The 142,287-nt window shown below is 46.0% G+C and overlaps 4 protein-coding genes across 9 annotated transcripts; 2 read left to right on the plus strand and 2 right to left on the minus strand.

Annotated features, from left to right (window-relative positions):
* The first annotated feature begins 821 nt into the window (after positions 1-821).
* Positions 822-5,749, plus strand: C1qbp (complement C1q binding protein). Its single transcript, XM_021661337.2, has 6 exons — positions 822-1,132; positions 1,633-1,783; positions 3,745-3,838; positions 4,794-4,889; positions 5,050-5,172; positions 5,354-5,749. The coding sequence occupies exons 1-6, from the start codon at positions 907-909 to the stop codon at positions 5,501-5,503; spliced, it is 840 nt and encodes a 279-aa protein (XP_021517012.1). The 5' UTR covers positions 822-906; the 3' UTR covers positions 5,504-5,749.
* Positions 5,639-13,288, minus strand: Rpain (RPA interacting protein). 2 transcript variants are annotated; one of them, XM_021661340.2, is made up of 7 exons: positions 12,863-13,273; positions 11,579-11,749; positions 10,516-10,576; positions 9,170-9,281; positions 8,970-9,033; positions 8,071-8,211; positions 5,639-5,935 (listed from the first exon to the last, which is right to left on the minus strand). In XM_021661340.2, exons 1-7 carry the CDS (start codon positions 12,941-12,943, stop codon positions 5,906-5,908), a joined length of 660 nt encoding a protein of 219 aa, XP_021517015.1. In that variant the 5' UTR covers positions 12,944-13,273; the 3' UTR covers positions 5,639-5,905. The 2 variants fall into 2 exon arrangements, with proteins under 2 accessions (XP_021517015.1, XP_021517016.1); XM_021661341.2 differs by lacking the exons at positions 5,639-5,935; positions 8,970-9,033 and having other exon boundaries at positions 12,863-13,288.
* Positions 13,289-13,335: 47 nt separating this feature from the next.
* On the plus strand, positions 13,336-37,930 carry Nup88 (nucleoporin 88). 2 transcript variants are annotated; one of them, XM_060363375.1, is made up of 17 exons: positions 13,336-13,765; positions 16,684-16,853; positions 18,407-18,532; positions 21,190-21,276; positions 24,857-25,033; positions 26,816-27,002; positions 28,066-28,213; positions 30,147-30,245; positions 31,403-31,493; positions 33,767-33,868; positions 35,642-35,800; positions 36,070-36,195; positions 36,284-36,349; positions 36,428-36,526; positions 36,770-36,896; positions 37,018-37,136; positions 37,707-37,930. In XM_060363375.1, the coding sequence occupies exons 1-17, from the start codon at positions 13,469-13,471 to the stop codon at positions 37,768-37,770; spliced, it is 2,244 nt and encodes a 747-aa protein (XP_060219358.1). In that variant the 5' UTR covers positions 13,336-13,468; the 3' UTR covers positions 37,771-37,930. The 2 variants fall into 2 exon arrangements, with proteins under 2 accessions (XP_060219358.1, XP_021517011.1); XM_021661336.2 differs by having other exon boundaries at positions 36,446-36,526.
* A 1,672-nt stretch (positions 37,931-39,602) lies between these two features.
* Rabep1 (rabaptin, RAB GTPase binding effector protein 1) lies at positions 39,603-119,876 on the minus strand. Of its 4 annotated transcripts, XM_021661328.2 has the most exons (18): positions 119,629-119,876; positions 93,927-94,055; positions 83,605-83,808; positions 81,397-81,557; positions 76,893-77,012; positions 72,985-73,120; positions 67,345-67,523; positions 64,963-65,094; positions 58,376-58,843; positions 57,187-57,291; positions 55,482-55,598; positions 52,489-52,587; positions 50,114-50,254; positions 46,162-46,351; positions 45,532-45,587; positions 43,292-43,390; positions 40,848-40,964; positions 39,603-40,536 (listed from the first exon to the last, which is right to left on the minus strand). In XM_021661328.2, the coding sequence occupies exons 1-18, from the start codon at positions 119,660-119,662 to the stop codon at positions 40,435-40,437; spliced, it is 2,589 nt and encodes an 862-aa protein (XP_021517003.1). In that variant the 5' UTR covers positions 119,663-119,876; the 3' UTR covers positions 39,603-40,434. The 4 variants fall into 4 exon arrangements, with proteins under 4 accessions (XP_021517003.1, XP_060219356.1, XP_021517004.1 ...); XM_060363373.1 differs by lacking the exon at positions 83,605-83,808 and having other exon boundaries at positions 119,629-119,849; XM_021661329.2 differs by lacking the exon at positions 57,187-57,291 and having other exon boundaries at positions 119,629-119,849.
* Between the last annotated feature and the right edge of the window lie 22,411 nt (positions 119,877-142,287).

Here is a 142,287-nt window from a genome sequence, read left to right on the forward strand (position 1 = left end):
ATATGATTTGTGTGGCCTCTTTTGTGGGGCCTCCTTCCCCTTATTTATAGAATGCTATTCAGAATATTAAACAGTCTTATTGCCATTCATTTGGTAAAACTTGGTGTCTTTTGGTTTTGGTTTTCTGAGACAAGGCCTTTTTAATGTAGCCCTGTTTGTTCTGGAGCTCGCCGTGTAGACCAAGCTGGCCTTACTTCAGAGCTGTTTGCCTCTTCTCTGCCAGCGCTGGGGCTATACTGCAGGAGCAGGTGGTTTGGGGTTTGGGTTTTGATTTTTTTTTTTTTTTTTTTTTATTCGAGTGTTTTGCCTACCTGTGTGTAGCACATTCGTGCCTGGTGTTCATGGAAGTCAGAAGAGAGTGTCTGATGGTTGTGAGTCGGTGCTGGAAACAGAACTCTAGTCCTGGAGCAGCAAATGCCCTTAACCACTGAGACATCTTCAGCCCACTGTCCTTGATTCGTAACCTAAATGAGAAGTAAGCCCTAAGTTCCTGCTCCCGGGAGAACGGTCCTTTAACACCTGCGAGAACTGTTAGGGGCGGATCATTCCTATGATCAAATGATCATCCTCCTGCCCTTGGGGTTCCGGATCTAGTGTGTTGAGGCCGGTCAGCCCGCGCCTTCTGGAGCTCGGCGGTGGCAGAAGACGTTTCAGTGAGGTGATCTTGGAGTGTGTGGTTCCGCTCGAGCCTGGTGTGGGCTGAGAAAAGGTGACTTGCGCTGCGCAGTCCAGGCGGAGCGCCGGGGCGGGCTGCAGGGCCTCGGGGCTGCACCGGCGGCTGCCGGCAGGGGGCGTGCGTGCGGCGCGGAAGCGCTTCCGGGGCGGGGGCGGGGCTTCCGGCGGCGCGCGAGGTCACGCGCTGGTCCGGGCCCGCTCGTCCTTCTGTCCGCACGTGTGAGCTCCGCGATGCTGCCCCTGCTGCGCTGCGTGCCCCGCGCCCTGGGCGCCGCCGCCACGGCCCTCCGCGCCGCCGCCCCGGGCCCGGCGCTCCGGCAGCTGCTGCAGCCCGCGCCCCGCCCGTGCCTCCGGCCCTTCGGTCTGCTCAGCGTGCGAGCCGGCTCCGCGCGGCGCTCCGGCCTCCTGCAGCCCCCGGTGCCTTGCGCGTGCGGCTGTGGCTCCCTGCACACCGAAGGTGAGGTTCGCGCGCCCGCCTGGGCCTCGTCACAGCCCCCTCCTCCCGCCTTGCAGACGGATCGTGGTTTGAAAGCGTGTTGTAATGGGTTTCGGCGAGTGAAAGCGGGTAGCTGGGAATGCTTCTTTACACAGAAAGTGAGAGTAGTGAATCCGTGATGAGAAGTAACCTGCAGAACTTAGTTCAGCTCGGTACATAGATTTGCTGTTTGCTAAGTTTACAGGGAAACGGGCGTCTCAGAGTGTGATTTGGGCCAGAGTTTGAGAGCAGCAATAAGAACACATTAGACAGTCCATGTCGACAGGCTTTTCTCTTTTTGAATCATTTTGGTTTTTCTTTTTTGTTTTTCAAGACGTGGTTTCTCTGTGTAGCTTTGGCTGTTGTGGACTCGATTTGTAGACCAGGCTGGCCTCAAACTTACAGCGATTCTCCTGCCTCTGCCTCGGAGTGCTGGGGTTAAAGGCATGAGCCACCACAACGTCTTTTGGTTTTTCTTTTAGGAGACAAAGCTTTTGTTGAGTTCTTGACGGATGAAATTAAAGAAGAAAAGAAAATCCAGAAACATAAGTCCCTTCCCAAGATGTCTGGAGATTGGGAGCTGGAAGTGAATGGGACGGAGGCTAAATTATTGCGCAAAGTTGCTGGAGAAAAGTGAGTACTGACCCAGGAGCTGCAGAAGGCCGGGTCCTGGCTCTGCGGCACCCTGCCCTGGCCATCCCCAGAGGGTCCTGAGCTTAGGCCCCGGGCTTCGATAAAATGGTTTTTGGGAAAGCATTTAACCGGAAACTTTCCTAGGCTCCAGGGAGTGCACTGACTGAGTGAATCAAATTTAACGTGACCTGGCTACACCGCCACGAGGGGCGGTGGGAGGGGCACGCCTTTAATCCCATCACCGGGAGGCAGAGGCAGCCAGATTTCTGTGACTTTAAGGCCAGCCTAGTCTACCCAGCAAATACCAGCATAGCCAAGGCTCCGCAGAGAAGCCATGTCTTGAAAACCTGAGGAGGGGGTGGGGCAGAGCATTTAGCTGGAAAGACAAACTGAGAAAGTTCAAGGCTGGGAGGCTTGCTGATTCTGAGGCCTGGGGTGCATCTGGTGCTGGGCTTCTGGCAGGGGCCTGCAGTGATACAGTTCTGGTTTCTGTCTGTGTATAAAGCCACCCGACTTAAGTCTTGGGAAATATCCCTCCCAGATCCTCCCTACCCACCCAGCTCCACACACACTTTCTTTCTGCCTCTTTAGAGAGAGAGAGAAGGAAGGAAAAGAAAGAAAGACACAAAGACACACTGTGCCAGGCACACCTTAAAACTCAAAATTCAAGGGGCAGAGGCCAGTGGGCCTCTAAAGTCAGGGCTAGCCTGGTTTATAGAGTTCCAGGATAGCCAGTGCTACAGAAAAATCACCAAAGTGACATAAGATGTCTACAGAAATATGATTGTATGTTGTGCTTTGGCTGTGCCTGCCTAGGGCCTAGCCTGGAGTGTGAGTGGCTCCTGTTGAGCCCCCACTGGAGAAGATGTCTTCTCCACAATGGGGTGGTGGCCCATGTGGCTTGAACACACCCAGCCAAGGCCCACTTCTAACACCACAGGTGACATTTTCACCTGGACTAGGGGGTGTCACATCTCTGATAGACGCTGATGAGACCCTGGACTTGATCCCTAGCACCAAGGGTTGGGGAGATGTCGCACCCTCTTGCTGACGTTGGAAATTAGGTCTCTGTGCATGTGGGGAAGAGTATGCTCCAGATTCAAACTGTAGAAATGCATGGTATGCACTGAGCATGAATGCTTGCCAGGTCCCGTGAGCTTCTGGGTCCAGTGTGCACACTCACACACTCATGCTTTAGTGTTAATTCTAAGAAGCCGTGCTGAGCCAGAGATTGCAGAAATCGTTGAGCCTGGGTTTTCTGGGGTTCTGTCATCTCGGTCTCTAAGGTGTGTGGTGGTCTTCCACATAAGTCACTTGTAACTCCACCTAAGTCACGCTAGGGTTTTTCAGCTTAGTCTGGGGTCTGCGTGTCATGTGGTTCATCTGCGGTTCTTGCTGTGGCACAGTGGCCTGACAGCGAGGCGTTGGCCAACTGGGCCCCGGGAGCAGCGTTCAGTGGGCTCTTCCATGGGCTGGCTCTGCTGCTTCCAGATGTCATGACAGACATGCGCTGTCACACGATTCTTACAGTCACAAGAGGGCCAGAGTGCAAATGTTCACATTTGCATACAGAGAGCTCCAGAACCCCCCAAAAAGAAAACTAGAAGTTACTAGGTATTTCCATTCCCAGTTTGTGGTATGCAAATTAATCTGCTCCGCAGTGTTTCATGAGGCTTTCTTCTGGGGCAGATGTTGTGTGCCGCTTTCGGCTTCCCTGAGTGCCAGCCTGGCAACTACAGCCACAGCTGTGGTACTTAGCATGTAGCCGCTGGCACATTGTAGGGTCACGTCAGAAGATGTTTAATGTGCTGGCTCAGGCCCCGGGCTGTTCTTGAGTTCTATGTCCCAGTGCAGCCAGTGGGAAATGGGGTGGGAATAGGGTGTTTGAGCATGCCTTCGCACTGGCCTGACTGGCAGGCGGCCTCTGTTAGTATTGACCTGTGTATCCGCTGGCCTTTTAGGATCACTGTCACCTTCAACATCAACAACAGCATCCCCCCAACGTTTGATGGTGAGGAGGACCCCCCCCACGGGCAGAAGGCAGAGGAGCAGGAGGTAAGCTGGTGACGCCACAGACAGCCACTTTTCTGTCCTAAACGGCAAGAAGGACTATCTTTAGAATTCTCTCATACTGGGGTGAAAGCAACAGTTCGGAGTGACTTAGCTGGCGTTTCAGACCCTGTTCCTAGAGTGTTGCCCTGCAGGGTTTATGCCTGTGTTGGGGGGGGGTAATACCAAGACAATACCGGCTGCAGTGTTTCAGATGAAAGATGTGCTTGGCAATTCGGTAGTCAGCACCAGTCATTTGTCCAAAATAGGAAGGCTGGGGAGCCTACGAATTTTTTTTAAATTGTGTTTGTTTATCCAAACTTATTTGTGAGTTGAGGGCTATGGTGCATTTGTAGGCAGCAAAAGCAACTTGCGCGAGTTGGTTTTGTCCTTCTGCCATGTAGGAATGGGATTGAACTGATGTTATCCAGTGTGGGCAGCATTGCCAGCGGAGCCTTAGCGAATTTCACATTTGGCCAGTTGAGATTTTTCCTTGGGTTGATGTGCCTGGCCTAGAAGCCAGGCGCTATGAGGGCCACGGGATCTCCTCGCCACTTGACTAAACAGATGTCAGGACTGTTTATAGACAAGTGTGAAAAGCTGAGTTAAAGGAAGTGCTGCATTTCCAGTTAAGATGGCCACTTAGAGCTCCAGGTCTGTGCTTCGGCCATCACTGCAGTGCGTGGGAGCAGAAGCAGCCCTGAAGGCTGGTCCCGAGCTGTCACTACCTGCCGAATTGCTGGACCTGGCCTTGAGGCATCATTCTAAGCCTGTGTAATTGATGGACCATTTAGTGCCATTGGAAGATTTGTGTGCCTTATCCCACCTAAGGCTAAAGGCTGGCTAATAAGATGCTAATGGCAGTGATTGTTAGACCTCTCCTGAACTCTGGAGGTCATTGGTCCAGATGTGTGAGCCCTACCACCACTGGCATATGCTGACTTGTTCTGTGTATCTCCAGCCGGAACTGACATCAACTCCCAATTTTGTGGTTGAAGTTACAAAGAGCGATGGCAAGAAGACCCTCGTACTGGACTGTCACTACCCTGAGGATGAGGTTGGTGGGGTGGGCTGTCTCCGACTCTTGTAGTATATACAGGAAAGACCTGGTATAGACCAGGACGGGAGGGGAAGGCGGGCGAGAGTGGGGCTGGAACGTGGCTAGGGCTGCAGGGCCTGTCTCTGGAGTTCAGCTGCTCCCCTCTACTGTCTCTCAGATCGGACAAGAAGAGGAGGCCGAGGGGGATATTTTCTCTATCAAGGAAGTTAGCTTTCAGTCCACTGGTGACTCCGAATGGAGGGACACTAACTACACACTCAACACGGATTCCCTGGACTGGGTGAGTGCTGGCTGCAGTAGAGGATGCTTGGCGTTGGCAGAGAAGGGTCCTAGTTCAAGGAACGGAAAGTAGCAATACGGGAGGGAGGGAGTGTGCAGTGGCCCGTGTGGGAAGGTCAGCGGCTCTTGCAGCCCGTTTTCAGTTCACTGTTCTTCCAGCAAGTAAATACTCTTCTTCCCAGGCCTTGTATGACCACCTCATGGATTTTCTTGCCGACCGAGGGGTGGACAACACTTTTGCCGATGAGTTGGTGGAGCTCAGTACAGCCCTAGAGCACCAAGAATACATCACCTTTCTGGAGGACCTCAAAAGCTTTGTCAAGAGCCAGTAGAAATGACAGAGACTGGGGCCTTAATTTAAATGGCGAGCTTGGCCAGTAAACAAAAGCTACCTAGGCATCAGAGTGTTGCTTTCAAATGGCTGTCATCCTGATATCATGGGAAAAAAAAGCAAGCTTAACACTTCATTGCTGTTATGCTTCCATTTACTATTCATTTGGTTTTTTCCTATACAAATCTGTGATCTGTAGATTTTTGTATAAGATGATGGACAATAAAATTGATTTTACCACCAAGAACGTTCGAGCTTCTGTTTTCTTTTGCCCTGAGTCAGAACACCAAGAACAGAGGTATTTGAATTTCAGTATAAATTAGTTCTATAGAAGGCTTGTGCATGCAGGGCCGCTAAGAGAGAATGAGTTCTCCACCCAGTAGCAAATCATGAGTCAGGATGGCTAGAGGATCACAGCCCAAGTGTCACAAACCTGGATTAAACAGAAAACAAGTTACTGTTACATTCTAGCCAAGAACAGCTAAGTCAGTACATGGCTGAAAGTTGTCACAAGTGGAGGCATTATGAGTTAATGAGGTCACAGCTTTCATGGACCTGTTCTGCCAAGCTGAAGCCATCGACAGCACGAGCTAAGACCAAGTACCCTTTGCAAGCCAGAGACTGGAAAGCAAAACCTGACAGCTTGGGCTTGGCAAGCCTGACAGTGTGAGACTGACCAGTTTTTCTTCCTCCAGTTTCCTGTCTGTGTGGTGATACCCTAACTCAACAGTGGTCTCCCTGCGTAGTCTGCAGCCAGTGCTGGCAGTCCTAATCTGAAAATACTGCTTCCAGGGCACTGGCCTCTGAACGTTACCATTTCTTTGGTTACACGTTATGCTACCTCAGCGTCCCAGGTAACGAACATCAGTATGCCTTGCCTTGCCCTGCCTGCCTGCTCTTTAACTGCCCTTCCCATCCTCTCCAGTGCTTGGTGTGAAACTGAAATGAACACCTATTCACATGTATGCCTGCATGACAGAGGATGCATCAGATACTACCAAAAATGGTGGTGAGCCACTATGTGTTGGAACTCAACTCGAGCCCTCTGGACAGCAGCCAGTGTTCACTGACCGCTGAGTCTCTCCAGCTTCTTGGAGCGGACTTTTAAAAGATGTGGTGCGCACACACACACCTGCAGAGGCAGGGACAGCCACATACATGTACATCTTGGAGTTTTGAGGCCAGCCAGGAGTATGTAGACCTTGTTTCCAAAACAACAGAAAAGAAAAGAATTTAACACTTGCTTTCCTACCATTTGAAGTTCTGTATGGCTTCTCTCCCACCCCCTTGTGTGTGTGTCTGGGGAAAGGGGGGTGTCTCCCTCAACTGTTCTCCACTTTATTGACAGGGTCTTTAGCTGAACCTAGAGTTCCTTGGTGGGCAAGTCTGCGACGGCTTGTCTAAAGCATCTCCCTGCCTCTGACCCCGTGGCCGGGGGGTTATAGGTAGCCGCCATGCCTACATGCTTTTCATGTGGGTTCTGGGATCTGAACTCAGGTCCTCATGCTTGGGAGGCCTCTGCCTTCTCACTGAGCCACCTCAGTGCTGCACTTGCTCTCTGAGAAGGCAGAGGCTGAGGTCACTGTGTCTCTTCAACTCTCCACTTTAATTCACTTGAAAAAACACATTAAGCATCTGCTTGTGCACCAACTCGCTGGAGAAAGAAGACATATACAGTGGGGGCAAAACAAAGCCGTGGGAGAAAAACAGTCCTCGCCCTCAGAAACAGGTAACTCCAGCAGTGCTAAGGGAAACATGGAGTGAGGTACAGCCCGAAAATACTAGTCAATTTAAAGTGCGGGGTCAGGTTATCACTGAGTATCTGGCACACTGTAGCAGGTTTGCGCCACAGTTCCCCCTGCTTGGGACCTGAAAGCTGTAACATGTCACTAATGCTGCTGCCCACAGCAAACTTGAGGCTCCTGGGTGGCCCTGCCCCTCACACCTGAGTTGCCATTTGGCCAGTCTTAGCTCTTTGTGAAAGTGTGCTCCAGACACACCTGGTGCTGCTCCGCTGCCTTCCTGTCCTGACATCGGCATTCACGAGCACACCTGGTGCGTGGGGTCACACACACCTGATCTAACCAAAGCAGTGCAGCCGCCGTCTCCAGCTTCCAGACCAGTGCTGGCACAATTCTAAGGCTGCTCCTCCCTTCTGACTGAAATTAGTCATTCCATGCGTTTTCATTCTAGTCTGTGTATGCGCAAGCCCACTGTATGTTGTGGAAGACAAAAGACAACTTGCAGGAATCAGTTCTCCACATCCACACGTGAGGTCCAACAAGGTTGAGCTCAGTATCAGGACTGGCAGCAAGTGCTCTTAGCAGTGGAGCCGCCTGGCCTGCTTTTGAGACGGGCCCTCATGGTGTCCTCTGGGCTAGCTTTAGGCTCTTCCTACCTCCCCTGGGGAGGTTACAGGTAAGGGCCAGCTGATACTTTCTCTGAAGTAAACACCTCAAAAAACAATATTTTAAACATTTACTTATTTCTAAGCCATTATTTCTACCAAGAGGGGAACAGCCAACTGCTGACATCCTCTGGCAAGTGGCTGGGCCCTGGGAGGCTCACCTGGCAGCTCATCAGGAGACTGGGCTTCTCTTCTGTCCCACCGGTGACAGAAAACTCGGGAGTGTGGGGACAGTGTGCACTGTGCTCATTCACATTATCCTCCAAGCAGACACGAAGCTTCTGCTCTGTCAACTCTGGAGACTAAGAAAGTCCAACCACAAATAATCTTAAATGCTGTATTCCAGCAGGCTGAAAGCCGGATCCTCGACAGTCAACTAAGACAGCTTGACTCTGAAGCTTTATCCGGCTGGGGGCTGGGGTGTGGCTCAGTGGCAGAGAGCCTGCCTAGCAAGCAAGTAGCCCTGTGTTCCACTCCCAGCCCAGACGGGAGTGACAGCCTGTACCCAGCTCCTAGAAGGTGAGGCCACAAGGATCAGAAGTTGAGCTGCAAGTGAGTCTGAGGGCAGCCTGGGCTACTACCAGACTCTGCCTCAAACAAGAAAGGGGATCTGCAGAGATGGCTCAGTGGTTTAGAGCACTTGCTCCTCTTCCAGAAGACCTTGGCTCGCAGTGGCCACATGGCAGCTCACAACCAGCTCTAACTCCAATTACACAGCATCTGGCACCTCTCCTCACCTCCAGGGCTCTACACACATGGTGCACAGACATACATGTGGGCAAAACACTTGAGGCCTATTTGGTGAACACAGGCTGGTAGGAACAGGTCTTATTTCCTGTTCACCAAGATGCTGAGCCCTGGATTTCACCCCCAGGAGCCACTCTGCTATGCCTCCCCTGCCCTGGTGGACTCTCCCTCTGAAACCATGAGCCAAAATAAACCTCTCCTTGAAAACTATTGCTGCTGGGTGTCTTGGCGGTGACCAGAATGCACGACTGGCTCCAACCTCCACTAGAGGGTCTTTAACACACATGTGTATGTGGGAAGTCTGGACACTTACATGAAGTGGGATATGCAGGCCACACGGACACGTGACCACACTACTCGTTACTCTCAGGTTGTACCTAGAGATAGAATTAGGATTCCCAGGTCATTGTGGTAACAAGCCCTGGCTCCCTAACCCTTTCAGCCAATAAACGAGGGGCGGAGGGATCGAGGGATGAGACCCAATAATGCTAAACAGATTTTGAAAGTTCTTACTTTATACACACAGGACAGATGAGGGCGTTTGCTTCCCACTCTGCCAACATGCTGTTGAGACAACGTTCATCAAATTGTAAGCTCTTCTCATACTCGCTTATGATGGCCTTTTCTGCAAGGCAAAAGGCGCAGGGTTATCCTGTACCCACAGAGCAGGTCCATTATTTCTACTTTACAGGTAAATGTGAAAGCTACTCAAGATAAGGCTATGTGGAATAAGGAAGATACAAGCCATAAGATGCAAGCCCATGTACTCTACACAATGCTAAGAGAACCCCAAGAAGCAGATGCTCACAGTTTTTCAGGGAATCAAAGAATGGAGGAGAGAGATAGCCCTTGGGTACACATGTACAGACCTGCCATGAAAGGAAAGTGACAAGTTCACCATAAAGATTTTTTTCAAGAGGCAGGTTTCGACGTGCTACCATGGCTACTCTGAAACTACAGAGCTCAAGCATCTTCCTGAAAGCCCACCCTGTGAAATCACAAGTAGCTTGTATGTACCACAGGCACAAACCACAGGGCTCAGCTTAACATAGCAAGAGGCAGGATCAAATAAACTGCTTCCCAACACTACCTCTGACTAGCTATATGACCTGTGTGATGATACACTTTCTATTCTGTCTAATCCCATCTTTCACAGTAGTCAGAATGGAGGAACATGGAATGAGAAGTTCCTGCACAGAATCTACAAACACAGAATCTCTTACTACGGGGAAGACAGCCAAGAATTCAAGTCCAACAGAGGCTTCAAGATACTTAAGGGTAGTAAAAGGACAGGAATTAAGAAATAATCCTGAACGAAAGAAAGTGAGAGAGAGAGAGAGAGAAAGAGAGAGAGAGAAAGAAAGAAAGAAAGAAAGAAAGAAAGAAAGAAAGAAAGAAAGAAAGAATCCTGGGAAGTGGTGTTGGTGGCACACGACTTTAATCCCAGCACTCAGAGGCAGAGGCAGGTGGATCTCTGAGTTTGACTCAGAGAAAGTTCAGGACAGCCAGGGCTACACAAAGAAATACTGTCTTAAAGCTCAGAGGTTAAGGGCACTGGCTGTTCTTCCAAAGGTCCTGAGTTCAATTCCCAGCACCACATGGTGGCTCACAGCCATCTATAGTGAGATCTGTGCCCTTTTCTGATCTACACGTGTACATGCAGGCAGAACCCTGTATACATAATAATTTTTTTTTTTTAAAGACAACTAGTAATCCTAGGTCTGGGGATACAGCCTTGGTCTTTGCCTCCATGCCCAAGGCCCTGGGTTTAATTCCTAGCATCCAAACACTTTATAGCATCAAGGAGAGGCCAGTCTTAGAGGAGTGCTATAGCAGAGAGGACTACACCCTGGAGTTACCTTCCTCACACAGCTCCTGTCCAATCTCCTGCAGCACAGCCAGGTCCAAAGGCAATCCCAACTACAAGACAGAGCGGAGGGTCGGTGTGGCTCAGCGGGCAGTGCTTGCCTTGCGTGCAATAAAATGCCTGAGCAAGACACAGAGCAGACAGTCCTTCATCGCCCACATGAAGTACTGTTAGCCACCATGTCCCAAGACCCCCACTTTTACCCACAAAATTGGCCTAGTCCACATGCAGAAATTTGCTAACAGTTCAGTAAAGTGCCAAGCTAAACCAGCAACAAACAACCAAAGTACAACAGCACCAAATGTAAGGGAGAGAAAATGGGGCAACAGTTAATGTCCTTCTACGCCTGACCATGGGAAAAAGTCTGGTCTTTGAAAAGCTGTTTTAGCTTCAGTAAAGCTGGAATGAGGCCCACCTGAGAGGGCTATTGTGAGCACCAACTGTGGTGACGTTAAGCTAGCCATTTGTCTTACTGTAGGACACATGGTGCTACTGAAAATGAATCATTATTGTATGGTGATTTGATGGTTTCAAACAGTTTCAGGTTTTGTTACAGTTCTCATAACGCTTGTGCTGTCTTCTTTATTTCATGCAAATGTAAAAACTAAGACTCAAAGAAACAGTAAAGCTGTGAGTCAGTAAAACTAAACTTAGAATTCCCAAATCCTGGTGCCAACCCATAACCTTTCCTGATACACTGTAAATGGTTTTCTATTGACACACAACTGCAAACTCTGATAGACTAGAATCAGAATGTAGAGACATCCTTTTTAAAGAGAGGTCCTTAGCCCATTCCTAGTGGATCAAAACTTCCAATGGGGATAGCAAGAATGAAATTTTCTTTCCTTTCAGTTTCTTAAGCGAATACATTACAAGGTTGTGCCGTGGCTTCAGTCTAGTATTGCAGAGACATCAATAAAATAATCTACTCAAAACTTGAAAAGCCTAAGCCGAATGGCAGCTGGAAAGTGGGTAGGCTGAAAGGACCTGGAGAAACAGGTACAAAGAGGTCGCCAGAAACTCTTTATGGAGCCCCTGCAGGCTCCTCGCCTGACCTGAAGCAAGTCCTCTGGACACTGCTCTCCAGACCGCAGAGAATCCCACTCTTCCTCCATCACTTCCCGCACTAGAAGACTGTCTGACGCTCTTCCTGGAGTGCCACAAGCAGCCTGGCGGTACCTGCTCAGGAGCCTGTGCCGGCTGTTTCTCATTCGCTGGAGACATCCCTGGGGGAAGGTGGGAGCAGTGGAGTAAAAGAAGGAAAAGGTAAATTCCACCAAAAGAAGAAAACATAAAAAGAATTCTAGATGCAAAATTTCCACATTGTCCAGTCCTTATCCACACACAAATAGGTGTTTTGTTCACATATCTCTAAATTCCTACATTTCATATCTTATTTTTATTTTGCATGCAGGCTGGTGGATGTACGGTAACCGTGTCCACAGGCTGACTTCAGACATTCCTATGGTTTCCAGACTCCTGCATCTATACATATGGCTACAGTAATGGTCTTCTTTACAAAAGCACTTCCCAACCCTCATGACTTTTTCACATGTCTTTGAGGTTATGTGCACCGTGTGAGTGCAAGCACTCACCAAGGCCAGAAGATGGCAATGGACCCCTTGGAACTGGAGTTATAGCCACCAGGTCCCCTGCGAGAGCATATGTGCTCTTAACACCGAGCCATCTCCCCACCCCCAACTCAACATGGTGTTTGTTCCCCAAGTGATTGTCAAAACTCTGCCTGCAGAGCTGCTACTGACTGAGGCCAGTTAGTCTGTAGAGAGGGTGCTGCATCCAAGTGCTCTGCACTGTACATAACAGCCTCCCATGGCAGCTCTCTGCTGCCAGACGCCAGCACTCAGCACTGACCCACACGGCTACCCGCACGCAGTAGTCCCATACACGCATACACCCACTCCTTAGAGGCTGCTGAGCAGCGAGAGAAGCTATTTCTTACAAGGAACTACTTGGGTTCAGAAGAAGCCAGAGCTTAAGCTCAACTTTCCTCACAGTAACTGATGTTCCTGTCACTCGTTAGAAGAGAAATAACTTCTGTCTCACAGGACATATGCATATCCAGTGCTTTCCTCTGTAACCAACGTTAGGTGGTGCTGTTGTAACAAGCAGCAGCTACTTCTGTCATGACGCTTAAAAGATGAAACAAACTCGAATCCTGGGCGAAGATGGCACCTACTCCGGCCCGGAGACTTGAGTTCAAGATCCACCTCGCTAGCCAGGCGCTCGGAGCTCGCGACCAGTGCTGAAGCGAGGGCGGAGAGGACAGCGGTCCTTGGGACAGAGTGGGGAAGTCATCACGACCCAGACTTCACACTCACCTGCCTGAAAGTTTCTTTCCAAGGCGGCGAGCCCACCTGCTTGTACAAGAAGCGATGAGGAGACTCGGAGGGCTCCGCCATCCCTTAGCCGGAGAGGGGCCCAAGTCCCCGCCCCTCCGCCGCGCGCGAAGGATTCTGGAAATTGTAGTTTCTGGGGCCTGACTGCCCATCAGGCCCCGAGGCTTTCTGGGAGCTGCCTCTAGCGGCTATACCCTCCCAGAGACAGATTTCGGGGATCCAAGCACGGACGAAGCAGTGACAGTTGAAAGTAAACACCACCTGGGCTGAGGGAGGTGAGGCTGGAGAGAGAGCCCTGGGTTTAGCCGGAGAGCATTGTCCATTGGACAGCAGATGTCACTCTTAACCCTACGCACTGGTCCTCCCTAGCCCCAAAGCCGTCCGGAAACCCTCGACGTTCTCGTCTGCGCCCCGCGGCTCCGTAGATCGGCTTTTCTCTAGCGATGCCTGCCCAGCGAGCCACCGCCTCCTCTCAGGATCCCTGCGCTCTGATAGGCTGAAGCCGTGGCGTGCTGGCCGTGGATTGGCTACACGCAGCGGCGGGCTACGTCTCTCCCCGCCCCCGAGCCGACCCGCTGTTGGTCCAAGATGGCGGCTGCGGAGGGGTCCGCGGGCGAAGGGGAGCTGTGGCAGAGCTGGTTGCCTAACCACGTCGTGTTCTTGCGGCTCCGCGAGGGCCTGAAGAGCCAGAGGCCAGCCGAAGCAGAGAAGCCAGCGGCCTCGCCCTCGCGCCCGCCGCTGCCGCCGCGTTTGCTGACGAGAAACCTGGTCTTCGGCCTCGGCGGCGAGCTGTTCCTGTGGGACGCGGAAGGCAGCGCCTTCGTGGTGGTTCGCCTTCGCGGCCCCGGCGGCGGCGGCGCGGAGCCCCCTCTCTCCCAGTACCAGGTGGGTCCCGGCGGCGTGCCGCGTCCCGCCCGGCCTCGCTTCCCCTCCGCCGCGGGCGTGCGAGCGAGCCGGCGCCGCTTGGGAGCGCCCGCTCCCAGAACGGGCCGCCGCCGGGCACGCAGGGACACGCGTGCTGTTGGGGTGCTGAGTGTCCGGGGGAGGCGGGTGGCCAGCGCCCTGAAGACGACGGCAGGACTGGGGCCAAAAGGACCGCGGCCAGAGCCGTGATGCCTCCTTTGGCCTCTTGGACCTTTAAGGCAGATTTAAACGGCCCAGATTGCTTGCCCGTCGGGAAGAAGAGAGTCCCTGTTTTTCCTTCTGCCTTTTGCCCCGTTGGGCGCTCACTAAACCTCAAAGGGCCTGCTCTGTTTGCTGCAGTGCTGGGCGCTAACACACAAACACACCGTTAACACCCCCGTGAGAGAGGGGAACAAGCGCAGGAGTTCTCCGAGCCGGGTCCTCACACCTTTTTGGTTTTTGATGAGCAAATAAATGGCATGAGGAGGTGGATATACTCCCAGTGTGTTCTAGACTTGCTCTGACCAGACGTGGCTTTACTGAAGCCTTCATTTGTAAACTGGTTCTCTCTTAAAGACTTTTCTGAAAAAAACTAGGACTGTTGGCACAGGTCCTTAATACCAGCTCTCCAGAGGCAGGAAGAAGTCTTTGAATTTGAGGCCAGTCTGGTCTACATAGTTCCAGGACTTCATTGAGAAACCCTGGCTCAAAAGAGAGAAAGAGGGAAAAAAAAAAGAAAAATGCAGCATTCGTTCTAATGTGTGAGATGTGCAGTGTGCCCTAGATCAGTTCTGTCAAGTGATTTGATGCAAGGTGCAGCCATAGGTGTTGAGAAACTAGGTCAACATTTACACATCTGCCTGCTCTAAGTGTTTCTTAAGAATAAATATCAGAAACTCATCATTATTTCAGCCAATTAATTATTAATTTTCTTCTGATTTTTTTAAAGACTTGGTCCCCTGGTGTGTAGCTCAAGACTGGTCTGGAGACATTGTGTAACACAGGCTAGCCTGGAATTCCTGCCCCAATCTCTTGAGTGTTGAGATTACAGGTCTGAGACAGGACAACCTCTGTGCATGCCTGTGACAACCCTGTGCTACAGACTGGCCACAAGCTCCTGATCTTAATCCAGCACGCTGTGTTCAGTTAATAGCATCCTCATTGCTATGTAGCATTCAGTGCAGTAGTAGTTACTGTAAAACTTGCTTATCTTCTCACTTGTAAATACCAAAACAGAGACTAGGCCCACTTTATTTCTATTTACAGGTTTTAATTATTTTATGTATGAGTACTCTGACTGCATGTGCACCTGCAATGCAGAAGAGGGCATCAGATTCCAGTATAGATGGCCGTGAGCCACCAAATAGTTGCTGGAAATTGAACTCGGGACCTCTGGAAGAGAAGATGCTGAGCCATCTCTCCAGCCCCTACTTTATTTATTTATTTTTATGTCCAGCACTTGACATAAACCTAGAGCATGCAAGAGCTCTGTAATATTTGGTGACTGTTTGGTTTGGTTTGGTTTTGGTTGTGTTTCTCAAGACAGGGTTAACAGCCCTGGCTGTTGTGGAACTCACTCTGTAGACCAGGCTGGCCTCACTCACAGAAATCAGGAGGATCCTGGTCAGAGCTGGGATTAAAGCTGTGTGCCTGCCACCACTGCCCAGCTCTACAACAGGCATTTAAAGACCATGGACCTACAGATATAAAAACAATTAAAAATCTCATTGTGTTTTTAAAAAGCTTTATTTAAAAGGATTTTGGCTTAGTGTGATTCTCATACTAAGATAAATAATATTTTGACAATCTCATCATTATTTGCAGAGTAAAGAGAAAATAGAAATCTAAAATGGTCATGAGAAAAGAAATAGGAAGTACCAGTGTAAAAGTGAATTTTTTGAGTATATGTGATGCTATGGCAAATTATTGGAACTCCCTTAAAATGTCACTCTTTTTATATTAAGTCCACATAGGTGAAGCAGTACTGTTTGCTGCAAATCTCATGAAGCTAATCTAAGGTATCACTTTATAGCCTTGGGTAGCCTAGAATTCCATCAGAGCCATCTGTGTCATCCTGCCCTCCCCAGCACTGGGAATAAAGGTGTGCCATCACACCTGCCTGAAGCTGTTCTTCTCCCTACAATACTGTTTATAAAATGGTTATCTTGTAATACATCTGAGTTTACATATTCACTAGGTATCAAGAGTCTGCTTGATGCCAAGAACACAGAAGAAAGACAAATCTCAATAGTGCCTGCTAGGTTATGTCAGGGGCAAGTTTTAAAAGAACATTTGGAATGTTTAAGATCTATGGGATTATCCAGAGTGTACTGTGGAACTACAGAAAACATGCCCTTGTTCCATGGCCACAAAATGAGGGGTAATTGCTCTCATTTTTTTAAGATTAAGTTGTTGGTTTGTTGATTTTTTTTTTAATTTTGTGTGTATGCATGTTTTCCTGCATATGTGTGCATGTACCATCTGTGTGCCTGATACGCAGAGGCCAGAGGTTACAGAACCATCATGTGGGTGCTGGGAGTTGAACTCAGGTCCTCTGGAAGAGCAGCCAGTGCTTGTTATTAAAGTGTGTGAATACAGGTGCTCCAGAAAGCCAGGTGTCTGCTTCCCTGGACTGTAGTTACAGACAGTGAGAGCCCAGGTGTGGGTGCTAGGGAGCAGACTCAGGCTCTCTGCAAGTGCTTTTAGGGAACTAAGTCCTCGGTCAAGTGCCCAGAGAGAACTTCTTGGAGAATAATCAGTTAGTGACATAAGTAATCGTACTAATCCAAAATGCTGTTATTTTATAACTATAGAAAGTTGAAGCATGGTTATGGTTTCAAGTAACTCCCAAATATATATCCATTAAAATTAAGTGTTTTTACTGTTGCTTTAATTTTCAGAGATTACTTTGCATAAATCCACCCATCTTTGAAATTCACCAAGTCCTGTTAAGCCCGACGCAACATCATGTAGCACTTATAGGAATGAAAGGACTTACGGCATTAGAATTACCTCAGAGGTGGGGGAAAGATTCCGAGTTTGAAGGTGGGAGAGCAACTGTGAATTGTAGGTAAGTGTGTTTCCGCTTAGTGTTTATCTGAGTAAGTTGCTAAGACCAGAGGTTGTGGAGGTGTGTCTAGTGCACTGCCATTGGAACATCCTCACAGGGGCCCGTAGACTGGCTTCCTGGGTGCTGTGGTTTTAAGAATTCTTTCCTAATGCGTGTGTAAGTGCACTGCTTTTGTGCCTGGATGGCAAGAAGAGTATCAAATCTCCTAGAACTGGAGTTACAGATGGTTGTGAGCTGCCTTGAGGGTGCTAGGAGCCAATCCCTGGGTCCCCTCAAAAACCGCTGGGCCACCTTCCCAGCCCCTGTTGTTACTTTTGAAGAATACTGCATTACTATCTATAGTTTTAAAAAACAACAACAGAATCAGTCCCTTATTTTTACAAAAGTAGCTGCAGTTTTGCAGTTAGGTTCATGAGCTTAAGAACTATGCACAAGCCAGGGTGCATGCCTATAATCCCAGCAGTCTGAGAGGCAGAGGCAGGTGGATCTCTGAGTTCAAGGCCAGCCTGGTCTGCGAAGAGTCCAGGTAGCCAAGGCTACAGCGAGAAACCTTGTCTAAAAAAATGTTATGTGCAAAATGAACCAAAATGTGTGGATTAAGGGTTTTGTCTTTGATTATTACTTGCGTTCCAAGACACCATTTCTATGTCAGGCTATTTTCTGGTCATTGCAGTGTGTACTATGACATCATAAATGTATCATGAGCTACTCATGCCATAAAAGGTACAACGGTTGGTCAAACTGCCAGGTATTCAATCACAGAAAAAAGACAAAGCATCTAAATTAAGGCCCATGCTGCTTGAAAGTGTCAAAACAAAACCGCTGTTTGAGTCTTCATACCTGGTGTAACAGAGCCTGCCTATAACAGCTTCCCTGCTTCCTCCAGCACCAGAGCGAGCCTGTGACTACAGGCTGAGGGTGCTGGGGCTACGAACGTGTGTACCAACCCAGCGTTCAGTTTTATTTTTTATACACTGCACATAGAACTATACATGAATAAATAAGTAAAAATCCAGGAAAGTGGGAATCTAAAAAGTCTCCTGAAAAGAATAAACGGTAGAAACCTAGACCTTACCTCTATAACTTAGGGGTGTCTGCTTAAATTTCTTAGGGTATTGGATCACCATTTCTTAATTTTCAGAATAGTCATAGTATGTGCCCTTATAGTTTCCTTACTCCCTTAATTAGTAAAAGGACCAAACAAGAGGCAATATCAACACATTTCTAACTGCACAAACTGAGTATGATAATACACAAATGTAATCCCAAGCCTGGGGGATTGCTCTGAGCTCAAGGCCAGCCTTGCCCACATTGTGAGGGCCAGACCTTGGCCAGGGCTATATAGCTGACCCTGTCAGAACCAACAAGCTAAAATGTATAAAATATATACTATTGTGTAGAAAATAGTTACAGTTTGAGTCCTTGGATAAGTTCTTTTGAATCCTCTCAAGATGTCTTAGGAACCGGAAAGGAATAGTGTTACAACAGATTAGGACACATTTCACCCAAGTTCTGCAAACAAATGCTTTTGAAAATTGTTGTCTTTATTTTAGTACCACTCCGATTGCTGAGAGATTTTTCACCAGTTCTACCTCACTGACCCTGAAGCATGCTGCATGGTATCCAAGTGAGATGCTGGATCCCCACGTGGTGCTGTTGACTTCAGACAATGTGATAAGGTGACCTTCGTCTTACCTACTTATTCCTTGTGCATGGAAGAGCTCTGTGCCTTACTACTGTCTCCTGAATAATCGCTCAGGACAACACAAATCAGTCACTGAATATTGGGATGTTTCTCTCCGATGATAAACCATTATTCTTTTTTTTCCTTTGAGGTAGTGTCTCCCTGTGCACCAGGCTGGCCTTGACCTCTCAAAGATCCACCTGCTCCTGCCTCCCTGGTGCTGGGATTAAGGCACGTGCCACCATGCCTGGCTCAGTCTTCTAGGGCGGTTTTGTTTTGTGTTATTTTGTTGTTGTTTCTCTGTGTTGCCTTGGCTGTCCTGGACTCTAAACTAGGCTGGTCTCCCCAAGTGCTGGGAGGCATGAGCCACTGCGCCCATCTAATCTGTTTTCTAATCAGAGCGTCAAATATTTCTTTCCCTGTTCAGTGATTGATGTTTGATTGTTGACCCCTTCATGGAGTCTTATACAGATTTCTTAGCGTTCTGCTTGCTTTTAGTTATTAGAACTAGTATTGCTGATGGGCAGCTGTGGTGGCCCACCTCTAATCCCAGCACTTGGGATGCAGGAGCAGGGGATCTGTGAGGCCACGGCCAGCCTGGTCTGCAGAGCCTGTCTTGAGGAAACAAACAACAACAAGAACAAAAACCCCACTAGTGTTGTCTACAGCCCATGGCAACAGAGGCAGGCAGATTTCTGGGAGTCCTAGGCCAACATGGGCTGTGTGCTAAGACCCTATCTCAAAGAACACAAAAAAACAAGTGTGTCCGGTTTAAAACTCTGATCGAAGGTACCTTAAAAACTATGTATCTGACCCTTTCATGGGTCAAAACTGGGTTTTAAGGGAAATGAAGAGTGGAGAGGCAGGCTGTTTTTTTTACTCTTCCATCAGGGCCTGCATTCTGAGGTACGGGGTAAAGTGTAAGGACTGGGCTGCACCTTCCCTCCCAACTCCTTCCCAGTGAGCAGGGGTGACAGACAAGTGAGGCAGAGCGGCCTTGCCTGTCAGCAGTGGGCCTGGTGTCTCACCGTTTTAATCCAGTTCCACCTATTGCTTATGACCTCTATTAATGTGGCGTCTCTGCGCAGATGGTGTGTGTTCAGGCCTTGTTTACCTTCCAACTCCCTCATCGTTGAGGAAGTCTGTGTCCCATTGTCTTCTCTCAGTTATCTGTGATTTAGACCTCAAAGCGGAAGATAACCAAACTTGTTGTATTGTGCTTGTGTGTGTGCGCCTGCCTGTGTGTGCTTAACTGCATTTAAAACTGTGTGTACGTGCGTAGTATGCCACCATGCTTGGCCACCTAGGTAAAATTTTATTGATAATGGAATAAAGTTTAAATGTTCTTAGAGAAAGAGATGAGTGGCTGATTTAGTGAAGACTTGGTGATGGACATTGGATTTTTTAGTAATGTCATTACTAGTATTTATTTTGAATATTCTTTCATCTTCAACAAGAGCCATGTATGCTATGAAATAAAATGTTTTAAGAGCTGGAGAGATGGTTTAGTGGTTGTGAGTGTGTGTGTGTGTGTCACAGTACCCACATTGGGCAGCTCATGATGCCTGAATCTCCAGTTCTAGGTAGTCAGATACCTCTGGCTTCCAAGGGCCCACACCTATAGACACTTTAAAATATGTTGTTTTAAATTAAAATTGTGATAAAAACAATTCACTCTTTTGGGGAAGGGCTGTTGAGACAGGGTTTCTCTGTGTGTCCCTGGCTGTCCTGGAATTTGCTCTGTAGACCAAGCTGGCCTAGAACTGAGAACCACCTGCCTCTGCCTCACTAACAATTCACTCTTATGCTCCTATTTGAGAAAATAGGGCACATTACAGATGTCAGGTTAAATGCCACTCAGTCTGCTGTGTATTTGGTTATGCCAGCCACTAAGATGGCTGCTGCTTTGTGCTGTTTGATGTCTATAAAACCTCATAACAGACACGTTAGAAGGAAGGGAAGCTGGCAAGCTTGGAGCAATAGTGAGCCAACTATTGAGAAGGGGGAGGGGTGATGATGTGCATAAGCTGCCTCAGAGTCTTGATAAAGGTTGGGGGAGGCGGACGTAGCCCAGTGGTCAAATACTTAAGGCCTGGCATTGTTACCCATTTCTCCCGAGCAAAAAATGTTGCCAAAGACAGCATTTCTTGGGTCATGTATCTTCCTCTTACTAGTTAAGCAGAGGCAGCACTGCCAGGAATAGGAAGGTCTTTGACAGAGAAGTGAGTTGAGAACTGGTAGGAAAAATCTTTTTTTAAAAATTCTTTTAAAATTATTTTACATGTATGGGTGTTTTGTCAGCCAGTGTCTGTGTGCCTAGTGCCCAAGGAGGTCAGAAGAGAAAGGATCTCCTACAAGTGGAGTTAGAAGTGGTGTAAGCCTCCATGCGGTTTTGTAAGAGCAACAAGTGCCCTTAATGTTGATTCATTTCCAGTCCCCTGTAGGAAGATCCTCAAGAACTAACTACATCGGGGGTTGGGGGGTGTCTTGGAAATGAAAGAACTTATACTGCTTTGGTGAGAGTGTCTTACTCTGTGACCCACACTGGTCTATAACACACGTGGTCCTTTCACCTCAGCCGGGATCCCAAGTGATGGAATCGGTGAGCTGCCTAGTTTCAAAGAGAACTTAAGTACTATTTTTTTCTCCTAGAATTTACTCTCTCCGTGAACCTCAGACACCCATTAAAGTGATTGTACTTTCAGAAGCAGAAGAGGAAAGTTTAATACTCAATAAAGGGTAAGTGTTGGTGTCATAAAATATTTGAGTTTACTAAGAGTATAAATGCAGTCTTACCAGTAACTGCCAGAATTTCCAGAGGTGAGTTTTAGCATGCTTGTGGTAAGATAGCAAGAAGTCACAAACCCAAATTTCATTGTAACTAACAGCTTTATCTCTGTTTAAGAAAATTCTAAAATATGACTGGTGGAAGCAATACATTATACAGTTTGAACAGTTGTAAACGGAAAGAGTATGGGCTGGGCACCTCTGTGCACTCTGGATGGGCCAGGCAGGTTGCTGAACTCCAGCACTGGGCTAGGACAGACGTGGTCCCGATTATCGTTTTTGTTGTTGTTTTGTTGAGACAGGGTCTTTCTCTATAGCCCTGGCTGTCCTGGAACTCACCATGTAGACCAGGCTGGCCTTGAACTCAGAGATACACCTGCCTCTGCCTCCTGAGTGCTGCAGTTAAAGGTGTGCACCTCTATGCCTGGCCCTTCTGATTATCTTGTGCTTTTGGCTTATTTTGTTTTCTTACCTACGACATGCCCTGGCCTACTCTTACCACAAATGGAATCATCCTTTGAACTTGCAAAACCCAATCTTCTGGCCTCCTGATCCATCTCTCTGATGAGCACAACATGTGGTCACGTGTAGTATGCATGCTTAGAATGAAAGCTAATATTTAGTTATCCTCATGTATAGTTTTTTGCCAGAGCCCTCCAGCAAAGTCGAACAGTACCTGAGTGGGGAGTGAGAATTGAAAGAAATAAAGCAAGACACAAGGACTGTCAGTAAAAGCTGCAGCAGCCCCGAGTTTATTCCACAGCTCCTGTTGATAGGCAAAGCTAAACAAGGCACATCAGTACAAGGAAGGGGTTCGTGGAGCAGTCAAGCTTGTGTCCTTAGACCACCTCGCTGTATAGCAGAAATGGTCCAGGGTCACACAAACAAGTCAAAGGAGGTTAGCAAAACATCCTGCTTATCTCTGTCTCAAGGTCAAGGCCAGGGTGAAAACATTTTTTCACTGAATACTCAATAACAAAGCAGCTTGCCAAACAAGCCGCTTTCCACAGTTTTTGTTGTTCTAAATGTAATGTCTTGAACATTTTATGCATCCTTATTCTGTATTTGATAGTTTCAATACTTGAAAGTCATAGTGGGAGTGACAGTGATATACTTAAATCTCTGTTCTTTCCTGGCCTACGGTCATGTTGCTTTTTTTTTTATCTTTGGTTTTTCAAGACAGGGTTTCTCTGTGTAGCCTTGGCTGTCCTGGACTCTTGTAGACCAGGCTACCTTGAGATCCACCTCCCTGAGTTTTGGTATTACAGGCGAGCACCTCTGTACCCAGCTGGTGAACTCTTATGTGAACTTGTATTTACTTGGTCTTCAAGTGTGGGAGTATTGAGAGCCTGGGTTGGGGATATATTTCCCAGAATGCATTTATGTCTTCTACTGCTAAAAGCCAGGGGTTGCTACAGCATGGAACTGTTTACTGCCTGGTTATCCCAGCATTAAAAATTTCACTTAAATGATTTGAAGAAATACAGCACCAGCTTAAATTCCAGTGCATTGTTTCTATAACGAGATAGGACTTAGGTCATAGGTTAATCCTGGTTTTGAGTCAGGGCATTTCCTGCTGTAGTGTGCTTCTGGAGCTAACTTAGGTAGATCGTAGTGGGTTTTTGTGGTTTTGACAGGAACAGTATGAGTGAGAGACAGTAGAACAAATGATGCTAAGAACTCTGCTCTGGCCTGGTGTGGTAGTGCACACCTTTAATCCCAGCGCTTGGAAGGCAGATGCAAGTCCAGGAGGCTGGGGCTCTGTTATACAGAGAAACGCTGTCTTGAAAAACCAAAAAAACGAAAGAACTCTGTGGGCATCCGTCAGTCAACCTACCTGGTTCCAATCTAGCCTCTACCACTTGCATGCTGTGGCATCTGGGAAAGTTCTCTAATGTACTAAGCTTCATTTCTGTGACGTAGTCCATGATTATAAAAAATTGGCAATAGGAGTTCTTGATCCTGTATTAAAAAGTGCCCAGCAACCTGGAATATAGAGATAGCTTAGAGGTGGAGGGCTAACCCAACATGGCCAAGGCCCTAGGCTCAACCTCCAGTACCAGGGAAAAAAAGATGGCTTAGCATTGTGTTGGCACAGAGTAAGCTTTCATACCTACTTCCTGGCAGTCAGTCTGTCTCTGGGTAGTGTGTGTATGTATGCTCACATGAATGTGTGTGTTCCTGCCTCAGTGTATGTGCAGGCCAGAGGACAACTTGAAGGAGTCAGTTCTCATCACACTGAGACTGTCAGCCATGGAGTCAAGCACCCTTACCCACTGAGTTCCTCCTTTGTTTTTTGAGATGGGCTCTGACACTGTAGCTCTGGCTGACCTAAAACTCCCTTTGTAGCCCAGCATAGCAACAGCATTACAGCAGTCCTCCTGCCTCAAGCCTTCCATCCTCCTGAGTGCTGGGGTTAGATAGTTGAAGCTTCAGTTGCATTTGATGGCTTAGGAGTTGTATCTCATTAAATTTTCTATTTGTTCCATTATCTTGCTATTTCTCATTTGATACCATATCCTTTTCCATGTATAAACTAAAATTCAGTATTTACACCTTGCAGTGTTATTATTTAAACTGTGTGATGATTTGATTGTAATTTACCCATGTTCATTAACCTTTTGTTTAGCAAGAATCATTTTGGGTAATAAATTATCCTAAAGTTTAATATATAGGTGCTATGGTCTAGTAGTCCTTTCCTGACCGTGTAGGTCATGTGTGTCTGTTTGGGGAAAACATAGAAAGCGTTCTGAGAAGGTGGAGATCTTTGTGATCGATAGCCTCTTTTCAGCACAGTACAAACGAGTACTCCCTCCCAGTCTGATCTTCCCACTGGTTTCCACACCTCCCTGGTGTCCGCAGGCTCGGCCCTGGCTTCCTCTCCAGGCTCCTGCTATTCTGGCCTCTGCACTCCTTAAACATTATCCACCTCAGACCCTTGGTGTGTGATCGTCTACCTCAGCTGCTTCTGCCCCACACAACTAGACCGGTTCCCTTATTTTCTTCAGACCTTTGCTCAGATGTCTACTTCTCAAAGTTCTGTGCCACACAGGCTGCGTTACACAGCACTCCTGCCAACACCCTTTGACCCCCCTTTCCCTTTATAATGCCACTTTCTTCTAGAAAAGTGACACACACCTGTAATCTCTGCACTCAGAAGGCCGCAGCAGAAGGAAAGTTACAGTTCAAGGTCAGCCTGATGAACCTGTTAATGAGACCCAGAGTAACAGCAACAAAATCATGTTCTGAATGGGTTTTGTTTTTCTTTCACAAGAAAGCAGAGCCTCTTTCTTTTGCTGGAATATTCTGTGAATCTAGAACAGTACATGGCACGCAGTGGTAAATGTTTTTGGAATAAATAAATTTGTGTTTATGTGTTTTTCATGTTTTCTTCTATTTCCTTTTGTATTTCTATATATGTATTGTGTGTTTATATTTAAACTATTTTAAAATTAATTTTTTCACTAATTTTATAAGAATGTGTTTATTCAATATAATTTTGTTTTAAACAAATTTTTTCCAATCTCTGCAGAAGGGCATATACAGCATCTCTAGGAGAGACGGCGGTGGCCTTTGACTTTGGACCACTGGCAACCATCTCAAAGAATATATTTGGGCAAAAAGGCCTAGAAGATGTAGTGGCATACCCACTGTACATCCTCTATGAGAACGGGGAGACCTTCCTCACCTATGTCAGCCTGTTACACAGGTGAGGCAGTGCCAGTGTTTTTGTCTGACCATTGCTGACCTTGAGTTCCACATCTCTGTGTTTGAAGTGTAAATGAGAAATGGTGCAGATTGTTTGTGTCTCCACTTCCTTGTTCACTTAAGGAAGTTGCATAGTTTAAGATAAGACTAACTTTGGCTCACAGAGTTTAGTGAACTGAAAGTGCATTGTTTGTGTCTCTGTGCAAACAAGGAAGCGTGGCTATGATTAAGGTAGCCTGATATTGAACTTGTGGAGGAAAAGGCATGAATACACACAGCCTATAAGGACTCATCCCTAAGTACCGGACGAAGTAAGGAAGGAAACATCATTTTGACTGCAGGAGTTAGGGAGTGTTTGTAAAGAACTGATGGAATGTAGGACTTAACATTTCAAGCAGGGTTGCCAAATGAAGCGCCAACGCACAGTAAAACCATTTTTGTTACAAGGGCATCCGAGACTAGGGTACTTACATCCACACAGGTCCATGCACAGTCCAGTGATTTGACATCTTGGTCACACACACACACACACACACACAAATACTGAGTTTAGCTTTATGTTTGAACACTGATGGAGTTACATAACTTCGGTGAGGAAGATGGTGAGGTCTCTTAACAGGGTGGTTTCCGAGCAGAATAGAATGAGGAGGGACTGGAGTGCATGTGCTTCTACCTGCTGCACCCAGGGGTTTTTAGCATGGATGGTAGAGAGCACTACCAGAAAAGAAATTGTTAGCGTAGCAGTGTTAAGCAGCTGTGCGTGGTGGCACACATCTTTCATCCCGCACTTGAGAGGCAGAAGCAGGCAGATCTCTGTGAGTTTGAGGCCAGCCTGCTCTATATAATGAGTTCCAGGACAGCCAAGGCTATGTAGAGAGACCCTGTCCTGTCTCAAAAAGATGAATGTCAGGTAACAACAGTCAACCAGTGATAACCTTTCAATTCAGCAACTAGAATCATAAGTGATCTTTGCTAGAGTCCTATCAGTGGAGTAATAAAAAATGGAAACCAGGATAGATGTGGTGATACATGCCAATAATTCCAGCCCACCAAAGGCTGACACAGCAGTGCTGAGTTTGAAGCTAGCCTGGGCTATGTAATGGAACCTTGCCTTTTTTTCCCCAAGATTTATTTTTATTTGATGTGTATGAGTGTTTGCCTTCATATATGTGTGTACCGCACACATGCAGTGCTGACAGAGGCCAGAAGTGGGCCTCAAATCCCCTGGAAATGGAACTGTGGGCATTTGTGAGCCACATATGGGTGCTGGGAGTCGAACCCAGGTCTTCTGCAAGAGTAGCCAGCGCTCTTAACCAGTGAACCATCTACGGAGTCCTTTGTCCCTCTATATTCTTCTGGTGGTGGTAGTGATTACTGGAAATGGACCCTCCAGTGTTATCACCTCCAATAACTGCCAGTCATGCGCCTGGAATCTCAGTGCAACGGTCTACAGTATCTTCAAAGGCAAAATGGCATTCACCTGGAACCCTAGCTCTGGAAGTTGTGACAGGAGCATCAGGAGGTAAAGGCAACCTAGATTACATGGACTTTGTCTGAAAGGAGGAAAGAAATTAAATAAAAATATGGAATCTCTTCAGGCATTGCTGTTTTCCTATCAAGGAAAATTACCTCAGATCAAGAATCACCATTGTTGGAATGTAAGTAGGAAAATAAAAAATGAAGACCTTTATTTGAAGTTACAGTAACTGAAGGAAGACAAAAGTCAAGGAAGAGGACAGCTGCCTTCCGTCAGCACTTCCTGATGATGTTTTTGTCCTTTTAGCCCTGGGAATATTGGGAAGCTGCTGGGCCCGTTGCCTATGCACCCTGCAGCTGAAGACAACTACGGTTACGACGCCTGCGCTGTGCTCTGTCTGCCCTGTGTTCCCAATATCCTAGTCATCGCCACCGAGTCAGGAATGCTCTATCACTGCGTTGTCTTAGAGGGGGAAGAGGAAGATGGTCCGCTGGTAAGTGGCAGGCCAGTGTTGCTCTATCTCACATATTACTGCAGCAGTTTTTCATGAGCTGCTCTGAGTGCTTCAGGTGAGGGCTACAGCTCACACGTGGCACTTCTGGTATTTGGCGAATTATGTATTTTATATAAGAATGAATGAAGCATAACGAAGAGTCCAAATGGGAAGAAGTTAGAAGATTGCCCGATTTAGGGCACACATAACTGTGTTTGTTTCTAACCTTTGTGTTAAGGGGGTCACACTCCGCACCAGTGAGTCGAAGCTTCTAAACAGTGGGCAAGAGCACTGGCTGCTGGCCCCGGGATGGTGGCCCACAACTCTCTGTAACTCCAGTCCCAGGGCAGCCAACACCCTCTTCTGGGCTCTGTAGGGACCAGGTATGCAAGTGGTGTGCAGACACTTGTGGGTAAAACATGTGGGTGTGTTAGTAAGTATGTGGAGCATGATAAAAAAAGAGAGAGCTTATGTCATGCTCACTCTAAGTTTTTAAGCTTATTTTTTTATTAACTTTAAAAAAATACATATTCAGAAAAAAGGCATCCATGTGCTGGAACTGGAGTTAAAGTTGGTTGTGACATATCATGTGGGTTCTAGGAACCGAATGTGGTTGGTCTGTGAGGGCACCGGTACCCTTAACCTCTGAGCTGTTTCTCTTCTCTAGCCGTGTTCTTTGGTTTTTGAGACAGCGCTTCACTGTGGCTGCAGCTGTGTAGGCCGAGGTGGTCTCTGACTGAAAACCTCCTGCTGTAACTTTCCAAGTCAGTGCTGGGGCACAGCACTGTGCCAGGGTCCTGAGTGTTTGTTAACGCTACTGCTAATGGTGGTTCTGGCCTCTGCATTCTTTTCTGGTTTGGTTTCTTGCTATGTAGCCCTGCCTGTCTTTTCCTCAGGCTTCTGCTGTTTTTATTATTGTTTGAAGGATGAGGTGGGGAAAAATCAAACATTTGAAAGGACTATCTGACCCAGCTTTTTTGTTTCTGTATTTGTGTACATTTTCAAATTCATAATAAGAGGCCAAAATTTCAGTCCTTTTTTTCCCCCTTTGTGTTTTTAACAGGCAGAAAAGTCCTGGGACCCCAGGGCTGACCTCATTCCTTCTCTGTATGTGTTCGAGTGTGTTGAACTGGAGCTTGCCCTGAAACTGGCGTCTGGAGAGGATGACCCCTTTGCTTCTGACTTTTCCTGTCCAGTTAAACTACACAGAGGTCAGGTGTTCGTTTACTTATTGTGTTTATACTGTTAGCTTTGGCTGCCAGATGGTTTACTTGTGTGTTCTCAGCTTTTGGAAAGGTAACTGGATTCTTTTGGAACTTTTAGTTACTATACAATACACTTTTCTGGGCAGACTGAAGTTTTAACAGCCTCACTTCATTGTGGCTCCACTCAGATACTTAGTCATATGTGTGTGACTCAAGTTTGGTTACCAGAAGACAGCTTTCTATTTGATTCTTTCCATTTTACACAGATTCTGAAGATCAGGCTTGCCTGGTGGGCACTTTACCTATTGAGCCACCTCACTGATGCCACCCAAATGTTTGACTTTTTCTGATCCTAACAAAAGTTGATTTCACAGCCTGCCATAGAGGTACATATGTGTAATCTCAACACTGAGAAGGCTGAATCGGGAGGTTCAATGCCATCTCAGATTACACAGCAAGTTCAAAGCAGTGCTCCTTACATGAGAAGCTGCAAAGAGAATTCACTACATATGTCTAGTTAGCATTTTGAGGAATATAAACATGAAATCTAAGAACTTCATAGATGAACACACAGTGAGGTAAAGTAACGTCAGGTATTTGTTTCCTTATAAAGATACACATGTGTCTTAGTTACTGCTGTAGAGAAGACTGAGTCAGCTTTTATCAAAAAGCATTTAATTGTGGGCTTTCTTACAGTTCTGGAGAGTTAGTCCGTTGTCATCATGGAGGAAAGCAGACAGGCATAGCACTTACTACATAAAGAGGATTTGTTAGAGGCTTACAGGTGGTCCAGCAATGGCTTTATCCCAGTGGAAAGTCCAGAACCCAGAAGTGGCTGTGCAGTCCATGAGGCTAGATGTCTCAGTTGCCCTACCGTGACCGTACCAAAGAAGTGGACGTTAATGTCAGGGAAGCAAGGGTGACAGCAAGCGGGCAAAAAAAACGTGCTTCTTTCCTCCTTGGCCTTTATATAGGCTGCCACAGGATGTCACCCAGACTTCAGGTGCTCTTCCCCCTTCAGACAGTTCATTCAAGGACAGTCTCTCACAAGTGTACCCAGGTGGTCTGTTTTTAAGTAACAGGTGTGGACAAGTTGATAGCCAAGAGCAGCCTTCACAGCATTTCTCTGTGTGGCCTTGGCTGTCCTGGAACTTACTCTGTAGACCAGGCTGGCCTCGAACTCACAGAGATCTGCCTGCCTCTGTCTCCCTGAATGCTGGGACTAAAGGTTTGCGCCACCACACCTGGCTTCTGACATGTTCTTATCTGTGCTTAAGACATAATATGGTCACTGAGCTAATACATTAATTTTTGTGACAAAATTAAAATGGCTTAAATGTGTTGGCCTCTTACAAATAACTTTTCTGTTTTATCTCTGTATTAAAGGTTTTGTTTGTTTGTTTGTTTGTTTTCCTGTAGTTCTTAGAGATCAAAACAAAACTCTTTATCCATACAGGACTTTATCCAAGAAAAGTCAGTCCCAGAGGTCAGAGGGCCCAATGGGATAATGTCTTTTCTGCTGCGTCCTGGCTGTAGGATCTTAAGACCAAGTGTGTAGTGTGCCATTCCTAACCCTTACACTGAACAACTGGAAATAAATGTGAAAAGTATGAAGGCTTTACCAGGTGCAAAATATTGTCTGACAACTACCTCTGGGGCCAGGCACAGGCAGAGGAGGCGTGTGGTGTGAGGTTGCAGATCACGCCGGCCAGGGCCTTGAGAGACTGTCTTGAGAGAAGTAAGAAGAGAGTAACATTTAGATTGCGTCTGTTGTTTTTAAGACTTACACATTTGAAAGTGGTATTTAGGTTAACAAATTTTCAAGACCCTGACAGCAGTGCACAACTGTGACAGTCCTAGCCAGCTGGTTCCATCACCATGTGTTTGCAGGCTACTGTGGTAGTGGCTACTTTTGTGTCTTTGGTGATCTCACTTGCAGATCCCAAGTGTCCTTCAAGATACCACTGTACCCATGAGGCTGGCGTGCACAGCGTGGGACTGACTTGGATTCACAAACTGCACAAGTTCCTTGGATCAGGTGAGTTACTGACTTCCTGTATTTCCCAGTAGGTTTCAGAGGTCTGACAAAATGTACTTTGGAAATGAAAAAAAAGTAGAATCAATGAAAGCAAACATTCCTTGGAAGGATCCTATCAGAACTGGTAAACCTCTAGAAGACCAAATCCTAGAATGGAGAGACTAACAGTCAGAAAACAAAGGGAGACCGCTGTTAAGCTTTCAGAAATTTAAAACTATAAGGAAAACCTGAACGTGGGAGTTAGAAGGCCTAGGTGAAATGGACAGACCTCAGAACTGACTGGAATAGGAGAGGTGGGAGTGGAGGCCACATGCTCAAGACCACCTGATTTTCCTTGTAAAACGTTGATTCTTCATAGCTTCTCCCAAAAGACAGCATTTCTTACCTCAACCTGTGACACCAAAACCAAAAAATAAATAAACCAGAGGCAAATATGTCTGAATGTAGACACAAAAAAATTGACGGGTGTATACTCCAGAAATGCAGGCTTTCTCTGGCTCCAGCACTAACATGTTAACAGGAAAACAGAATACAGGGGAAAGCCAGATGATCTTCTCATGTATAAAAACATTTAGGAATATTTAACATCGTTTTATGTTAAAGATAATCAAAAGGGCTACAATATGGCTCAGTGGTAGATCATTTGCCTAGCGTGTAGACGACCTTTGATTTTAGTCCCCCACACTACTTAAAACATCAAGAAACTACTTTTAGAAGGAAATTTCCTCGAAATAATGAAGAGCACCTGTGAGAACCTGACAGTTAACACCGTGCTTAGTGACAGACTGAAATGTTTTCTTTTAAACATATTTATTTTTGAGACTTTCATACATGCATAGCATATTTTGATCATACTCACACACACAGACATACAACTCTTCTCAGATCCACTTCTCAAGCCCCAACCCCTCTCCCAACCTCATGTCTTTTTGTTTTGTTTGTTTTTGAGTATAAATTGTGCTGCTAGGTTCTCAGGAATATGGGCCCATGCATTAGAACGTGCTCACCTCCCAGGAGCAGCGCCTGCGGAAACTGTTCGACCTCCCAGCAGCCGACAGCTCTCATGACTGCTCAGCTGGGCTCTGATTGAGGAAGACGACACGTAGCCTTGGAACATTGTCTGCGCTTGTTAACCTCTATAACACGTCCTTTTGTAGATGAAGAAGACAAGGATAGTTTACAGGAGCTCGCTGCTGAGCAGAAATGCTTTGTGGAACACATTCTTTGTACAAAGCCATTGCCGTGCAGGTAAGGGCCTTCGTCACTCGGAAGAGTATCATGGTTATCGGGTATTTATCCAAAGCTCTGCTGTGCTTCAGGGACACCCCAGTTTCCTGTGTCCCTAACTCCAGCTTGCTACCGTCCCTGAGCTGTTTTTTTTCTCATCTTTAATTACTTCTTCAGCAGTTCCTTTAATTCTCCAGTCTTATGCGGGGCTCTCTTTGTAGCACCTCTCTCTCTCTCTGTCTCGTGTACATGCATGTGTACATGAAGGCAGTCTGTTTCTCAGTTTTGTACCTGTTTACTCAGTGTATAAGAGTGCCCAGTTTATTCAACAGTTGAGCAAATTGTTGATGCTAAAGAGGTGCATAGAATGGGTTCCAAGTTTCTTGTCTGGCCACATGAATAGCTGTGGTACCCTTTGGAAAAACCAGATATAGAAAAGCAGATTCTGGGAATCTGCAGTGATAGCCCTCTAGAACATCTTAGAGGAACATAATAGACAGTGGTGTGTGTGCGTCTAAAGTCTGGAATGGTCTGGAGTGGTGAAAATGTCTGCTTTGGAGCCATGTTTCTGACAAACATTGACCAGGAAAAGGTCTGGAGTCAGAAAAGGAGTCCTGAGAGAAGCAGGCCACACATGATTGTGACTAGTGAGGGAGCAGCAGGGCCCAGGAAGGAAACTTGAGAAAAGGGTTGCCAGTGTGGAGGAGAACCCCAAAGAGAAGCTGTTGATGAGAAGGACTGGAGAAGCACTGCCATGCCACAGAGATGAGACTTGGCGGTCAGTGTACTGGAGGGATGGAGAATGACAGTGGACTGCTGGATGACAGTGAGGGAGCTGTAGTCTCTCGGGGCTGGGGAGATGGCTCTGCAGTGAACTGCAGGCGGTAGGACAGAAGACCCAGGTTCAATTCCCAGCGCCCACAGCTCACAACCCTCTGTAACTCAAGTTACAGGGAATCCAGTGTTGTCTTCTGGCCTCCGCCAGCACTAGGCACACACTTAGCACAGACACACATGCAGGCAGAACAACCAAACACATATGTATTTAAAATGAAGGCAGGCAAAGACATGACAGTGTGAAAATGGGACTAGTGATTCCTTTATGAAGAAGGGTGGCTGTGACCAGGCTGGGACACGGAGTTCTGTGGCTGCTGCTGTCTCCTCCCCGTCTTCAAGGGGCTGTAACTGAACCTCGGGCCTCGGTGCTGCCTTTTGATTGTTGACCTGACGCTGGGTACAGAGTGCACATCTTGTCTATGGGTCCCACACTGGCAGCTGGTGAGATGTGTGGACTTTGGTTACTGTAGTGTGATGTTTATTTGAAGGCTTTTTACCACACATAAATGAAAGCTTTTTGGCTTTTTGTTTTTAAAGAAAAAGGGATGAGGAGGTGGGTTGGCAGTGACAGCACTTGCTGAGTGAGCTTGAAGATCTGGATTCAAACCACCAGGTAGATTTTAAAAGCTAGTTATGGCCAAGCCCTGAGCCCTCCTCTCTGTGGTAGGAGCAGAAACAGCACAGCTGGGATTTGCTGGCTGCTGCCTAGCTCAGCGAAAGCCTGCTCAGTGGACTAAAATGAAGCCTACACACAGGTGTGTGAACGGGCACGGGTGTGTATGCTGCACACTCCTATATGACCCCGTTACAAACAGAGAGGAGGTGAAGGGGGCCAGCCTGGGCACAGGGAAGCGTCCAGAAAGCCACAGTGGGGGAGGTTTGGAATAGACAGCATGAGCGTGTCTGTAAGCTGAGGGGTACATAATGGGAGACGTTGGAACTATACAGTTGATGGCACGCCTCAGACGTGACAGGAAGTGGCAGTGACATTAAGGTGCAGAAATGTTGCACACAGGCAGAACAGACATGCAGACCAGTTAATAAGGAATATTGGTGGGGACGGTAGTTCCCATTTAAGACCCATGGTTCCCCCCCCCACACACACACACACACCCCGGTGACAGGAAGTAGGAAGGAAGCCACGCCGCGCACACAGGCTGAGACAAGGCGGTCCTGTGGCAGGTGCTGGGTCACTGGTGTGATAGTCCAAAGCCCTGTTCTTTAGGTTGCTGAGCCGTCTGTAGGCGCCATAGTGGGTTCTTTCACCGAGATAGGTGGGCCTTATGTATATGTACATGCAGGCTGTGTCCCTGGGTAACCGTAAGTGGGAGCTTGGTTTAAACTGAGGGAGTGTAAATAGCCATGCTTATGGTGGTCGCCACATTGACAGTCGGGACGTGTCCCTGCTGTTGGTGCGCTGGCTGCTTTCTAACCTGACTGTGAGCGTCTCTCTCCAGGCAGCCAGCTCCAATCCGAGGGTTCTGGATCGTCCCGGACATCCTGGGACCCACGATGATCTGCATCACCAGTACCTACGAGTGTCTCATACGGCCGTTACTGTATGTGCATTCTGTTCTCCACACAGCTCCCTTTAATTCTGCCAAAGCAAAGCTGGGGAGAGGCCCTTAGTAACTGAGGCTGTATGGTGTGTGCTTTGGTTTCTGAATCCAGTCGAGATTTTGACACAAGGCATTTCAGGCATGTTTGCTTTTTGTTTGTTTTGTTATTTTGGGTTTTTTTGTTGTTGTTTTTGGGTTGTTTTTTTTTTTTGTTTTTTTTTGTTTTGTTTTTTTTTGGTCTTGTTTTGCTGTCTCATAACTGAGAATCAGTTTTTCTCTTCTGTTTTTGAGATAGGGTCTCAGCGTACAGTCATACTGGCCTAGAGCAGTCCCACCTCATCTGAGGACTACAATTGTGATTCCCTGTACCCAGCTACAGAGAGGATCGAGGCGCTGAAATCCACTGTTGTGATAGGATTTAATGACTGTTGCATGTCAGGCTCAGATCCTGCCTGTTTTCCTGGACACATGAGAAGTCCCTAAGGAATAAGACACTGACCTGTGTGTAACAGAGGAAGGTTAAACAAGTCACAGGTTATGCCCAACTCTAGTTCAGGTGACGGGCTGTCTGCTCCCAAATGCTGTACGTTCCCTCCCTCTGCCAGCCTCAGAGACAGCACTCAACTCTAGGGAAACAGTATAAAGCTGAGTTCATTTATTAAGTTGTAGCCACCATTTTCCGTTTCCAGCTGCCTTGGCAGGTCAGGTTTTATTTATGTAGAAACCAGGGTGTCAAACATGAGACCCTTCAGTCTCTTGATGTCTGTCCAGAAGGGTGCTTCTGAGTGCTGGCAGAAGTGTGAGGTCGCATCAGCCACTGTCCTCGTCCTCTGAAGATTTAAAGACTGAATTTGCAGACTCCCTTGGTCTGACAAGGAAACAATAACATGGGTATAAGTTTTATGTTGCCTTAAAATACTCACTAGGAAGAGGCTTGCAAGGGCAGTGCCTCGGCAAGTCAGGGTACGTGACACTGACAACAGTTCAGTTTCCAGAAAACTCCCCTGCAGGTTGCCCTGAGCTGTGCTGTGCTCTGTGCACATGCACATAAATAATACGTAAACAACAGACTGTCAGGGCTTACCCATGTTTTCATACAATTTTTATATAATCCATTTTATACATACCTTTAGAGTTTTAAAAAGCCTGGTCATGCTCTTTGGATAGTAAAAACATCAGTCTTCAAGCAGGGAGAAAACTCTTAATTGTCCGGATACTTTTTAATCATATTTCTGCCAACTGCCCAAAATACAAGTTGTCTGTATATTAACACTACTATTTACAAAGCTCTTCCAGATTGAATTGTTGCCTTCAAAGCCACTTATGTGCTATTGCTGAAGATATCACAGCCCTCCCAGCTTTCTGGGAGATTGCCTTGGAAATGTTTGCCTTTGAGTATCATTTTTATAAACCAAGTTATATAGAAGCAAATGGTAGTCAGCAGTCACCTGGCCGCACACCAGCTTTTATCAATCTACACGATGCCTGAAAATAAATACTTCGGTATTGTGGTGCCAGCTCAAGCCCTTCCCAAGAAAAGGGCCGTGGGATTTATATTGTTGAGTTGCCTTGATCTTCTCAAAAAGTTTTAAGAAAGAATCCATAATGCTCAAATGGCAAGATCAGATGTCCCCAGGATGACCGTTCAGGACAGAATACACGTTCTTGTACTCTTACGAAGGTTGTGTGCCTTTTAGGTTCTTGGGTGTGGCTAATGACATGCTGTAGTCCGACAGCTAACTCCATGGTGGACCTGGCTTGTTGGTTTTGCAGAAGTACAGTCCACCCGGCATCCCCTCCCCTGCTGTGTACCCGAGAAGACTCCGAAGTAGCAGAGTCTCCACTGCGGATTCTGGCCGAAACCCCGGACTCGTTTGAGAAGCACATTAAAAGCATCTTACAACGCAGTGCCGCCAACCCGGCATTTCTCAAGTACGGTGTCTGGGGCATGAGTTTTAGGAACGGGCTTTTTCCTTAGAAACGGGTAGGGACCCTAGGGCTTTGTGCTGGCCAGCAAGTGTGCATCCGTGCTTTTGGTTTTTTTCCTGTCCTTCCTGTGGTGCAGAGGGAGGGGGCATGGCACATCAGAGGGTCAGCAGAGGCAGCTGAGAAGGTGCTAGAAGGGGTGGTAGAAAAGCTGGGGCTTGACTGTTTGGTTGTTTTACTTGGCCAATGAGAACAATGACAAACTGTTCCGAAAGGTCATCTGAGAAGGATCTGGCTCCGCCTCCTGAGGAGTGCCTCCAGCTTATCAGCAGAGCCACCCAGGTGTTCCGAGAACAGTACATTCTCAAGCAGGACCTGGCCAAGGAGGAGATTCAGCGGAGGTAGAGTCCCGAGTGCAAGTGCACAGCCTGCTAGGGGTGGCTCTCCTGGCTGTCCCTTAAACCTCACTACTGCTGCTGCTTTTCCAAGGGTCAAGTTACTATGTGACCAAAAGAGGAAACAACTAGAAGATCTCAGTTACTGTCGAGAGGAGAGGTAGGTATCAGAGCAAGAGACAACAGTGGGGCGCACTGCAGTGTCACTCAGGGTGCTGCGCCACATATGGACCCCAAGAGCCGCTCATTCCTCCAGGAAAAGCCTCCGGGAGATGGCCGAGCGCTTAGCTGACAAATATGAGGAAGCCAAAGAAAAACAAGAAGATATCATGAACAGGTCAGTGGGCCACGAAGACCCCCAGCTCAGGATCAATGGTGTTACCCGGTACTCGGGTACCGCCAGTGTTCCCACACCTGTAGAGAATGGGTCCTGTAACCCGCCATCAGGCTCAAGTGTTAGGAAGGATGACACAGCCCCTCCTCTAGGCTCGCTCCTCAGACTTCAAAGTCTTGAATTATAAACTTTGTGTCTCTCTGTAATTTACAGTCTTAACTCGCAATTCCTCTTCGTTTTCCTAAGGATGAAAAAAGTGCTTCACAGTTTCCATACTCAGCTCCCAGTTCTGTCCGACAGTGAGAGAGACATGAAGAAAGAGCTCCAGCTGATACCTGATCAGCTTCGACATCTAGGCAATGCCATCAAACAGGTAAGAGTGGGGCAGGGTGGCTAATCCAGGCAACATCTCTATAAAATGTGAACAGTAAAGTAGATGCTCTAACGTGTGGCAAGCCATAGTCAAAATACCTATGTTCTGTTTGATGCCTGAGGTTACTATGAAAAAGGATTATCAACAGCGAAAGATGGAAAAGGGGCTGAGTCCTCAGAAACCCACCATTACTCTCAGTGCCTACCAGCGAAAGTGCATTCAGTCCATCCTGAAGGAGGAGTAAGTGGACGCTTTTCCGTCGGCTAGGGGTGGACAGTTTTCCTTGGCACTGTACCAAAAGCTGCCCGTCTGCCCAGATAAGAGTCCTGCACCTGGGCATTTGCCTGGAGAGCGGGGCACGACAGACAGGCTTAATGAGCATGCTGTGATGCAGAGTAGCGGCTCTCCTTTGAGGTGATTTGTTGTGTAATCAAAAGTGCATCTTGGTCCTGGCTAGCAGTGTCCCCAGGGCTGACACAGCAGGCTGACACCCTGACAGGGGCAGGGTGTCTGTCCCCAGCGCCACCCAGAAAGCCGCTGCTGTCCACCTGGAAACTTTTCAAGCTATTCAGTATTGGCAAAGCTATTCTTACAGAGTGTAAATTCTTATGACGTGGCACAGTCCCAGATTCGAGAGGCAGAGGCAGACAGATCTGAGTTTGAGGCTAGCCCTGGGCTATAGAGTGAGTTCTAGGACAGCCAGAGCTACACAGAGAAACCCTGTGTTTGGGTGGGGTGGGGGGAAATCTTAAAACTCAGTACTAATGGTTCATGCGGTCCACTTTTGTGAGTCGTTTGATGATTTTTCAGGGGTGAGCACATAAGGGAAATGGTAAAGCAGATCAACGACATCCGAAATCACGTCAACTTCTGACGCCCTCTGAAGCTGACAGAGCTGAAGGCTTACAATCCCCTGCTGTAAAACCAGCAGGTAGCACTATCTAATTTATAAAGAAGCATTTTGGATAAACTTTGGTGTGGCTATTTTATTTTGTTATTCCTTTTCTAGTATTCGAATAAATTTTTATTCAAAATTTTGACTTTGCTTTATAAAGACTATGGGTTTTTTTGTTTGTTTTAATTCTGGGACACAGCTCCTGCTGCATGTTCCCACGTCCATATTGAAGACTAATAACTGCATCTCAAGTTGTACCAAAACTTTGCCTCTGAAGGGCACCAGAACCCTAGGATGCAAAGGAAGAGGCCACACAGCAGCAGCTCTTCTTTTCTGAACACTCTTAAGGTCAGGCCTTCAGTACAGTTAGCACAGGTGCTCCTGCAGTCCCCTCAGAGCACAGCTGAGGTGCTCAGCTGCAGAGTCCTCTGCCGACTCCCTACCCTCCAGAGCTGCATGTGCGTGTGTCTGTCTATGCCTTAGAGGAAGAAAGACTGCGGTCTGCCCTGCACATTAGTGCTTGGCTTTGGCTCCCCTCCTACCTACTGAAAGCTACGTACACGTCCAGCCTGTAAACCGAGACCGCCAATGAAAAGCCACATCCTAAGCTGTGTCACAGTATAGAGGAGGCAAGACAGCAGGTCTATACCGACTGAATGCAGCACGCAAGCGTGTGTGAAACCAGGTGTTTCCGCTCAGGGTGTAAAGCAGATCTCATCTGTGCAGAAGACTTAAGTTTAAAAGAGCCATTTCCTGCCGGGTGCTGTGGCCGCCGTTTATTTCATACACCCTAGCATTTCAGTTCCTCTTCCTGTAGGATGCGTTTCTCAAGGCAGTAAATCCCATCAGTCTGCATTTGCCACAAGTACAGACTGAACATCTGCTAACCCTGACGCTGCTCAATGCCCAGCTTTATGGAGAAAGTATCTGTAAGATATTTGGTCTCAGTAGAACAGTTCACTGGGAGTGACACCGTTCAGGCAGTGAGTGTGACTATCCATCCATTGAGGCCCACAGTGGTCCAAAACAGGTTAGCTTGGGGCCCAGGGACTGGTCTGAAGCCTAATTTAATCCCATTATAACTGATAAAAATCCTCCCTTTAACTCAATGAGGAAATTCTGTTCCTCTTAAACCAAGTAGCACTGTATTCCGGGGGACTTCAAGCCAGTTGTTTCCACACACTGGCAAACCTTTAGCACTATTTCTAGTCAGGAACATGACTACAAAAATAACCTATGGGTGGGGTAATGAAGGCTTTATCTGTTTTATTAAAAAAAGAAAACAGCCAAGATCTTGAGAGCAAATCCATAATGACTCATTACTGAAACGGTCCACTTATGCTATGAACTGATGGTGGTTAAGCCGAACAGTCTAGTCATTCCCATAATGTTCTTTTAGGTGCCAGCTGTAGGCTGGCACCACCCACGAAAATTACTTCAAAACGTTCTTACTTTGAAGCTGCAGGAGTGAAATAGCATGGCCAGCTGTGCACTGGCTGGCTCAGGGTAGCCCGTGGCTGTCAGGCTGTCCACGAGCACACTTCTGTTTTCTGGACCACCTCATGAAGCTGTCTGGGCTCCAGCCTGTTCCACTGGCTGCTTCTCCAGGGAATCTCAACTCCTGGAAAAGGGTGAGGCAGATCTAAACCAGCAGGTTAGTTTCCCCAGCTTCACGTAAGTGTAGTCCCTTACACCTTAGGTCTAAACTGTAAAACAAAAGTACAAGCCATCACCATTCTGTATGTGACACTCTAAATAGTGTGCCTCTGAGGCAGGCTGAAAACAACAGATTTATACATGTGTACTAAATGTCAGAGACAGCTTGTTTTATTAATATTACTTTTTCCACTGATCCAGTAACTAAAACACTTCGGAAGGGTAGATGGCGCCAGTTCTCCTTTGCCCTGGTACCTGTGGGCCCAGGAAATTCATCCTGGTGTGCAGAAAAAAGTGCTTCCAAGGTTTCTTGTGCTTTTTTTTCCTTAATTTCCACTTCCAATATATAATTTGGCCTCAGCCACGTGTTCGGATTCTCCTAATATTGTTGACTTGTGTTTGTTTGCCATGGTCCTGTAGTTCTCAGGCAAGTTTCAGTAGCACATAAGGTCCTCCACAGAAGATGAAATGGTAAAAAGGAAAAAAAAAAAAATGCACTGAGCAAGGGAAATACAGTCAATAGCCAATGGCCTGCTCTCACACTTCATATTTTAATATAAAATACTCATACAGTATACTACCCTCTGCTAGCTGAACACTGCTACTGGTGAGCCCTAGACAACAGGGGGGAAAAAAAACTACTCTCTCCCAGTTTGTATGAACAGAAAACATAATTCCAAATGCTCTCGGGAAGTGGCCAGGAAATGTGTTCCAGAATCCACGTTGGAGAATGCAGACAAGGAAACAGCAACTTTTCTGGCCCGGCATCGGATCCCACGCCTGTTGGAATCCAGTCCGGTGTCTCATTAGTGTTCCCTTTGAAAGGTCTGTTGGCTGTCCCCGCACACGGCAGCCTTCTCCCTCCAGAGCTGCATTTCTCCAGTCTTCCTTTTGCTGTGACTTCTTCCGTTAAGAGTTAAATAATAATGTTATTCTAAAGATGAGTTAAAAACCCAAAACACAGGTTAGAATCCTGCTGGCAGGGTGTCATGTCTCGGGGAGCTGGTTAATGTCTGTCAGTTTAGTGTCATTCAGAATGGCCCGGATTCTCTCCAAGGAGTCTGCCTGCCGGATCCTCTCCAGCTGCACCTGGAGAGACAGTGGAGATGAGAGCGTCTACTGTGTTGTTGACACGAAGCAGATTAAGTCACCAGATTAGGCTCTCAAAAGAGGAAGAAAAACTGACCAAACTCATCAATCTATGTAACAGACTGGACCCTCTGCCCCTCCAGTGTCCCCTCAACCCGTTGATACGCTTTAGGCAAAAACTGGGAAAGGGGAAGGGGCCCATGTCTGCAGAATAGCCCAAGCTCCTGGCTTAGTATCTGAGGTAGAGACAGGCAATCCGAGACTCCGGCTACACTGGTGCAAGAGGCCAGAGTGGTTCCCCAACAACTCACCTGAAGAGTCTGAGACAGTTTTACAAAATCTCTCTGGACTTGTTCACTGACATCTAATTCTGTCTGTAACCTCTGAGCTTTGTTCTTCTCTTCAAACATGAGCTGTTCAACAGTAGCCTAAAAGACACGAGTTTTGAGTGAAGATTAATGCTAAAGAGCCAGAGTTCCTAGACCTCTTGAGGGACTTCAGTCACTCACTAGAGGAAGTGGTGTTGTCTCTTCCTGGACTGAACCCAGGGCCAGGGCTGGAAGCAGGCAAGGCCTCCACAGCACCAACCGTATCCCCAACCCTCCCTATTACTAAGCAGAGACCCGAGCGATATCTGCATGTTCCAGTCATCTTTTTAAATTCTATTTTTCTGCTGATGGGGTGTGTGTGCTACAGCACACGGAGGTCCCCAGGACACGCTGCAGGAGTCAGTTCTACCATGCGGGCCGCAGGCAGGCCCTCAGCTGTCTCACTGGTTCCCACCTTGGTTTTCTAGACAGGGTCTCCTGTAGCCCAGACTAACCCCTGACCTTGCTCTACCGCAGCAGAGATCCACCACCTCCCTGCTCGGATTACAGCTTGTGCCAACATACCCAGTGTTCTGCAGTGCTGGGCATCAACGCCCAGGGACTGCTACATGCTGGGCAAGCACACTACAGACTCAGCTTTGTCCCCTTCCACTGACTGTGTGTGGAGCAGGGTGGACAGGGAGGACTTGGGAGGAGGTCAGGAGACAAGTGTAGGGAGCTGGCTCTCTCCTTCCACTAGGTGGGAAGAGATAGCCCCTATCTGGTTATCAAGCTTGGCAGCAAGCACCTGTACCTGCGGATCCCTTCTCCCACCCACGCTCTTTCCACAGCCCAGGGCTGTCCGTGCTCTAGGAATGAAAGCCAGGATAAGAAATGTATTCAAGTACTGTGTCCTTGATCCCAAGATCAACAGCTGCCATAGCAACAGGGACAGGCACTTAAAAAGGAAGTTTCCTGGACACTCACGAGCATCAAACATCTAGTTAACATGTGCCCCAAAGCCCCAGTGATCTCCAGCCTCCTTAGTGAAACTCATGGGAACCTTTTCCTAAAGCAGAAGTCTACTGAGTGAGTCTACTCGGCCCATGTCCAGGCACTGGTGTCCCCCCCCAGTCAGCCCCGAGCATTTTTATTCTATCAGAGTCAAGGTCGTCTGAACCTGCCTCAGTGCAATCTCCTCACCTGCTGTGAGGATGGAAGGAAGTCCTGCTTTCAAGGCAGCCCCTGCATTCCATCCCTGGGAACTGAACCGAGGACCTCAAGGCACGCAGTCGACCATAAACTGCATACCCAGCCCCAACCCCACCTCTTCACACGTTTAGAGACAGACCCAGCTAAGTTGCCAAAGCTGGCGTTAACCTACTCTTTGAACTAGCAACCCTCACGCCTGGCTCTGAAGACGGAACTGCAGGCCCACACCGCCCAGCCCGGCTCAGGCAGTGCTCCAACACGGCGCTGCCCAAGTCACGCTCCATGTTCGCTGATTTTATTTTACACATACATATGATTACATATTTGCACATGTGTATGTGCACATTGTGTCTGCCAGAAAATATGCCAAAGCTAGAACTGGAATTACAGACGGTCATGAGCCACCGTGTGCATGCTGGGAACTGAGCCCAAGTCCAGTACAAAAGGAACCAGTGCTCTTAACTGCTGAGTCAGCGCTCCAGTTCCAGGTTCAAGTTTTTCTTTTTCTTTTTTTTCTTTTTTGGAGAAAGGGTTTCTCTGTGTAGCCCTGGCTGTCCTGGAACTCACTCTGTAGACCAGGCTGGCCTTAAACTCACAGACATCCTCCTGCCTCTGCCTCCCAGAGTGCTGAGATTAAAGGCGTGCACCACCACTCCCGGCTAACTACTAGTTGAAGCCATTAAAGCCCATGACCTAAGCCCACAAAACTGGCAGAGGAAGACTTAAACCAACTCTAGGGACATTAAACCTTTTTTTTTTTTTTTTTTTTTTTTGGCAAGTTGTTGGTAGAAACGACTTTCAGAATATAACTACAAACAGCAAAGTTTGTTTTCTTTTCAATCATGTTCTTTTCATGTGTATAGGTATAAACATATATATATATGTTTATATATATGTGTATATATATATATATATATATACGCCATATACTGCCAATGCCCATGGAGGCCAGAAGATGACCCTGGATCCCCATGACTGGAGTTAAAAATATGTATGTACTAGGAATTGAACCCAGGTCCTCCCAGAGTCGCCAGTGCTCTTAACCACTGAGCCACATCTCCAGCCCCCTTGTTTTCTGTATATTTTTCTGTTTGCTTGAGAAGGTCTCATTATGTAGACTAGGCCAGCCCTGAACTCACAGATCTGCCTCTCCCTCACCAGTGCTGGGATTAAAGGTGTGTGCTACCACGCCTTAGCCTTGCTTTTTAAATTAAATGATCAACAAACATAATTACCTTGGCAGCAGTTTCTTTCTTTAACTGTTCCTCTAAATTAACTTTTATTTCTTGGAGACTCTCAAGTTGTTGCGACTTCTCTCTTAATGTAGATTCCAACTGTGAAGTCAAAACAGAAGACTGAGACTCACAGAGACCTGAAGTCCTCACAGCCCTTCAGCCCAGAGTACCATGCCCAGACGCGGGCTTGTTCTTGGCTGTGCCTGGAATGTTCTTCTTACACTTCAGAATGTAGATTCTTCTTTTCTTCCAGACCTGGTCTTTATCTACTTATTAGGTACCTACCATACTCTAATTCTAAGGCCTAAAACTAGAAGTCAGGAGACACAGACATGGAAATAAAAATGCACACCAACATACAGGGAGCAGCACTTAATTCAGGAAGAGGAAGGACAGTGTTTTCCAGATGGCGACTGACTTTTGCTTTGGGGACTTGGGGGATGAACCAGGGTCTCAGAGGCCAGGCAATCATACTACCGTTCATCTCCACCCCAACTCCTTTTGAAACAGGGCCTTGCTTTTGTTCAGGCTGGTTCTGAAACTGGTTCTGAGCTCTGTAGCCTCAGCAGAGAACCTGTGGTTCTCCCATCTCCTCTGCATCACCAGCACAGATTAACATTTTCATGGGGAAAGGAAAGGGTGACAAGGGAAAGAAAATAAAGAGATGTTCAAAAATCAGAATGTCTGCCCTGCCCAAGTACGGTGATCTCTAGCCATCAATGGAGTGTGGGGCTCTAGAGTGTTGAGAGCTGAGGTGAGCGATCGCTACCTGACTACAGACCTATCCTCCTCGTTGAAGGGAACGGCTAGACTTCAGAGATGAGCTGGAACAGGCTCCAGTTTGGAGCCTCTTAGGAAATAAGCTGTGACCACAGCCAATGAGAAGAGACATGGAAGAGCTGGGGTGTATCTAGGGATAGCCCCGACATAGCATGTGCAGGAGTCCATTCCCCAGAACCATAAAAAACAAACAATCAAACAAAAGTGCAAGTGAAGTCTAACCCCAAACTGACAGCGGCGAGGACATGGCACATCCAGGCCTGGCCCTTCTTTCTGGGCTAGGAAAGCTCCTCCAGGCGTCAGCACTGGCCACCTCTGTCTGCGATCTAGAGAGACGTCTGTCGAGCTGACCAAGCAGAGAGAGCAGTGCTTGGCGTGCAGATGGAGGACAGCGTTCTCCAGAACCTTAGGAGACTAGTTACTTCCTAGAGAAATGTAACCCAAGGAGAAACCTTCTTGTTTGTTTTTTCTTTTTTGAAAGGCAGGTTTCCTATGTACCACAGGCTAGCCCCAAACTTGAACCTCAGCTTCTTGGGCTTACAGATGTGTCACCACCCCCCTCACGGCTTCCCTCTTAATGGGAAACAGCTGGGCAACTTTGTCCACAGTGGAAGAAAGACGGTTAAAAGCTAGACAACACTGAGAGGTCAGTCAAGGTGCTATCCTAGACTGTGTGAGAAATGGGCCATCACCGATCTCAAACGCAGGAAAGGCCGACAATGAAGTAGGCAAGCGTGAGGGGGCCCGGGGCCACAGCGGCCCTGTCTGACGGCTGAGTGTGCAAGTACTCAGGAGAGAGTGACTGCAGGGGCCACTGGAAAGAGTCAAAGTCGAATCTTAGGACAAACGAAGGCTGCCCGGGAACACTGGAGCCCGTGATGGCAAGGGCATGGGGTGCCACCAATTCTGGTAGCACTGGTTTCTTGAAACCACAGGCCGAACCAGACCTAGGCAACAGTTGAGTGAGGCAGCAACAGAAGAGTTAGGGGATGAGAGTGTGAGCTGGACGCCAACTAAATAGCCCTGCAAGCTGTGTTAGGCACAGCTTAGGAGAAAGAAAGCCAAGCCAGGAAGGCATTGCTCCAGATTTAGGGAACCAGAAGAGACAGCCACGTAATACAGGAAGACACTGGAGTCAAAGACAGAGAAGCAAGTGCAGCCAGTGTGGGGAGCAGGCAGCGCTGGGGTCAAAGGTCTCTCATGAGCATGGGCTCATCAGCATACTGCTGAGGCCAGTTAGGAAACCGCAAGCCCTGACTGACTGACGAGGCCAGGATGAGCTCTTCTCCCTCTAGTCTCTGCCCACCACGTGGCCAGAGGCTCTCAACACCGTTCCCACGGGCACAAGTTTCTTAAACGCAGGGATTATGCCTCAGCTGTCTTCATTTCTTTGTTCTAGCATAGGATTTAACAAGTAACCCCTGGGTGTTGAGAGAATTAATTTTAAACTTGTGACTCACCTGTCCCTTTTCAACTTTTATTCTTTCTAATTCAGCTTTTAGACTAGAAATGGAAGCTAGGACGAAAGGGAGAAATATTAGCAATCATTTATTACTTTTTCTTTTTTCTTTTCTTTTTTTTTTAATAAAATGTCCCCAGGAGAGCCAGAGATGCACTGTGGAGGAAAGTGCTCTCTCTCTAAACTACCCCAGAGAACTGACACTGCCAAGCTCAGGGAGAGGCCACTACAGGCGCACACTGTCACAGTCTCAGTTTCCGCCAGACGTCCATATCCAACCATAGGAGAGCACCGCGGTCAGCAATGAAGCCCTGTGCTTCATACTGCTCGCCTGACCGGCCGTGCTGCCCAGCGGCCCACGGCTCCATTGCTAACATCAGGGCTCATAGAAGGATGGGTCTGGGCTTCAGTTACCGCAGGTCTGAGCGCCATGGGCAGCTGCTCTGTTAGACGCCTGTCCCCCACGTCCACAATCATGCACTAGCCTCACAGGGTGCTCACTGATGAACCTCTGTCAGCTGCTGGCTGAACCAGGGCCTCCTGTGTGCTCAGCCTCTGCTCTCCCCGTCCCCGGCTGGCAACATACAACAGAAGCTGTGTCCCCACCCCTAGGCGACACTGCTCTCCTCACCGATCTCCTCCTTGCAGTTTTCTATTTCCAGCTGTAGTGTCTCTTCAAGGTTTTCTTTTAAGCACTGCTCTGCTTGGATCTGCTCTTTCAGAAAAAGTATCTCTGCCTTCAGCTTCTCTTCCATGTGGTCTGCTGCCGTCCGCACGTGAACGATGTTCTCACGATACTTTAACACCAGTTCCCGGAGCACCTGGGTTCAGTAGACAAGGGGTTACTGGATTTGTGAAAGCGAGAGAAACTCAAGATTATGTTGCAAATGATTCAGTTATCTGACTGTGAATCTGGGTGAGCACACAGGGCTCGGAAAGCATATGCTCTGCATATCAACATTCAACATGGCTGAAAAGCTGTGCTGTGAACTATATTTTCCCCTCAAAGTTGTTTTATGAGCAGAAAAAAAAAATGTTAGGTAACAAAATTCACTAGGAATAATGCTTTCATAAAAAAAGAAAACTCAGGAACAAGTATAAAGTCAGGAAAACTACATTTAACTTACCTATTCACACATTCAAATGCTCACTGAAAATCTCCTTAAGCAAAGTACTATGTCAGGTAAGTAATGGCTCCCCACACACACACCCCGAGAAGAAATTATTTTCAGTTTTATTTTGCTGAGACAGGCTGGCCTCAAACTCACAGAGCTCCACCTGCATCTGCCCCCAAGTGCTGGGATTACAGGCCCCTGCCAGTTTCTGGCTTTTTCCCCCCAAATTTTAATCTTTTAGAAAACATAATCATATCCTACAGCAAACCCAAACTGGCATTCCCAAACAGCTTTCTAAGTAATTACATTTACCTAGATTGGGGACAGGGCTTACCTATGTTTCCAGGCTGGCCTGGAACTCCCTACGCAGCCCATCTGGCTTCAAATTCATGAACCTCTGCCTCAGTCTCTAGAGTGTTGGGATTGCAGGCAAGCACCACCATGCTCATCTTAGATAGCTTTTAAATCTAGGAATAAAAATTTCTCTAGAGAACAGAACAAAGAACTCTTTCCAGCCAAAAAGGAAAGTTTTACCAGAGGTGAAAGTGGTGGCAAAGTTATTTAAAGCTCATGGCAAAAGGCACAAGTTTCCCAAACCTTCTGTATCGGCAATTACCAGTTAAGAAAGGAGAGAGAGCTGTCCTGAGAGTGCCGGGTCTGGGCTAGACCACAGCTGTGGGCACTGGGGGCACAACAAAGAACTGTGTCTTTAAAAGTAAAACAACAACAAACCACTAGTAGAATGTTACTATGTATACACAGAGAAAAACTAGGTAGAGCCGAAGTCTGGTAGGATTTAAGGAAAGATGGGTTCGCAAGAAACTCGCTTATAAGAAGGTAAATTTATGTTACATTTGATTGTTAAGCTTTGAGGCAGGAGTCTCACTGCGCAGCGCAGGCTGCCTAGAACTTACTATGTACTGGCTGGCCTCAGACACACAATCCTCCTGCCTCAGTCTTCCAAGTGTGGGGTTACAGGGCCAAGGCACTCTAACCAGGTCACATTTAATTTGTAAATAACTTTGAGCAGTAAAGGTTTTCGTTCACGACTTTATTTCTGCACAGTGAGTGTGCGGCCCTGGCGTGCGGCGCGTGTGAAGAGGGGCTCCCTCCAGCCTGTGCGTCCTAGGGGCCGTCTGGCAGGCTCCGAAGCAGCACTCTTCACCTCCCGAGACACCTCACCAGCCCAGACTTTCTTTTTAAAAAACAAAAGAAGAAAGGGACCCCACAAATAAGATTCTCTTATTTTGTCTTGAAAATTCCTCTAAGAAATTTCTATCTAGGGAAACACTGAGTCTGAGGGTTGGAAGCCTAAAAAGGTTTTTGTTTTCTTATTGTTGAAAGATTTAGAAATATAGTTACAAAGTCTGAGTAGTTAAGAGAGTAATTTCCCTACCACAAAAGAAGGTCAGTGGCAATCTCTACAGGCAGAAAGGCGGCGAGTGTAACATAACTTAAACTCTGCCCCGGAAGCGAGTGCCACAAAGAACCAACCTGGCGAACCAGAGCCTACGGCGTGCTCTGCATCTGTTCCTACGCAACAAACCACACACCGCGAACTTGGAGGCAAACACCAAAAGCACAAGCAACAGAAGAAGAAAAAAAGAGATAAACTGGATGTCATCAAAATTTAAAAATTTTTCCACCTCAAATAATCCCACTAAAAGCCTGGCATGATGGTCACGCCTTTAACTCCCAGAAATCTGGGAGGCAGAGGCAGGCAGATCTCCGTGAGTTCGAGGCCAGCCTAGTCTACAAATCAGGTCTAGGACAGCCAAGGCTACACAGGGAAACCCTGTCTCAAAAAAAATAAAATAAGGAAAGAAAGAGAGAGATAAAAAGAGACAGAGAGAAAGAAAATAGATCAATTAATTAATAGATAAATAAAAAAGACAGCCCACTGATTAGAAGAAAATACCAAAAAAACACAAGGACTGGTTATATATAACTCAGTAGACAAATAATCAATCCAATTTTAAAATGGGCAAAGGATCTGGGGATTTCTCCAAGGAAGAAAGAGAACTCACACATAAGGGCATGAAAAGGGGCTTCATGCCACCCACCAGTCGTTAGGGAAATGCAAACTGAAACCACAGTGAGATACCATCTCCTGCCCAGTAGAAAGATCAAAACCCAAAAGGAGGTGGAGGTTTAGCCAGACGCTGTGCTACTGGGAATAGAAAATGGTAGTTGTGGTTTAGAAACCATTTTGGTTTTGTTTTGAGACAAAGTCTCACTATGTGGCCCAGGCTGGCCTCAAACTCAAGAGATCCACCTGCCTCTGCCTCCCAAGTTCTAGAGAGGAAAAAAATAGAACACCTGAAAGGTTCTTCTGATGTGAGATGGTGAAATAGAGTCTTCCTCCATTAGCTGGGGGAGTGAGGAGAAGGTAACAAGTGAGAGCCGTATTCCCAAGGAAAAAACGAGGAAGGGCATCACCAATTAGAACGGGGACAGCACAGAGGGAACGGCAAAGCAGAGAGAACAGTTCGTGGCCCTCAAGATGGAAGCACCAACGGACAGAGGCAAACCTGCCAAAGTGACAGCAGAAATCAGAGAGGCCAGGAGAGCGTGGCTAATACATTTCAGAGAACTTCCAACCAAGATTACAAGCCCAACAAAAGACCAGGCACAGTGGCACACCCTTTAATCCCAAATACATTTTTTGACAAAGCAGATTTAAGTTAGCCAAAAGTTAGCCAAAAGGGGGTTTGGGAGACAGACGGCTCAGAGGCGAAGCCCACGTGCAGCTCAGGTAAAGGACCTGAGCACCCATGTCTGGTGGCTCACGGGTGCCTGTAACTTGTCCCAGCCAAGCCTCAGACACGGCAGGCACATAGACAAAATTAAAGGTGCTGGTGCACGCCTTTAATCCTGGCACTTGGGAGGCAGAGGCAGGTGGATTTCTGTGGGTTATAGGCCAGCCTGGTCTACATCAGGAGTTCAAGACAGCCAAGGCTACACAGTGAGACCCTATCTTGAAAAAACTTAAAAAAAAAAATAAATGAAGAAGAGTTTTTTTTAAAAAAAAAAAAAGCCAGGCATAGCAGCCCACTCCTTTAATCCCAGCATTCAATAGGCAGATGCAAGCAGATCTCTGAGTTTGGGGCTAGCCTGGTCTACAGAGACAAAACAGGCTCTAAAGCTGACATCTACCCATCGCTACACTAAAGGATGAATTACATCTTTAAAGGCTGACATCTACCCATCACTGCACTAAAGGATGAATTACATCTTTAAAGGCTGACATCTACCCATCACTGCACTAAAGGATGAATTACATCTTTAAAGGCTGACATCTACCCATCGCTACACTAAAGGATGAATTACATCTTTAAAGGTGGAATTGCTTAGCACTGAGCGAATGCATGGACGAACGAACGACTCTTTGGTCGATGCAGATCTTCGAAGAGCCACAACCTCTTCGACAGTGCCCTGCCTGTGTCTCTGGTGTGGCAAATGCAGTACCTCCAGGGAGTCGGGAAGGACGAAGCCCTCCGCCAGCTGCAAGGACGCGTGCAGGCTGTGCTTCCCCTGGAGGCTCTCGTTGTCCTTCTGCAGCCGCACCAGCTCCTCCGACACCTGCTCTCGAGACTGCATCAGCACCGCCTGAGACAGAGACAGAGGCTAATCACTCGGGGAAGGCAGACACAGTCAGGGACAACACATCAGAGGAGCAAGCTCAAACAAAATGCTATTTGAGGAATGTGTGATGAAATTGTGCAAGACGTACCGCTAACTGACTCTGCACGCACTGACTGGTGTGCGCATGTGGAGAGCAGAGGACAGCAGAGCCCACTCTTTGCCCCTATGTTTGCAGGGTTCCAGGTGTCTATGCGGTCGGCGGTTCCCCGGCAGAGCCACGGCACGCCCCAGCCGCCCCAGCCCATGCCCCTCACAGCCTCTCCAAGTGCTCCTCAGGGAGTCACACGCTGGAGCTCACGCTCCACTGCCCCACCAGCAATTCAAAATCAGGCCCTGCTTCTCGTCTCCCAGGGAACAGCAGAGCCAGGGTCCGAGGCTCGTGGAGCTGGCTGCCACCAGCACGCTACAACACAACAGTACTGCACTGACAAGCGGTAAAGGCAGCATCTCCACCTCCCTTTACGCCTGCTGCACAGACACCTGACTCCAGGAGCAGGTCAACGCTGAGCGGCCCGGCTGCAAGTCTTCAAGATGTAAGGCTGCGTGCGGGGTGTATGTCCAGGACCTCAGCACCCAGTCGGCATCACAGCCTGAGCCGCGTGGGGGCCTGTCTCAAGCCTCCATGGCACGCCCTCCCTACTACCTGTGGGGCTGGAGAGCCGTGGAGCCCAGGGAGCCAGCCTGGAGCAAGAGTGAGGTCAGCCATGTCCAAACCCCAAAAACCTCATCCTGAAACCAGCAGGCGTAGGACAGCTCCCTCCCTGCCTCGGGCCTGCATGTCCCAGCACACACAACCTTACAGCCCCCCTCTGCTGTCCTTGGGGTGGTCACGGAGCCTGGCGCCAGCTCAGTTAAACCTCCCTATGAGGCATGTCCAGCACCTGGAATTCCTCTGCATGCAAGTAAGGCATCCCCAGCCTATGAACCAGTCCCAGGAATTGTGGAAACATTAAATGTTCAGGACTTCAGCCTGAATCCCGCTAATTCTCCATTGTCACCTAATACACATTACTTTTAATGGAATCAACCTGCATAGCATCGACTATTTCTTTTATGATTTATTTATGTTTTTTATGTATGTGAGTGCTCTGTCTTTAATGCAAGCCAGAAGAGGGACGCAGATCCTATTACAGACGGTTGTGCAGCACTGTCTGGGTGCTGGGAACTGAACTCAGGACCTCTGGAAGAGCAGCCAGTGCTCTCAACTGTTGAACCATCTCTCCAGCCCCACAAATGGACTTTAAAAGATAAAAAGGACAAAGATGTGAGAAACAACCCCATGAAGCTTTGCCAGAATTTAATAATTATACATTTGTCTTCTCTACTTAGAAAAAATGTGTACTTCCTTATTCACAATTAGGACCTGAGGATTCCCACAGACCAAATATAGGGTTCAAGGACTGACTCAGTTGCCATTCAGACACTGGTTAAACGTCAATCAAAATTAAATTATGCCCATCCCACCTGCAGCCTTCTGGTATTTAGAACTGTGGTCTCTGTGAAAGCACTAGGTAAATGAAAGCTCTGCAGTAATCCCAGAAAGGACAATTCTGCCGTAACTGACACAGGCCATCAGATACAGGGTCCAACACAAACTCAGCCAGACTAGTCAAAAGGAAGACCCAGCCTCAGAATACTCCACAGGCTTCTGGCAGCTACTGCTCAGGAAGCGTCTGCCTTCACACCGAAGGCGTGAAGGTCTCCAGAGCTACAGCAAGTATACAAATTCTGGGAAATTAAAAAGGATATTCTAAATAAAGAAAAGCTACCCAGGAAAAACATGTGACTTTGCCAAGGCTGTGTGAGCTGGAGAGGACAATTACCTCTATTCTGTTGGCCTGCATTTTAAACTGAAAATCAAACACTAGTCTATCACAGTTCCCTGTTCAGGTAAAGATGAGGCGGACCCTGCACTGTGTAACAGCAGCCACTCTGAACACGCTGAAATACACATGTTTGAGGGTGGAAAGTTCAAGACAGGGTTTCTCTGTGCAGTCCTGGCTTTCCTGGAACTCACTGTGTAGACCTGGCTGGCCTTGAACTCACAGAGATCCACCTGCCTCTGCCTCCTGAGGGCTGGGGCTACAGGTGTGCGCCACCATGCCTAGCTGGGCAGGGTGACATAGCAAATAGAATTCTGAGAAAAGAAAAGCAGGAATAAAGGCAGCATGTGACATGAACTTTAAATGCTGGCTTACCATCTGTTCCTGAATGTCCCTCTTCGCCTGGGAAAAGCTATGTTGTAACTCTTCAAGCAAGACCTCTGAGGCTTGGGCCCTCAGGACCAGGGCAGATATCTGAAAAGAGACACACATGTGAACACAGTCACAACTTGGTCGTCCGAGGCTAGCCCTAACCCACCACTCCACTGCAGCTCCACGGGACCACTCATCTTTCATTCAACCGTGTGTACTCGCTATGCAGCAAGTCTCTGCGGCACCTCAAGGCATTACAAAGTTCAAGTTCCATGCTGAGATAGATCAAGCAGCAGGAACTGGCTCTTAGAATGATGAGAACCCAAATGACCTAGTGATGGGTGTATTTTTAAGAGACTAAAAAAAAGCAATTAAGAAACTAGAAGCCTGCGCTGGAGTGAAGGTGCAGCGAGTAAGAGCACTTGCTAATCCCAAAGACCTGAGTTTGGTCCTCAGAGCCCACATGATGGAGGAGGCCCTCCATATGTGCCGTGGCAGTACATACATGTACGTGTGGGTGTGTGCACACAAATGAGTAAATGTGCTTCTTTAAAATGGACATCTATGGAAGAGGAGAGAGAGGAGAGAGCACACCTTCAAAAGAGAAGTGAGCCACACACGGGGACACTCGCCTATAACCCCAGGAGGCAGAGTCCAGCCTGGTCTACAAAGGGAGAGCCAGGAGAGCCAGGGCTACACAGAGAAACCCTGTCTCAAAAGACATAAACAAAAAATGAATTTTGATTCTAATAATGACAGATTGAGTGATGTGATCAAAACTACTGACAATTAGGAAGGCTGTACGCGAATAGAAATGCATCTTTCAAAACCTTCTCTTTGAAGTTTAGTTCTGTGCACATGTGCATGTCTGAGTCTGGGTCTGCCCGTGAGTGTGGCGCCTGCAAAGACCAGAAGAAAGCGCTGGACGCCTGGAGCTGCGGTCAGAGGACGTGGATGCTGGGAACAGCAGCGTGCCTTCTTAGCCCCCAAAACACATCTCAGTGAAGGCACTGGACAACTAACACAGCAACGGGTACAGCAGCGGGCAGTCCTTCCAAGCAGCTGAGCACAGCTCTCTAAAACTACCCACTCTAAAAGAAACAGCTATGACACAGACAGCCTGAGCAAGATGAGAGCCAGACAGAGTGGCAAAAATAGAAAACTCAGGCTGCACCAAGAAAACACCCGGTAAATTAGCTCCAGAAGGACCATATGCTTGGGGAAATGAACACTTTAAATAACCTAATCTTCAAAACTTTACAGGACCTCAGACCCTGTAACTGCATAAAACGATGCAGGACTGTGAGTATCGCTGGTACCCTGCCTCACATAAGGAAATCCTTGAACCTCTGATCTTGTCTCAATGACCACAGTGCTGGGACTAGTGAGATGCACCATCACCACACCTGTGGTCCTGGGGATGAGCCAGGCGCCTTGTGCATGCTAGGCAAACACTACCCGTTAAGCCCCAGTTCATTCATTATTCATTTTTAGTAAACTATACAGCACTTAATACAAAAAAAAACACAAGAAAATGGCTTTTTAGAAAACAGACACTGCAGGTCTTCAGTGAGTCCAGATATGTGAGTTATTAGCTATTGAATCAACCTATTCAAAAGCTTAAAAGACAAAATTTAGAATTATCAGAAAACTGGGGATAATGAATAATAACCAAATGGAAATAATAAACTGCAAAAAGTCCAGTTACCTAAGCTAAAAATTAAATGGATGATTTTACAGAGATGAGTAAACATTTTAAAACACAGTGAACTAAAAGATAGATCTGGAAAAAAAAAACAAAAAACAAACCCTAAAATCAAAAAAGGCATATAGAAACACAGACATTTAACTATGCATAAATATTTGAACAACTAATTGGCAATGGAAACAGCCAGCAGAGCTGAAAGATAAGCCTGTGAAACAACCTCCCCATCTCTTTCACCATTTCTACCTGTGCTCAAGAAGTCAGTCCATGCATCCAACAGACATGTACAAGACTCTCAAAAGAAAATGACCAGGCCAGAGAGATGGCTCAGAGGTTAAGAGCACTGTCTGCTCTTCCAGAGGTCCTGAGTTCAATTCCCAGCACCCACATGGTGGCTCATAGCCATCTACAGTGTGTATAATCTGGTGCCCTCTTGTGGTGTGCAGGCAAACATTGTATACATAATAAATATTTTTTAAAGAAAGGAAAAAGAAATTGACCATTGTCAAAAACTACAAATAGCTAAGCATCTCTCAACCACTGTTTGGAAAAACAGTAATATAGTTACAATTTTCACCAGGCATGGCGGCGCACACCTTTAATCCCAGCGCTTGGGAGGTTGGGAGGCAGAGGCAGGTCAATCTCTATGAGTTTCTCTGTGTAGCCCTGGCTGTCCTGGAACTCACTCTGTAGACCAGGCTGCCTTGAACTCACAGAGACTCAACTGTCCCTGCCTCCCAGAGTCCTGGGATTACTGGCGTGCGCCAGCCATTACCTTATTATTTTAAAAGAAAAAGCCCTGAATAATAGATTAAAAGGGTCCTGGAGAGATGGCTCAATGGTTAAGAAACTTGTTGCTCTTGCAGAGGACCTGACTTTGGTTCCCAGCACACACGGTGGCTCACAGCCATCCAGGACACCAGTTCTTTCTGGGAGACCTGACCCCCGTCCCCTGACCTTCCAGCCGGCCAAGGGTGCCTGTGTTGCACGCCTTGAAGAGAACAACACAGAGAGACCAGTGAGCACTTTTCATCCGGGGAGAACATAAAACTGCCAGCTGGTCGGTGGTGGCGTAAGCTGGAGGCCAGCCTGCTCTACACAGCAAGTTCCAGGGCAGCCAGGGCTACACAGAGAAAAACAGTGAGAGATTAAAGCGTTAAACTTTAAACTGCCTCAAAAAACAGTGAGAGATTAAAGCGTTAAATCTTCAAAGCAAAAGAAACAAAGTAACTATTTTTTGAAACTGTAACTGTAACTTGTATGAGCTGGTCATGCCTCATGCATCACTCACCTGGTGGCCTGAGTCCTCAGTGCTCTGCTTAATAAAGTCTTCTAGCTCCTGTTTCTCCTTCATCGTCTTCTCTAGCTGGTCATTAGCTTGCCTCAGCATCACCTGCAGCTTTTTCACCTGTATGATTCAAAAAGTGAACCAGAAGGAAGCAGTTGGGTTTTTGCTGCTGTTGCAGTTAATCCCAGGGCCTTATGCTAGCTAGTCGAGGGCTCTACCCCTGTGCTACACCCATCCACAACTCTTGCAAATTAAAAATAAGTAGCTCCAAAAAAAATTTTTTTTCCTGAGATGTACCATAGACTTTCCAATTCAGAAAATAAATAAATAAATAAATAGATGGCCTCAAGAACTATGCTGTGCTTTACAGTTAGCAACAGCTTTTCACATACATGATCTCATTTGAAAACTCTTCTCTGCTAGGTCCTCTAGAAGCTAGAACTGGCCTTCCTACCTACTCTATCCCCTGCCTCTGACCTTCAATTCACAAGAACCTTAACTACTTAAACCTTTTCCTACTTAGAAGCAGAAATGCCTCCTTCTCACACTCCACTAAACTCCATGCCAGCCTTGTGCCCCAGAGCTTACCCTTCTCTTGCCTGACTCTAACATCTCCTCCTTGAACATGCTTTCTCCTCCCCTCGTTCTTCCCCTAACTGGAAAGAAAGCCGGCTCTAAAGCAAACAGTCCCACATGCTGCCTTTCCTCAGCCTACAGCTGAGCTCCACACCCCTATAATCTGGGTGTTCATCTCTAGGAACAAGATGGACTGAACTCATGATTTCCCTGGTAATGCTGAAAGCTCCATACGGATCAAACTCATCTTTCAGCTGTTTCTCAATTGCTAGGATCCAGCAAACAGGAAGGCGTCTACAGAAGCCTACAGAAACAGCAAAGGAATCCAAGACAGTCCTTTCCAAAGTCAGGCCGTCAGAGGGAACCTACATTAACTTAGTTTTATTAAGCAGCTTTACAAATGCACCTGTAAGCTATCAATAAAGATTACAGACAAGGAACTGAATACCAGTGACACCTGACTGAAACTACCAAGTCATTCTAACCTCCTTCAATTCTGATGGCCAAGGCAATAAATAATCTTCATAACAACCAAGAAAAATACTCTTTTCCTGACATGCTTTCACGAGGCCTACTCTTGTTAAATTCACTGTTTCCTAAGTATTTCCAATGCTCTACTCTCCCTCTCTGTATCTGGAAAAGAACTTTACCCTCAAGTCTAGCAGTCCAAGCCTGTGGAAGCTTAACTTCTGTGCCCAACGAATTACCATTATTCAAGTCAACAAATTTACAACATACAGACAGTAAGCAAAAACAAGTCCAAATTCTGTCACCATGGCATCCAGCTGGCTGTTACTCTGTCAGAGGCCACAGCAACTATTCCCTCCCTCATCTATGGACTATGAAGTTCGCTGTGAGGGTGACGTCACATGAGCACCAGGGTTAGGTGTTTGGGGACACAGAAAGGTACTAAGGTGCTGCTAGCACTCTGAGGCTGAGGTGGCTGTACAGTGTGGGCTTGCTAATGGATACCCAGGGATACCCAGGATACCCAGGGTCCTACTGGACTCTCACTGGAAGCCTGCCACCACTGTACATGCTAGATTATTCTATGACCAGACAGACACTCTCCAGAAAGCAGATGGGGAGAAAAAAATATAAAGAACAACTCTGTAGCTCTAGTGAAACTCACCTGGTCTCTTGTCTCAGCTTCCTGAATCTGAATTCCTTGCAACTGTTTTTCATAATTGGAACACATATCACAACGTCTACCAAGCTTATTTCCAGCATTATGTACCTGAAGGGCACCAAAATTACCACTTATCAGGCAAAACAAAATAATTCTATGTCTCATACTCAAGGATCAAGCGCTTCAGAGATTGACGGAAAGGAATTACAACACAGAGTCAGGTTCTGAAAGTCAAACCTTTAGTACAGGTATGGCAGAAAGCAAGGGGCACAACGTAGCACCAAGGGCCACAACACACCACCTTTGGAGAACACACAAAGCAAGCGGCGCTGCAGTGCACTCAGGGCATCTAGCCAGCAGAAGAAGAAAAGAAAGGCCCTGCCAATGCCAGCTCAGGGACACACTGGCCAGGAAAGCAGCAGGTAGCATGGTCTTCACATGTCCTGCATGGCTCAAGGACAGTTTATTTAGGTTTGGCAGGCTGCTCCCCTTACTCACTGAGTGCTTCTTTAAAGAGAAAGAGCCCTGAGTAAGGGAAAGCACGAATGTTGAAAAACCCAGATTCCAACCCAGGTTTGCTCCATCTCTCTGAGCCAGTTTCTTTATCCGTAACTGGGAAGAGCTGTGACCTGACCGCCTCGTTGGGATCATAAAGCTCAAAGAGATGAGGTATGTGAAAGGGCTGGGAAACGGTAAAGCAGTGTGCAAACACCTAACCTTCTAGTTTGGAAATACTTTGAGAAGGATTATCTTACTAAGGCTCTGTTTTCATCTCCCATGTTAACCCACTCTGTGTCAGGCTCCGACCCACTTCTGCAACTTAGAGCCAAAGGACGCTGAGTGAACTGAAAGTTCAAACTCAGCTGCTCTGACTGCGGCCTGTTAACAGCGCTGGCTAGCCAGCTCCCTGTGACAGCTGACAGCCACACAGGGACAAAGCGTGCTGGACCAGGGGTGGCTGTGTGCTAGCACGCACTTGCTGGCGGCCCATGCCCCCTACCTGCGGAGCTGTGCACACCAGAGTGAGCGGGGAGCACGCTGTGGAGGCACACACCCGCACTCCCACAAACACACAGGTGCAGCCGGAGCAGCCTGGGTCTCAAGGTCATCCTCACTACACAGTAAGCTGGGCTACATGAAACTTGGTCTCAAAACAACACGAGAGCAGAAGAGACAAGGTAGAACAGCTCACCTCTTTCTGCAGCAGGTTCCATTCCGTCTCGCTCACTAAGCGGTAGCCACTGGGAGACACATAAGCACTCTCCACACCCTGGGTGACGCTGGAGAGGAGGGACGCGGTCTCCTCCTGCTCAGGCGTCATTGCCTTGATTGCTCTCTCTTGATCTTTGGTTAACATAAACCCACTTGGCATCTGCAGTGACCCAAGGGAGACAGTATCAAAGTTCTCAGACACAGAATCTGCTCCAACCAATGGTCCAAAATCCGACTCATCCAAGTTTCCAGCAGATTTTGCTTTGTAGTTATAGCCTAAAGCTTTGGATTGCAAGGAGCTTGATGTTCCCAAGCTGTCTGTAGACTGAGCTCTGCGGAGTCCATCTTTAAACATGTCATTGTCACATTTACTGAACGGATCTCCAGATGGTAACAGCAAGTCTGCGTCCAAGGAATGGACTGACCCATGGGTGCTGTCTAAATGCTCCTGAAATGTGAAAATATATATATTTCAAGTCAGAGAACTTCTTGAACCCCCAAAGCAAAGATCTGCCTGCCTCAGCTTCCAACTGCTGAGATTAAAGGTGTTCACCTGGCCTATGCTGTCACACATAATCTATTTGCTGCCTTCATGTCATCACGGAACAACCATTTATCAAATGCATCTCTTCTGTATGTTGGGCACTACTCACGCACAGGCTAGATGCATGAACAAAACACAACTTCTGACTGTAAGGTGCACACTGTGTCTTGAGAATTTAATCAAGTAAACAGGCTCTGCAATAACCGTGCACATCAGCGAGAAGGCCATGCTCTGGGATTGAAGCGGAAACTTCCGGTGAGTGATGAGTTGGCAAACATCACATGCAATTCAGTATTGGGTATGGTAAGTGTGAAGTGCCAGTTGAAGACCCAAGTACAAACATTCACCAGGCAAACAGATGGACACAGAAGTCTTTGGACAGACAATTGCAAATAACCACTGTCAGAAGATAATCCACCGCACTTTTAATCCCAGCACACGGGAGGAAGCACCAGGAAGATCTCTGTGAATTCCAAACTAGCCTGGTCTACGTAGCAAGTTACAGAACAGCCAGGGCTAGAGAGAGAAAAACTCTGTCTCCCCAAAACACCAGGAAAGCAACTAAAGGTATAACAGCAGATCCTACAATGAGAGTCACAGAAGGTGGCCAAGGGCAATGTGAGTAAGAAACCGCAGTGACTGCAGGATGAACAGAGGAAGGCGCAGAAAGCAGGAGAGCACACTGTGGAGCCAAGCTTCAAGCAAGGCACAACAGGAAATGCAGAGCACAAAGAAGGCAAAATCACAGTGAACATCACATGACTCCATCTGCGGGAACGCACAGAGCACAGACAAAGCAGACTGCCTGCCAGAGGCTGGAAAAGAGGCATGGGATCTCTCCTTTGGAGGGTGACAGAAATGTTTTCCAACTACGCAGAGCTGGCAACTGCACACACTGAGCATTAGCGGCCCAGGAGCTGCACACTTGACACTGCTGATTCTATGTCGCATATACACAATTTATGCATTCGTTCTTATCAACTGTGAAAACTGTACAAGAGATAAATGCAGACTAGTGCTACTGCACAATGCAATTACACAGTGAGGGAACAAAACAAGGAGAGGCCAGGCAGGGGAATCTGAGTTCAAGACCAGCCTAGACTGTTCTACAGAATGAGTTTCACACCAGCCAGGGCTCACAAAGAAACTGTCTTGGGGAGAAAAAAAAAAAAAAAAAATCAACAAGGGTCAGTATGATGGCTCTGCTTACTGTAACTGGACAACCCAAGTTCAATCCCCAGGAAACACATGACAGAAAGACAGAACCGACCCATGACCTTGTCCTCTAACTTCTAGACGCATGCTGTAGTGCGTGAACACACACACATTAGTGTCAAAAGTTAAAGAACAAGGAAAAATGTAAGGAGTTTTCTTGAAATTATATTCAATTTATGCACCAGTTGCTTTCATTGGTTCTTACTTTCAAGTGTTCTAAAACTGTTATCTGCTATAATAAGAAGTTGATTATTTTTATGTTGATTTCTCTTTCTTGCCTTTCAAATATTTTCACTCATTTAAAATTCAAATTGCTGGGAAAACAAACCTAGTTTAGTTAAGCTCATGATGGCAAATGTCCCAAATAACAACAAAACTAGACCAAAAAGCCATTGTGTGAGCTTACAAAATGAGAATAAACTAAAAAGAAAACTTGTAACATCCGGGCTTAAGAGACGGCTCAACAGTTAAGAGCACAGGCTTCTCTTCCAGAGGACCCAGGTTCAATCCCCAGCACCACATGTCTGCTCACATATTTAAACTCCAGTCCCAGAGGAATCCAACAGTGCGCGCATGCGCGCGCACACACACACACACACACAGGCACACATGGTATACAGGTATACACCCACACATACAAAGTAATATGAAAAAACACATTTACTATGATCACATATATTGTAATGACATGAAGAGAGTAAGGAACAGGGAGAGCAGCTGTGACGGCCACCTACAGAAATACGCGTTTACCACCTTAGCAACAGCCCGTTTCACATGTTGCTCCACCAATGTGCCATGCACACATGCTCCGCCCCAGGTAAACAGTAAACGCAAAAACAGGAGACTATTCTGTAGTCTTACTAATTCTTGATTCTATAATACTTACATTATCTTAAAAGTTAATGTCTTGAAACTCAGCTTTTCTTAAGAACTTAACTAAGATACATTACAATAATTTTTGTGCAAGGAATATTATACACAATAACATTACAGTATTAGTTAATAAAAACATTTACAGCAGAAAAAACAAGCAATTTGGTATGTGGTATGTCAGTCATGTTCACCCTGTCACTTCATCGGGGCTTTGGCATCTTGGAGTCCTTATTGACGAGGCTGAGACTATACATCCTCGCACGAGCTACTGTCTGCCGGGGGACAATCACCACGTGTAAACTGCATAATCTCAAATCCATAGCACACTATTTCCTTTCTCCAGTTTCCACACACATTATCTCCCCAGATCCCCCAGAACAGGGCACCCCAAACCACTAAGGTCAATGTCTGTGGCCAAAGGCTGCCAGTCCTGCTCCCCTCCTGCCTGTGAGACCCGACAGCTCTCACTTCCAGAACCATGAGCTGGGGCGCACACCCACCAACGGTGCAACACTTGCCTAAAACAGGCAAAGCCTGAGAGGGAAAAGACGGATAAAGGTAGCAGCAAAGTGTTCACACTGTCACCTCGTCAACTAAGACCTGGCCACAGAGTAACCAGGAATTAGCCAAAGGTATTACAGTGCATTCATATTAAAATCCTAATAGGCTAAAAAACTTAAGGGTACCAAAACCTTAAAGCAGATTTAAGCAAAGAGGAACATTCATAAACATGTAGTCAGAATGTAGAATATGTTTGCAAAGTACCAGTCAGGCACAATGCCGCATGCCTGTAACCCCAGCACATGGAACAGAGGTAGAAAACTCAGAAGCTCAAGGCCAGCCTGGCCTACACAAAGGTCTGTCTCAAACAAAGAAAAAAAAAAAAAAAAAAAAACAAGCAAATCAAACGTATTTATGCTGTCTTTGGAAAAGAATACAGAAAAAGGAGAATGATACATGCCAAAACATTATAGACAGATGTCACTGGGTGGTCCGAACAATTATTGTTATATGTATGGCCCTTCCTGTACTTCACAAACGCTCCATAATATTCTCCTATTGCTTTCATAGTAAAAAAGAAAAAAGAAGCATATTTTAAGTACCAAAATAAAGATGACATAAGGGTTCAAGAGTATTAAATGTTCTTAGCAACAAATCTGTGTCTCCAAAGCATGTTAATTTTACCACCCAAACAAAATTATCATGACCTGAACACAGAATAATTATATTCAACACCAACAATGTCTGAAAGTAGAAATGCATGTACACACGCACACACACACACACACGCACACACACACACACGGCGGGGGGGTCTACTAGACACAACTGAACTAGAATCTCGTGTATGCTGCTCAAGCACTCTGCCACTGAGCACCTCCCACAGCACAGAGTCTACCACGTAATTTACAGGCTGAGAAAAAATATGCATGGTACGAGAAAGCTAGTAAACACAGAAACAAAAATTAGAGAAACACAGACATTCTCCTGGGAGTCTAAGTATTAAAAATTGCAGAGCAAAGTCAGCCAAGCAGCTATTCCTGTGTGCTTCAAAACAAATGAAAAACACATACAAAAGCAACAGTGTCGTAATTTTCAGTGTCTGCTAGAATTAAAAAAAAAAAAAAAAAATCTTTTCTAATGTCAAGCTATCAATATAGATGAAAATATAAGCCACCAGGAACTGTACTGCACACAGCTCAAAATAAATCTGCAAGCTAAACAAAAACAAGATAGCTATTAGGGAATTTATTCAATGTGGCTGCAATTTGTTCACCAGCTGGGAAGGGAGAGGAAAGTCAGGGATGTATATGATCGAACCCCTCACCTTTCCAAAGCTGAAAGCCACACACAGACCTACCACATAAGCAAGCACTGACCACTGAGCCATAGCTATGGTCCTAATGAGTATGAAATCTGGAGCAACAGAAATGACATTTAAAAAAGACTGATGACATTAAAAAGACTTACAAGCATGGACCACAAGATGCCAAGTCTAACTGTAATGAAGAGAGAACAAAAGTTTGTAAAACTGGAAGGGCCTGCTGTGTGTTCTTGTGGAATGGATACAATTTACCCTTGTTCATTCAAATGCTGGTACCTCTACCCCACTATCTGGTTTCAATCTGGACACTGCATTGTGATGCTTATTCTAAACATCACCGGTCTCAAGTTTGTGTAAACATGCCACCACTTGCTCCCTGTATTGTCAATAAAACAACCAGCCAATGCTGTGCAATGGAGAAAATAGGATGGGACATCCTGGTCCAGAGGGGAGGAGAAAGAAGTGAGTGGGAGGAGCTGGAGAGCAGAGATCAGTAGGAGAGGACCTGGAACCAGGAGAGATGAACAGGACCTAAGATATGACTGAAAGCAAGTATAATGTGGGAAATTTGAATGGGAGGAAGCTATGCGGGCTTGGAGGTTTAGGATGGAGTAATCATTGCCCAGCATTGTGCTCTAGGTTAACTAAATGCATCCTCGTCTCTGTGTGGTGATTTGGGCATACAGCTGGTTCAAGAATAACCACTGTTTAACTCAAAGATCAATATTAATAACCCACAACAAGGGCCATCCAAATGGGAAAAGAGGGGCATTAATTTTGATCTCAAAGGGATAGAAGTAGTTCCTTTACTAAAGAGGGACTGTCAGACTGCACAGTGGTGGATGGACAGGAGAATTTCAATAGAGGAAGGCAAGCATTCCACATGAAGGACCAGCATGTGAGGTGGACAGCTTGGCACAAGAGAAAGACCAATATGGCCATTAGGAGACTCTTTCTGGCCCAGAGAGATAGATCAGTGGGTAAAGGCACTTGCCACCAAGCCCAAAGACCTAAGTTCGATTGCCAGGTCCCACAAGATGAGAGGAAAAACCAGTCCTCTGACCTCCACATGTATGCCTCATGCCAAGATGTGTGTGTGTTATTTTAAATGACAAGCCAGAGTTATTTGTGAAGTGGGACCTTCAATTCAAAAAAATGTTCCCGCCAGTGCATTTTCCTGTGGACAAACTTGTGGGATATTTTATGAATTAACTGATGTAAAAAGGGCCCAATCCACTGTGGACTGTGTCACCCCTGGGAAGGTAGTCCTGGGTGTGTAAGAAAGCAGGCGGAACAATCCATGAGGAGCAAGCCAGGAGCCACATTCCTCCACAGCCTCTGCATGAGTTCCAGGTACCCAGTTCCTGCCCTGAGCTATGGATGTAACATGGCTTGTGTTGGTCCCAGGTGTGGGACGTGGGGCTGATTCAGATGGTCACAGCAGCAGACTGTGTGCCTCATGCGAGCTCTGAGAGAGGCTCTTTCCCAGCTGCAGAGAGTTTCAATCTGAGGACTCTGGAGAGAGACTAAATGCCAGAGCCCAGAGAGTGGAGCTGAGAGAATGAACAAGGCTGCTGCTTCCCCCTGCGGCTCCTGGTTGCTGTTGTGAGACAAGAAGTTGGAGATCTGCTGAACCGAGGATTGCACTGGCTCCAAGGAACCCGAGGACCCTGGCCAGCAGGAAGCAGCAGAGAGAACTGTGGCCCATATCCCACCAACCCTTTCTCCTCCTACCTGGTGCTGGGGTGTGGGAAGGGACTGGGGTGGAGTAGGGAGAAAGAGATATAAGAAACCTAAATAAAAGAGTTGTTGTTGTTTGTTTTGTTAGGCACTACAACACTGAGTTCCCTCCATGACGGAGTGTGACCTGAAAATTATAAACCAAAACCTGCTTTCTCCCCAAGCTGCTTTCGGTCATGGTGCTTAACCGCAACAATCGATGCACTCTTCAACATACGAGGTAGCTGACGGATGTAGAAATAAACTAAAAATTATGACATTATGTATAAAAGTTTTTTGAAATATTTTGAGATGTGGGCTCTAGAAAGCCTCTCATCTTAGGCTCTCCAACCCAGCACACAGAATAACTAAAGTCATAAATTCACTATACCTCTTCATTTGATAACGGGGCTGAAGATTCTTCTTGAGTTAAAGCACAGACTACTGGGATTTTTACTTCTTCTTCAGTATCTGTTTTTTTGTTATCTTTTCCCTTATTTAGCCTTTGTTGTTCATCCTCCTCCTAAAAAGAAGAAAAAGCATTATTCAGCCACCCAGGTAATCTATATGTGTCATAGTTTTTCCACCAATCAAAACAAGAGCAGAGATCATTACAAGAACTGAAAACCGGACACAAGATTATTTGTTCTGTAATCAGTATAAAAGGCCTCTGATCAAGACAAACCACTTGATTTCTATAAGCACAAAGTAAGAAAATCAGAAAGCAACTTTTTTTTTTTTTTGAGAAAGGGTGTTGTGGCTGCAACATGGTTTGTGTTGGTCCCAGGTGTGGGACGTGGGGCTGATTCAGATGGTCACAGCAGCAGACTGTGTGCCTCATGCGAGCTCTGAGAGAGGCTCTTTCCCAGCTGCAGAGAGTTTCAATCTGAGGACTCTGGAGAGAGACTAAATGCCAGAGCCCAGAGAGTGGAGCTGAGAGAACGAACAAGGCTGCTGCTTCCCCCTGCGGCTCCTGGTTGCTGTTGTGAGACGAGAAGTTGGAGATCTGCTGAACCGAGGATTGCACTGGCTCCAAGGAACCCGAGGACCCTGGCCAGCAGGAAGCAGCAGAGAGAACTGCGGCCCATATCCCACCAACCCTTTCTCCTCCTACCTGGTGCTGGGGTGTGGGAAGGGACTGGGGTGGAGTAGGGAGAAAGAGATATAAAAGAGATTTTTAAAAGTACAACAACAAAAGGGTTTCTCTGTGTAGCCTTGGCTGTCTTGGACTTGCTCTGTAGACCCCGCTGGCCTCAAACTCACATCAATCCACCTGCCTCTGCCTCTAAGAGTGCTGGGAGTAAAGGCATGTGCCACAGCACCAAGTCAAAAATAACTTTAAGAAAGCACACTATACAAAAAGTAAGGCAAACAAAAGAAAAGCTATTCCCTGCTCCAGATACTCCAAAGCAAAGAACCCACACAGAACAATTCTATCTTACTACGGAAGACAGGAATAGGTATTCTGACGTCACTCCCATTGAAAACATGGACAAATCCTGGTACTAACAATGGGAGCTGCAATCCCAGTAACCCGGAGGCTGAGGGAGGGGCACAAGTTCAAGGCCAGGTCAGGCTATATAGCGAGACCCTATCTCATAAAACTAAAACAAAAGAGAGTAAGACGGGAAGAAAGGGGAGGGAAAGATAAAAAATACAAAAGGCTGATCAGAGACCTGTAATGATTCCCACAGTAAAGGTGAATCTACTTTGGCTGTAGAAGGAGGAACAAACATTGCACACAGTCCACACAGAATTCTGCAGAGAAAAGCACAACTGGCTTCACTGAAGGAAGCCAGCAAAGGGAACCCAAAGAACGTAACTGCTAGAGCTGAACCTTGAAAGACAGCAAGATGAGTTTGGCCGCTGAGTTAGAGAGGAGCACTTAGCACAGAGGTCCAGAAAAGCAAAGGGCTGACGAGACTGACAGCTCATCCTGCTGTCAAACAGCTGTTTTGTGACACTTCACTATCACTTACTTGTGATGTTGGGAGTCAAGGCCTTGCTACTGCTAGGCAGATGCTGCCCAACTGTACAACGTCTCTAACCCTTGGTCATTTTATTCTTTTTTTTAAATACATATGTGCATTCCAGCCAACTTGAAGAAAATAGAAAAGATAGTCCTTAAAAAAAAATCTACCATTCCAGGAAAAACATGGAAGGGCAAGCAGCTTACAGCAAATGAGCAAAATGTTTGCCCTGACTGAGATCTCGGGCAGGTGCTGTGTCCCACAGGCCTCATGTGAGATGGGGATGGTGGTTAACAGTATCTACTCTGCTGGGACTACCCAGATGTGGTGGTGTGTGCTAGTGGTCGTGGCCACTTGGGGGACAGATGGTCGGGAGGGTCACGGGCTCAGGAGTTCAAGGCCAGCCTGGGCAACACAGGGAGCCGGTGATTTTATTCTTAATGTCACTTTGAGAAAACAGTCACAAAGCATCTTGTTCCAGCTTCCGTTATCCTCCAGCATACAATACAATACAGCGGGGAGCACTCTATTAACAATAGGATCCAGCAGGGAGCACTCCTATTAACAATAGGATCCAGCAGGGAGCACTCCTATACAAAGGTACCTGAGAAATGGCTCAGCCTCTCAGGCCTCTTGCTGTTGCGGAGTACCTAAGCTTGGTTCCAACACCCACATCAGGAAGTTCACAACCTATAACTCCAAGGGATCTGACGGCCCCTGCGCCAAAGTGCACTAAAGTGAACAACCCCCCTCCCCCCACACAAACACATACGATTAGAAAGAAAAAATAAGAAGCTATTCACCTGATCTCTCTTCTTGAGCTCCTCAACCTGCCGGAGCTGCTCAGAAGTGAGCACAGCCTCCATGCGCTGCATGTCCCTCATGAGCAGACGCTGAGACTCCAGGAACTGGTCGTTGGCCTTCTGCCACGTGTGTTTCAGCTGGTTGTGTTGCTGCCGCTCTTGCTCCAAGAGATGGCAAACTGTGCGGGAGCCCCAGTCAAAGCGCGGCATTTTAACACAGGCAGCGTCTGCCAGCCTTCCGGTCCGTGGGCTTGCCTCATGACCCACCCCAACAAGCAACCTAACCTGCATGCAACCGGCCCATAGCACCCTAGAGCAGTCACCCCAACTACGCCCGTAACAACGGACAAACAACCTCTGTGATTCCTAAGTTTTAGAAAACCCAAATTAAAAAATTTTTTTAAATGTTAGGCTTTCTTTACTGCAGAACTTAGAGCTTAAGGGTTTAATTGTCTCCATGTTCTCTGGGGGACCGAAACATGATAACCCAAATGCAAACTTATTACTGAGCAAACATACTGTTTTGAAAGCCTTCAAAGGCTCCCTTACAACTCATCTGAGAAAGCCAGACCTCTCTGTTTAAAGTCTCTGTGACCTGGCCACGTCCACCATCCTGTACCACCCTTTGTCCAGTGTCTCCTGCAAACTCATTTGCTGAACTAGCAGGAAGGGTGGGAGATGGGGGAACGAGACTGATTCACTATGCAGCCAAGAGCGTCTCCATGTGCAGTCACACCTGATGAACCACTTTGCTTACACTCTCTCGACTGCATCCACAGCTCTGTGTTCCGTGTGTGCGCCAGCACTTCAAAAACACTTCAAAAAACACTGAAAACTTGACTTCAGAAAGCAACAACAGCAAAAATATATATATATATATATATATATATATATATATATATATATATTAAAAGTAAATTTTAAAGCCAAGTGTGATAGCACATGCCTGTAATCCCAGCACTTGGGAGGCAGAGGCAGATGGATCTCTGTGAGTTTGAGGCCAGCCTGGGCTACAAAGTGTGTCCAGGACAGCCAGGGCTACATAGAGAAACCCTTTCAAAAAAACCAACAACAACAATAATGAATAATAATAAAACTTTAAACCAACACTTGAGCGTGACTTCTTTCAGCTGGTTATAGTAGCCTAGCTAATAGGGAGATTGAGAGTTCAAGAACAGCCTGGCAACCTCTGCCTCCAAAACTGGTTTTTAATGTGCTCGCACTTGTTTCTTTGGTTTTTCAAGACATGGTTTCTCTGCCTGCCTCTGCCTCCAAGTGCTGGGATTAAAGGTGTGTGCCACCACAGCCTGACTAAAAAATTACTTTTTTTACTTCCTCATTTTAATGGATCTTTTGATACTTGTTTCATATATATTAGGAAGGTTTGATAATCTCAATGATGTAAGCTATTTTCGGAAGGGTTGAAACACTAATTTTAAATTAACTTTAATCAAACTAAAACATCTCCTTCTTTTGCCCACCCACTGACAGTACAGATGTCTCTGACTCCAAAAGCACACCTGTCCCTAAGGGTCAGGGCTGCTCAGGGGTCAGTATGTTCTCAAACGTTTTTGGTAGCGATTCTTTAGGCACCTGTCACTGCAGTCTCCGGCTATCTGGGAAGGAGGGCCAGCTCATACAGTCCTAGATTGTTCCCTCCTGTTCTCCACAGCACTGAAGTACTCGCTGTAAAATTCTACCACCACAGACCAAATCCTGTATACGAAAGTACGTTCTAATAAAATTTCAAATAGATTTTATCTATCTGTATAAGAAAATAGTAAGAGGAGGCTGAGGATATAGTTTAGAAGTGTTTGCCTCTTTAACTCTTTTTTTAAAGTTACAACTTTATTTTCACTATCCCCTAGCTGAATTTCAGTATTTCCTTCTACTGTACTATTATGAAATGTAGACCAACAGAAATCACAACTGTTTTCCTATTTTGGGCTGTTGCTACAGATGTCTTTGGGGGCACAGGGGAACAGGGTCTCTATCCTGCATGAGGTTCCAGCTGACAGGTGGCAACTGAAGGCGACCTTGGACTTCTGGCTCTCCTGCCTTTAGACCCTGTGTTTGGCTTACAGGCGTGTGTTGCCAGTCTTAGCCCTATTCACCTACGTACATCATGACCTCAATTACAGCTGCTAAATATGTTCCTACACCTTTCTATTTGACATGTCAAAAAAGCAGCATTTATCACTGTGTATCTCAACTATTCAGTTTTGTAATACTCTCTTTTTCTTTTGTTTTGTTTTGTTTGCTTCCTTTTTTGTTTTTTAAGAGAGGCTCAGAGTTTGAAAGAGAATAAGACTTACAGGGGAGTTCATTTATAAAGAGGAAGGGAAGGGGGAAATGATGCAATTATATTATGATCTCAAAAAATAAAAAATAAGGGGACTGGAGAGATGGCTCAGGGGTTAAGAGCACTGGTCTGCTCTTCCAGAGGTCCTGAGTTCAATTCCCAGCACCCACATGGTGTCTCATAAACATCTATAATGAAATCTGGCATGCAGGCAGAATACTGTATATGTAATATGTAAATAAAATAAAATTTTTTTAAAGATAAAAATTTCAAAGTATTTTATTTTACATTTTCAATTATGTATATAAGGGTATGACATATGCACATGAGCTGCGGTGCCTGCAGCAGTGTGAAGGAAGCACTTGGAGACCCTGGGGCAGGAGCTGTAGGCAATAGAGTTGCCCAGGAAATCTCTGCAGAACCAGTAGCGCTCCTAAATGCTGACCCACCTCTCCAACTCGGGTTTAATTTTTTTGGTTTCTTTGCTTTCGTTTTTTGAGGCAGAAACACTTAGCCAAGCTGGTCTCAAACCAAATCAAATGATGATTCCTCTACGTAAGCTTCTCAAGTGTCAGGATTATAGGTGTAAGTCACACAGCCAAGCCCGGTTACTTTAAGTTAGTTTTTTGTTTGTTTGTGGAAATACAGAGCTCACTTGTACATCACACTGCTACTTCATTAGCGAAATCAAAACTGTCCCTTAGAAATCAGTATACTACATGAGACCCTCTTTACCTAACTCCCACTTTTACTAATTCACTTCCCTCTAAATGACTATGCAGACTAAAGTACTTGAGGCAGAAAATGTCTAACTTCACTGCTTTTCTGCCCAGGGTTCATACCCTGTAAAGCTAGGACTGGTAGTGGTGGAAGGAGAGGTTACTAACGATCCAAACTCCTTTAGCAGCTTTCACAAGGGCTTTCAAACTGACTATGAAGCTCAAACTGAACCACCAGCATGCTGCATGGGTGGTTTAGGACGTGCTGCTGCTGTTAATCAACTGTGAAAGGAACTTTTACTCCCCTGCTTCAGTTTTCTCTCAGGGGAATACTGCCTCCCTCTGCTGACCTAGGCCTAGTGCTGAGAGCAGTCTCCACACAATCTGACCTAGGCCTACTGCTGAAAGCAGTCTCCACACAATCTGACCTAGGCCTAGTGCTGAGAGCAGTCTCCACACAATCTGACCTAGGCCTAGTGCTGAGAGCAGTCTCCACACAATCTGACCTAGGCCTAGTGCTGAGAGCAGTCTCCACACAATCTGACCTAGGCCTAGTGCTGAGAGCAGTCTCCACACAATCTGACCTAGGCCTAGTGCTGAGAGCAGTCTCCACACAATCTGACCTAGGCCTAGTGCTGAGAGCAGTCTCCACACAATCTGACCTAGGCCTAGTGCTGAAAGCAGTCTCCACACAATCTGACCTAGGCCTAGTGCTGAAAGCAGTCTCCACACAATCTGACCTAGGCCTAGTGCTGAGAGCAGTCTCCACACAATCTAACCTACCTCTGCTGACCTAGGCCTAGTGCTGAGAGCAGTCTCCATACAATCTGACCTAGGCCTAGTGCTGAAAGCAGCCTCCATACAATCTGACCTAGGCCTAGTGCTGACAGCAGTCTCCATACAATCTGACCTAGGCCTAGTGCTGAGAGCAGCCTCCATACAATCTGACCTAGGCCTAGTGCTGAAAGCAGCCTCCATACAATCTGACCTAGGCCTAGTGCTGAAAGCAGTCTCCACACAATCTGACCTAGGCCTAGTGCTGAGAGCAGTCTCCACACAATCTGACCTAGGCCTAGTGCTGAGAGCAGTTTCCATACCATCTGACCTAGGCCTAGTGCTGAAAGCAGTCTCCACACAATCTGACCTACCTCTGCTGACCTAGGCCTAGTGCTGAGAGCAGTCTCCATACAATCTGACCTAGGCCTAGTGCTGAGAGCAGTCTCCATACAATCTGACCTAGGCCTAGTGCTGAGAGCAGTCTCCACACAATCTGACCTAGGCCTAGTGCTGAAAGCAGTCTCCACACAATCTGACCTACCTCTGCTGACCTAGGCCTAGTGCTGAGAGCAGTCTCCATACAATCTGACCTAGGCCTAGTGCTGAAAGCAGTCTCCACACAATCTGACCTAGGCCTAGTGCTGAGAGCAGTCTCCACACAATCTGACCTACCTCTGCTGACCTAGGCCTAGTGCTGAGAGCAGTCTCCATACAATCTGACCTAGGCCTAGTGCTGAAAGCAGTCTCCACACAATCTGACCTAGGCCTAGTGCTGAGAGCAGTCTCCATACAATCTGACCTAGGCCTAGTGCTGAAAGCAGTCTCCACACAATCTGACCTACCTCTGCTGACCTAGGCCTAGTGCTGAGAGCAGTCTCCATACAATCTGACCTAGGCCTAGTGCTGAGAGCAGTCTCCATACAATCTGACCTAGGCCTAGTGCTGAAAGCAGTCTCCATACAATCTGACCTAGGCCTAGTGCTGAGAGCAGTCTCCACACAATCTGACCTAGGCCTAGTGCTGAAAGCAGTCTCCATACAATCTGACCTAGGCCCAGACCGTTTTCTGCCTCTGCGACTTCCTGCTGAATGAGCTCACCCTTTCTTGTTCCTACTGAACTCTGGGCTGGCTGGTTCAACTCAGCTGTTCTGGCTCACTCTCCTCTCCCAGCTGCCCTAGTCAACCTGGCTTCTCTCTCAGACCCGGAGTTGCTCTGCTTGGCCTCAAATTATCACCAGCAATCTGCTGGGTCCTTCTCATTCTCTGGTTCATTCAGTCTGCACCTGAGCTCTCTCTCTGCAACCTGTCTCTCTATTCCTGTCCCAGTAAAACAGCTCTCTCTCTCTTTCTTTCTCTTTCGCTCCCTCTCTCTCTCTCTCTCTCTCTCTCTCTCTCATTGCCCCTTAAGAAGCTTCCCTTTCCTCTCCTCCTGAGAGCTGGGCGTATCCTATTCTGTCAGCCTTTCCCTGATTCATCACTGTTTCTGCCACTCATTTAGACATCACTTTCAAACATGGGTGCTTCCTTCTACAAACTAACTTTCCAAACTTCATTATTTGAGATTAAGGGAGTGCACTACCACACCTGAATCTAAGCTTTTCTTTACCTGAAACCTGCTCTGTACCAGGCTGGCCTTGAACTCGGATCTGCTGGCCTCTGTCTCCTGGATTAAAGGCGTGTTTGTATTCCAGCCAGATCACAGGGACCTAGAAGGTCTTTGTATGTGCTCTCCTGCCAGAGCAGCCATGTTCTGAATCAAAATTCCTCTACCATCAAAACGAATTTCAGTTACATACTTCACTTGGAATAAAGTAAAAATGTACACAACACACATTCGTTTACCTTCATGTAATTCTTTCCTCAGTTTCTCGGCATCTTCCTGTAGGACAGACTTCTGAGTGTTCAGAACAGCCACGTACATCTCCAGGTCCGTCCTACACGACTTCTCGGCCTCCAGGTAGTGATTCAGTTCCTTAACCTGAAAGCACAGGCCTCAGCTCTACAACCCCAGTAGGCCATAAGGTAAACACCAATGGCTGTGCTTTAAACTTCTGAATGATACAAATTAGAAAGCAACAGAATTGACAGGCGCTGGCCATAACTCTCTTAGGTAAAAATTATACATAATTCTTTTATACCGTGATCTTCAAAAGGCTCTTCTAATTTGTATTTACAGAGCAATGCAAGTAAATGCTTGTTTGTCCTCCTTTTCAGCAACACAATTATAATTTGCTTGTTGTGTGCATACAGAAGTGCACATTGGATGCGAACGCACGTATATACATGGACGCACAAAGCACGTGTGTGTGCAAATCACACAACTACAGGTGCTATCCCTTAGGCACCAGCTCCCTGGGGCTCTGTTTTTCAGACAGGGTCTGTCCCTGACCTGGGGCTTCCCTAGTGGGTTAGGGTGGCTAGCCAGCAGGCCCGGGCACCTCAGAGGACCATCTCCCTAGTGCTGGAGTGCGAATACACCCACCACACACAGTTTCCCCTACAGGGTCCATGTGACTTCTTCCCCATCTCTATATGTTATTATAAGTAACTTGTGAGCACAGCATTGTGCCCACTTTTATGACCTTACTGTAAGAAGCTGAGATGCAGAAGGAAAAGATAAATATATTATAAAAATACATTACAGTGAATCTGGAAGTAAGACTTCTCCACATGCAGTGCCCAAAGCATTTGCAAGTTCTAATCTGACTGTGGCTCATAACACCCTCGTAAGGCGAACAGTCGACAGAGCGCCCTCCACCTGCCCCTTCTTTCATTTAGCTCCTACATTCTTTGCACCTCTTCTTCTCAGGTTTACTTTCAAACATTTCTGTTTAGAGATTGTGTGTGTGTGTGCACGCGCGTGTGCTCACATGCAGGTAAAAAACAACACTTCTCCTTTCCACATGGACAGCAGAGACCAAACACAGGCCATCAGGCTTGAAGACAGGCACCTTTATCCGCCATGGGACCTTACAAGCTCATTTAGCACAGGTGAACCCAGGCTCATGCACAAGACAAGCACCAGCACCTGTTTCTCACCTACACCTCCAGTCTCTTTTCAATTTTAATGATTTTTTTTCTAACTTTATGTGCACTAGTGCTCTGTCTGAGGGTGTCAGATCTCCTGAAACTGGAGTTACACATAGTTGTGAGCTGCCATGTGGGTGCTGGGACTTGAACCTGGGTCTTCTGAAAGAGCTACCAGAGCTCTCAACTGCTGAGCCATCTCTCCAGACCCCTAATCTCTTTTCTTTCATTACTGAAGAATTTTCTCAGTGTAGAGCACTTGCCTAGCATACTTCAATGAGGTCCTAGGTTCATTTCTACCACTAAAAACAGACATAAAAGTTTTAACAGCCCATTACTATTTCCACTTTTTTGTTTGTTTGGTTTGGCTTATTTTTACTTTTTGTTTGTTTGTTTGTTTGAGACAGGGTTTCTCTGTGTCCCAGACTAACTTTGTAGACCAGGCTGGCCTTGAACTCACAGCAAAGTGCTGGGATCACAGGCGTGCAGTCAGCTTTTGGTTTGGCTTTTTAAAGGCAGCATCCCATGTAATTCAGGCTGCTACAACTGCACAATGGAACTGACGATGACCTTGAACTTCAGAACCTCTTGCCTTTACTTCCCAGAGGGTTCCTACTGTGAGACATCAGTCAGCATGCTCAGCTTATGCAGTGCTGAGGACCAAACCCACGGCCTAAGCCTGGGTTTAGGCTTGGTTTTAGCATCCCAGGCATGCTGTGTGGACAGCTAACAGAAGGCGCATCCCTCTACAAGATCTTCTAGATGAGGCTCCACGATGAATCAGAGCACTGGATGTCTTCCTGAGGACCCAGGTTGGATTCCCAGCACACAAATGACTGCTCATGACTGTCTATAACTCCAGGGGATCTGACAACCTCACACAGACATGAATGCAGACAGAACCCTAGACATAAAATTTAAAAAAACTGAAAAATAAAAATAAAAGATCTCCTAGAACTAAGACAAGGAAAGGGTCAACTCTAAACAGCTTCTTTTCCTAGGTAAGAAAACTAAGGCTAGGGGGGCTGGAGAGAGGGCTCAGTGATTTAAAAGAACTAAATAATCTTTTAAAGGACCCGGGTTCCATTCCCAGCATGGCAGTTCACAATTGTGTGTAACTCCAAGATATGACACCCTCACACTGACACCCATGCAGGTGAACACCAATGCACAAGAAAGAAAAGAGAGAAAGAGAGAGATAGAGAGAAAACTAAAGCTAGATATGTAGCTCATTTGTCACAGTGCTTGGCCTAAGCCCTGGGTCTGATCTCCAAAGCCACATAAGATAGGCATGAAATACACAGCAAGTTCAAGGCCAGTCCGGGGTACATGAAACCCTATCTTATAAAAATAAACCAATAAAGATGACTCGTTAAGCACAGTGGCTCTTGCCTCTAATCCCAGCACTCAGGGAGGCAGAGGCAGGTGGACCTCTGAGAGTTTGAGGCCAGCCTGGTCTACAAAGCGAGTCCAGGACAGCCAAAGCTACACAGAGAAACCCTGTGTCAGAAGAGAAAGGAAAAGAAAAAAGAAAGAAAGAAAGAAAGAAAGAAAGAAAGAAAGAAAGAAAGAAAGAAAGAAAGAAAGAAAGAAAGAAAGAAAGAGGGGGTGAAATTAAAATTGAGTTTCACTTGGATAAAATGAGTAACTGAACAAAAACCTTCGTTCATGATTAGGCATCACTGTAAAAGGAACTTTTATTCACCTGATCCAATTGTTGTCTGAGAGGATTATTGCCTCCTTCTGCTAACCTAGGCCTAGTCCTGGAAGCTTCTAGCGTCCATACAATCTGACCTAAGCCGAGACCGTTTTCTGCCTCTGCGACTTCCTGCTGAATGAGCTCACCCTTTCTTGTTATAACTGAGCTCTGGGCTGGCCGGTTCAACTCAGCTGTTCTGGCTCACTCTCCTCTCCCAGCTGCCCTAGTCAACCTGGCTTCTCTCTCAGCTCCTGAACTGTTCTGCTTGGCCTGAAACTAACTATAGCAATCTGCTCTAACCTTCCAGCTACTTATTCTCTCGCTCATTCTGTCTTCACCTGTGTTTTCTCTGCAACCTGCCTTTCTATTCCTGTCCCAGTAAAACTGTTTCTCTCTCTCTCTCTCTCACTGACCCTCTGTAGTGTCCCTTTCCTCTCTCTTCCCTTGAGAGTTGCCATATCCTGTTTTGTCAAGTCTTTCCCTGATTCATCACTGTTTCTACCACTCAATTAGACATCACTTTCAAACATGGGTGCTTCCTTCTACAAACTAACTTTCCTTCATTGTTTGGGATCAAAGGTACCCATCACCATGCCTGGACCTAAGCTTTTCTTTACCTGAAACCTGTTCTACACCAGGCTGGCCTTGAACTCAGATCTGCTGGCCTTTGTCTCCTGGATTAAAGGCATGTTTGTATTCCAGCTGGATCACACAAACCTAGAAGATCTTTGGATATGATCTCTCAACAGCTGGTTCACAAAGAAGGTCTTTGGATGTGATCTCTTGCCAGAATGGCCATGTTCTGAATTAAAATTCAACTTCCCCCTTTTACACATCATCACTGAGGGTTTAAATAATCAAAGGCAAATTACCACAGAGTAGGTTTGTTTTCGTTTTGTTTTTCTGAATTTAAAAGAAATCAGATTCTTAAGGTGCATGACTAAACGATCTCCCACCACTGCTTCTTGAGCGATCCTAACTTTGGCCCTGGCACTGGGGCAGATGGAGAAGAGCAGCTCACAACCTTTGAGGCCTCCAGCTCTTTAATCTTGTCTTCGGCATCTGTCAGTTTATCTTTCAAAGCTGCAATTTCCTTCTCCATGGGCATCACGACAGAACGAAGCTTTTCAGCATCCTCTTGGGCCTATGATTAGAAAGAATTACATGCAACAACTTACTAATTGATGGCTTTTCTAAGAAACTTTGGTCTACCCATTTGTTAAAAGTTAGTATAACAACTGTAACACATACTTTATTAGCATTCATAAAATAACAATTCTTATTTTCTTCAAATTTTTTCTTTGAATTTTTGTTAGCATGCATTTATTATATTTATAAAATAATGGATTTCAAAAATACATTTCATTCCAGTTTATCATGTACTTGAGCGTACGAACACCAGCCACCACTCCGTTTCATTCTCCTCACTCATTTGCCCTCCTCCTTTATCCACACAGTCCCTCCTTGTCTTTTATGAAAACACATACACCCAAAATTCCACATGAGATGAGGTAGTGCAGTATTTATTTGCCTCTTTCTGAGTACAGCTTGTTTGGTTGGTGATATTTGGGCCTACATTCAGCAAATAACGTGTATTCTTCTACACAGAGAATAAAGTTCAGCTGTGAGGGCTAGTGACAAGGCTCGGCACTTTGGAGCACACAGTGCTCTTCCAGAGGACCCAAGCCGAGTTCCTAGCACCCACATTAGGTTGCTGACAACTGCATCTAACTCCAACTCCCAGAGTCGATTCTATTTTTAAATAGATTACTACTGTGAATGACAAGACATAATTATGGTTTTCCCAAATATTTCACTAAGAATTTAACAATAAGTAGAAAAACAGATTCGCTGTAACCTATCTGACTTCTTCACTGAGCACTCAGTTCTAAAAGCTCTCACATCTACAAGGCAGCGTGAAGAGCTGGTGCACCCTCAGGAGGCAGAAGGAGCCTCTGTGGTCGACATATCAAGTCCGTATCAGCCAGAGCCAGAGGGTGATTCCGTCTCAGAAAGCAAAACAACACACACACTTAGTGCCAGCAGTCAGGAGGCAGAGGCAGGTGGGTCTCTGTGAGTCTGAAGCCAGCCTGTTAACAGAGCAAGTTCCAGGCTGTCTACATACTGTGAGGCACAAAATAAAGAAGTAAACAAAAAGAATGAGATCTCAAAAAGCTGAAGTTCCTGTTACTAATGAAAATTAGCTTTTTTTTTAACCTAATGTAAATGAGCCAAACTTACCCTAAATTATTCAGAATAAAGAAATAACATATATGGAGTAGTGTAAAGAGTATTGCCCCTACCCCATCCCCCCAAAATTTAAGGTCTTCAGAGTCACTTCATTTTCTATTCCTTACAAAATCTATTCATTTTTGTGTTGAACCAAATTGTTTGGAAAAGACACATTAGCTTAAAACATCTCCACAGTCAAGGCTTGTTTGGGACGCTTATTGAGGTTTCTCTATAAAGATTAGCAGGTGAAGGAAGAAAGAAAGTATGTATCTTATTTACTAATGCAAAATACCTCATAACTTCCAGTGCTGTGTAGCATATGAACAAACCTTTAAAGAGCCCACTGAAAGCAGCACTAAATACAGCCAGCCAGTGAGAGGGGCCGGCGGGTAAGAGCACAAGCTTGCATTCCTGATGAGCAGAGTTCAAACCCCAGAATGCAGTGGGGAAGAGAACTGACTCCCTAAAGTTTCTCTCTGAGCTCCACATGCATGTCTGAACACACGCGCGCGCACACACACACACACACACACACTAATAATAAACAGAAAGGTCATCAAAATCAAAAGTTGAAAAGCTGTTGTGGCCAAGCCTACAATGTCTGACTGCATGACTAACTGTAGCATGGTGTCCTAGATGGAAGTCTCAGGCAGGAAGGAAAGCGAAAGGGGAGGAAAACTGACACAATTTCAACCTCAAGTATGAAGCTTTGTTAGCAGCAATGAATCGGCATTAGCTGATAACACAACATATGGTAACATATGGGCATGGAGCGCGCTGAAAGGGGACAGTGTTCACAGTAAGACTCTGGGCTGGAGAGTGGCTCCGAGGTGAAGAGCGTGCACTGCCGCAGAGGCCCTGGCAGGTCCTGGCAGGTCCACCAGGCAGCTCACACCGCCGTAACTAGCCTCTCCGCTCGGCCTCCACCAGGCAGCTCACACCGCCGTAACTAGCCTCTCCGCTCGGGCTCCACCAAGCAGCTCACACCGCCGTAACTAGCCTCTCCGCTCGGGCTCCTGTGCGCACCTGCATTCACATCTACAATTTACATACAAACGATGAACAAAATTTTACAAACTTTTCTCAAAAAGAAGATAAAGTGGATGGAGAAAAGGAATGGGAACGGGGGGGTGGAAATAAATGTGACCACGATACACCGTACACATGAGTGAACCTGTCAAAGACTAAATATAAAAATTTGTAAAGATGTTTTTGGTTTCTCAAGACACGGTTTCCAGACAACCTTAGCTGTCCTGGAACTCACTCTGTAGACCAGGCTGACATAGAACTCACAGGCCTTCAGACAACCTTCTTAAACCCACCTGCCTCTGCCTCCACCTCCCCGAGTGCTGGGATTAAATGTGTGCACCACCACCACCACCACCCAGCTCAAAGATAAATCTCTAAAAAAAACAAACACAAATAACCCATCTCCAAGACACTCTAGTGCCAACAGTGGCACAAATGTTGGGAAAGAACTTACTATTTTCTGCAAAGTGACTCTTGCTGACATACTACTGCACCCATAGGACAGTGCAGCACAACACCCTCAGAGAAGCTTCCTTCAGTAGAGGACCATTTACAGAGACCCACAACTGAGCAATGTGCAGACAGTGAGAGGCTCCGGAGCACTCAGCCCTAAATGGGATGTCTTCATCAAACTCTGCCCCTCAAGACTACACAGAAAGGTTTTAGGAGCAAGATATAGTAGCTGACTCTAAAGAAACAGCATCTTCTGCACAGAACATCTTCTGACACACAGGAGAATTCAGAGACTGACAGTCAGCGCACACACACAACCTGCTCAAGTTCAAGTACGACAGAATCCCAGCAGGTAGGAGGGAAAGTGACACAAAGTCCCACCCCTAACCATGATGCTACTTGCAACTGAGAGCTGCTGCAAAAGGATATCACCTTTTTCCAATGGAGTATCACTGGGCAAGTCTATCAGCCACACTCTGAAAGCAGGTCTCATGCCAGGAATAGGTTAACATAAAACAGACTCTATGTTTCTTTTGGTTTGTTTGGTTTTTTGTTGTTTTTTTTTTTTTAATTTTTATTTCATTTTCAGTTTTGGGGTTTTTTGTTTTGTTTTTGAGATAGAAAAAACATGAAGCCAGATGGGGAGGGGAGGGAGGAAGAAGGACTTGAGGATTTGGGGGAGGGAAAAATATTATCAAAATACGGCATAAAGATTTAATTTAAAAAGCAGATTTTTAAAATGGAGGTAGAGAAGATAAAGGAAGACCCCTGACATGCACCTCTAGCATCTCACACACAAAATAAACTTTATAACAATAAAATTTAGTTTAAAAGTTAAAACTTTTTAAAATAGCAAAGATAGTGATTGTGGAAATAATAAATATACATTTGTATAGAGAATAGAGCAAGGATTAGTAGCCAAAGATCATTCCTAACCATTTTAAAAGAAAAGTTAAATTTTAATTGTTTTAATTATCGTGACAATATGTGGGCAAGCTAAATTCACAGACTAAGTTCTATAATCCAGTTACGTAAAGACTATGTAGAGTGTCCTCAGTGACAGTCCGCCGGCCGGCCGGCTCGACACTGACCCCTCACACTGAGCCTGGTGACCTGAGTCAGGAACTGCGTGGTGAAAGAACACAACCAGTCCCCGAAAGCTGGCTTGACATTCAGCCCCACACACTTGCTCTGGCACAACTGTGCACACATCCACATACGAAATAAATAAATAAGGTGGTTTGTTTTCATGTTCTCAATGAGAAAATATCTCTTTCATTTGGCTGCCTGTGTCAAGGCATAATGTGTACCATTTGTCATGGAAACAAAGGTATGCTGAAAAAATATTAACAAGTATTCTAAAATGTTGTTTAGACACAGTAATAGGCAGCACCTCTCAGGTACATGAATCCACTGGGCATCTCTGCCGGACACCGTCCTATGTGCTCAGTGCACAGATAGACTCCATCCTCTGGAGTTGACATTCTAACAAACAGGAAGAAAGCAGTAAGCAAACACAATAGAAGGAGCTGTTTTATCAAGAAATATGCAATGCAAAGAAAATCCTGAAACCAGGTACAGAAACTGCGGAGACCCTGGATGCTTGGGGAAGAGGCAGGTAGGGCACACTCTAAACAGACAGGCAAGAGAAGCTCCCCAGGAGACGATGGCTCACCCGGGAGTGTGGAGAAAGGGGATCGTGCTGTCTAGCCAGCCCTTCAACAGAGAAAGCACAGCGTTCCACTTCCAGTCCTGCGGCTTAAGCACCTGGCTTTCAGACTTGTAACTCTGCAGGTGACTGTATCCCCACATACCTTTTTCATTTCGTCTTCTAAATTCTCCTCCTCTTGGCCTTCAGACAGTCTTCTTCTCAGATCCGCTATTTCCCGCTCCGCAGACTCTCGGTACTGCGCCCACTGTGCTCGCTCCTGCTCCAGCCTCAGGTGAAACTGGTGCTCATAGTCACGGACTGTCTCTACAAAACACCACATATGCCAGGTCTAAGGACTGCCGGGCAAGTATCTGCTTCACTAAAAGGTTTTAAGTTATGGAAAAAGCTTAAGACAAATTCTTAGAAATAAAAAACTGTAGTTCTTATTATGAGCTGAAATAAGGGCTTCAATACCTCATCATCAATCGTCTCAACAGCCCTGCCGTATGCTACTTGACAAGAAAACCTAGACAAACTGGAGCTTTCAATACATCTAAGACCCACTCCCAAATCCATGTTATTTGACACCACACCATGGCTCCCAAAACAAACTCAACATTTCATTGTAAAAAACAGGTAAGGAGATACATGATTTCTGGGATAGTTTTACTAGAAGCTAAGATTCTAAACTAAGACATATTTTATAAAGTCTTTACGAAATAATTTCCTCCTTGTAATACAGTCTTACATCACCTAACAGGCACTACTGGAGGTCCATTAAATTATACTCTTTTTTTTAAGGTTTATTTTTATTTTACATGCATGTTTTCAGTGTTGCCTGCACATACATATTGCACTATGTGTGTACCTGTTCCCTGCAGGTGTGAGAAGGGGGTGCCAGAGCCCCTGGAACTACAGTTACAGGGAGTTGGGAGCTGTGGGTGGGTGCTGGGAACTCAACACAGGTCCTCCTCAAGAGCAACAAGGGCTCCTAACCACTGAGCCACCTCTCCAGCCCCAATTTATTCCTTCTTCATTACTAACAAGACAACCTCTGTCTGAGAATTTACAGTGCTCAATACAACACTTCACTTTCCGGCTGAGTGAGCAGCTTAGTGGATCACTTGCCTCAATGCAGAAAACTAAACACAGAGACTTAAAGCCATAAATTCCAATTTCCTGACAGTTAAAGGTGACCACAGACATGGTCAACAAAGTCTAAGAAAGATATACAGTATAAACATTTCTACAGAAATTTTCCTTTCGTAACGGAGGCTGAAAGAGCCATTGTTCAGACAAAAAGCAAAGATGAAGTTTTAAAGAACGTGTTAACTGTACAGAAGCAGACAGCTAGAAAAGTCTAGGATATGGGTAGGGTAACAGACCTGTTAGGACAACCCCTAGCTTACCTACAGACAGACGTGATCCCTATGAGAAATTAACTCCGTATAGACAAAGCAATATAGTCAGACTTACTACCTGAGATTAGAGTAACCCTCAGTGAGAGCTACAGACTCAGAAACAGAGGTAGCCTTGATTGCTTCCTCTCAAAAAAGACTATGTTTTTAAAAACTGGGACACAGACACAAAGACTGCATGGATAGAGCCGTTACCATTAGTTCACATGTGTAAATAGTGGCTAATTCCAAGATCCCAAAGATTAGGGTAACACCTTCCTTCATTTTGTCATCATTCTCAGAAATGAAGGAAGTCATGAAGGATTTGAGGTGAAGGGAAAGAAGCTAGACACACAATCACACTTCCTTCAGACTAAGGGTCACAAGTTGGACACACCATAAAGCCCATTTTAGCCTTAAGGACATTCCTGCCCATCGAGCAAAGAGTTCACATACAAATATACATTTACTCAAGAATCTAAACAAATAAAAATCCAGGCTTAAAGCCTGCTATGAATCTTAAAGTAACTACAATCCTCACTTAACACTCTCTCTCTCTTCTTCACTATTAGATCCGTCAGAGACACTGGCAGTGCGCCCATTACAACGCCTCTGCTTTCCGTTCCATTTGACAGAGGTAACAGTACCTAAAGTCACACATAAACACAAAATTCTTTCTTTCCTTTCTTTCTTTCTTTCTTTCTTTCTTTCTTTCTTTCTTTCTTTCTTTCGGGGGTGGGGGGGTTTCAAGACAGGTTTCTCTGTGCAGCCCTGGCTGTCCTGGGATTCACTCCATAGACCAGGCTGACTTTAGACTCACAGAGATCCACCTGCCTCTGCCTCCCAAGTGCTGGGACTAAAGGTGTGCACCAGCACTGCCTGATGCATTAAAATGCATTGTGGCCATCTGAAAATGGCGTTACGCATCAGAATCTGTTGATCTCAGAAAGTCTAAACCTGACCTTTGTCTTTACCTTTCATTACAGCCTGAAGTGAAGCAACTTCTTCTCTCCACTGCCTTTTAACTTCATCTATAGCTTCTTGCTTAGTATTTTCAGAGACTGTAGCAATGGCCTTAATATTCTCCATCTCTGCCTGAGCCTCCCACAGCTGTGTTCGAAGGTGACCCAAATCATCCTGTGCAGCTTGCAATACTGCATTTTGCCTCTTCAGATCCTCTGGGAAAAAAGTAAAAGATTTTCCATTAATGTGTGGTTCACTTTATCAGACCCCCAAAAAAATGAAGAATTTGAATTTTAAAATGCTATACAGATTATGAAGGCATTTTGATACCTATATAAAGTATAACGAGTCTCAGAAACAAAGCATTTACACTAATAATATACTGGGGAAGGTCACAGCCTGCTGCTGTATTCAGGCTTTCACCACTCTCACTTATTCTCGTGTATGCGGGTTTTAACTACACGTTGATCTGTGCACACATGTGCCCTTGAGTGCCAGAAGAGTGCAGCAGATTCCCAAGACTGTTGTCACACACTGTTAGCTGGCATGTAGGTGCTGGGAACTGAAGCGGGTCCTTCGGAAGAACACCCCGGGCTCTTTACCACTGAGCTAGCTCTCCACCCCAATAATCAAGTTGTTTACCTACTCAGGTGTAACTACCCAAATTTATAAACTGGAGATGAAGCTGGCCACTTTCCAGGGCTGTTGCAATGACAGAATAATACACTGTGAATGTCTCCAAGTACGGTAACTTTCCAGAGTAAGCCTTCAAGACACTCTTAACAGAAGAGCCACGCCACACAGCGATTAGAGTCGACAAAGCTATGATTACTTGCTTAGTCACCTTTTTGTTTTTTGCTTTTTGAGACAGGGTTTCTCCGTGTAATAGCCCTGGCTGTCCTGGACTTCCCTGCAGTCCAGGCTGGTCTCAAACTCACAGAGATCTGCCCGCCTGGGATTAAAGTCACGTGTCACCACACGCAGCGCTAGTCACTCTTTATAATCTCTTAAATATTAAGTAGTTGAGATCACACGGATACCACACGCCTTAAGCAGAGATAGGGCATAGGTTTGGCCCCGACGTCTGAAAAAGATGGGAATGTAGTTTAGGGTGCAGCACTTGCCCAGCCTGCACAAGGCCCTGGTCCCTAGCCCTAACAAAACTAAGGGACAGATCTATTTTCTCTTACTGTCAACGCCCACTCTTCTCTCCATTCAAAAAAACAAAAACCTGGCCTCCATCAACATAAAAGGGTTCAACTTTTAAGCCTACACTTCCTTATTTGCAGGAAGTGCGATATGTTCCATATCCTGACCAGTAACCACAATTCCCTTAGATTTCCCTTCCTCAGTCCCTCACCAAGTACTGTGAGTTGTCCACATGCTCTGAGTCCTTCTGCCTTAGGCTCCTTAGCGACAGGATCTCAGTGCACACCAGCACACTCTGGATGTCTGTCTCCAATGCAGCTCTCCTTCTGACTCAGGAAGAGCACTGGGAGGGGTAATCTTCACTGCTGACTGCATAAGGCGTCGCCACAGAGAAAAACCTATGGTCATGAATGACTGGTGTGTCCATAGAGGGTTGAGTGAACAAAGAAGCCCATCCTGAATGAGGGCTGATACACATGGCACTCGGTCCCGGATTAAAAGTAAAAGAAAACAAGCCCTGCATGCGCTTTCAAGCCGAGTGTGAGCTCTCATCTCCCTCTGTTTTCCCGGCCGCAGATCCAATGTGACACACTTCGCGCACTTCCAGCCAGGCCTTCCCTGACGTGATCCTCCGCATCTCCTCCAAGCATGCCAGGTGTGTGTCAGGACAAGAAAACTAGCACAGAATTCTTGTACTCAAAGCGGGCACATCGCTATGATAACCTGACTACATGGCTGGCAGGTGTTTGAAACTGGCTCACGGCAGAAATGTGCAAGAACTTCTGGGTTACGGAACAGAGAAGCCTCAGAATCCCATAACCAGAACTGAGTGTTTCATCTGATGGAGTGTGGAAAACCAGAACTCAACAAAAGGCCAGACAGTGAAGACCGTACTCATGAAGTCTGGGAAGAACAACAACCCGTGCTTGAGTTACAAGCCACTTGGAGGAGGATAGGGTTTGAATCCAGCCACTGTTCAGTCCGCAGCTGTGTGACAGCCTTCTCTCTCCCACAAACACTAAAAGGCAAGCTAACCGAGACACTGAATCCCTACCTAACAGACCTCCAGGTGCTAGAACCTCTCACCTGGGAAAGTGAGTTTACGTCACAGCAGGTGTTGGCTCCTGGACCGCCAAAGACCAAGAATAAAAGTGAGAATGAGAATAAAGCTGCAGGCTAGAACTGTGACTACCCCAACCCCAGAATACTCAGAAAGACAGGAGAATCAACTCCCACTTCTGCCACAAATACATACTACGATTCTCCACTTCAAACACGCTCCAATGCTGTCTGTCTCTGGGGCAAGGGCCTGGACTCTCCTTGGAGCCCCACTATACTCTAATAACTTTTCTAATTAACTCCTTACTCCCCAGGAATCCATCTTGGTGTCTCTTGTGACAGTCCCCCCAAATTTTTCCAATATTCATCTTTTATCCTAGTAAAAAAGTCTAACCCTAGCCCTAACCATAATCCTTCAAACCTCTCCCACCAAAAGTAGCTCCTTTCTGCTGTCATTTTATATAGTTTCTGCATGAAGAATACAATTATCTTTGTGTTTTCCTCATTACTCCTTTAAACTCCTCCCTCCTCACTGACACTTCTCATGTCCCCTTCTGCTGCCATCATATATGTGTCACATAAACACACAGCACACTCCCTACATGAGTCAATCTGAAACTTATTTTTCTGAGCACCTGCATTTTATAGAGATGTCCTAGTTGGCACATTTCCCTTCTGTTTCTACTGTAGTGGTTTTAATCATGAACAGGTGCAGTTTTACAAATTACTTTTCCTTTATCAACTGAGAAATTCATGTGCTTTGGTTTTGTTTGTTTTTTCAAGACAGGGTTTCTCTGTGTAGCCTTGGTTGTCCTAGACTCGCTCTGTAGACCAGGCTGGCCTTGAATTCAGAGATCCATGCTTCTTGAATGCTGGGATTACAGGCCTGTGCCACCCCGCCTGGCTACGTGTGTATACTTTGGTTTTTATCTTTTGTTTTGTTTGTTTCTGAGACCAGTCTTCTCAATTATGTAAGCTCTGGCTGAAACTATGTAGATCAAACTGTCCTTGGACTCACAAGAACCTCACTGCCTCTGTGAGTGCTGGATTAAAGGCATGCATCACCACGTCCAGCTTGCGTTCTATGCTACTCACTATAATGTACTGTTACAGTGATAAAGTGTTTGACCAATCTGCAGTTCTAGGACAAGGACCAATTTGTCACCAAATCTGTTGTTGTGGTTTTGTTTTGTTTTGTTTTTTTACGTTGTTTGATTTTGGAACATTTAGTAAGGATTTAGACAGAGACATCTGCATTTCAAAGAGATGCATACACAAGTTCTTGTGATGACTTGTTACATCTTTTCTACGTTTTATCTGGATAATACTTTGTACAGAATGTCTCTTGCAGGGAACTAGAGAGTAAGAGCACTGGCTGCTCTTCCAGAGGACCTGGGTTCAATTCCCAGTACACACATGGCAGCTAAAAACTATCAGCAACTCCAGTTCCAGGGGATCTGACACCCTCACACAGACATACATGCAGGCAAACACCAATGCACATGAAATAAAAATAATTAATTTTTAATAAGAATGTCTCTTGCAGTTTATTTTTTATAAAAATTTGAAAAATTCTGGTACTAATTCTTTGTTCACAGGGGAAAATATGGATTGTAATCAATATTCATTACTGTACATTTTAATATGTTAAATAACGGTGAGCAATTCTTTATGCAAACTTAGCTTTTCAAAAAGGGGGAAAACTAATTTAATTTATAACTAATTTCTCTTTATTCTGTTGTACTGTCTATGAGAACTCTGGCAAATAATAAAGTACTGATGACGGAATACAGAAGTTCCTCAAAAACTATCATGTGCTCCAGCTATGCCAGTCAGTCCTTCTGCTTGAGCCTCCCAAATCACTAGGCTTGGTCTTTTAGTGTTTCCATGTTTTATTAGCAAATATTAGTTGTATGTGAGTTACACATGAATTTCATGACATTTTCATACATGTACATAATTTTTTAAAGACTTACTTATTCATTATGTTTACAATGTTTGCCTGCACGCCAGCAGAGGGCACCAGACCTCACTATAGATGGCTGCGAGCCACCGTGTGGTTGCTGGGACTCAGGTGCTCTTAACTGCTGAGCCATCTCTCCAGCCCCGTGTATAGCTGTGATTACACTCCCTCCCATTCACCAATCTCCATCCTCTCCTGCTCTTTGCTACCTCCTTCCCAACCATTCCCTCTCTGCTTCTGTCTTTGTTTCTGTTTGTTTTGGTGACCAATAACTTTGTTAAGCTTGTGTTTTTGTTAGTTTCTTCCAGAAGATGTTTTAGCATTGTTTCATTTTGCATCTGAGCTCCTTTGGCCTACGTGTGCAGAAGTGCAGCCGGTGCTCGCCTGTGCTGGCAGAGCGCAGAGAGGGCACCAGATCGGCAGGAGTCAAGGCAGCTGGGAGCGGATGCTGGGAGCAAGAACACTTCTGTGGACGTGAACTCAACGTTCTTCGGGTACTTGGGAAGTCGTCTTTGTCAGTCTCTCCGCTTTGCAGTCTCCTATGTCCCTGTCTAGTTCTCTTCTGACAAGTACAAGCCCTCCCCGTCACTACAGTGCCCGTGCGGGCGACAAATGTTCTCAGTACTTAACTGCCTCAGGATGCACTTTGTTCTCACTCGAGAACTCAGGTAAAGGCTGGGCATGGTGGCACACACCTTTAATCCCAGCACTTGGGAGGCAGAGGCAGGTGGATCTCTAAGTTCAAGGGCATCCTAGTCTACAAAGTGAGTTCCAGGACAGCCAGGAGAAACCTTATCTCAAAAAACAAAAACAAAAAAGAAACTATATAAGCTTATGAAAAAAAAATGACTAATATTTTTGGGAGCTGGAGAGATGACTCAGTGTTAGTGGCTGTTCTTCCAGATGTCCTAGTTCAAGTTCCAGCAGCCACACGGAGGTTTATAACCATCTGTAATAGGGTCTCATGCTCTCTAACTTCCACGTGTACATGTAGACAGAAATTCATATAAATAAATAAATGTTAAAAAAGAGAATTCAGCTAAATATTAAAGTTGTAAGTTGACAATCTTTTTTATCTCCTCTGAGGATGTCATTCCACTGTCTTCTGTGTTCTGAGGGGCTAATACAGTGCAGTGTTTCCTGGAGCCAGTTGCTGCGGACAAGGCTCCTGCCGTCACTCCCGGCTAACCCCAGTCTGCACACATATGCACAAGCACTGTGCAAGGCTTATTCTCTTGTATGTGTTTACAAGACGGTGTTTTGGTTTGTTTGGGGTGTGTGTATGTGTGTTTGGGTTTTTTGAGACAGGGTTTCTCTGTGTAGCCCTGGCTGTCCTGGAACTCATTCTGTAGACCAGGCTGGCCTCAAACTCAAATCTGCCTGCCTCTGCCTCCCGAGTGCCAGGCTAAAGGCGTGTGTCAGCACACCCGGCCTTGTTTAAAGTTTTAACGTAGTTTTCTTACTTACCTTTTCTTGGTAGCTATAACTTTAACATCCTGCTCCCATCCATAGCCAAGTGAACACGCGCCCTCTGGACCACACGCAAACCCTGAGCTTCTCACAGCCGAGTCTAAGAGCATCGGAGCTCTGTGGATCATGGCCCTGTCCTTTGGACAGCACTAGAAAACTCTACGTCCATTTCTCTCCTTTTCTTGAACAGCCTTTCTTCTGCAGCTTCAGAGATCAGGGCCTACCAACACTCTCGACTGAGGCTCTAAACACAGACACTGCTGCAGGGTAAGTGCTGTACTGAAGCTGCTTAAAGAAAGAAAGTGCATAAAGACACTAAATCTTAATAGAAAAATCAACACAACTTTCCTAAATTGTATAATATTCCCAACTAAAATCAGCTTGAAAAAAATGTACACTGAGACAAAAGCAGGCGGTAAGAGAAGTGAAAAGGTGGCCATGTCCCTCTTTTCTTAGTCCCCATTACTGTTTGCATTTACAACTCAGTGATCGTCCAAATAAATGCAAGCCCAGCAATCACAGAAGCAGCAAACCTGTCCCTTCCTGGGGACAACACAGTGGCCTGTTTTGCTGACAGACAGACTGCTGGGCATGCCACTGTACACTGTATGCTGTGAGGCTCAAGCCTGGTTCCCACCCTCACAGCAGGTACAGCAACAGAAGCTGCTGCTTGAGAAGCCTTAATTTTTAACTTTATTATGATATGGTCAAGTGTTCAAGACAAAAACTAAATAATCAGCCAGGTGGTGGTGATGCATACCCTTAATCCCAGCACTTGGGAGGCAGAGGCAGGTAGATCACTGTGAGTTCAAGGCCAGCCTGGTCTACAGAGTGAGTTCCAGGATAGCCACAGAGAAACCCTGTCTCAAAAAAAAAAAAAAAAAAAAAAAAACAAAATACAAAACAAACAAAAAAAACCTAAACAATCAATACTGATGTCTTATATACCATATATATCGCCTTTAGGAAGGCCACCGTAAAGTGTCAGAAAAGATCATAGAATTCCTTCTGTCATTTTATAGAAAGCTGCCTCAGCACTGATACTCCAACCAAGGACCATGCATTGAGATAACCTAGAACCCCTGCACAGATGTAACCAGTGGCAGCTCAGTCTCCAAATGGTCTCCCTAGCAAGGGGAACAGGGGCTGTCACTACCATGAACTCGGTGGCTGGTTCTTTAATCACCTCCCCCTGAGGAGGGAGCAGCCTTACTAAACCACAGAGGAAGACTATGAAAGACAGTTCAGATGAGACCTGATAGGCTAGGGTCAGATGGAAGGGGAGGAGGACCTCCACTATTGGTGGACTGGGGAAGGGACATGGGAGGAGAAGAGGGAGGGAAGGTGGGATTGGGAGGGGACAAGGGTGGGGCTACAGCTGGGTTACAAACTGAATAAATTGTAATAAATAAAAAATTATAATAAAAAAAGAAAAAAAGAGGGGATGAGTGTGGCCAAAACTTATATTATATCATGTGAAGTTGTCAATGAATAAATTAATTTTAAAAAAAGCTGCCTCAGCATTCTCTACGGCCAGCGTAAATCTGTTAACACTTTCAGATAATAGAGTAGAGTTAACTGAAGTGGTTTTAACATAGCAAGCTGTTTAGTGCAGAGATGAAACTTTTGTCAGAAGAGGCTGTGGGCCAGTGAGATGGCTCGGCGGTTTTGTAAAAGCACCCGTTGTCCATGCCTGATAACCCAAGTTTGATCCTAAAACCCAAGAAAAGGTAGAAGCAAAGATGTAACTGCACAGAGTTGCCCTTTACCGCCACACCTATGCTCTAGCACACATGATGAAAAAAGAAAGGAAGGCCCGCCCCTAGTGTGAGCAGTGGGGGAGAGCTGGTCCCACACCTTGCCTGGGCATCACAGTAGAGCTGAGTCTTTGGGTAGTGGGGTACAGGTGAGCCAGGCCCTGGGTGTGAGTGCAGTGCAGGAGAGCTGGCCCTGGTGGGGACACAGGTGAGCCAGCCTGGAGGATGTGAGAACAGCAGAGATGGCCCTGCCCCTCGCCTGGGCAGTGCTGGAGAGCTGGCCTGGAGGGCGTGAGTGTGGGAGAGCTGTCAGGCTGACTAGCTCAGCTACCACCCAGGCCCAGGTCCAGGGCTTTGAGTTGGCCCAGCCCAACATCTACCCGTCTATGAACTGCTGGAGAGCATGAAGGGGTGGTTCTCCAGATCCAAAGCGGCAGGATCTTACGACACAGGGCAGCAACAGGACAGCAGACAGGAGTCCTAGGGAGGATCCATACTTATGTGTGGACCGACAGCTCACGGCCGTGAGCACATGCAAGAAAAGCTGTCTGAGCAAAGGGGTGTCCTGTGTGATACCCCATACCAAGATTTTGTTGTTTTCTTCTCTTTTAGGGGAAGGTTGCGAGGGCAGAGGGAGGATATGGAGAACAGCGAGTCGAGTGGGATTAGGGTGCATAATGTGAAATTCACAAAGAATCAATAAAAAGTTAAAAAGAAAGGGAGGGGAGAAAGGGAGGAAAAAAGGCAGAGAGAAATGTGCTTTTTTTTTTTTTACTTTCTATTAAATTTATTTACAAGATTTTATAGAAAATAACTTCAAGGAAAAACCTAAAAGCTTTATTTGGGAACAGAGAAAAATGGAAAACAAGTCAAACTAGCTTTCAAAACTGATTTTAAGGGACTACAAAGATGGCTCAGTGGTTAAGAGCACACTATCTGCCCTTCCAAAGGAACCAGGTTCAAATCCCAGCACCCACATGGCAGCTCACAATTGTCTGTAATTCCAGTTCCAGCGAATCTGACACCCTCACATCAATTCACAAAAAATAAAAATAAATTATTTTTTTAAAACTAAACTTCAACTTACTGAATAAAGAAAAACTAAGATAAAGGTTCAATTTCCAGCACTCACATGACAGCTGACAACTGTCTATTAACTCCAGCCCCAGGGGATCCTGTGTCCTCTTCTAGCCTCCGTGGTATACAGACATATGTGCAGACAAAATATCCATACATATCTACATATGAGTGTGAGAAGAAAAGGAAGAAAATGGCATGAACTTGAGCACACGGACACACTAGCAGAGCCTTGTACGTGTGCACTGAGTGTATTAACAGGTCATCCTGACACCACAGCACTGCTCCCCGTTTAAGGTAGGACCCTGTCAACTGAGGAAGAAATAAACCTTAGAAGGTAGACTGGAAGAGGAAAGGGCTACACAGCAAGGAAAAGGCAGGGTAGGGTGCTTAACAAATTTGCATGTGCCTATATGAAAGCCCCAGGGACTGGGAAGGCAACTCCCAGAAGTCTTCTACTTGACATGCTCAGGGCCCTGGGCTTGCTCTAGCACCACTTAAACCAAGCACAGGATTGCACATCTATAATCCCAGCAGGAGGATCGGAAAAGTCAACCTGAGCTACATGAAACCCTATCTAAAGCAAAGGAAGAGAGGGGAGGGGAAGGGAGGGGAAGTGGGAAGGAGGAGGAGCATGTGGGGAAGGGGAGTGCTGGATTAAAAGTCTACCGCCATACCCACTTATATGCATATTTTTGTAACAGAACACTGACAAGATTTTTTTTTTCTCTTGGTTTTTTAAGACAGGGTTTCTCTGCATAGCCTTGGCTTGTCCTAGACTCAATTTATAGACCAGGCTGGACTCAAACTCACAGTGATTCGCCTGCCTCTGCCTCCTGAGCACTGGGATTACAAATGTGTGTCACATCAGTTGACAAGATTATTTTTAAAAGACTTTCAAGCCCAAGTTATTACCTATGAGTTTGGGATCCAGACTAGCATGCAGCCTGGGTTCAAACTGGAGTGCCAAACTAGTGACCTGGCATGGGGAGATAAGGTCAGAGCTTTAGGGCCACGCTCAGCTGTTGACAGTTCAAGGCTAGTCTGGGATACACAGGACTCTAGCTCAATAAAAATTTCAATTAAAAAATACAAAAGACATTGATTTAGATTAAGGAGTCTCAAAGTGTGCTACCTAAACCATTAATCATATCACCCAGTAACCTGCTAAAAATGCAAACTGTGGAATCCCAGAGTCCAGAAACTCTGAAGCTGAATCACCTGGGACCACAGGACCCTCATCCCAGCTCCTGACTCAGCAAACGTGGGATGCAACCCAAATATGTCCACGCAAGTTTTCCCAATAAGCCTGATGCTGCCGCAGCTGCTGCACAAGGACACCACAGAGGTTGTGTCTGTACTAGTTCAAGGCCAACAGCAGAGAGCGGACAGCGTCCCTGCCACTCATTAGATCCCCACGCATCACTTTAAACGCCCGCCCGTAACAGCTGGTGGCACAAAGACTCAGCTCAGTCAACCTAAGGGAACACATGAATCTTGCTCCCACTGTATGTGCGGCACCTAAATACAATGTATCCGACATAGCAGGTATTTAACAGGATGTACTGAGAAAGGAACTTGAGTGAAGTGTCCGTTTCTATACAACAGAACCAGGAAGCGCACCTCAATGTTAAGAGCGGCCACCTACAACTAAGCACGATTACTGTCAGAAAACACATGCTCCAACTCCACTGACAACTCTAGTTCCAAAAAGCATCATATTATTATATCACACACACATGCACACACACGCACACACAAATAATGGTCAAACAATGACAAACAAACACTGTCCTATCAGAAATTTAACATTTAAGACAGTTTTGGCAGGGGAGTTGGGAAAGACTGGCAAACTTACCCTCCTTAGCCAAATACAGCTCCTTAAATTTTGCTCTCTTTTGATTAAATTCTTGCTCAAGCTGCTGCTGTGCACGCAAAAATTCTGCATTAATTTTTTCCAATTCTGCTACCCGTTGCTGAAGAGAAACTGGAAAAAAAAATACCAGTTAGCAAGTAATATATTTGTTTATATATAAACCACAAGAATAAAGTAGCCATCCAGCTACACACTAGCTACACACTACTATACATGAAATTAGTAGAGAAGCTGAAATCCATTATATACTAGGAAACTGTAATTTTAAAAAAAGCCAGACACTTCTATCAGACTTTGATACATACACTGTAAGTGAGTCATACATACTGAAACAGAGTTACACTGTGAGTGAGTCATACATACTGAAACAGAGTTACAGAGAACAAAGAATTCCAATACAAGAATTCCTAACACTCTTTACTGCACTGACAGAATGTTTCTCCATTGGTGGAACTGTTAAATACTGACTTAGTTAAGCCATTTATCCCACAGCTAACCCCACTGTCACCACTGCTACTTCCTGCTTCTTTATTACAAACAAAATCTAATGGGTTCCCTGGCTAGGACACCCACAGAAACAGGAACTAATCTTCCAGTTCCAGAAGACCCATTCTACTATATGGAAATTGTTACCATATGGAAAAGACACAATCCGTGATTCTGTGTCAAAGCTCATACTGGCAGATCATATGTTTTCAGGTAAGTGTTGACCATAGTCCCAGCAATTCCATCATGGCTCACAGCCATCTATACTTAGATCTGATGCCCTCCCTGGCATGCAGGTGTACATGTAGATGAAACACTCATAGATATAAAATAAATAAATAACTATTTTAAAAAATGAACAAAGCCAGCTCCTACTTCCATATTCCAAAGTGACCACAGGAACTAAGACCCCAGCTACAGGGCTCTGACTGTACTTAGCAAAGAAGGCTGTAACCCCAGCACCTCACCATCACATCATGACGACTCCTGACTCCTTTAGGAAGCCCCCACCCCCGTCCAACCCTGCAGCTTCACTGACCCCTCCTGTGAACCTGCCAGAGAGCTGCATCCCAATAAGCCTGGCTTTTATAAATTCAGCTTGATTCAACTAATTATGTTGCTGGAGGAGCCATGGATTATGAAGAAGCCATTCACATAATGTATGCTACTTCAAAATATTATAATGTACACATTTTTAAAAATACTATGTAATCTAGCAATTTAAAAGAAAAGAAAAAAAAGGCCTCTGTTCATGCTTTCCCTACATCCTATATCAGCCATACCTTCCACACACACACACAAAGGCTTATACCATTCATCATTATATTTAAGTCAAGTAAGACTAACGAATCAACAAAAACAAAAATGCAGCCCTTAAAATTAAAACCCTGGCATGGTAGTTTGCATCTGTAAGCCCGGGACGTGGGAGTCTGAGGCAGGAGGATTACCCTGAGTATGAAGCTCGCCTGCACTACAGAGTCCCAAGCAAGCCTAGGCTACAGAGTGAAACACTCACATTTTTTTTTCCAGCCAAATATTTGTTTCCACTATTCCCAAGTCCATCCTGGCTCTGACCCACACAGAGCCAGATCCAAATCCACACCCACAATTCTGACTGGCTCTCTCCACCCTTAAGACAGACTGAAATTCCAGAGTCATGATCCTTTTGAGGGAGTACCAAGTGACTCCCTCTTCATCCAACTTTTATGTTAACTTTCAAAAGCCTCTGTCTCAAGCACTCCAGAAAGGTCAAAATAACTGCTTTCCACAAGCATGTCTTTAACACCATGTAAGAGAAGTAAATTTATCCCAAAAAGACAGAAGTTTATAAAAAGGTTTATCATAATGCATTAGCAGGCAACCAAAACTCAAACTAAAAACAGTTCATCAAATGAAGTGCTGTATTTTTTTTAAACACAGTAATTACGTAGTTCATAGTGATAAGCATATAGCTCAAAAATAATTTCTTTCAAATAGAAAAAGAGGGCTGGAGAGATGGGTCAGTGGTGAAGAGCACTGTCTGCTCTTGCAGAGGCCCTGAGTTCAATTCTCAGCAACCACATGGTGACTCACAGCCATCTGTAGTGAGATCTGATGCTCTTTCTGCCATGTCAGAGCCCTCATACAAAATAAATAAGTCTAAGAAGAAGAGGAGGAAGAGAATAAAAAGAAAAAGAAAGAAATACAGAAATCAAGTCACTCTGTCGTCACAAAAGACTAGAAGTCACTCACTCCTGGTCTCATGATTCTCACCAAGTTCCATGCTTACTGACTTCCAGATGATCCCCCTTCCTGCTACATACAAACTAACTAGTTGAGTCAGCACCAGCTTTCAACAATACTAAGCCTTCGGGATTCAGCCACACAGAGTCTTAGTGTTCCACCTTTCACAAACACAGTCCGTACATCACTACCTTCGCTTGAGTGCTAAGGAGGAAATCAGCTGATGCTAAGGCTACTTCATTTGTTAACTTATTTATCAAGGACAGAAAGAGAGAGGAAAGGACAGGATCTCACTATGTAGCCAGCCTAAGCCAAGGCCAATCTAGAACTTGTAATGCTGCCAAGGTGGGCCTGGAACTCACAGTGATTCAACTGCCACAAGATGCCAACTACTTGGATTAAAGGTGTTTGCCATGCTGCCATGTAAAGCCTCCATTTATTTATTTTATTTTATTTTGGTTTTCAAGAATGGCTACTTTTAATGCTTGCCATCCAAAAATAAAAATAACTGTCACTCAAAATGTCTGAATTAAGCAATACTAATACAGAAAAAAAAGGGAGAAAGTAAAATCATAAATAAGAAAAAGGTTCAGTAATTCTTATGTATTTGACTCATCCTAGTTTTACTACTGTTTGTTGAGACAGTCTCAACCCTCAGTTCTCTTTTTGTGTCTCCCAAGTGCTGGATTCCAAGAGCAGGCCACCATTACCTTGTCTAGCGTAACCATCCCTAACCCTGCTAAGTAAGAATATAGAGTAAACTTAAAATACTTCCAAGCCCTGAGCTGTGTCCTACTATATACACCTCTACAAAAGGAAACACTTTACTAAGCTCAGTGAGACAAAAGAGGGGAAAGAAGTTTGAGTCACATTTTACCATAACCAGAAATTTTTACTTGAAGATCTTACTAAAGATTCAAAAATCCATTTCCAGCCACAGTGCAGGAGGGAGGAAAAAGAAAAGAATCTGAACAGAGCCAGGTAGGCGCTGTAGCACACAACTGTAATCCCAGCATTTGGGAGGCGGAGACAGGTGGATCTCTGTGAGTCTGAGGTCAGCCTAGTCTACGAACGGAGCCCAGGACAGCCAGGGCTACACAAAGAAACCCTGTCTCAGAAAAAAAAGAAGAATCTGAACAGTTCCTGAAACCTGTAAGTCTCGACTTGTATTGTCTCCAGATTTTGAAATAAAACTACTGTGAGGCACAGGGTATGTGCTCACAAGTCAGCAAATCAGGATGCTATGACAGGAGGACCAAGTCAGCCCAGGAGCTCAAGCCCAGCTGTGCAAAACAGTAGGCCTTGTTTGAAAGAAGGGAAGGAAGAAAAGGAAGGAGAAAGAGGAAAGAAAAAAAGCATAAAATGAAATTTTTAGGTATAATGGGTATATCCACTTAATGAGATACTATAGCTATAGATACTATAGAAAATGTATACTAAAGAAAAAGAACAAAATAGAAAATTATATATGATACAATATAAACCATGTAAAAATATAGTAAAAACAGACTGATTACTGTAAGTTCAAGGCCTGCCTTGTCTACAAAGCAATTCCAGGACAGCCATGGCTACACAGAGAAACCATCTCAGAAAAAAAAAAAAAAAAAATATGCCAAGACATGACAGTGGACAAAGCAGGCAGTCCACACATCTGTCACACCTAACCGGGAAAAGCAGCTGCCTGCCAGCATCACCTAGGCCATGGCATTTTGCCATTGGGAGTTGGCAAAGCAGAAATTCTCTAGGCAATTTGGAAGGGAAACTCTTATGGCCAAGGACATCATGTAGGAAGTGAGGCTGCATTCTAATGAGCTGGACAGGGTACCAAAGTTGAACCAGAAGACACCCAGCAGACCACAGAGTTCAAGGAAGAATACACAAACACAATAAAAGAGTCCCAAAAACATCTCAAAAAAACAAAAAAAAAGCGAAAGTAAAGCTGGGGGCTGGAGAGATGGCTGAGGAGCTGAGAGCACTGGCTGCTTCTGAGGACTCCAGTTCGGTTCCTAGCACCCCCACTGCGGCAGCACCCTCCAACTGCAGGCCGAGGGAGCCGAGGCTTGGGTCAGGCACACATGGAGTGCACACACACACACAAGCAAGCAAAGACTCAGACATAAATAATCTAAAACAATTAAAACCCTACGTCGGATTAAAGGTGTAGCTCCATTAGAACACTTGCCTAACAGGCACATATCCCTGGATTTGACCCCCGACACCCCACAAACTGAGCACCCCATAACTGAGCCTTAATTCCAGCCCCCGAGAAGTAAAGGCAAAAGTACAGGGTCAATGACAGCCTCGGCTCCACAGAGAGTTCAAGGCCAGCACGAATTACAAGAGACTATGTCCAAAAAGAAAAGGAAAAACAAAACAAACAAACAAAAAGGAGAAAAAACCTATGTTAGCTGGTCACGGCAACTCTAACATTCAGAAGGCCGAGGAAAGCTCAAGAATTCCGAGCCAGCCTGAACTACAGTAGGAGACCCCACACACACACATTTGGGAAGGAAGATGGCTCAGCGGGTAAAAGTACTTGCTACACAAGCATCAGGACCTAAGTTCAAATCCCTAGCACTTACATTAATAATAATAATAATAATTAAGAAAAATAAAACAATGCCTATGTTATTCAGCCAGAGCTGAACCTGGGTCCTCTGCTCAGGGACTCTGGCATGGTTTGTCAGAAAATAGCCGTGAATTTCTGACTGGGAGAACTGGTGAAAAGGCTCTCTTCCAGGTGACCAGAGGTCCTAGAGAGAGCATCCAAGATGCCTTGGTAGAGCTGCCCAGAGTGGCAGTGAGCGGAGGTCCAGTACGGTCCTTCCCAACCCATGCTTAGCAGTTGCCAATGCCAGGCAGCAGCAATAAATAGTTCCTTGGACACAGGACTTGGAATGGTGCCAGTGCCTCTGGAAACAGGTGCAGAACACCAGCACAGAGCTGCAGCAGCCTTCTGTTCCCTCTGCACAGAAGCACACAGGTTGCCATCCTCCAGAGCCTCCTCACAGAAAGACAAAGGCTTGCCAAGACAGCCCCTCAGGCAGTTGAAGCTATCTTTGGAGCACTGAAAACCAAAACCAACCTGACCATTGTCCGCAATGGTGACAGATGCTTGAACCTCATCTGCTGGCCAGCTCAGTCTGCTTCTGTACTGACTGATCTCAAAACCTCATTCTTCAGACTCAACGGGCAAAGAGAAACTTATCTGCAAGAGCTCACGCCTCTCTCAGATGAGATGGTCCAACTTGGGAACCCGCCTCCAGGCTCCCACACTGCACTCTGGAAGTATTCTAGCCAGCAAGTTACAGTAAGTGACGTGATTGCCTGTCAACCCTCAGAAACCAAGTACAACACCAGACATGGTAGTGTGCTTTGTAACCCAAAGCTGGGAAGGCGAAGACAGGAACCCCTGGGAGTCCCTGGCTAACCTAGCTGGTGAGCTCTAAAGCCAGGAAACCTCGTATCAAAGGAAGCAAGCAGCATTCCAGAAGATGAAGCTCACATGTGCATATATATTTAAAAATTAAAAATAGAAATCTAGGAAAGGGCTGAGAGATGGCACAGGTTTGCCATACAAGCCTGACAACCTAGGTCTAATCCCTGGAACCCACAGAAACCAGACAGCTTGTTTGTATCAATAATCCCAGCACACCTACACTGAGATACAGAAACAGAAAAATGGGCTGGAAGCAACTAACCAGACAGAGTATACAGAGCAGCAGAACGAGAGAGGCTCTGCCTCAGCAGGATTCAGTAAGAGCACCAACTCCCAAAGCTGCCTTCTGACCCATATCCCTGTGGTGACCCCCACCACCATCATCAGAAGTAGTAACAGTAAATATGTAAAATCCAAGAGAGGAGGTCAGAGTTATAAACGAAGCTGGGGCACTAATAACCATGACCGTGGAGGCAGTATATCTACATTCGAATGTTGGGGGTCGGGGGGTTATTTTGTTTTTCACTTTTTTGCTGGTCTGGTTCAGCTTTGAGATACTGTCTCAACCATGTAACCCAGGCTGACCTGGTACTCACAGAGCTCTACCTGCCTCTGCCTCCTGAGTGCCTGGATTAAATACCTGAGTTGAAGGCTAACTATTTTTATGACTCAGTATTTCTTTCTTTTTTAAATTAATTTATTTTTATTCTATGTGCATTGATGTTTCACCTACATGTATGTCTGTGTGCAGTGTCAGATCTTTGGCAGTACAGACAGCTGTGAGCCACCGTGTGGTGCTGGAAACTGAACCCGGGTCCTCTGGAAGAGCAGTCAGTGCTCTTAACCACTGAGCCGTCTCTCCAGTCCATGACAGTTAGTGCTCTTAACCCCTGAGCATCTCTCCAGTCCATGACTCGTTATTTTTGTGTTTCAGGATTTAAGTTTAAATCAGCTGAAAAACAATGTACTCACATGACATCATTTCTCAATCATTCTAGAGAAACAGCTCAGAAAGGACAACAAAAATCTCATATCATCCCTTTAATACAAAATAACTGGTTTAGGATATCCTGAAGTTTTTAACATTTACAAGAACATAAACTGTCTTTTAGAACCATGTTTGATTAAACTGTAAGACAAATCAAATTTCCTCTGTACACAGCTAGCACAGAAAATGGACATGACAAGTCTTCATTCTCTCTACATTTGTGCTACAGCAAGGCTGCCCTATGGTATCAACTCTACATTAGAGGTTACTCATCAGGAGTCCATCATAAATAGATAATAGTAACACAAAGGGCATGTTTTATTCACAAGGAAACTGAATATATTATTTATGAACTTTTCAGAACTATCAAGGTCATAGGTGGAGAGGGTTAGAATTTTGATAAATAGTATCATCCTGCCTACATGTAGGTGAGTATTATATCCAAGGATGGGAACACAAAAACTAACTAAAAAAGTTTCAGGAAAAAAAAAAAAAAAGTTTCAGGGAGAGAATGCAGATGTTAACACTTGCCAGGTATGAAAAAAAAAAAAAAAAAAGGAGAAAAAAAAACACCCCAAAAAACAATGAATTCTCACAGGTGTGAGACAATGAAGACCCACCTATTTGCCAGGAACGGTGGCATATGCCTTTAATCCCAGCACTCAAGAGACACAAGCAAGCATAGCTCTATGCATTCAGGGCTAGCCTTAAGTACATAGCTTGTTCCAGGCCAGCCAGGGATACATAATGAGACTCTATCTCAAACTATCTCAACCCCATATTTATTAGGTACTTGGCAATCAGTGTGGCAAAACAGTTGAAGAAACAAGTGCTTGAACTGAACACAAATCCAAGGGGAGTTCTCCCTCTTACAGGCTCTTCCACTCCATCCGTGAAAGTGGGAACTAGTGTTACTACAACCCACCCTTCTGGGGTACATGTCAAGGCAAATGGCCATGTATGTGATAATCAAAAACAAAAGCCTTAATTTTTTATATAATTTTTACATGGGCAATTTCCCTAAGAGATCATGCATATGTGTGTGAAAATTTCATTCCAGAAGTATTAATGACTGTAGAACAGTTGAAATTCTAAAACATCTGTAAAATATGTTGTGGAAGTTTTGTGGCTTTAAAAACTCAGTTACGGGGGGCTGGAGAGATGTCTCAGTGGTTAAGAGCGCTGTCTGCTCTTCCAGAGGACCTGAGTTAAATTTCCAGCACCCACAAGGTGGCTCACAACCATCTATTATTGTGATCTTATGCCCTCTTCTGGTGTGCAGGTGTACATGCAGATAGAAACAACCAAAATAAATATTTTTAAAACTCAGCTGTTACGTAAACATGTTTTTGTTTACTCTCACACCTGAGATTGAACAATTCCTAAGCTTTAAATTGTACAGTTCTGCACACCTCCCACTCCAGCCTACCCAGTATCTGACTCACCTCTTTGCCCCCCCCCCCCCCCCCCCCCGTATCCACAGTGCATGCTGCTACCCATTGGCTTCTTGGTAGCTATCTCATGCATCTACTCACATAACTTTTACTTAACAACTGTGTCAAAGCAAAAAGGAGTGATGTTGGCAAGTTGTGGAAGTGGAAGGGAGGCAGTGAAATACTTCCATTAGGCCAATGATGAGCGTGCAGGAAGACACTCTGAGAGCGCAAGAGACTGCATCTGCCAACTATTACATTTAACAACTGCTACACAACACCATCTCTCTGTTTTATGAACAACTGTTGTTATTAACATCACACTATGTCTAGTTTGTATTTCACCACAGGTTCGTATGCGTGAGGGAAAAGGCACAGAGTATGTGGGATTCTGTATCACCCACAGTCTCGGATCCTTCTGGGGTCTTGGAATGTATCCTCCATGGACAGTGACCTGCAGTGCCTAACAAATACTATCACATTAATTCAAGATGAAGCCTGAATGTGAACACAACAAATTCTACCAACCAAAACGGAATAAGTATTTTCTATACTAAACTGTCATGAATGAAATAAATTCCATTTTTTTTACCACATTAGTAAAATCATGGTAACAAAATCTTCTGAATCAAAGTGAAAAACTATTCCAAACTCAGGAACGCAATGGCAAAGATTTTCAAACACTAGCAAGTTAAATGTAGGTACAAGTAGAACAGCAAACCATCAGAACTGTTTATCTCAGATATAAAGCTGTCTAACATTAGAAAATCCATTAGTGGGCTGAGAGATGGCTCAGAGGTTAAGAACACTCACTGTTCTTCCAAAGGTTCTGAGTTCAATTCCCAGCAACCACATGGTGGTTCATAACCATCTATAGCAAGATCTGGTGTGTAGGCAGAATGTTGTATAAATAGTAAATAAATCTTAAAAAAAAGAAAAGAAAATCTGTTAGTATAATTCATTTTGTTGAACAATTTTAAAACATGTGAGATAGCTCCAAAATTTACAAAGGAAAGTAAAGCAATTAAGGAAATCTCTTTTCAAAAAAAATTACAGGTAGGCAGTGGTGGCTCAATGCCTTTAATCCCAGCATGTGACAGGCAGAGGCAGGTGGACCTCGGAGTTCGGAGTTCAAGGCCAGCCTAGTCTACAGGGCAAGTTTCAGGACAGTTAAGGCTACACAGAGAAACCCTGCCTCTAAATAAATAAACAAACAAAGAGGACTACCAAATAGAATGATTCACATGCCTGAAACTGGCAAATGTAATGAATAGTAAAAAACTAAGAGAACAAATATACCCCAAAAGAAACCAAAACTGAATGTACATGAGAGAAAAAAAAGGCAATAAACAGCCCGTCCCCAAGAAAGTAGAGATGGAAGGGATGTGGCTCCCCCACATCTTGATGTACACACACAAGCTGAGCCTCCACACTCTGCCCCACTAGAAGTCGTATTTCCAAGTGATCTCAGCTCAGAGCATTGCTAGCTGGTAACAGCAGAATACATCAAAACTTCAATATACGGCACTTGGAAGGCTGAGGCAAGAGAATCAGCAGTTCTACGATAATCCACCATGGCTGGCTGAGGAACTACAAATTCAGTGACAGCTGGGATGGGCCACTGATAGAGGGCTTGCCTAGCATGTGTGAGACCCTTGGTTTCAATTCCAGAACTGCAAAACAAACAAAACAGCAACTAACAGACACACGCATGCATACATACAGTTACACATAAAATTTATATAAAATAATGCATTTCTGCATTTTGTTTTCCATGGGCAATAAAAATTGTATCTAAAATTATTAAATAAATATTGTAGAAAAATTATATAGTGGGTAAAAAAAAAAAAAAAAAAAACGTGTGTTCACCCTAAGTTTTATCTGAATGAGTAAATAATCTAAAATTTCGAAGAAAAACTCCAAAGAATGATTGATGAAGTGGCTCTTTAAACCCTAAAATGTTACAAACCAGAGGAAACTATAAGTGAAACTATGCAGTGTCACTACAGAATCATCAACTGAATGGCTAATCACCGCATGATGCAAAACAGTAGCTGGCCATCTATCTGATTCCTTACATCAAATAGAACCTCACAGTGAACACTAGAAAATAAGCAGGTAGAACATAAACCTTGATGCCCCAAAGACAAACACTGAAAATCCAGTCACACAAGCTGAAAGTGTTTCCAAGGCAGGCATGGTGGCACATGCCTTTGACCCCAGCACTCAGGGAGGCAGAGGTAGGCGTTTCACTTTCAGTTCGAGGCCAGCCTGGTCCGGGACAGCCAAGGCTACACAGAGAAACCGTGTCTAAAAAAAAAAAAAAAGGCAAAAGAACATGCTTCCACATGTCAGCGCGTCTGAGTTAACAGCAAACTGACAGTGGAGTCTGCTGTGCTCGCTGCACTCAGCCACGGTCAGCTTGTGCACAGCGCTGTAAGAGTCCCACACCCCGACTGCCGAGCTTCCTGGAAGGAGCCTGGTGCGGCATGAAGATGTTTGTGTGCACACATTCTTCGACACAGAAATGCCTCACCAAGACATGCACAGGAGTGTGGCCAGACAAGCAGTGCCCAACATTCAAACAGTCCCAGCCAGCACGCGTGTGCCGACACATGAAAGGGTGCGGCTGGAGGCTCACTGGACTCCTGCACTTTCACTTTTTTTAATATTTTTATTTTATTATTTAAACAGTGTTCTGTCTGCATGTGTGCCTGCACCCCAGAAAGGTCCACCAGATCTCATTATAGATGGCTGTGAGCCACCATGTGGGTGTCAGGAATTGAACTCAGGACCTCTGGAAGAGCAGCCTGTGCTTGTAACCACTGAGCCAGCTCTCAGACAGCCCGTGACTCTACTCCTGTACTTTTAAAGCAGCCTAGACAACCTAGTAAGGGCACATTTCAACAAACAAAAGATGAAAATAACGACATAATTAGTTTAGCTTTTTAATTTTTTATGTATGTTTGTTTTGCCTTTATGTATGTATGTTCACCACGTGCATGCCTAGTGCTCATGGAGTTGTAAGTGTGCATGAGAACCTCTAGATCTGTAGTATACACAGTTGTGGGCCGCCATGTGGGTACCAGGAAGAGAACCCAGAGGCTCTACAGTGCAGCTAGCGCTAAGGGCTGAGCCATCTCTCCAGTCCCGACACAACAATCTATAGAAATCAGTTAAGAAAAGGAAGCTTGGGGCTGAAGGATGGTCAAGAGAGAATACTGGCCTTGCAGAGGACCTGAGTTCAATTCCCAGATCAAACAGCCCACAACTACCTGTGTAACTCCAGATCCTAGAGATAGGAAACCCTCTTCTGCATATGGCCCACACACAGGCACATACATATAACTGAAAATAAATCTTTTTTGTTTGTTTGTTTTTAAGGAAGCCTAAGCGGCTGGAGAGATGGCTCAGCAGGTAAGTTCTCTTGCAGAGATCCAGAGTTCAGTTTCCAGTGTCTCACTATGCAGTCCTGGCTGACCTAGAACTCATCCAAATCAGTTTTATCTGTGGCCTTCTTCAATGACTATATTCTCCCCAAACAGTGTTTGTCCTTGGTGATTTCTAAGCAATTTACTCCCCAAACTATGACTACTCGCTATTTCTTCCCCAAACTCCAAGTCTGTACATCTACTGGACATTCTATCAATACTCAGATCAACATGTCCGACAGCAAACTTAGTGCTCTGTCGCCCCTGTAATTGCCGGAACAGGCGTCCTCCAGCACAGCATTATCCAGCTGAAAGGGCGCTAACCACGTCACCTGGGAAACTCAGACCTCCAGCTGGCAGTGGGTGCACAACTTCAATCTCCGCACTCGGGAGCAGAGGCAGATGGACCTCTGAGTTGGAGGCCAGCCTAGTCTACAGAGTGAGTTTCAGGACAGCCAGGGCCACACAGAGAAACCATCTTGTAAAGACAAAATAAGAAGAAAATTTTAAACTCCTTCGTTATTTGTACTCTTTAACTGCTCAGGTTCTACCTCCTTTTTCAAACCTCTGAGCAAAACCCACACTCCCACACCACCAAACCATTAACTGCCCCTGCACATGACCACCTCACAAATACTCCCCTTCCCCTCTACGGGATCAGTTCCATCTACCAAAAAAAATATTTTTAAAGATGAACAGATATCATGTACAACATGGTATTCTTGTGTTTATCTCCATACAGATATGTAAATATATAGATATATACTGAATTGGCTAAACCTAGGCTTCAAAGTTCATGATCTCACGCAATCATCACTGTAGTAGTGGGCATCCCACGACCCACCATTCTTAGTTTTTAGAACATGATCTCAGGTAGCCAAGGCTCTGCTGTCTGTTATAAAGCCAAAGATGACCTTGAACTTCTGATCTTCTTGCCTCCAGCTCCCAAGTGGCAATTAAAAGTGTGGATCACAACACCCTCCTCCATTTATGTGGTGCTAGGGACAAACCCAGGATTTGTTCATGACACACAAGCACCCTGCCAAATTAGCTATATTCCCAACCCTCTTTTGACATTTTCCAAGAATACTATATAAAATCACTAACTATAGTCACTCTGCTGGTATGAAAGACCTCACAAAATTCTTCTTGTTGACTATAATTATGTACCCTTTGACCAGCATCTCAACCCCTCCTTGTTGTAGTGATTTCTGTGCCTGGCAGAGATCTTGTTGCAGTCCAGACTTTGGACTGTCATTATTGTGAAGCATCTCCTGTCCTAATATTGTTTAAACATTGTTCTCCATCACCGTCTCAATAGTCAAATAAGCTGAACAGCCTATAGCTGGACAGGGGAGAAAGAGGCCCAGAGAAAAAGAAGGGGATCTCAGGTGAGGACTGTAGAAAGCAGCCTTTGGTGACATGGATGAAAAGAGGTGGTGCCAGGGTGACAGACAAACGGCAGGTAGGGAGCTACATGGTAGAGCAGGCCAGGCCAATGCTGTCACGCTAAAACAGCTGAGTATCTGCCCAGCTACGCTGCCTGAAGCTTTTAATAAATATAAAGGTCTCTGTGTTACTATTCAGAGCAAGGGCAGGCATAGAAACCAAGCATTTACACCTCTCAGCTAAGCAGCCTTTTTTAAAATTTATCGTATATATGTTTGCGCACATGCACACACCAAGGCCATAGCACACAGAGGTCAAGACAACTTGTGGAAGTCAGTTCTCTCTCTACAGTATGGGTCCCAGGGTGGAAATCACGCTGTGCGGCTTCGTTAGCAGTGCCTTCACCTGCTGAGCCACCTCACTGCCCTCACGACCATTCCACCCTCTACTTTTAGGAATTCAGCTTTTTTAAGAGTCCACAGAAGAGTGAGATCATGTGCCTGGATTTCACTTAACATAATGCCAACTTGCTTTATGTCATCAGAAACGATGGAACTTCCTTGTGAGGACTCGATAGTGTTATTTCAATAGACAAATATGTTTGTGAGCTGCTGCAATACGCAAGGTAACGGAACAAGGTAATGGAACTATCTCTTTCACACACTGATTCCATTCGCCTTGGGTGCACACACCATACAATGCTTCTACCTTTAACCTTGTGAGGAACCTACAAGCTGTCTTTCATAATAATTTACATTCTATATTTACATTCTTATATATACATTTATATATAAATTCATATAATTTACATTCTCGTCAATCCTGAAAAGGCATTTTCTTTTTTGTTTTGTTGATGTGTTTTGGTTTTTGAGACAGGGTTTCTCTGTGTAGACCAGGCTGGCCTCAGACTCAGAGATCTGCCTGCCTCTGCCTCCCACAGCACTGGGATTACAGGCGTGCACCACTGTGCCCGGCTGGCATTTTTTTTCATACTCCATCATACTTTACAACCTTTTGTCTTTTTGTGAACTGTCTTCCAAATAAAGTGTTATCTCACTGTAGTTTTTCCTTTGTATTCCTTGATTGGTAATATCGAGAATTTTTTTGTGTCTTGTGTCTTATCAGCCATTTGTCCGTGTTAAGAAAAATCTGTTCATAGCTGGGCAGTGGTGTGCATGCCTTTAATCCCACCACTTTCAGAGTTAGAAGCAAGTGGATCTCTGTGAGGTGTTGCAGGTTGGTCTGATGCTTGTATTTTGATGCTAATTACTGGCCCTCAGGATCTAGTTAGTTACTGCCTGGGTACACCTATCCCTGTTGTGTTAGGCTGCCTAAAACATACCTGATCGGTTGATAAAGGCCTAAAACCTAAGCAGGTCAGAATGGGGTAGGCATGGCTAAGGTTCCCCAGCTTTTGGGAGGAGGGAGAAGGAAGGAGATGCCAAGAAGGGTTAGCATGGAGAAGGAACCACGTGGGATGGGAGGAATGGCTCCAATAATGGCATTGAAAGGCCCAGATAAAGAATACAAGCAAGTATTTATAAGATGATGGATGGAAGGTAGCCCAGATGAGGATACTTGAGGAGGGTGGTATTGGATAGGGACTGAGATGGATGGTGAGGTTACTGAGACAGCGTAAGAGAAATATCTGACCATCCCAAGGTAAATGAGGCAATTATAAAAATATAAAAGGTGTCTGTGTCTTATTGTGACAGTGGGTTAAATAATTCCGCCTTGATAATCACAGGGCAAATAAAAAACATATTTAGCCCAACACCAATTTTATTTACATCAGTGAGGCCAGCCTGGTCTACAGAGTGAGTTCCAGAACTACCAGGGCTACACAGAAAAACCCTGTCTCTGGAAGAAAGAAAAAATAAATCTGTTCAGATATTTTAAATTGGGTTGTGTTCTTACTACTGAGTTCCTTATATGTGAGGTTTTTCGGGGGGGGGGTGTTTTTGTTTGTTTGTTTTGTTTTTTGTTGTTGTTGTTTTTTGGTTGGTTGGTTGGTTGGTTGGTTGGTTTTTCAAGGCAGTTTCTCTGTATAGCCCTGGCTGTCCTAGAACTCACTCTGTCGATCAGGCTGGCCTTGAACTCAGAGATCTGCCTGCCTCTGCTTTCCCAGAGCTGAAATTAAAGGTGTGCAGCTGCAGCAGCACAGCCCAGCTGCTGCTTGGCTACTGTTTTTATTTTTTATTTTTTTGTCGGTGTGGACATTTTTAACAATGCTAATGGTCCCAACCCATGAACACTGGACATTTTCATTTATTTGTATCCTCTTTCATCAATGTTTCATAACTTTTAGCTTTCAAATAAGAATTGCTATTATTACTTTCTATAGCTATTGTAAGTGGAATTTATTTTTTCCAAGACAGAGAGAAGTTAGTACATAAAAACTTTACAGGGTTTTTTTGTTTGTTTGTTTGTTTGTTTGTTTAGATTAAGAAGATATTGCTTCTTTCTCCTCATTTGCTGGTTTATTTTGCAGTGCTGGAAGCTGAATCTACAACACCCTTCAAATGCACATGCTGTCACTGACCCGGCTCCCCCCTCACCTCTAGTATGTTGACTGCACATCTGTAGCTGATCTGTCTGCACTCAGGGTGTGTGGGTGTGTCGAGTTAAGAGTTTTCTTAAGTAGAAGTGTGTTAAGTTTCTGTCAATGTGACAGCTATCTGACAGGAACTGTTATAGGTGGATTTGGGCTCACAGTTTCAGTCCGAGATGCTATGGCAGAATCCTGGTAGGCATGATGGGAAAGAACCCAACATTTCCTTGCAAAAAGGAATGGGAGGTAACAAATGAAAAAAGAATCTTGAGACATGGTAGAACCTCCACAGGCATGCTCCCAGGAACCTATTTCCTCTCACTATGCCTACTCTCCCACTTCTTCCACCTCCCAATGCCATAACTTATGAACACATCAGTGGAGTAACTGATAAAAGCAAAGCCCTCTCATCCAATTATTTCCTCCAAAGTTCCACATCTGAACACTGCTATTTTGGAAACTAAATACTCTGCAGCAGTTCTATAGTCAAGTCTGAGAGATAGCTTACCTTTTCAATTTGGATGCTTTTTATTTCTCTTTATTTATTGCTCTGAATAGGATTTGCCATTTTATGTTAAAGTGATAATGTGGTCATCTGTGTTTTTTTCCAGGGTCAACATTTCCCCATTCAGGATGTTAGCTGTGGATTTTGTTAAAATTGGTGGTTATTATGTTATGAATTCTATACCTCATTTGTTGAGTTTTTGCCAAGGGACACTGACTTTTGACAAATGCTTTTGCTGAATCTACTAAAATGATCACCTATGGTTTTCTGTTCTCTTGACATGGTCACCTATATTTCTGTGTTGAACCATCTTTGCACCTCTGAATGAATCCCACCTTATCATAGTGAATAATCTTTTTTAATGTCATTCAATTTTGCTCGATATTAGCTTACTGAAGATTTTTGCATCTGTATTCAAACATAATAGTTTGGCTTTTTGTCCTGTTTTGTTTCTTAAGATAGGGTCTCACCATATTACCCTTGAATTCACAGGGATCCACCTACCTCTGCCTAAGTGTTGGGATTATGGGTACACAGCACCATGCCAGTTTTTTTCTTGTTATCTGTGTCTGGTTTAGGTATCAGAAATCTCAAAATGAACATGAAAGGATTCCTTTCCAAATTCTTACAGTTTTCCCAGAACTGGTATCAGTCTTTTAGATGCTTGATAGAAGCTTTAAGTGGAGTCATTAGACCCTGAGCTTTCACTCTATGACAGACTTTTACTGCTTCAGTCTTCTTTCTTGTTACTAGACTGTTCACATTTTCTATTTCTCCATAATTCAATCTTGGCAAATTGCACGCATCCATGAACTTATTTCCCCATTTGTCAAATATTCTTCTTAACCCTCAAGAGCCTATGCAAGTACCACTCTCTCCAATATAGAACAGAATATAGTATGAGTGGAGAGTCTGGGTTACTTAAATATCTGGACAGTACAAGATGTCTCTGCTATGTATCATCAAAATATCGTGGATGAGAAAGCGTGGCCACATTATAACTGCCCAGTTTCATGTCAGTTTCTTTTAAAATCATCTATTGTTGACACTTATTCTATGCCAAGCATTACCCTGAAGATGCCACTATCACTCAGACAAATTGCCTTTTCCTCATGGTGTTTGTACTCACTCACTTTGATGCTCCATTAGAAGCACTGTTGTCACCTCTGCAACACCTATTATCGATAAACTGCTTATCTAAAAAAGTAAAGTATTGGGGTAGGCAAGGTGGCACATGCCTTTAATCCTAGCACTGGCTAGCCTATACAGTCCAGGACAAGCAGGGCTACAGAGAGAAATCCTGCGGGGGCGGGGCAGTGGAGGCAGTGACCAGCAAGGCACTGATGTGTTCTGACTGTAATCAACCTCTATCAATTTAATGATTCTTTCCAGGAAACCACAGAACAAGGCTTCTGAAGAAAGTTTATTCTACATAAAGTGACAGCTCAACTTCTAAGTTCCAGCACTGACTATCACAATACAAATGACAACACAAGTCTTTAGATTCACTTATGAGAGTTAACTACTCTCCAGGATTCCTTCTGAATACAGTTATATGACTTTCCACTATTTTCCCCTGGGTAAGTATCTAGAGAACACCAGGTTCCAAGTTCCACTAAAAGTCACTACCTACAATCTACCTGGAAAAGAACCTGAAGAATAGCGAGTAGTCCAGTCATGTAATGGAAGCAATAACCCAATACTGAGAAAGAACATAACATTACCTTCAACTGCTTCAGAGTGACACGCAGAAGAATGCTGGGGATTTCCTCTGGATGGTCCTAACAAACTAAACCAACAAAACTAAAGCTAGTCAGCTAATTATAGCAGGGCACATTTCACTTTAATTAAAAAACAAACACAAAACAAAACAGAAACCACTAATCCAGTTCAAATCATGAGGTGGCAAGCTTTCCTCTGCAGAAGGAACAGAACTTAGACTACCAATTCAGACTACCGCTATTTTCTCCTTGGACACGTCAGTGCAAAGCCACTGCTTCACTAACTCGACAACTAGAGGGCAGACTGTGTATCACTCGCTTTCCACAGTCCCCAAACACACCATTACCTGGCACAACTGCACTGCACAAAAATAAACAATCAAAGCTTACAGACGCCCGTCTCAAGACTGAACTCAATTTAGCGACTCTACATGAAGAGCACCAGGATGCAGAAACAGCTCGAGGTAAGAGCGCACACTGCTGCAGCACAGAACCTGAACTGGGTCCCTCCCTGGGTATTTGGCCGCAGCCCTAGAAGAAATTGTTCATGTCTAGCGCCATTATTGTACTATATTCTTTAAGGTTTTCTTTTCTCATAGTAACTCTTTAAACTTTCCTTTTAAACTTTAAAGTAAAGCTGCCTGGTGGTGGCACGCACCTTTAATCCTACATTCAGGAGGCAGAGGCAGGTGAATCTCTAAGAATTCAAGGCCAGCCTGGTCTACAGAGTGAGTCAGGACAGCCAGGACTGCACAGAAAACCCTGTCTTGAAAAAAGTAAATAAAACAAAAAAGATCTAGGCATACTAAACAAAAAGTGACTATAAAAACATTGAGAATAGGATTTTTTTTAAAAAACATGAAATGTCTGGGGAGGTCCTCCTAAGCCCAAAACCTTGAGACCAAAAACCTTGAGACCATTAAGAAAAGGTCAGACCAGCCAAGCATGGTGGCGCACACCTGTAATCCCAGCACTTGGGAAGCAAGGGCTGGCAGATCTCTGAGTTCGAGGGCTGCCTGGTCTACAAATCCGAATCCAGGACAAGCCATGGCTACACAGAGAAACCCCGTCTGGAGGGGGGGTGGGGGCTTTTGGCACAATAAACAACAACAAAAAAAAAGAATTTAGTAAGTAACAAACTAAGAGAACAAAATGTCTAATACATAGTAAAAAGCTGCTACACTTTTCAGAGCTCCTCTAAATTAACAAGAAAAGAAAGCTGAGGCTATGGCTCAGTTAGTAAAGTGTTTGCCATATACGCCAAAGGACCTGAGTACAGATACCATCACCCACACAAAAAGCAAGACAGAGACACGCATCTGCAAGCCCAGCCCTTGGGGGACAAAGACAGGAGGATCTCTATGGCGGGCTGACCAGCAAGTCTATCCAGTCAGTATGTACCAGGTTCAGCAAGAGATGCTGTCTCATAAAATACAGTGGAGAAAGATAAAAAAAAAAAAGACGACAATGTCAATCTCTAGCCTCCACACTTATGTGTACACACACCCACAGATACAAACATATACAAACACATATGTGCACACACATGCCCGCAGATAAACACAAACACATACAAACACATAGAAAAAGATAATCAACAGGGAAAATTCCATGGGAGAAAATGATATAAAAATCAATGCACAAAAGGAATTTAGCCAATTACAGCCAGACAGACGGCTCAGCGAATGAAGCGGCCATCCATCCAAGCCTAGCGAGCGAGCTGAGTTTGACCCTGCAGAGGTAGAAAAAGAAACCCACCTCTCACAACTGTCCTTCGTGCCATATGCACACATACACCCCAAACCACTAAACTGATAATTTAAAAGATTAAATAATAAAAACATGCCATACTGAAAACGATATAATCAGCAAAGGCCCATAACAAAACACCTGCCTGGTCTACATAGAGAGCCTGGGTTCGCTCCATGGCTCTGTGAAAATGAACAAGTGAAATGAACAACTTTTTAAAGCCACCATGTCATCTACCTGACTCAAACCCTTCAACAGTATCCTCCCAGGCCAGCCCACCAACACCTCACTCCTTCTCACTCAGGGACTCCTTCCCGGGCATCGGACAGCAAGGCCAGCACCATCTCCTCTAGACGGTCTAACGTGAGCCCCCACAGGTCCTCAGGCAGGACTTCGGGACTCCTCACCGCCTCTCCATCAGCTAACCCCAGGCTGCACGTCAGCCCAGACTCCAGCACTTCTTCCTAGACTCAGGCCTCCCCAGAGCCCTGCTGCCAACGCAGCAGCCAGTGGCTTCTGTTTGTGGGTTCTGTTTGTGGGTTGTTATTTTTAGTTTTTTGAGGCAGGTTCTCACTGTGTAGTGCAGGCTGGCCTCAAACTTTGTAGTAATCTTCTGCTTCAGCCTCCTAGGGCTAGAATTACAGGCTGAGCCATCATGCCTAGCATCTTTTTTGTTATGTCTCATCATATCACTCTTTTGCTTAAAACCTTTTCAGGGATTTCCCATGTGAAATGGACTAATTCATTTATTCACCTTTACAGAGATGGACCCATAGTGAAAGCCAAGCTTTAAAATGTTTCCAGGGCCCTACAAAATCTGCCCTCACCTCATTATCTCTGTAACCTCACATTTTACTACTCTCATCCCTCACTCCTAACATCATCCAATCACAACGGCCTCTTCAAACATGTCAGACATGCCCCTTTCAACGCTTTTGCAAAAATGGGTCCTTATACACTCCTCCTCCAGGAGTCTTCATGGCTAATGCCACTGTACCTTCAGGTCTCTGCACAGACTTCATCTGTATCGGAATATCACTATCCTGGCACTTTCACTTAACACCAAACCCAAAGCTAGAGAGGATGGTTACATGTTAAGATCACTTGTACGAAGGAGGCAATAGCACATGCCTGTAATCCCAGCACTTGGGAGGCAGAGGCTGGTGGATCTCTGTGAGTTCAAGGCCAGCCTGGTCTAAAACGTGAGTCCAGGATAGCTAAGGCCACACAGAGAAACCCTGTCTCAAAAATAAAATAAAATAAAAATCATGTCACTCTTGCAGAGGACACAAATTGCATCCCTAACCCCATCTGGCCATTCAAACTATCTGAAACTCCAGCTCTCATGAATCAAACACCTTCCTTCTAGCCCCTGTGGGCACCTCAATCCTTATGTACCTACCCCACCCACAAACACATATACACCTGAATCCATATATACCTACCCCACCCAGAAACACATATACACCTAAATCCTTATCTACCTACCCCACCCCACACATATACACGCAAGTTATAAAAGTAAATAAACCCAGCCGTGTGCTTCCTTGGGCTCTGCTGCTCTTTTGAAGATTCTTATTGGCTAAGAATCTATATAACTTGGGTATGTTTCATATGTTTTCCCTTCACTAGGGCCAGACTACATATTACCTGTCATGGTCACTGACGGATTATAATTACCGAGAAGTGTGTCTGGCAAGTAGTACACATTTGTAATAGTTGAATAAATGGTTTTACACCCGTCTGTGGAATAATCTAATTAATGACTAAATGACTACCTAGGAACAAAGACTGGGTCTGGGATTTGGCTTATCTCTGTTCTTCTTAGAGACTAACAGAGGGTTTGGCACAGTCCAGGCACCAAAGTGTTAATTAAAGAACACCTCAGACATGATGGGCATGGCTTAACTCCAGCACTTGGGATATGAGGCAGGACTAGTGGAAGCTTAGGTAAACCAGAGCCACACAGCAAAGTCAAGACTAACTTGTGCTACCTAGCAAGAGTGTCAGAGAAGGGGGGAGGGGTGGGCAGACAGAGAGACAGAGACAGGTTGACAGACAGAAGCAACAAAATAGCTTTTTAAAAATCTATCAGAAGACAAATTTAAAACTAAGCCATCCAGAGCTTTTAATGGGGAACTCTACCTTCTGATATAGCTTGGCAGGTATGTAAGCTGATACTTTTTACTTTTTTAAGCTTAAGCCAGCAATATCTTTAACATTTAAATCCCTCAGAATGTGTCCCTTAACTCAGCAGTTTCATAGATACAAAAACAAGAGCACTGGTGGTACAGGCCTGCAATGTCAGCTAAGGAGGCTGAGGCAAGAGGATCTTAAGTTCAAGGCCTGTCTGTGCTTGAGAGAGGTCTTGTCTCAAAACCAGAGAGACAGCTCAGTAGAAGAGTGCTTGCTTAGCATGCACAAGGGCCTGAGTTCAAATCCCAGAAGAAAAAAAAAATTAACTACAAGTACATCATTTTAGCACTGCTTGTAAAGTGAAGAGATAAGCAACCTACATGCCCATCAGTGGAAACACAGCCAGGCAGGGTGTCTCATACCTATAACCCAAAACACCAGAGGATAAAGCAGGAAATCATCATGAACAGGAGGCCAGATGGACTAGAATGAGACCCTGTCTCAATAATAAAAATTTTAAAAGGGACTGAGAGATTGGCTTGGTGGCTAAGAGCACTGACTGCTCTTCCAAAGAAGAGCATTCACAAGGATGGTTCACAACCATCTGGAATCCAATTGCAAGGATCCAATCCCTTCTTCTGGCATCTACAGGTACAAAGGAAGAACAAACAGGCAGACAAAATACACATACACATAGTAACAATCATTAAAGGTGAAGAAAACCAGGCAAATATCCCATGCATGTCACCACGTGATGGAATAGTCTTTTCATAAGAGGTGATCCTTCTGATCTAGTGAACAAACCACGGGGCCTGCACCACATGTTCTGTGTTTGAATCCTGGCTCTCTAATGTTCAATTTCTCTACATTTCTGTCTTTTCATCAAAAACTAGGCATAGTAATACTATTACGACAGCACACCGCTCGCTGTGAACACCCTGATAGCACCTGCAATGCTCATGGCAAGTCACACAGCCATATAACCACTCACACAGGCTAACACTGAAGAGCGACAGGAAAGCTCTGGGACTAGGTATGTAAGCCGTCTAGCTCAGTGACTAAAGGGAACGTGTCCATGTAACTAAGAAGAAAAAGCACAACAGAAGTCTCACCGCCAAGAAATGGGGAAAATATACTTCCACTTCTTACACTTTTTTTCCTAATATATAACGCATCAGTGGAGTGCTAGAGAGATGGTTTGGCTGTTAAAAGCACTGGCTGCTCTTCCAGAGAACCTAAGTTCAATCCCAGCACCATCTGTAACTCCATTCCCACAAGACCCCAACACCTATTCTGGCTCCCAAGGAGACCAGACATACACATGGTGTACAAACACATGCAAACACCCCTACACATAAAAATAAATGTACAACTAAAATAGAAGCAGCAGTGGGGTGTTTTGCAACGTTTTCAAACTATCGTATATAATTAAATGTATAAATGAAGCAAAACACATCCATATCCTCAAATATTTATCATTTCTTTATGGGAAAACATTCAAAATCCTTTCTCCTAATATTCAATTTTATGTATGTGAGTGCTCCGTCTCCCTACATGTCTGCATGACAGAAGAGGGCATCACACCCCAGTGTAGAAGGTCATGAGCCTCCATGTGGATGCTGGGAATTGAACTCAGGTCCTCTGGAAGAACAACCAGTGCTCTTAACCACTGAGCCATCTCTCTAGCCCCACATATATTTTTTTTAATGGAGGGATTATACAAAAACAAATACATACATACATAATACATACATACACAAACAAAAATAAATGTAATTTTTAAATTTAATCTTAATCAAGTAAAATCAGAACAAATGCTTCTAAGATATAGTTTAGTTTAAACTGAGAATTTTTACACTTGATTTTGAATCCTCAATAGAAAATAATTTGATCAACTGACATTTGTCTATTAAGAAACAATTAAGAAACCAAAACTTGGGTTGGAGAGACGGCTCAGTGGTTAAGAGCACTGGCTGCTCTTCCAAAGGACCCGGGTTCAATTCCCAACACCCACATGGCAACTCACAACTGTCTGTAATGCCAATTCTAAAGAATCTGAAACCTTCACACTATTGCACATAAAATAAAATTAAATAAATTTAAAAAAACCAAAACTTTCAAAAATTACAAAATAAGAAAAACTTGAAATGGCTACATCTCCTCTTGGCAATCACACACAAATTTACCCTTAATATACCATATTCTAATGAAAAACAAAGAAAGGACGTCAGAAAGAAAAAGCCTCTGCTGGCGCTCAGGGAGGCAGTTGGAGGCCGCCCTGGTCTACAAAACAAGGCCAGGAAAACCAAAATATAAAAAATAAAGAAAAAGAAAACTCTCTCAGCCATGGCTTCTGAAATGATGGGAAAACAGACTAAGTAGTTATGCTTGTCAGTTTGATGCAAAGGAATTCTGCGATAATTTTTTTTAACTCAGCAGGACTAAGGAATTCAAGTGTTTTTTTAATTAAAGTTATCGCTATAAACTCAACTAGAGAAAAAAATTAATTCCCCAAGATGAACTTCCAAGCAGACACTGACAAAGAACTCAAACGTACCAAATTCTCCTTTAGTGAGCCAACCTTTGCTCATTTACATTAACTTATAATAAATCCCACAGTCTTCAGGTTTGAAGAAGAGGAAATAACCTGCACCGAGCACAGCAAGAGTAAGAGGTTCCTCGGAGCTAATGTTTTCCTCGCTTCTGTGAAGCGCTTAGTCACGGCTGCCGATTTGCAGGGAGAGCATTTCAGACCTGAAAGCGGCAAACTCCTGTCACCCGAGTTGTCCATGGCCAGCAAAGGCAGCAGCAGCCAGCCAAGCACACCCACCAAGGCCTTCTCTGCTCCGCCTCTGTTTGCAGTAACAAGGAAGGTTTGTGGAGTTTCCCCCGCTGACACCAAACACTAAAGGTGAGAATTAAAAGGTCCAAAACCCATCCCTTCCTTTCTCTTCTACTGCAATAGAAACAGCAAGTTAAAAGTCCAGGCTGGACGTTACCCCTTAGGCAACTAACAAAACCCAAAACCGAGGCTAACAGGCTTTAGAGCGTACTTCCCGGAGAGCAGCAAGGGCCTTAAAATCTGATAACATTGTTTCCAGTTCCCCCTCCGCGAGAACAGTAAGGTTTTCACAAAATGTTATTTCAAGAGCAGAGTAATCTTGGAAAAGGCCAAGTAAAGAGCCCGTGCCAACCACCATATCCCAGCACCCTACTCAGCCGTGGAGATGCTAAGCACAAAGGTCGACCACAGAGACACCTGAAAACGTTCTCCAGCAGATACAGTAAGAGCTTGTCAAGGACCCAGCACGTTCTCTGCAAACATAACTGCAGGTGTGGGGGGGGGGGGGGGGTCTAAAACAATGTGGTCAAAACTCTGAGGCGGAGAGCAGCTGGCTGAAAGGTCATGAAGGGCTCTCACAACCATCATGGCTTATTTACGACGAGGCCTTCTTTTCCTTCCAAAATCAAAATGCGAGCACTAGTAAGACAGTGGGGCTTGCACCTGTTAAGTGGGCTACTGGGGAGGCTGAGGCAGGAGGACGGCTTGACAGGAGGAACGGAGAGGAAGAGCGACGGCTCGACTTCGGCTCTCGCAAGCACCCTTTCCACTCCCAGCACTCTGCAAAGCGCCCTTTCCGCGTGGACGCTGCCATCTTTATCGCATGGCCCGAGCCGGCCCATCTTTCTCGATAAGAGGCCGGGACCTGACGCCCAGGCAGCGCCGGGAAGCCAGGCCCCGGGAGGCCGGGAGACGCGCGGATTTACCGCGGGGCCAGGCTACCGCTCAGGGAACGCCGCCGGGTCGCCCCGACCCCGGGTCCCTGCCCGAGCGCGGGGCAGAGCGCGGGGGCGGCGGGGGCGGGGCGGGCGCTGCCGAGCGAGCGCTCGCTCTCCCGTAACGAACCCGGCTCGCGTGCTCGGCGCCCACCCTCCCCGCGGGGGCAGCCCACGTGCGCGCCCCCCGCCCCTCCCCGGGCCGCTGCCGCCCCGCGCGCCCGCGCGCCCCCGCCCGCGCCCCCGCGCGCCCTCCCGCCCTCCGCCCGCGGCGCAGCCCCGGGCCCGCGCGCGCCCTCCCGGCCCCCGGGCCCCGCGCCGCCGCGCAGGCCGCGCCCGCCATGGTGGGCGCCTCACCGTCGGGCTGGGGAGCCGGGCCCGGCTGCGCCATGGCCGGGAGGCGGCCTCGGGGAGCGGGGACGGCGGGCGGGCGGCGTCCCGGGCCGCCGCGGGCTCAGCTGGCGGAGCAGGCGTCGACCGAGCCGCGGCCACCGCCGCCCAGGGAGGAACCGCTAGGCCCGGAGCCGCCGGCGCCGCCACAGCCTCGGGCAGAGACGGACCGGAGCGCCGACCTCCGCCTCCTCATCCTGACAGCGGGAAATAAGCAGTGCGCAGGCGCGGGGGGGGGCCGGCACGTGACGCCGGCGCGGGGAGGGGCGGGGCCTCACGGGAGCCGGAGGAGGCCGGCGGCTCCGGGACCCAGGCGGAAAGGAAAGGCCGAGCGGGGAGAGCAGGGATGCGGGGAGCCCGGCCGCCGCTCGCCGCTCGCCGCGCTGTGTGACCTTGTCGAGCCCCGTAACCCCGTAACCTTCATCAGGACGGTGGCTAAGAGACGTTCAAGTGAGGCAGTAAGATGGGAAGAGCTGTTCTGCGCAGACCTTGGCCTGGACCCCAGGGCTTCGACGTGCAAGCCAGTGTACATGCACGTGCCCGGAGAAGCTGCTGGAGACCCAGGCAGCCGGGAGGGGAGGAGGCACTGCCCCGTCGCTGGGCAAGACCCTAGGCCCCGGCTTGGAAGGTTCCTCTCCAGCCCTGCTCAGAACTTGCTGCCTCCCTAGGACAGGGAGTCTTCACAGCCGGGCCCTGCCGGACCAGGTCCCCGGCCTTCCTGTGAGCCCAGAACTCCCTCCCTGGGTGGCTGAAGCTATGCTCTCTCCTCCTTCTGTAAGACACGGTGTGCCAAAGGGCGAGGTGGCCCAGCGCTTAGACATCTGAGCGGCTGTGTGTGTCACAGGCGAGGAAAGGGGGAAGACCATCCGTGGGCCAGCAGCCAGGCCAGAGCCTGCGTTCCGCTCGCGTGCCCCAAAGCCCAGGAATCTGTGCGCTTCTGTTCCATCCTCCTGCACTCTGGGATTTCACCTTAAGCAGGCAAGCGCTGCACCGCTCGGCTACAGCCACGGCTCTGTTCTAGTTCTGAAACACCGTTTCCCGAAATTGCCCAGGTTGGCCTTGAGCTTGTAACCCGCCAGCTGGGCTTTCAGGGCTGGACCACCAGGTCTTATTCTTTTTTCTTTTGTTCTTTATTTTGATTCTAAGAATTCAAAGTTCAAGTCTGCCCCAGCGTCATTGCAAATGCCTGCATTCAATGATGCATCTTAGTCAAGTAGAAGACTAGACAGTTTCAGGGTTTGTTGGAATGCTTTACAATTCTAAATGCAGGCCATCATCTATGCTTTTGCCTCAGGCCCCACTAACATTAAGAGTTTATATTCAGACTTTTGTTGTTGCAATTGTTTTTGGTTTTGTTTCGAGACGGGGTTTCTCTGTGTAGACCAGGCTGGTCTACAAACTCAGAGATCCGCCTGCATATGCCTCCCTGAGTGCTGGGATCACAAGCTTTCGAAACTGTGCCCAGCCTTATATCCAGACTTTTAAGCAATTAATAACCTGGATGACTGGTGTGCCTCTGACAGCGCAAACCAGGCCTGTCTCCGCCCACCCCCTTATATCTGACCTTCCGGGTGAGCAAAGCCTGGCTCAGCAGGAGACCTTTGGCCCAACAGGGCACCTTACTAATCATCTGTCCTGCCGCAATGACTAATGGACGGCAGGGGCCATAAAGATAGCAGATGCTCATGTCCTCCCCAGATGGGGCTCTTCCCAGTGAGGCAGTAGCATGTTTATCGCCGTCGGTAATCAGGGCTGCAGCCAGGTCCTCAAAACCAAAGCCACTCAGAAATGATCAGACACCTGGTGTGGACACCCACAGCCTCTGTGTCAAAGTGGAAAAGACAATGCTGAAATAAGCTAGGAGAATCAAGAGTTACATACATTTTCATATTCTTTTTAAAAACAGGTTCTCTTGTAGCCCAAGCTAGCCTTGAACTCCTCATCCTGCTGCGTCCCAAATGCTGGGATTACAAATCCAGGGCTTCGTGCCTTCTAGACAAGCACACTACCAACTGTGCTGCGCCCTAATCCCATTTTCATGTTTCATGTAAACCCTAACCCAGAACCGGGCTGGAGAGATGGCTCAGAGGTTAAGAACACCGGCTGTTCTTCCAAAGGTCCTGAGTTCAATTCCCAGCAACCACATGGTGGCTCATAACCATCTACAGTGAGAACTGACGCCCTCTTCTAGTTCTCAAGCACACATGCAGGCAGAATACTGTATATGTAATAAATTAAAGTATAGCTTTAAAAAGAAAAAAAAGACCCAAAACCAGATGCCACTCCTAGATGTACACTGGGGAAAACTAACATATACTCAAAGCCTTGATTAGCTACAGAAGTTGTAATTCTCTTTTTTTTTTTAGAAGTTGTAATTCTTGTTATCTGAAGAAAAATAAGAAATTAAGCATGAAATGATTACTTGTCAGTTACATTGCACGTGAACCCAATTAGACATCCACAGGAGTGTTCCCAGCAGTATATTTCATTACACAAAAGATAAACAGGTGGCCCAAATGCTCACCAACGCGGGTGATCTTGTTTTCTCTTGGTTGGGTTTGTGGGGTGGTGGTGTTTTTTGTTTTGTTTGTTGTTTTGGTTTTCGTTTTTCCAGACAGGGTTTCTCTGTGTAGCCCTGGCTGTCTTATACTCACTCTGTAGACCAGGCTGGTCTCAAACTCACAGCGATCCAGCTGCCTCTGCCTCCCTGAGTTGTGGAATTACAGGCATGTGCCACTGTGCCTGGCTTGGTTTTCATTTTGATATGGCAAAACCGTATCCCAAGCTGGCGTCAGACATCAGCAATCCTCCTGCCTCCACCTCCTTACAGGTACACACCACCACATCTGACTTTGAATTTCTGAATGTGTGACGTATTTGTATATATCTGTTCACGTGTTTACAGGTGTACCGGTGTGCATAGGAAGGTCAGGGCTCCACTCAAGTCCCTTTCTCAGTTTCTCCCCACCTTATCTTTAATAGAATATCTTTTATTCTTTGAAAATGTCACGTAGGTAAACAATGCATCTTGATGATACACACCTCTCGCTTCCCACTTCCCACTCATGCCCTGTCCATCCCCTCCACACTTTGTGTCATCTCTCCTTTTTTCTTTCCTTTTTAGTTTATTTTATGTGTATAAATATGCACCAAGTGTGTGCCCAGTTGTTAATGATCGTTCTGAGCTATCGTGTGGGTGCTGGGAATTAAAATGTTGAGCCCAGACCCCCTACAAGAGCAGCAAGCAGCAAGTACTCCTAACCACTGAGCCATATCTCCAGCCCCTGTCCGCCCCTCTTGCTGGCGTGATGGAGTTCCTGAGTGCAATGGCCATGATCCTGAGCACAGCGCTACACAGCACTTAGGCTCAGCCCATGGCTCTTACGTTCTTTCTGCCCCCTCTTCCTAGATGTCCCTTAGCCTTTCAGGGTTGGGGGGCAGCGGGAGTGAGGCAGAGGTCCCATGAGGGCCGAGCACTCAGCAATCACTTACTCTCAGCACTCTGGCCAGTTATGAGTCTCTGCACTAGTTGCCGCCCCCTGCAGAGAGAGCTTCTCTGGCCAAAGCTGGCGGTATCGTGGTCTGCGTGAGTAAGCGGAACTGTTCAGGAGGCCGTTTGACCACAGTGGCCGCTTAGCAATCAGCAGCATGGCTTCTGACCTCCTACGCTACGGGCTCTCACACAGGTTTACATACCAGGCGTGAAGAGTCTGCTGTGGAGTGGGCCTCAGACCCAACCCAGAAGTGTTGGTCATCCTCATGAACTTCTACTGTGGTTCCAGCAGTGGGCACATTTTGCCCGTCTGGTCGCTGCTGTAGCATGGTTCTCTGCTGAGCACTTTTCTCCCCCAGTGGACTGCCACAGGACTTTCTGACCCCGTGACAGCAGCAAGGGGGTTGTCAGTCAGCTCCACACTGATGTCTGGAACCCAAGGCCAGTCTTCTCCTCTGAGACGAGACCTGTCACTGAATCTGAAGTACATTAACACACATAGACCAGCTATCCAGCAAGGTCAGGGAAATGCCTGCCTCTGCCCCAGAGCTGGGAGGGCGGCTACACACTTTACACGGATTCTGCAGATCTGAACTTGGGTCCTCATGCTTACATGGCAAGAACTTTAATGCCTGCACCATCTTCCTGGCCGGGAGTATGTGTGCGTGTGTGCGCACACTCGTGAAGGCCAGAGGACATCAGGCACCCTCCTCTGTGACGTTCTGCCTTATTCCCTCAAGACAGTCCCTCACAGAATTCTCCCTTTTTGACCTGCACTGGCAGCCATCACGCTCAGAGAGCCTCCCGCCTCCCACAGTTCCTCAGCACTGAAGTTACAGGCACATGTGGCCACACCCAGCTTCTCACATGGGTGTGGAGATCTGAGCTCGGGTCCTCAGGCTTGGGCAGCAAGTGCTCTTCCCTCTGGACCCCAGTGATTTAATTAGGTAAGCAACTGTTACATAGTCATCACATATGGCTTTCACAGTCTCGCCATGTAACACAAAATGGCCTTGAATTTCCCTGTGTAACCCTGCTTCTCTCAAATGCTCCAGCCTTCCAAGAGGACAGGCGCATGCCTGCCACAAACAACTTTTCTTTTTAAAGATTTATTTATTTACTTACTTATATAGCATTCTGCCTGCATGTATGCTTGCACACCAGAAGGGGGCACCAGATCTTACCACAGATGGTTGTGAGCCACCATACAGTTGCTGGGACTTGAACTCGCAATCTTTGGACAAACAGCCAGTGCTCTTAACCTCTGAGCCATCTCTCCAATCCACAAGCATACTTTTGACAGAAAAATTATAAAATCTTCTGATTCAGCTTACATAAAGTTCCAAAATAGGAACAGTAAAGACTGTGAATAAGTGAGCTGTAAAGATGGAAGAGAGTATCAAAGAAAGGCAACCGCAAACACAGCTCAGCTGAGGGGCGGGTGGCATGGCCCTGATCGCTCTAAGAGCCTTTCCAGGGCCCTGGCAACACTGTCATCCCCATCCACTTACGTGACACCTTCAACCAACTGCTTGTCAAAAATATCTGAATTAAAACTCACCTGTTCTGTGTGCTGGCCTTTCTCCTGTCATCACCCCCAACAGCAGGGTATAACGGCTACTTCACAGGAACTGTAGGTAGCTTAGCGGTTACTTAGGGCAGCGGCTCCCAACCTTCCCGATGTTACAGCCCTTTAACACAGTTCCTCACGGTGTGGTGGCCCACAGGATTATCTCATCGCTACTTCCTAACTGTAGTTTGCCAGTTATGACTCATAAATACCTGTAATGCAGGGTATCTGATAGGTAACCACTGTGGAAGGGTCCTCCGACCACCACAGCGGCCTCGGCCCACGGTTGGGAACCACTGACCTAGCTAGCGCATACAGGAGAGCCCGGCTGGCCCTGCATCAGCCCCAGCACTGGAAGGCCTGAAGCCATAGACTTGCCACGAGTCGGAGGCCGTCCTGGGCAGATGAGGAGTTCCAGGCTAGCCTGAGCTACATCGTGAGCCTGTTTATTTTAATCCCAAACAATATGGAGGCATTGTGTAGGTCACGTACAAATACTGTGTACATTATTCTTCATTCTGATGAATACCTGAGGGAAACAATTAAAAGAAGGAGATATTTCTTCTGCGGCTCGAGGAGGCGGTGGAACCTTTGGGCAGTGTGTCACTGGGGGTGGGATCTGAGAGCTCCCAGGTGGCTCTCTCTGCTGTCGGTGGTTGAAGATGTGATATTTCGGTCGCCTGCTGCCATGACACTCCCACACCGTGAAGCCCACCTCTGTCTGGAACTGTACGCCAAAATAAACATCATTTCAGAAATCTCCTCTGGTCACGGTGGTTTAGCACAGACAGGAGGAGAAACTGATATAGACGGGGCTCTTTGCCAGTTACAAGCTTAGAATGAGGACATTTGAGCTGGTCCAGTAGCACGTTCCTATAATCCCAGCCACTCTAGAGGCCAGGCAAAAGGGTCTAGACATTCTACAAGCTAGGTTAGTAGTTTCTCACAATGTTAAGCCAAATGATCCATTAATTGTGATATATTTTTTCTAGCAATCGTCCATGGACATACCCAAGTGAAATGAAAACATGTGCCGGGGCCAGAAGCGCTGTCTCAGCAATTGAAAGCACTTGTTGCTCTTGCGAAGGAGGCAGTTTCAGTATTAGCACTCCTACACCAACACTCACAGGAAGTGCTCCTGATGCACCCCAACTGACGCTGTTCATCAGTCTTGTGTCTCGGTGACAAAATACGGGAGAAAAGTCTTGAAGGGGGAAAGGTTTGCTTTGGCTTAATGGTCTGAGAACATTCAACCACACCGAGGACGGATTCCAGGGTGCTACACACACAAGGGTTCTGCCACTGAGTCACACTTCCAGTACTGCAGAACAGACATTTTTAATTTGATAAGGTCCAACATATTGTCTTAGTTACATTTCCGTCGCTGAGATCAGCCAGGCGGCAGCGGCACATGCCTTTAGGCACACAGATGCCTGTTAGTCTGAGGCCAGCCTGGGATGCAGAGTTAGTTCCAGGACAGCCAGGACTGAACCAGGAAACCCTAACACCTTGTCTTGGGGGAAAAAAAGAACAGCATGATCAAGGCAACTCAAAGCATTTGTTTTGGGCTTATAGTTTCAGAGGGTTAGAATCCATGAGAGTGGAGCAGCACCTGAGAGACAACATCTAAAGCAGGAAACGGTGCCCTGGGGATGCTGGGCGGCTTTTGAGACCTTTGAGGGACGCACCTCCTCCAACAAGGCCACGCCTCCTAACTTAGCTTCCCAAACAGTTCCACCAACTGAGGCCCAAGTACTCAAATGCCAAGCCACCTCCTGTGCATCTTTTCTTCTGTCTCTTATATTAACGTTGTGTCTAAGAAAACATTGTCTGGAGTGGGTGGGGTACAGCAGTGCACACCTGAGATCCCAGCCCCTGAGAGACTGGATCAAGAGGACTGAATTCCACCATAGTTTGAGCTGAGAGAGAGAGAGCACTGATTGATTCTAGGTTGTGGCTATCTTTTCTTCTAAGAGTTCAATAGTTTCTTTAGGTCTTTGACCCCATTTTCAATGGTTTTTATCTTTGATGTGAGGTGAAAGTCCAACTTCATTCTGCAACACATGCACATTGATTTCCCTGACGCTGTTTGTTAAAGAGACAGTGCCTTTCCCTAGTGGACTGTATTAATATCCATGTCGGAAGTCGTTGCTAGGCACGGTGGCTCATGCCTTTAAACCCAGCACTGGGGAGTCAGAAGCAGTCAAATCTCTGAGAGTTCCAGGATAGCCAGGGTTACACAGAGAAACCCTGTCTCAAAAAACAAAACAAAAAAATCAGTTGACCATAATGTACAGGTTTGGGGACCTCATGTCCAGTCTATTGATGTTTATAATGAACCTTATGCTCACTCTACACCGATTACAGTAACTGCTGGGAGCCTGTCTGTCTGTGTGGGGTGGCACATGGGAGCCTGTCTGTCTGTGTGGGGTGACACATGTAGTAAGTGTAGTAAGACATCGAGAGTCACTGATTGCTCAAGAGCTGTTCACCTTGCTCTCTCCCCAGGCAGGGTAGACAGGTGAGCCACTGAGCTCAGGGACCCTCCTCTTCCACCTCCTCATCGCTGGGACCACAGTGCTGTGTCACTGTGCACCTTCAGTCCCCCTGGCTGGAATGCAGACACGCCCTTTAATACCAAACAATGTAGTCAGTCTGTAGAAGGAAGCACCCATGTTTTAAAGTGATGTCTAGCTGAGAGGCAGACGAAGTGATGAATCAGAGAAAGATTTGACAGAGAGGATATTCCCAACTCTCACCTAAAAGAAGATTTAGGAAAACAGCAAAGAGGGAGAAAGGAAGGAAGCAGTTTTACCAGGACAGTTGTACAGAGACGGTTGCAGACAGAGAACAAGCCAGCCAAAGGTAAAGACAGAAAGAGCCAGAGAATGAGAAGGAGCCAGAAGACTAGAACATATTGCCAAAGTCAGTATGAGGCCAACCAAAGCAACTTAATCAGAAGCCAAGAGAAGCCAGATTGATTCAGAAAGCTTGGAGAGAACTTTTGAGCCAGAACAGCCGAGTTGAACCAGCCAGCAATAGTTCAGAAGGAGCTAGAAAGGGTGAGCTCATTCAGCAGTGAGTCTCAAAGGCTGAAAACATCCCAGGCCTAGGTTAGATTGTTCAGAGGCTAGAAGCTTCCAGGACTAGGCCTAGGTTAGCAGAAGGAGGCAGTGAGCCTCCAAGATGACAATTAAATCAGGGGAATAAAAGTTACTTTTACAGCTCTCAGCCTGCTTTGTACCAAGTTTTGGTTTTGTTTCATTTTGTTTTTTGAAACAGGGTCTCACTATGTAGCCCTGACTGGCTTGGAAATCTGCCTGCCTCTGCCTCTGGAATGCTGGGATTGAAGGGGTATACAGCCACGCCTGGTCCTTATCTTATTGGTAATCTTGTTTTGTAAGCCATCATTCTCACACCTATACCTCTCAGAAATGGTTTCTCTTCAGTTTTCTGACGTTTTTATTTTGTAAGTTGTTTGGTTTGGTTTGGTTTGGTTTGGTTTGGTTTGGTTTGGTTTTTGGCTTTTCAAGACAGGGTCTCTCTGTGTAGTCCTGGCTGTCCTGGAACTCACTCTGTAGACCAGGCTGGCCTCAAACTCACAAAGATCCTCCTGCTTCTGTGTCCTAAGTGCAGGAAGTAAAGGCGTGTGCCACCGCCACCACCTGGCTTGATAATGATTTTATAAGTGTAATGTTTTGGGGTTTGCAGGGATGGTTCAGTGGTTAAGATCGTTCACTGCTCTCACAGAGGACCTGGTTTCAGTTCCCTGAGCCCACCTAGGCTCACAACTGTCTGTGGCTCCAATTCCAGGGGATCCGTTGTGGGGTCTGGGATACACGTGGTGCACACCTTTAATCCCTTGGGGGGCAGAGGAAGGTGAATCTGTGAGTTCGAGGCCAGCCTGGTCTACACAGCAAGTTCCAGGACAGCCAGGGCTATACAGAAAAACCCTGTCTCAAACACACACACACACAAAAATTGTTTTTAATTGTGTCCTGGATGTGAGCCTGCGTGAGTCTATGTGTACACATATGTGTGCAGGGCCTGTGGAAGACAGAAGAGGTTATCGGGTCCTCTAAACAGGCGTCACAGATGGTTGTGAGACACCATGTGGGTGCTGGGAACTGAACCAGGGCCCCTGCAAGAGCAGCACTGGTCAGTCAGTGTCCTCCACCTTCCCAACGCTCTGGTGACCCAGCCATAAAATCACTTTTACTGCTACTTCACAGCTGCAATCCTGTCACTGTTGGGAATCGTAATGAGCATGTGTTTTCCGACGGTCCGAGACGATCCCTGTGAAAGGGTCTTTCAACCCCCAGAGTGGTCAGGGCCACAGGCTGAGAACTGCTGACCAAGCCTTCTTTCCAGCCCCGCTGGGCACAGCCCTAACGTCTGGTTTAACATGTTTCATAGAGCCAGAGCTTGGGCTGCTGAGCCAGCCTGGCATATACAGCGAGACCATATAAAATACAGTAACACAGCCCTGTCGGGGCAGGACCAACCTTCAAGCTGTACGGGGAAGCTGAATCAATAGGTCGACGCTCCTCTGCTACATGAATTCCAGGAAAGCCTGGGCTACATGAGGTTCTGTCTCAAAAACCCAAACTAAAAATATTAGATAACAATAAAGTAAGAATAAAACTCTTCTTAAGTCCAATTCCTTAGACGCGGCTTTTATTCACTGTCTTTGCCCCTTGTGTGGGCCCTTATGTTGTTTGTTTGTCTGTTTGTTTGTTTTTGAGGCAAGGTTTCTCTGTGTATCCCTGAAACTTTGTAACTTTGTAGACCAGGCTGTTTTCAAACTCAGGGATCCTCCTTCCTCTACCTTCTAGTGCTGAGATTGAAGGAGTGTGCCAGGATCCCTGGCTGAAACTTGGCAACTCTGGAACTCAATTTCCCCTATCCTCTCCCTAGTCAAGGTCGCTGTTTCGTGTTGCCTATTTAAGGAGTGTCCTGGACTAACTCTGTGATGAGCCTGCTGAACTGACTCAATGGCCAGCTAGTGATAGGCTCCTGTTCTCCTTACATGCCTGGAACCACAAAGACTGACCTTCTCGACTGGGGCCACACTTCCAATGCTCCAACGCTGTTCGCAACTTTGCCTAGAACCGTTTCCTCCTGGTGAAAAGCCTAAGGTCAGTGGGAGCAGGCCCCCTCAGGTCCTCTCAGGCACGCACACCAGAGGACCTGCCTGCATCCTTCTAGAATCCCAAACACAGTAGGATCCTCAAGGTGTCTGCCTCTACAGACACCATGAGGATCCTACTGTGAACCCCAAACTGTGAACTGTAAGCCCCTGCTTCTTGTTTGGTGTGGCTCAGCCCTACCACACACCTTTAATTGCAGAGCTTTCTTTACACAGGACTTAATAAAGTTAACTAGGTCAAGAGGCAGAACAAGAAACCAGCTGACCGGAATTAAAGAGCAGGAGGGACTTTGAGTTGAGGGCCATTTAAGACACCATGGAGAAGAAGAAAGAACTTTTAGCTCAAGCTCTGGCTTCAGCTCCTCAGCTCCCTGGCTTTGGGGCTTTCTGGGCTCTGAGCTAGCAAGCCTTTGGCCACAGGTTTTTTGCCCTTTTCTTCCCGGGCTGTCAGCTGAGCTAGTGAGCCTTCTGGGTTTTTTCTATCTGAAGCAGAACTTAGAGGGAAGGTCAGCTGGGCGCTTTCTCTGCCTTTCTGACTGGCAGCTTTTCACCCCAGCATCTGGTTCCTGAGTCTTTATTGGTAAAATACAACAGTTGGGATTTTCATTTTTGTATGTAACAATGCCTTCACCGGCTTTTTTTTTTTTTTCCTTTTTTTTTTCCTTTTTTCAAGACAGGGTTCCTCTGTGTAGCCTGGGCTATCCTGGACTCGCTTTGTAGACCAGGCCGGCCTCGAACTCCCAGCGTCTGCCTGCCTCTGCCTCCCTGAGTGCTGGGATTAAAGGAGTGCACCACCAAGCCAGGCCCTTCGCCAGCCTTTCCAGCCCCTACCGGATAGGCTAACGTGAAACAAACACTGCTTATCCCCCACATGCCGGGGTAGCACGGTTTGTATTGCGGAACTCCAGCCGGTTCCAATAGACTGCAGGACACTTCAGACCTAATCTCTCGGAGGGGAGGGGCGGGGATTCATACCTCCCGGCCTCCGCAGCGACCCGGTCTTCAGAGGTTCCGAGTCGCTTCAGGTCTACACAGTAGAACTGGTTAGAAGCGGATGGGGTGAGGCTGCGGCTCCTCAGTACAAAGCCAGTCGGCCATCCCTCCGTTTGCTGGCTGGGTTTGAGAGGGATGTGGTTGCCATGCCAACTAAAACTGGTCTGCTTAGGAAACTCCTCTCAGCTCTGGGGTCCAGAGGGTTCTTTGGAAAGATCGGGTATCTCGCTTGTTGCTTGCTCCCAGCTATGGGCCCCGCAGCTCCTCCCCTCGGCTCTGAGCGTCTGGTCTGCCGCGGCTCACAGGTAAGTGTCATCAGACAGTTGAGTTCTCCCTGTTCTCCCCAGCGTAAACCATTAAATGTTGTATTTTTTGGTAACTATTTTTTCAGGAGCGAAGGACCAAACCCTGGACCTTGTGCTCGCCAGGCAAGTGCCCAACCCCGCAGACCTCACCAAACGCACACTGATGGCATTCCGGACAGGGTAACGCTTGGCAGGGCCTCCTGCACGCTGTAGAAAGCTGAGCAGCATGAAAGCTGAGCAGCATCTCCGGCCTCTGCCCACTCGACGCGGGCCCACGGCCCCAGCCGTGATGTCTGGGAAAGTCCTCAGACTCTGCCATGTCCAGAGGGGGCAAACTCACCCAAGTCAAATGCCACTGATGTCCACACACGCCCCAGGAGCAGGGTCGCTGGTTTTTATTACTTCTATTACTGTGCTTCTCACAGCTTGGCTGTCGGCGAGTCAGTGCCCGCCATGGCAGAGCGAAGGTGCGCCAGCGCACACACCTTCAACTCCGCCTGAGAGGGAGACGTTTGTTGTTGCTTTTCAAGACAGGGTTTTTCGTTTCTCTTTGTTTGTTTTAGCCCTGGCTGTCCTACAACTCACGGCGTAGACCAGGTCAGCCTTGAACTCGGAGCTCCACCTGCCTCTGCCTCCTAAATTCTGGGATTAAAAGCATGTTCTGCCACACTGGCTCTGAGAGTCATTTTCAATCCTCAAAGCCTCATCCCCCAGTGAGACACCCACAAGGCCACACCTCCTAATCCTTCCCAAACACTTCCACCAGCTGGGGACCAAGTATTTAGATATGGGAGCCTATGGGAGCCATTCTCGTTCAAACCACCACAAGAGAACTCTCAAAAAAGTCAGTGTAGCAAAAGGAAAAAAAAAAAAAGGTTCTGCAGAGACAGGGCTTTGTAGTCTACAGTGAAAGGATGGGGACCAAGAACAGTGGGGAAATCTCAGTTAAATTCTGGATTTAAAGGAAAAAAACCTCTTAAAGCTGGGGTTGGCTTTTCCCCTGTAGTCAGAAGAAACTTAAACAGTGTTGAGACTTGATAGACTATGGCGACTTCGAGGTTGGACTGAATGCATTTTCACATTATGATCTGGCTGCAAGCCTATGGGGGCAGGGGGTGGTTAATGTGGCAAGTGTTTTCACCCACTGAGCCATGTTGCCAAACTTAAAGAAGAAAAAGTGTGTGTGTGTGTGTGTGTGTGTGTGTATACCTATACATATATGTAATAAATTTATTACCATAACTATTATATAACATAAACCATTTTGGAAAGATGGAATTAATTTTGTTTTTTGTGTTGTTTTGTTTTGAGACAGGGTTACTACATATAGGCCTACTGTCCTGGAACTCTGTAGACCAGGCTGGTCTCAAAGTCAGATATCCACCTGCCTCTGTCTCTGAAGAGCAGGGAGTAAAGGCATATGCCATTACGCCCAGCTTAGAAACTGAAAAAAAAAATTTTTTCAAGACAGGGTTTCTCTGTGTAGTCCTGACTGTCCTAGACTCACTTTGTAGAGCAGGCTGACCTTGAACTCACAGAGATCCTCCTTCCTCTGCCTCCCAGAGTGCTAGGACTACAGGTGTGCACCATCATGCCAGACTGAAACTGAAATTTTTTAACATTTTAAAATTTAAAACCGTCTGGATATCAGATGTTATGAGGTTTTCTTTCCTTTTATTCCTTTCTCTTTGTTGTAGTCCTGGGCACCAACCTTGAGGTTCCTGCTCCCTAAGTACTTGCTCTACCACTGACCTATGCCCTTCCCCCCAACCTCTGCCTTATTCTCTAATTTCGTAGTTGTTATATAATCATTTAGGAAAAAATTTATTGCAGTTTTGGAATGCACAAACTAAAATTAGGTGTGCAGGACAGAGGACAGAGGAAGAATGGGGAAAGGAGATTATGGATGCGCCAGTCTTGGGGAAATATTGGGCTTCGCTGAGGAGCATGTGGGCTGTTCAGTGTCACTATTCTTCCAGCTTTGGGGTAAGCCTGAAAGTTTTCAAAATAAGTTGAAAAAATATAGAAAAAAAAAGGAACCAGAAATCACCTAGAAAGAATATAAATAAAGAGAGAAGTGGTTAGCCAGAGTTCTCAAGAGGCCAAGTAGATGAAAAAGAAGAGAGAGACGGAGAGTAGCCCTGAGGTCAAATGAACCTGTTTCAGAATGGACAGAACATTCTGAAGCCTCAAATACTAAGAAGTTCAGTAAGATGAAAAGAAAAAGAAAAAGAAAAAAAAAAAAACACCAACTTGCCTTTGGCAAGATGTAGGTCATTAGTGGACTTGATTGAATAGTGAAACAAGAGCTCAATTGAAGCTATTTAAGGCAAAGTTGGAGGTGAAAACTATGAGAGTCTGAATAGATCATCTGAGTGGCAAAGTTTGTTGGGAAAGAGAACAGTGAGAAGGTGGAAAAGGACACAGGCTCAAAGCAAGCTTTTGTTTTGTTTATGGCTCGTCATGAGATATATTAAGAGATACATTAATTCCAGTAGAATGATCCAGAACAGTGTGAAAGAGATTACAGGCACGGCCAAGTAGGGGAGAGGAGATGAGTTACAGAATGTGAATGGGAGGGTTGTACTGGTGGAAAGAGAAAAGCTTAACCCACCCATTGATTGCATCTGCTTTCTCAGGTACTAAAGCATCATTTGATGGAGGAGAGACATGGGAGATTTGAAGAGAGAAGAAAAAGAAATGCTAGCTCAGAAAATAAAAGAGAATGCCTCTCCTGGAAAGTGAGTAGACCAGGCTGACAATGCTGCAAGTTTATTCCTTCATTTATTCCTTCATTTATTCCTTCATTTATTTATTTATTTATTTGTTTATTTATTTATTGATCTATTTGTGGTTTTTGAAATAGGGTTTCTCTGTCTGTCCCTGGCTGTCCTGGACTCACCCTGCAGACCAGCTGACCCAGAACTCAGAGATCCGCCTGCCTTTACCTTCTGAGTGCTGGGATTAAAGGCGTGTGCCATGACCGCCAGTTGCAAATTTAAGACTGTGTCCATATTCTGAGAGTGAGTGCAGAGAGAATGGTGAGGTCTTCTTCCACCTTTCACTTTTTAGGGCACAGGGGCAGACCAAGAAGATGGTTGGAAGTAACAAGACACAAGGGACTGTTATGTCCCCACCCCTAATACTGAACTGTATTCCAAACCCTTATTCCAAGACATTATTTTGTTGGCTACTTGTATCTAGAAATTCTTATGCACGGAAGCCACTTTCCAGTATCCCTATATCTGAAACTGCGCCCTAACATAGGACAATCCTCCTCCTAAGGTGAAATCTAAAATTGGGGAGGGTGGCGGCCCGGCAGTTAAGAGCACAGCTCTTGCCGTGGACCACAGTTCAGGTCCCAGCACCCACACTGGGTGGCTCACAACAACTCCAGGAAATCCAATGTCTTCCCCTGGCTTCTGTGAGTGAACCTGTACACGCGTGTGCATGTGCTGAGAGCACACTAAAACTTACAGGAAAATCTAAAATTGCCATTGCTGGGTATTTACTTCCCAGACTCCTTTGCAGCTAGGACAAGCTCCCCATCCCTCTTAGTCTGTAGATCAGTTTCAATTCAGAACATGGCCGTTCTGAAAAGCGATCACATCCAAAGACCTTCGAGGTCTGTGGGATCTGGCTGAAATACAAACACGCCTTTAATCCAGGAGACAGAGGCCAGCAGAGCTCTGAGTTCAAGGCCAGCCTGGTACAGAGCAAAAGCTGAGGTCCAGTCATGGTGACACAAGCCTTTAATCCCAGCACTCAGGAGACAGAGGCTTGCAGATCTCTGAGTCCTAGTCAGGGCTGTTCAGACAGTCCACCTGAGGCGGTGCAGTGGAGCTGAGTTCATAGCGGGTCAGTTCATGGAATTCTGAGGCAGTTTTACCAGGAGAGTTTTACAGCGAGAGGTTGAAGAGAGAACAAGCTAGTCAGAGGTAAAGACCCAATGAGCTGGAGAAGGAGCCAGCAGATTAGAACATATTGCCAAAGTTAGTATGAGGTAAGAAGGGCAATCCAGTCAGAAGCCAAGAGACAGGCCAGTTTGAATCACTCAGCTTGGAGAGGAGTTTAAGCCAGAACAGCTGAGTTGAACCAGGCAGCAGGAGTTCAGAAGAACTAGAAAGCGTGAGCTCATTCAGCAGTCAGTCTCCGAGGCTGAACACATTGTAGGCCTAGGTCAGATTGTACGAGGCTAGAAGCTTCCAGGGCTAGGTTAGCAGAAGGAGGCAGTAAGCCTCCAAGACAATTAGGTGAATAAAAGATACTACTTTAAATCAGTTGCTGTTCTATTGTTTTGAAGAGACACCATGGCCAAGGCAACGCTTATGAAGGAAGGGATTTAACTGGGGCCTTGTAGTTTCAGAGGTTTGGTGTGTTGTCATCATGGTGCGGAGCCTGGCAGCAGGCACTGGAGCAGCAGCTGAGAGCCACATCCTGAGCCACAGGCGGAGAAGAGAGACCCGGCCTGGCTTGGGCCTTTGAAACCTCAAAGCCATTCCCAGGGACACACTTCCTCCAAGAAGACCACACTTCCTGATCCTTATGATCCTTTCAAATAGCACCACTCACTGGTGACTGAGCATTCAAACGTGTAAGCCTATGGGGCCAGTCTTACTCAGCCACCACTCCTCCTATGTGCGTCCAGTCAGATGCAGTCTCCCTAGTCTCCAGAGCATCCAGGGTGGAGGTCGTGTCAGAGGTCACAGCAGGGCCAGCCCTCCCACGGGGTGGCAGCAGAGGTGTGTCACTGGGGCAGCTGCAGGCCACAGGTTAGCCCAGGTTCTTCCGAACCTCAGGGCTGCCTCTCCAGGTCTCCCTGGATTCTTCGGTTGGCTTTGCTTGGGAAACACTTCATTATAAAATAATTCTGTAATTATCACCAAAGCACTGAGCTCTTTTCAGAGCATGTGGGCAAATCCAGCTGCCTGCAACAAGGATATTTTGTAGCCTAACTGGACAAATACAAGTTGTCATGATAAATACGTTTTGCTAATTTTCTGATTATCCCACACTTGCGGTTAAAGGTTAAAGGCTACATTCCTCCAAGGTTCTGCAACAAAAAGCCTTTTGTGCGTGCACTCATAGATGACTATCTCAGGAGCCTCTTCACTTCCTTCTCCCTGGATGGTAGACACAGAGGGAGGACAGAGATGCCAGCAAGTGTAACTGAATCATTCCTTAGATCTCTGGTAACAGCAGGCCGGCCTACCACAGTGTGGCCTTTCTTTCCTTCCTGCTTTGAACATAGTACATAACAGAACAATGGCATTTACAAGCCATTTTGGCAAAAATAAGCCTTCTTTCCAGTTTCTTACCAAAGAGTGTCACCAATACTAGCTTATTGTTTTAACCAAGGCTGGACTTCATTCTTACAGTTCTGAGTTTAGTCCGTGTCTTTTTACTGGAGAGTTGAGTCCATTGATGTTGATAGATAATAGTGACCAATGACTGTTAGCTCCTTTTATTGTGGAGTTGGTGGCGTAACTGTGTTTCATTGCTTGTTTTCTTTTAATTTTTAGTTGTGAAGTTATCTGTATCCTAGGTTTTCTTGGGTATAGTTGTTTTTGTTGGATTGGAGTTTTCCTTCTAGTGTCTTCTGTTGGGCTGTGTTGCTATGTAGACATTGTTTAAATTTAGCTTTGTCATGGAATATTTTGTTTTCTCCCTCTATGTTGATTGAAAGCTTTGCTGGGTAGAGTAGTCTGGGTTGGCATCTGTGGTCCCTTACATGACTGCATGACATCTGTCCAGGCCCTTCTGGCTTTCATAGTTTCTGATGAGAAGTCTGGTGTGATTCTGATTGGTCTACCTTCATATGTTACTTGGCCTTTTTCCCTTGCTGCCTTTAATATTTTTTCTTTGTTCTGTAGGTTTAGTGTTTTGACTATGATGTGATGTGAAGAGTTTCTTTTCTGGTCTAGTCTATGTGGTGTTCTGTAGGCTTCTTGTATGTTTATGGACATGTCTTTCTTTAAGTTAGGAAAATTTTCTTCTATGATTTTCTTAAAAATATTTTCTGGACATTGGAGCCTGGAACCTTCTTTTTCATCTATTCCTATTATTCTTAGATTTCGTCTTTTTATGGCATCCTTGAGTTCTTGGATGTTTTGTATTTAGGACTTTTCCGATTTTACTTTTTCTTTGAGAGAAGTATCAATTTCAACAAGTGTATCTTCAGCACCTGAGGTTCTCTCTTCCATCTCTTGTACCTTTGTGGTTCCTAATCTTTTCTCTAAGTTCTCCAGCTCCAGGGTTTTCTTTGTTTGTGTTTTCTTTATGGATTCTAATTCTGTTTTCATGCCTTGCACCATTTCCTTCATCTGTTTGAATGTGGATTCCTGTCTCTCTATGATGGCTTCTATATATATATATTTTTTTTTTTTTTTTGTTTCCTCTCTATATGCCACTAATTGTGCCTCTACTTGTGCCTCTATTTGTTTGGCTGTATCTGTATTTGTTTGAGAGCTTTGTTCATTTCCTCTTTATGTGCCTCTAATAACTGGATAAGCATAGCTTTAAAGTCATTTTCCTGTGTTTCCGATGAATTGAAATATCCATTGATTTTGGAGGTTGCTGGTGGAGCCATGATGTCCTGATTTTTGTTGGGTGTGTTCTTATGCTGACCTCTAGCCATCTGCTTGTCCATAACCTTCACTGTTTGTTCCTGGAGTCTGTACTTCAGACTGGGTCCATCTTTCTCTGGTGTCTGGAGTATTCTTCAGGGAGGATGAGAGAGGTCCACTGGTGTGAGAGTGTGTGTTGGTGTTTCAGTTACCTAAGGGCGAAAGAGCTGCTGGCGCAGAATCACAGTTGTGGGGGAACAACCGTGCGTGTGTGCGTGGAAGTGTGTCCTGAAGGAGAGAGTGTGAAAGCGTGTGGATGTTTGGAATGTAAGGGGAGCTGTAAGCTCAGGAGGGGGTGTCGATGCTTGCGCTGTTCACTGGCGCAGTTTGTGGGCACAGTGAGTCTGTGCCAATACCCTGAATACCTCAGTGGTCTACACTCCTGTCATACTGTCGTTCTGGTACTCAGATCTGTCTGGGCTCCAGGAGTTGTTTGCCTGGGTTTCGCTGGTAGACCCTCAGAGTAGGGGCTTCAATGTTGAGAATGCTGTCCCAAGAACCCCCATGTTGCTGCAGAACTTGGGGCCTGGTGCTGAGGTCCACTGGGAGTCCAGCCACGACGGCAGAACTAGGAGGCCGCTGAAACAGATTCCTTCTGGAAGGCCCTGGGTTGCGGTAGTTGGCCTGGTGGAGCCGCAGACACTGCTCTCTGTGCTAGGAGCTGTGGGCACTGTGAGCTGGACTCTGCACTCTGTGGCGGGCGCTGTGGGCTACCTCTTTCGCCTCTGCCTCTACCAAGGAGGGAGAAGGGAGGCTCTCTAGGGGAAAAGGGAGGTCTGTTGTGGGGAAATGCCAGGAGACTGAGTATTCTCTGTCTCAAATCTCAAGCAGGGGGTTCTGTGCTAACAGCTGTGTGCACTTTGGATTGCCTCTGCTGCCTCCGCTGCTGCCTCTACCGCTGCCTCTGCCCGTTAAAGGGGAGATGCCTGGGAACTGAGTCCCCAGGAGAAGTCTGCGGTTGACCTGTATCCTATTGGTCTCAGCCCAGGGTTTGTCCCCTTTCTCCCCAAAGCCTCAACGCCGTTGTTCTGGGATCAGCTGCCCCTCCACTCACCAATTTTGGAGTTTCAGATCCTCTAACTCTCAGATACGGTGCACGCTGGTCTCTGCCATCTTGGATTGCTCCCAGTTCTGAGTTAAAATCTCTCTCTCACTCTCTCTCTCTGTCTGTCTCTCTGTCTCTCTCTTTGTTTCTCCCTCTGTGTGTGTGTGTATGTGGAGCTCAAGCTTGGGTAGTGTTTATCAGGACCTGTCTACCTTGGGTTTTGTTTTATTTTTAATTTTTTATTCGTCTGCCTTCTCCCGCATCACCTCTCCTCTCATCTTGTTTTGTTTGGCTGGTGGGTTGAGTGCTTTCTCTGAGGCAGGGTCTCGTGCTGGGACCTGGGGCTTGCTGGTGTGTAAGCTGGCTGGCCGACGCGCCCCACGGACCCTCCGCACTGACATTAGAAATGTCACTTGCACATCAGGCTTTCGGTTGCAGACACAGGTTCAAGGACTGGCACATTGGTTCTCGCGCCTGCAGGCACTTTACCAAGGCAGCCCTCTCCCTGGAGCTGAGTCCGGATTTTTAGCAGTCACCCCAGCACCTCTTCTCCAGTCCTTGACACTTACATTGACTGGGACCTTCTGATGGCGGGCAGGGAGGCAGAAGACTGGCTATCCTTTTCTGTTGCAGCTTGGCTGTTCCCTCCGTGCAGATCTGAACTCCATCCCCCGCCACAGCCAACACCACACCACCTGACGCCAACTCTAGCGTTCCGCTGTTCTTCCCTTTGCCCACGGTACACCCGCCCTCGGGACTCACATCTCCTACATTCCTTTGGTTTTTGCATGTTCTTTTTGTTCGGGTGGGGGGGGAGGGTGCTCTCTTGGCCATGGAGCCATCGCTCCAGCCTGAGAGGCCTCTCTGTGTTTTTCATACTGACCTTGAACTCCTGGCTTCAAGCGATCCTCATGTCTCAGTGTCCTGAGAGGCTGCTGTGGTTGCTTCTGTTGTTAATCAAGTGGGAATATGAAGCCACACAGCCAATTAGTGACTGCCAAGTCTCTCTTCAAACACTTTGGCAGCAAGACTGAACCCTGCTCAGCCTATTTCACTGTTCTTCTGGCTAATGAAGGAAATAATATGACGGGAAATCACTTAGCCAAAGAAGATAGACCTTCAGTTTAGTTCAACGTTAAATTAGCAAGCTTTTTAATGTTTTCCTTTTTAACTCTGGAGCTTTAGAAGTAAATTCTGTGAAAGTATTTGTTTTGAGAGTTTATTTATTTATTTTGAGTTTTTCAAGACAGGGTTCCTCTGTGTAGCCCTGGCTGTCCTGGGCTCTTTTTGTAGACCAGGCTGGCCTTGAACTCACAGAGATCCATCTGCCTCTGCCTCCCAGAGAGCTGGTCGTACAGGCGAGTGCCACCTTCGCCCAGCTCTTCTGTGTTCTTATTTTATGTGTATGGTGTTTCGCCTGCATACGTCTGTTAACCACCCTCATGGCCCCCCTCAGAGGCCAGAAGAGGGTGACAAATCCCCATTAACTGGTTGCGAGCTGCCCAGGTCTGGGTGCTGGGAATTGAACTCAGGTCCTTTGGAAGAGCAAGAATAGCTCTTTTTTTTTTTTATTTTTTTATTAAAAGTACAATTTGTTAAACAAAGAAAAGTTGTTAACCCAGCAATGTCAGTCTTTTATATACATTTTTTTTTTCTCAATGCAGTTTATTCAGGAACCTTGAACAATCTTCTGACCCTGGGGAAAGCCAGCCCACAGCTTAAATAGCCTCTGGGTAGCCAACCCAGGCGTGCCACGTGGGCAATGCAGATAGGTCCACATACATGGAAGCAAGCCAGATCCTCAGCCTTAGCCAAATGTGGAATTGTTCGTGACAGAGAGCACTCACCATCGGGAAGGTGGAAGGCAGAAACCAGCTCCATCTTTAAGGCATAGCATTCCGCAGCTCTCTACAGTTCCCCCTTTTTGTTTTAGACGCATCAGGCAAGAGTAGAGGTCTGATCTCTGATATTAGAAATAAATTGGGACTTTGTACCGATGTTCATTTAGGTGTCATCCACCCAAAGAGCATCAGACCCGTCCGATACCTTTTTCTCAGAGGCGGGACCTGGGGCATCAACCCGCATGCAATCAGACATGCTCTTCTCTGGGTCCAAAGCAGCTGACCCTGAGTGCAGTGCTTAGCTTCGCATCCTGAGCGTAACATTTCAGCTTTTTATGGTAGCCAACCATGCTTGGGGAGACTGTCCTGCTTCAATGGCTGTAAAGGCCTGAATGGTCATGGCTGCATTACGCTGTTGTGAGACTCTAATCTTGCATATACACCACAGGCAAACCAAGGAGACCAACACCAGAAGGCCTGCTAACGCTCCCATCCCCGCCCATTCCTTCAGATGATTCATGGCTGCAGCTATCCATGATGATAATCCTGTGGCTAGTCCTGCGTCCACTCTGGTAGAATTTACCGTAACAATGGCCACTCTCAGCTGCTCCATCATACTATCGAATTCTCCAGTCCAATTACGTAAAATATAGCTAGACAATTGTTTAGACAGATTTGCAGCACAGGAAAAATTCTCATGTTGTATGCTAGTGACACAAAGTCCACCATATTTTCGTTGACAGCCAAGTTGAGGGATTTGCCATAGGGTATCAATTTGCTCCTGCACGAGGTCAGTCCTCTGATTGAACACCATCAAGCCTCCTTTTAGTTGAGCATAGCTCTTAACTACTGAGCCATTTCTCCAGCTCTTACCTACACTATTGTAATTGAGATCTGTAGTATTTTAAAGGATTTTTAAGGTAGGCTTTATTTTTACAATAGTTTTAGAGTCACAGAAAAAAAAATGATGGTAGTGCGTTGTCTCATACATCTCAAAACCAGTTTTTCACATATATATATTATTTAATTTATTTTATGAACCTTGGTGTGAAGGTGTCTGACCACTTGGAAATGAAGTTACAGACAGTTGTGAATTGCCTTGTGGGTGCTGAGAATTAAACTTGGGACCTCTGGAAGAGCAGACAGTGCTCTTAACCACTGAGCCATCTCTCCAGACCTCCCAAAACCATTTTTTCTATCAGTAATATTGTTCTTTATAAGATGCTTGGGGTTTTCGGTTTGGTTTGTTTTGGTTTAGTCTGGCTTTTTAAGACAGGGTTTCTCTGTGTAGCCCTGGCTATCCTGGACTCACTCTGTAGACCAAGCTGGCCTCAAACTCACAGAGATCTGACTGCCTCTGCCTCCCAGGTGCTGGGATTACAGGTGGCTCTCCCTGAAATAACCTTTAAATGGCTGAAGTAAATAAAGCAGCACGAGCACACACATGCAGCCGGACACCGGCATCCTGACGCGTGGACCAGGTCACTTCGAGGAAAGACGGGCACACGGTGTCCCGACAGAAGATGGAGCAGCCCACCGTGCGTGGAAAAGCAGTGGCAGCCATGATTTCTTTTTGAGGCAGAATCCTTACATTGTCTAACTCT

The sequence above is a fragment of the Meriones unguiculatus genome, chromosome 11, assembly GCF_030254825.1.
Source record: "Meriones unguiculatus strain TT.TT164.6M chromosome 11, Bangor_MerUng_6.1, whole genome shotgun sequence".
In the NCBI taxonomy this organism is placed as follows: Eukaryota; Metazoa; Chordata; class Mammalia; order Rodentia; family Muridae; genus Meriones; species Meriones unguiculatus.

Excerpts from the sequence above, each read along its gene's own strand:
- C1qbp (XM_021661337.2), top strand. The coding sequence starts at position 907 with ATGCTGCCCCTGCTGCGCTGCGTGCCCCGCGCCCTGGGCGCCGCCGCC. Across the intron at positions 1,133-1,632 it reads TGGCTCCCTGCACACCGAAG|GAGACAAAGCTTTTGTTGAG; the intron begins GTGAGGTTCGCG and ends TTTTTCTTTTAG. Across the intron at positions 3,839-4,793 it reads AGAAGGCAGAGGAGCAGGAG|CCGGAACTGACATCAACTCC; the intron begins GTAAGCTGGTGA and ends GTGTATCTCCAG.
- Rpain (XM_021661340.2), bottom strand. The coding sequence starts at position 12,943 with ATGGCGGAGCCCTCCGAGTCTCCTCATCGCTTCTTGTACAAGCAGGTG. Across the intron at positions 11,750-12,862 it reads GGAAAGAAACTTTCAGGCAG|GGATGTCTCCAGCGAATGAG; the intron begins GTGAGTGTGAAG and ends ACCTTCCCCCAG. Across the intron at positions 5,936-8,070 it reads GTCTCCTGATGAGCTGCCAG|GTTTGTGACACTTGGGCTGT; the intron begins GTGAGCCTCCCA and ends TGTTTAATCCAG.
- Nup88 (XM_060363375.1), top strand. The coding sequence starts at position 13,469 with ATGGCGGCTGCGGAGGGGTCCGCGGGCGAAGGGGAGCTGTGGCAGAGC. Across the intron at positions 18,533-21,189 it reads ACTTCAGACAATGTGATAAG|AATTTACTCTCTCCGTGAAC; the intron begins GTGACCTTCGTC and ends TTTTTCTCCTAG. Across the intron at positions 31,494-33,766 it reads ACAAAGCCATTGCCGTGCAG|GCAGCCAGCTCCAATCCGAG; the intron begins GTAAGGGCCTTC and ends GTCTCTCTCCAG.
- Rabep1 (XM_021661328.2), bottom strand. The coding sequence starts at position 119,662 with ATGGCGCAGCCGGGCCCGGCTCCCCAGCCCGACG. Across the intron at positions 57,292-58,375 it reads GGAACCTGCTGCAGAAAGAG|GTACATAATGCTGGAAATAA; the intron begins GTGAGCTGTTCT and ends GGTGCCCTTCAG. Across the intron at positions 40,537-40,847 it reads AACTGTCTCAGACTCTTCAG|GTGCAGCTGGAGAGGATCCG; the intron begins GTGAGTTGTTGG and ends CTGTCTCTCCAG.